Source organism: Anomalospiza imberbis, chromosome 5, assembly GCF_031753505.1.
Source record: "Anomalospiza imberbis isolate Cuckoo-Finch-1a 21T00152 chromosome 5, ASM3175350v1, whole genome shotgun sequence".
NCBI classification, from domain to species: domain Eukaryota; kingdom Metazoa; phylum Chordata; class Aves; order Passeriformes; family Viduidae; genus Anomalospiza; species Anomalospiza imberbis.
In genome coordinates this window covers 1339508-1477596 of record NC_089685.1, presented here as the reverse complement: position 1 = coordinate 1477596, position 138089 = coordinate 1339508, and the positions used below count along the sequence as shown (strand labels likewise).

Sequence of the window (138089 nt, the reverse complement as noted above, 5' to 3'; positions counted from 1 at the left end):
ACCACGAATTCGTCACCTCCCCAGGTGTCACCACAAAGTCAGGGATCACCCGTGGCCGCGCCACGCGGCCCTGCCCGAGGACAACGCAACACCCGCGTCACCAAATGTCACCAAACGCCTCAGGTGGCGGCAGGAGGAGCTTTGGGACATGGGACACGCCAGGAGTGTTTCGGTGTCACCTCGGTGTGACTCTGCTTCACAGCTCCTCTCACTCCCAGGTGTTCATCCCCGGGTTTTAGTTGGCCTTTTGCCATCTCCCTGCAAAGAAATGAGCTCCTCAGTCTTTAGGTTGAGTTTAACGAGGCTTGGACCTTGGATTTCAGGAGAAATGGGTTTGATAGTCTCTAAAAAAAGATCAAGTCAAGGGAGGGTTTGTCTGCTCCTCCCCAGAGTCAGCGTCACTTTGGTGTTAAAAATAGCGGATTTCGGTAATCCAGGAAAGCATTTTTGTGTCTGGAAGAGTCACAGCCTGTCCTTTCAGCAAGTGGAGACCCAGTGTATCCTGAATTTCTGGGAATCATCAATGTCCTGGCATTGCATGGCAGAGGTTAAGTGGGTGCAGATTTGCTGAGAGAAGCAAACAAAGCCAAAAATTAGAAATCCAGGGGAGGGGACAGCAGGATTTTCCTTTTTCTCCTCCTCCTGACTCCGAAAAACGCTGTTTGCAAACGTCCTGCTGGAACCCACCCCAAATTTCTCTCCTTGAAGCAGCAGCTTGGTCAGCACAGGTAGGCAGCCAAATCAACTGAAGTTTATTTTTACCAGCACAAGAAAGCTTTTATTTCAGAGATTTGCAGCAGTGCCAGGAATAAAAGGACTTGAACAAACAAACAGAAAATCCAAACCCTTTGCAGCTCCAGCCGGGCCTGCCGAGACAGGCTCCCCTGGGAGAGCAGGGGGAGAGGCTCAGCCCAGCCCCAGAGCTGTGCCAGCACAACTTTAAAGCACAGAGCAGACTCAAAAGCACAGGTCTAGACAAGAATTACTATTTTTTTAAAACATTTTGCAGCGGCAAAGGTTTTATATACTCCAGCGTTGGCAAGGAGAGCTGCTGTTAAAAGGAGGTTGTCCCGCCAGGCTGTAAGTGCCAGGAAAAAACACTAAAAATGGGGGGAAAAATCAAATGTATGCTTGGCTTTGTGGGATGGGACAGACTCTTTGCCCTCCTTGCAGCAGAGTCTCTTGGAGGTCCCGTTTTTCACAGAATCCCAGGATGGGTGAGGTTGGAAAGGACCCAGTGGGTCACTGGTCCCACTCCCTGCTCCAGCAGGGCCGTCCCAGAGCACAGGGCACAGGGCAGTGCCCGGGTGCCTCTGGAATGTCCCCAGGGAGGAGACTCCAGCCCCGCTCTGGGCTCTGCTCAGGGCTGGGCACTGCCCAGGGCAGAAGTTCTGGCCCCTCAGCTCGGCAAGGACGTTGAGATGCTCGAGCACGTCCAGAGGAGGGAGAGGGGCTGGGAACACAAACCCTGTGAGGAACGGCTGAGGGAGCTGGGGGTGCTCAGCCTGGAGAAAAGGAGACTCAGGGTGGCCTCAGCACTCTCCACAGCTCCTGAAAGGTGCCTGTGCTCAGCTGGGGCTGGGCTCTTTCTCCAGGCAGCACTGGCAGAACCAGAGCACACAGGCTCAAGCTGAGCCCAGGGAAATTCAGGTTGGATATCAGGAAAAAGCTTTTCCAGAAAGGGTGACAAAGTTCTGGAATGGCTGCCCGGGGAGGTGGTGGGGTCACCAGCCCTGGATGTGTTTAAAGAGCCTGGAGGTGGCACTGGGTGCCAGGGTCTGGCTGAGCTGTTGGGGCTGGGCTGGACTCGATGCTCTTGGAGGTCTCTCCCAGCCCAGGGGTTCTGTGAGTTCCATGAAGTTCTGCCCCACATGCAGGGGGAATTCCTGGGCTCAGTCCCTGCCCGTTGCCCCGGTGCCGCTGCTGGGCCCCGGAGCAGAGCCTGCTCCGCCCTTTGGAAGCTCCCTGTGGACACGGATCCCCATGGATGGGGTCCCTCAGCCGTGTCCCCTCTGCCCTGAGCAGCCCCAGCTCCCTCAGCCTCTGCTGGGCACGGACATGCTGCAGGCCCTGAGCCATCCTCACATCCCTCCTGTGGCCCTGCCCCAGCAGCCCCAGGTCCCTCCTGTCCTGAGGAGCCCGCAGCTGCACACAGCACTCAGAGGAACGAGCAGGAGCATTTCTCGGGAGATGTTTTTCTGGGAGAGTTCTGGAAGAATTTGGGGCTCCGGGAGGGTCCGCAGTGCCCCGGGCACCGAGGGGGCGTGGCTTTGCCGTCGGCGGGGCGTGGTTTGTGCGGTGGCCCCGCCCCCTGCGGTGAGGTCGGGGGCGCGGCGCGCGGCGGGCGCAGAGCGCGATGAGCGCGGGCTGAGGGAGGGTCGGCGGCGGCTGCTGCGGCCATGGTGGCGCACGACGAGCTCGGCGGGCTGCTGCCCATCAAAAGGACTATCCGGGTCATCGACGCGCAGAACCAGCACTTCAGGGAGCAGGAGGTGAGCGGAACAGGGGCTGGAGAGGGGGGAAAATGGGATTTAGTTGAGGGGAGAGTGGGGAGGGGAAGCCCCCTCAGCTTCCCGTTCTCCGCGTCTGTGGGGAGGGGGCGAGCCGGACAGAGCGCCGAGTAGCCAGCGGTTTAAAAAACTCTCTCTCTCTCTCTCTCTCTCTCTCTCTATGTTTAACTTCATCTCTATGTATACTTATATTTTACATGGTTATATATATATACGGAATATAGTTAAACTCATAGCCCCCAAAGAGTGGGACCAGGCAGCCAGAACCGATGTCGGCGCCTCACCCAGCCATGTATATATTGTATATATCTTTAAATCCATATATGTATATGTCTTTTTGTATGCATAGGTATACATTTTGTATATATATATATATATATACGTTATAGATATATATATTTAAGCTCATAGCCCCCAAAGACTGAGCCAAAACCAATCTCGGTGCCTCACCTGACCCCGCTCCCCCCAGGTGGCTTTTCATTAAAAATTGGCCTGTTTTCATTTAAAAATTGCCTCTTTCCACTAAAAAATCGCTTGTCTCTCAGCGATCTTTCCACTGACAGGATTTTTCTTAATTAGGTGCTGTTTTGCTGCTTTAGAAAAACCCCTCGTTGGGTTCGTCGGGCTTTTGAGGGCTGGTTTGTTTGATGGAAGCATTGTTATTTTTATCGCGTGTTGTTATGCAGATGGCAATAATTGCGCTCCTCCTAGGTGTTCCCAAGCCTCCTGCTGCGACAGGAGCAAAAGTTCAGCAGCCAGGTAGGGCCCGGCTGCCTTGGGCTGGGTTTATTGCTCAGATTAGTGGCGAGATGAGGTGGAAAAGTTAAAAAAAAAAAAGGCGTCTCCAGACATGGCTGGGGTTTGAGGGCTCAGCGCCGAGTCACCAACCTCAGCAGATCCCGGCTTTGCAACAGCCAAACTTGGGCAATCTCATTGTGCGAAAGGGAAACCAGATGTTGGGGGAGAAGTAACATGAACCAGAGCTCTGGCAGGGGAGTAAATCGCCTCTAATTCTGAATTCTGAAGCGAGCCAGCACTTCTGTCTGAGCCGGAGTTCAGTCGGGAATGGGCTGTTGGATTTGGGAAAGGTCTGCTTGTTCAGCTTGAGGCTCAGCAAGCCCCTTGCGCGTGGATCTTCCATGGAGGTGGTCAGGTGGCTGGTGACTTCTGGCAGGAATTATTCAGGTTGCTGACTAAAATGCCCTTTTTGCTGAATTGGCTCGGTAGGAAAAGCTTTTGTCACGCGTGGTTTTGCCATTGCTCACCGTGTTCGTGTGGGGCTGGTGTGAACTGTGTGCGGCACGTAGGAATTGCACTCGAGCAAGGGATCCTTGTAAAAACCACTAATTATTACCCAGCACAGGGGAAAGGTTGTGGGCGTGCTGCTGGAAAAAAAAAAAAAACCTTGCTCAAAAGTACAGCCCGGTTTTCTTTCCAGCAAGGTGCAATCTTTTCATGAGTTAACCTGCACTTAGAAGCACTTGAAGGAATTTCAGGGGTGTGAAATCTCGCCTGGCACAAAATTAGCTGTAGTGGCTGCTCTCGTGGTGTATTAATTCACTTTTAATAAAGAGTTCTCTGGAAAAACACTATTTCCTGATGGAGCTGTTGACCCCGCTGGGGTTTTAATTATTTGTGAGTGCTGTAACACCCCTGGATTGTTACAGAAGCCTCCCAGACTTTTTTGTAATCTGGCTCCTGTAAAGGAAGACGGCGTGGACACAGGAGAGTCATTGTTTGCAAGTACAGAGCTAAAAAAAAAGCCCTCCTGAGCCCGAGTTATCCGCAGTATGAACCGCCCGGAGTCTCGGCTTACACCGCGCCGGCCGGACGGGGAGTCCGTGACCCCGGGCTGAAACACAGGGCTCAGCCAAGGGGGAGTTTCCAAGCACAGGGATTGTATTTTCCTCCTCCCTGCTCTGGATCAAACGATCTTTAGGAGGAGAAGAACAACCAGATGGGTTTTTTTGGCAGTCGGGCCGTGTCTGAGGAGCGCTCAGACACAAAGTGGGATTTTTTTTTTTTTTCCCCCTCCTTTAAGAGAGATAAAATGGCCTTTTGCTGAGCTGAATTGAGGAATTCCTGCTGCCAGCCCTTGGGCACGTGCACGTGTCACTTCAGCCGGGCACAGATGTGCTGGGAAGGCATTCCCACATTCCCACACGGCCCTGGGCTCCCGGCCCTGTCACTGGATCTCTGCAGAGCTGCAGCGCTGACCCTTCACCAGTGACCTGTTGGAGCCTCCCCAGGGCTTGAGGTTCCTTGCTTTTCATTTTCAGTGTCACATTTTGCTTTTCCAAGTTATTTTTATCCCTGGCCTTGCCGGAGCCGTGGGTGGCTTTGTGTCTGCATCTTCCCTGATTCAGTCCTGCACTTTGTTAAGCTTGTCTTGGCCCACGTCCCTTTATTTATCCATCCTGCATTTATCCTGCACTTTCTAGAAGTAAACACCTCCCTTTTCTTCCACTCAGAGGCATCTGCAATAAAGTAAACCTTCCTTGTTGTCTTTGAGCCTGGCCTAACTTTCCAACCTTTTCCTGACTGTCCCTGTCCTGAGCTCAGTGGAGGAGTTCCTGGTGTCCCACTTGGAGTTCCTGGTGTCTCACTTAAACCCAGCCAAGGATCCCATGATCGAGGACACTTTTATGGCTTTTCTCCATTTTTATGGTACCCTCCTAACTCTGACATTTGCTTATAGCACAGCTCTGTGCTGTGCCAAGAGCTCTTTTCTTCCTGCACGGCTCATAAACTGTTTCTTTTCATGTTCCCCCCCTGCAAGTTTGAAGGCTGAGCTCAGGGTGAGCTCACCTCCTCCTCCTCCTCTATTGCCCAACAGGGCGTGTGGGCAGGGCTGCTGCTGGGGTCGAGTTGCTGAAATCAGATCTTACACACACACACATACACAGCTTTTATGCTCCTTCAGTCTTCATGACTGGAATCCAGCTCTGTGTGTTTCTATTTCCCCTTTTTTTTTTTCTTTTTTTAAGTTTTGTTTTCAACATTTGTCACTTCTGGGTGAAGGGTTTGGCCACCAAGCTGGGCTGGGAATGGAAACAGCCCAGAGCTCGTCCTCAGCAGCCTCCACAGCCTCTGCCTTTTGAAAGAGTATGAATTCAGCAATAATTAACCAGTTTTAACTGAGATGAACCCAAACTGAGGCTGTTCTGCTTCCCTGTCCTGATCGAGCTTCGTGCTGAGCAGTCTCCTGAGGATGAGTCACGTCCAACCCTGTGCCAGATGTTTGGGAGCACCAGGACAGTCCTGCAGCCTTTTCCAAGGCTTAACTTGGAGCCCATCTCTTCCCAGCTTCCCTCTGTGCACACCTTTCCTGCCCAGCCCTCGCCACACGATATTTTTGATGTCAAACACGTCGAGTTGCCAACAGAATTTTCAAAACTGAAGCAGCAGGAGCTTTCCAGGGGCGTTTCCTCTTTCTTGGCAGCGTTTGGGTCGGGACAGACTTGAGCTCCCGGCAGGGATTAGCGGTGGAGAAAAGCAGAAGCTCCAACTTTCAAATCTAAACAATGTGTAAGAAAAATTGCAGTCATTGCAGAGGGTGGGGGAGAGCAGGAGGAGGAGGAAACTTTGCAAACTGAAGGATTTCAGCTTTATCTGTGTGCGTGTCCCTCGCAGGAATGTTCAGCTTGTGGTTGTTTGCTGGTTGTTCGAGGCTGTGCTGGGCCCCCACTGCTGCCCTGCTCTCCAAAATAAAATGGAAAAACACATTCTTTCTCCAGAGGAAAAGATGAGAAAATGGAGAAGCAGATCCCAGCTCCATCTTTAGCTGCCACAGAGTGTCAGAGAACACTTTAATCTATTTCTGTTCAAAGCATAACAGTCTCTGCTGGAGCCCTATTTTGAATTCTCACTGATGTTCTCTCACCTCTTTTAACACTGGGCAAAAACCTCTGCAGTTTAATTGCTGCCTTAAAGTTCAGACAAATATTTATAGCCTTGAAAGATGAATGGCTGCTTCCAAACACTCTCCTTGCTGTGTTTGCCACTCCTTAAGTGGGTTTGTGCTTTTGGAAGCTGCCTGAGAAATTTCCGAGGGAGGCACAGCCAGGACAATTTGTTCTCTGCTTGCTTTGCAGGAGCCAAGCACTAAACGGGTCCGGCCTTTAGCACGAGTCACCTCCCTGGCAAACCTGATCTCTCCTGTCAGAAATGGGGCGGTTCGACGCTTTGGGCAGACAATCCAGGTAAAAACAGAGTAAAACCTGGAGATGTGGGCAAGGGATTGGTTGGATGGGGTGAAACAGGCACCCTGTGGGGTTTTGAGGTGTCTCTTGGAGCTCTGTGTGAGCTTTCTTGGGCCTTGGGGATGGAAAGTGCTACCTCAGGAGTGCACAGGTATAAAGTGCTGTACAAACAGGTTCAAAAGTAAATAAAATCAAGTGCTTCAGATAAAGAGCTGATAAACTGCCCCGGGCCTGGGCACACGTGCGCTGCAGCATGATGAGAGCTGACCCTGCTGCCCAGCACTGGCACAGCAGTGTTTGCCAAGGAGCTCTGTGCTCACACCTGCAGATAACAGCACGTCTGGCTTTTAGGAACCTTGCAAAACACCGGGGCAAAGTTCAAGTGGCTTCTCATTAACCTCTTCAGAGCAAGAGTTACGATCCTCGTTTATTTACTTCCTCATACCTTGGAAATAAAGCCAAGCTTTGCTTTCCCATCTTCCTCCCCAGCGTATCGGTGCAGGGAGAGGGGCATGGAAAACCTTGCCAAGCTCTGGGCTTTCTCAGCAGCTTGATTAAAGCTTTCCTTTATCTGAGGAAAAGTGTCTGGGTGTGTTTTCCGGCCCTGGATAACCCAGGAGGATGAAGGATTGGGAATGGGATGGATAATCTAATACTCCTGAAATGTTGGCTCTCCATGTTTGTTAATAGTATTTTTCATTATTTTTTTAAATCCCTGCAGTCGTTCACCCTTCGCAGCGACAGCAAATCCCCTGGCTGTGCCCAGAAGCCATGCAGCAGGTCTGCTGCTCCTACTCCCCCTAAGAGAAGGAACAGCGTCCTTTGGTCTGAAATGTTGGATGTCAACACGAAAGAATCCCTGAGCACCAAAGAAATCAAGCGCCAGGAGGTAACTGCCCATGGAAAACGGGATTGGGAAGAGCAGCTGAGGCCTTTTGTCCCTTCCCTTGCTGGGAAAGGAGTAACAACCTTTGGGGAGGGACTGCATCTTCCTGTGCACCTAAACCTAAGATTGATGTCTGCATCAGCTATGGGAAAAGGTGGATTCCACTCTGGAATTCATCTCCCCAGTGTGGCCCTTTGGAGATGCCAAACTTTCTGCAGCATTCCTGAAATCCCAGCCCCGCTGGCTGCTCCGCAGCTGCCCCAACCTCAGGTTCCTCGCAGAGCCAGCTGTCTTTCTCCTAAAGCTCCTGACAATTGGTTGGAAGCCAAGCAGCAAGGCCTTGGCTTGCCTTTTTCCTGGAGATCTTGGACAAATCTTCTGGAGACGGCACAGGAGCTGCCGGAAGCCGCCTGGGATTTGACCTCTGCGGTTTCGGGGGTTTTGTGCTTGCAGCCTTGCCTGGCTAAAAGCAGTGATTTAAAAGGCTCTAGTATTTAATTTGGCTCGTGCAGGGGCCATCCGGGCTTTCACACAGTTGGAAGCAAAGCTGCTTTCTCAGGGCTAGGAGAGCAGATTTACTCGGGGTTGTCATGCCCGGGTGCCACAGAGGGATTGGGGTGGCCAAAGGCCTATTCAGGGCAGGCTGTACATCATGGGAGCTGAAAGGCTCTTGCTGAGAAAGACTGGGATTCCAAATAACTCTGGATGCTTTCTCCCCTTCCTCCCAGGCCATCTATGAAATGTCCAGGGGAGAGCAGGACCTGATTGAAGACCTGAAGCTGGCCAGAAAGGTGAGTGGGATTTTTCCTGCAGTCGGTGACGACATTCCAGGGAATAATGAGGTTTTTTTTTGCACCTGCAAACATGACGTGGGAGCTTTATCAGCCCCAGAACCCCCAGTTTGAAAGCTGGCCCAGAAAGCTGACGTGAGCACTGGGCCAGCACTGGTATGATTGCAGCAAACCCAGCCATAAAAGGATTGTGCAGAGCTGCTTGGGGGCTCCCTCTCCCAGCTGGGAACAGTCCAGACAGGAAAATGCTTTTCATTTAAGTCCTCCATACTTCACACAGAGGGAATATTCTAGCATCAAATCAGTGTTACTCTTTCTGTTGCCTTCACTTCTTTAACCTGGTACATCGGTTTAAATCGTCAGCTTTGGGGCTTGGCACATTTGAATCTATTTGAATACATTTTATTTGACAGGCCTACCATGACCCCATGCTGAAACTCTCCATCATGTCTGAGGAGGAACTCACCCACATTTTTGGGGACTTGGATTCCTACATTCCTCTGCACGAAGGTAAGAGCAGCTGGGTGGCTTGTCCTCGGGAGGATTTAACCTCTCTGCTTTCTCCTGTTACTCACTGGGGCATTGGTGCAATTCCTCTTTCCCTGTTCCCATTCCAGACTTACTGGCAAGTTTGGGAGAAGCAACAAAACCAGATGGAACAGTGGAGCAGATTGGGCCCATCCTTGTGAAGTGGGTGAGTTCAGAACTTGGAATCAATGGGCTAAAGCTGAGTTTAGAGTACATTTAAAGGCAGAAGCTGCAAAGCTCTGGGGCTTTTGTGGCCATCAGTGCAAGACTGGAAGGGAAATCCTGGCAATGCTGAAAACAATGGGATTCTATCAGCTGGAATTGGCCCTGATTTCACCCCAGAGACTTGGAATGATTTGCTGATTTAGGGTTGAAATGTCTGTGTCTCCTGGACTCTTTGTCCCAGTGTGAGTGCAGGAGTGTTATCCCTGTTAATCCCAAACATTGGGAGCTTCATGGGCTCATCCAAACATTGGGAGCTTCATGAGCTCCAGGTGCTCAACCTCTTCACAAGATCCTCCCTTATCTTTTTCATTGGGAAAAATACCCCAATGAGTGCTGTAGAACTCCACGAGTTTGCCATGTTAGTGACACCTGCTTTTCCCACAGGGAATCTGACTCCTAAATCTCCTCTGTTCCCTGTAGTTACCCCGACTCCACGCCTACAAAGGCTACTGCAGCAATCAGCTGGCAGCCAAAGCACTCCTGGATCAGAAGAAGCAGGACAGGAGAGTGCAGGATTTCCTGCAGCGCTGCCTGGAGTCTCCCTTCAGCCGCAAGCTGGACCTTTGGAGCTTCCTGGACATCCCTCGGAGCCGCCTGGTCAAATACCCCCTGCTCCTCAAGGAGATCCTGAGGCACACTCCCAAAGACCATCCCGATATCCACATCCTGGAAGAAGCTGTGAGTAATCCTGATTTGCTTGTTCTGACCCAAGGACACGATGTGGGAGCTGCCGAAATCTTCCTTAAACCCTCAGCAGTTCCCAGGGGGGTTTTCTTGAGGGGCACAAATCTGTGACAGGGAAAGTGAGGGATCAATCCGTGTGGATTGCATCCTTTGGAGTTGTGAAGGAGCACAAGCAGAGGTCACACAGGGAAGCAGTTAATCCCTCTTAATCATGTGTTTGGGTTTTTAGATATCCATAATCCAAGGAGTCCTCTCTGACATCAACCTGAAGAAGGGCGAGTCTGAGTGCCAGTACTACATTGACAAGCTGGAATACCTGGATGAGAAGCAGAAGGATCCAAGGATTGAAGGCAGCAAAGCTTTACTGTGCCACGGGGAGCTGAAGAATAAAAATGGTCACGTAAGTACCTCGTTTTTTACTAATTAATTCTCTAGCCTTCCCTCAGAGCTGGTTTAAACTCAGAGCAGGACTGAGAGCCTTCCACCCTTAGGGACAGTTTGGATATTGGATAAAAGAACAGAGGAAAATCCCTTATTGTCAGCCTCATTTCAGGGTGTAAGGGAAAGTTTCCTGCTGACAGCTCCACAATTGCCTTTGGGAAGCTGGAAAATCATTAGCACAGAAGGCCCACAGAAAGTGCTCTCCATCCAGAGGGATTTCCTGCCACTGTTTACTTCCCAGTAAGGCTCTGACATTCCCCATTAGGAGCCCTGGCTCTTCCAAACAAAAGGGTTCCTGCAGAAGCCTGTTTGGCTTTGGGCTGGGCTGCCTGGAGTTTATCTCCCGCTCACTGCGCTCCGGGCTTTGCTGCCTTTTGTCCTGATTTCAACCTCAGATCTCCTCAAGTTTTCCCTGTTGGTTTTGGTTGGGTTTTTTTTTGTTTTTTTTTTTGTTTGATTGGCTGTTTTACTCCTGCACACGAAGCATTCCATGCACACAGGAAAGATATGGCTCCTAATCGTCCTATCCCAGGCACCTGGGAATCATCATTCCCTTTCTAAGGATCAATAAAACAATAAAGCTGCTGATGTAATCCTGGTGTGTGCCAGACCTTGGCATTGTCACCAGAGAGTCTGAAAATTACTGTGGGTGAAACTGCAGATAAGGTGGCCTTGAATCCCACAGGATGTGTGACCTCATGGAATACAGAGTGAATGCTGGAATGTTTTCCCTTCCAGAAGCTCTACGTCTTCCTCTTCCAAGAAATCCTGGTGCTGACACGGCCAGTGACCCGCAACGAGCGCCAGGCGTTCCAGGTGTACCGCCAGCCCATCCCTGTCCAGGAGCTGCTCCTTGAAGACCTCCAGGATGGAGATGTCAAAATGGGAGGCTCCTTCCGAGGAGCTTTTGGAAATTCTGATAAAGGTATGGGTCCAGTCAGCCAGTCCGCGGTGTCCATGAATTCACAGCCGGGGCTTGGGTTAGAAAACATCTTTGTCTCCCTGCTGGATTTTTGGGATTGGGAGGGGGATTTGTTGGGATTTCAAACCTACCAATGGAATCCCTAAACGTCAACTCGGAGCTGATCTGCTTTTCCCTTTATCTCCAGCCAAAAACATCTTCCGTGTCCGTTTCCAAGATCCCAGCCTGGGCCAGTCCCACACGCTGCAGGCCAACGACGTCTTCCACAAGCAGCAGTGGGTGAACTGCATCCGCACAGCCGTCGCCCCATTCCAGAGGAACATTCCCGCCCCCGAGCTCAAGGAGCTGCCAGAGCTGAGCGAGGAGTCCGAGGAGAACAACCCCTCTGTGCCCAACATCCCAGCCCAGAAGCGCCAGTCGGGAATATCCCAGATGGAGCTGGATGAGAGCGCGGCCGAGTGCGCTTCCATCCTGGACTCGGAGGAAGCCAAAGGGGTGAAGTCCCACAGAACCTCATCCGGGCACAGAAAATCCAGGGAGAAGCAGCTCAGCGGGAAGCGGAAAGAAACGCTGGTGTAAGGCAAAAAAGGAGCCCCGGTGCCACCCTGGGGGAAAACTGTTAATTTATAAATAATTCGTGTACATTTTTGTACCGGGAGCGCCTCCGGAGCCGCTCCGCGGATCAGATCCTGGGTTTATGTTGGAATGGCAGCTACTGGTGTGCAGTTACTGTTGAACTGGGGTCTGTTCTTACACTTTGAATCCATGAGGGGTTTCTGAAACCCCCGTGGCAGATGGGAAGAGCAAATCTGGGTTCCTGCGAGTTTTCCACAGCTGTGGTAGAGGATGGGAAATAAAGTGGAATTTTAGGCAGCACGGGGGGTTTTGATCAACACTGCAAAAGTCCTTTAAAGTACTCAACACCTGAAGTCACTCTGGTGAGTGGTTATGGTAATTCCTGCAAATTTCCCAAAAGGAAAAATCCTATAAAAACAGACCCGAAGTTCAACAGGTTCTCAATTCACCTACTGGAATCTTTGATCTCTGTGTGTCCTTTGTACATTCCTCTGTCTCACTCTTGTATCTTGCCAACTATTTAATTTTTTTATTAGTTTTGTTTCGAGTTTGGGGGTTGGGATTTTGGGTTGTTTTTGTTTTGTTTTCTTTTGATTTTTTTTTTTTATTTTTATTTTTGTATTTTTGTTGCTCAGACTTGGCATTTCCTTTCCAGTACTTGATCCTTCATGCTCCGAGGGGTGATGTCCCAGCTGCCCTCACATCACCCCGGAGCAATCCACGGGCTGGGGGGAGACACTACTGAAAGAGAACTGCTTTACTCTAGGGTGTAGGAAGGTTGTAGGCACGTTGTAAAGGGTTTGGGGAGCAGTGAGTAGAGGGAGTAGCAGGGAGCAAGGGTAGATTCCGTGTTTTTGTTGCCTTTTGGAAATGAAACACTTCCCACTGGGAAGCAGGACTTGGAGGGCAACCAAGGGGTTCTTGCATGTTGTAGAAAGGTAGAGGAGAGGAAGTGTTGGAGGTGTGAGGAAAGGAGAAGGAGTGGTTATAAATACTCAGGGTGGCAGCACTGCCATCTTCTAGCGCTCCAAAGATCCAGGGAAAATCCAGGGAAAGACCCAGCTTGGGAATGGCGCTGCAGAGTGTCCTGGGAAGCAAAGTGGTGACAGCTGTGAGCACAGCAGGGTATCCCTGAAATTCAGGACTGGGGACTGGGATCCTGCAATCCCTGCCACCTGAAATCCAGGATTGGGGAGTGAAATACTGCTGTCCTTGTCACCTGAAATCCAGGATTGGGGACTGGGATCCTGCAATCCCTGCCACCTGAAATCCAGGACTGGGGAGTGAAATCCTGCTGTCTTTGTCACCTGAAATCCAGGATTGGGGAGCTTGTTGGTGACTCCATGTCCAAGGATTGCCATTGCCTGTCCCGTATCCGGCTGGGAACTTTGGGAACGGGCAGAGGGTGTACATAGACACAGCGTGTGGTTCTCTGTAAATGTTGTACAGTTTCCAGTGCCAAGTTCCATTAAATTCCTGACGGCCTCTCCTGCCTCATCCGAGTCCTGCCTGGGAGGGAGGGATGTGATGGCTCTGGCTGGCTCTGCATCAAGATGGATCTCTCCAAGCGGAGGCTCCAGGAGGAACCCTTGTCCTCCCACCATGATTCTTCCATGTCCAGGCAGGACAGCTCCATGTCCTGTTGGTCTGCTGGGTCCCGGCAGGACACGAGCACAGCAGCCGAGTTTATGGACTCTGCTCAGTTCCTCGGGGAAAAGGGAACAGTGGGATTCTCCTCGCCCACGGAGAAGATTCACCCCTGTCAGCAGGAGGGTCCTCATTTAGTAAATGTTAAATCCTTGGGAAGGGGGCTCCTGCTGGGCTGATCCCGAGGAAACTTCCAGGGAGCTGTACCAGGATAAACCCATCCAGTCTTCCCAGTTTTCCCAAAAATCTCCAGCCTGACCCTGTATGGGGTATCCGGGCTCAGCTGCAGCTCCAGGAGAGCAGTCCCAGCTCCAGGCTGGCCCCGCTCCCCCAGGAGTGAAGGAGCCAGCTCAGTTTCAGGGATGGGATTTACACATTTACAGATGGGATCCATGGGATGGGAGGTGATGGATGCCAGGATCTCTCCCAGGGAGAGCGATCCCAGCTCCAGGCTGGCTCCGCTCCCCCGGCAGGGAAGGAGCAGCTCGGTTTTAGGGACAGGATTCACAGCGGAGCTCTGACCTCTGAAGCTGATTTGATCCAGAGGGAATTCTGCCCCTCCCGAGCAGGGAGAAGCTGGAAAAACGGCTCCCCCTGCAAAAAAGCATCAGTGAGCTGCTGGAGCACAGGGAGAGGAAATCCCATGGATTGTCTGCCGGGCTGAATCTGTGTCTCCTCATCCTGCAGCCGACAGCAAATCAGCCAAAATCCTTAATTCCCTTTGGAAGTATTTCCCTTTAAATAATTCCCCACAAATGCTGGTTCCTCTCCCTGCTCCGTCCCTCCTGCAGGAATGTGCAGCCGTCTCAGCCCTCCCTTCTCCAGACTAAACAAGCCCTGCTCCCCTGGATTCCTCACATGGAATTCCATGGGATCCCGGCTCTCTCCATGTCTCTGCTGAGCCAAGACCCCCCATCCCATGGGTGTGGAACCCTGGGATAGAGCGGGATAAAATTCCCAAGGGTGGAGGGGAACCTGTGGTGACATCCCTGTGCCAGGAAGGGGCTGGGAACGTGTCCATGCCCACGGATGTGGCACCTCCGCCCTGGGTAAGCAGCTCCCGGATCCGTGTTTGCCCTCGGGATCCACCCAGCTCCGGAGTGGAGCCGACGCCTCCAGGGTTTCCAGGTGGGATCAGAGCCGGGGTCACTGTGGGACAGAGTCCTCTCCAAGAATTCCCACATCCCAATCCCAACCTCTTCTCCACGGGGACATGGAGGATCAGGGTCCCTTTGCTCCAGCTTTAGGAGCTGCCCTTTGCTTCGCCCTTGGATTTGGGAATCTCTATGGAAGCAAAGTCTAAAACAAACCACCAAATCCCAAATTTTACTCCCAACAGCCCCAGAATTCTCGTAGCCATTCTGGGATCAACCCCAAGCCCACCCTCTCCAAAATCCCATTTTCCACACTAAACCTCAGCGTAGTTTTTGAGGGATTTGTGGAGATTCCTCCCCATCCCCACAGCCGCTCCTGGGATCAGTCTGGGCTCCTGCAGGGACATGGGGCCCCACAGAGCTTTCCCTGTCGGAGCCGTTTCCCTCTCCAGCTCCCAACTTTCTCTTTTTCCATGAATTCATCCCCCTCCCACCCCCTGCCGTGTCTGCAGCTGCAAACCCAGACACATCTGTGCACATCTGGGCTGGCGTTGGCAGCCGAGCCGCCTCGGGAGAATCCAGCTGGAAGCTTTTCACCTTCTGGATTGGGGGAATTTTTCCCCCCGCTCCCTGGATTAGGCCCCTCAAAGCCAGACACCGAGCCTGGAAAACTCCGTGTGAGGCTTTAACGGGGCCCTCCTTCATCAAAGCCGCAACTTTTCCAGCTCCAGGTGGAGACTTCCCGGGAAATTCAGCTGCCAAAAACCCGCCAGTGGCGGCTGCGTGCTCCTGATCCCAGCACGGTGGTCTCCCCTTCCCTGTCCTACCCCACAGCCCACCCCGGATGCTGTAAACAGGATTGGGCCATAAATCGTGGGATTTTATGGGCCAGCAGGAAGTTTTATTGGGATAATTATCCTGAGAAATGAGGCGCAGTTAAGCACAGACAAAATCAAGGGCTGCCTTTGACCTTATCCTGAAAATTGATGATGGGATGGGATCCATGGGATGGATGGGAGATGGTGAGCGCTGGCAGTGGGCGCTGGTCACAGGGATGTAAAGGAATGGGATGGGATGGGATGGGATGAGAGGTGATGGGTGTTGCTCATGGGGATGGGATGGGATCTCTGGACTGGGATGGGTGATGGGAATGGAATGGCATGAGATGGGATGGGTGTTGGTCATAGGGAGATGATGGGTGCTCATCATGGGGATGGGATCCACGGGATGGGATGGGAGATGATGGATGCCAGCAATGGGTGCTGGTCGATGGGATGGGATGGGAGATGGTGAGTGCTGGAAATGGGTGTTGGTCAGAGGAATGGAATGGAATGGAATGGAATGGAATGGAATGGAATGGAATGGGAGGTGATGGGAGCTGGTCATAGGAATGGGATTGAACGGGATGAGAAGTGATGGGTATTGGTCATGGGGATGTGATGGGAGATGATGGATGCCAGCAATGGGTGCTGGTCACAGGGATGGGGTGGGATCTGTGGGATGGGATGGGAGATGATGGATGCCAGCAATGGGATGCCAGTCACGGGAATTTCATGGGAAGGAAGCAGCAGATTCCAGCTTTGATCCGCCCCAAGGGCCACCCTGGACAGCACAACCCCTCCACCTTCAGCCAGGTGACACAGGGACCCCAAATCCTGAACTCCAACCCCTCTGCCACAGTTTGAACCAACACCTGAACCCTCCCAGGCCTCCAAACCCCGGTGAGCTGTCAGGATTTGCTTCTCCCAGGCAGATCCGAGCCAGCTCCGCCTCCCCTGGGCTCTTCCCGGCAGTTTGGAGTGGATCTAATTAAATCTGGAGCAGAGCAGCGAGTGTGGGCAATCAGACATAATTAGGGCAGCTCTAGCACAGGAGGAGCTGCCAGGGCCTCCCCTCCCCAAAACCTCTCACCAGACAGGTTCCCAGCACGGCTCCCACAATTCCTCCTGGGAATTGCAGTGTTCCACACGCCCAGAGCTTTTTCCATGTGAGGTTTTCCCCAGGAGGGCAATCCCCTCCCAGATCTATCCCACCATTCCTCAGGTGTCCCTCAGCTGTCCCGTGGGCTGGGTTTTGGGTTGTGCCCTTCCCTCCAAATCCCACAGTTTGAATTCCTCACTGAGTTAAACTGGGATCAGCTGGTGCCGATTTCCCGTAGCTGAGAAAGTCAAATTATCTTCTGTCCTGGAACTTCCTGGTCCAGCAGCTCCTTGATCCGGCTGGTGAAGGTCACTGGACTGTTGTGGGCACAGGAGAAAGAGGGATGGATGGATGGATGGATGGATGGATGGATACATGGAGAAACACCCCCTCATTTGTCACTGTCCCCTCTTTACACCCTGAGTAAGAGATGAGTAAACCCAACCTTACAGTGAGGAGAACCCTCACCTCACCCCTGAGTAACAGGGCAGGACCCCACATGCCTGTCCTGATCCAGCCCCACGTCACCACCCTGGATCCAGCCCCGGAGGAGACTCAGGGCCCCGGCAGCTCGGAGCAGGAGCGGCAGCTCCGGACAGCCGGGATCTGCCGGGACCTGCACGGGGATCCTCCTTCAGCGCCTTTGATCTGCCTGGGGCCGGGTAGGCTGTGGGGGGACTCCTCCAACTCCTTTGTACAGCTCCAATCCTCTCCAAAATACCCCTAAAACTGGGAAGATCACACGTGTCACCCCCACTGCCACCTGCCCCACGAAACCACGGAGCCACAACCCAAATCCCTAATTAGGGCTTTGTTGGGATCTGGCCCCACGGAATGCCACCGTGGGAGCAGCGCGACGAGAGCCAGGCTGGCCCCAGGGGGTTGGGTCACTCTTCCTCCCCAGCTCCCAGACCTCCTGGATCCATTCCCATTGCTGCCTCCTCCTCCTCCCGCTGCCGATCCAGGGAGAGGCACTGGGAGGGAGGAGGCTCCATCTCCTCCTCCCCGCCTCGCCTCGACGTGCCGGGACAGAGCCGCGTGCCGGCGGGAAGCACCATGGCCGAGCGGCTGTCGGAGGAGAAAATCGCGGAATTCAAGGAAGCTTTCTCCCTCTTCGACCGGGACGGCGACGGCTGCATCACCACGAAGGAGCTGGGCACCGTCATGCGCTCGCTGGGCCAGAACCCCACCGAGGCCGAGCTGCAGGACATGGTGGGCGAGGTGGACGCCGACGGCAGCGGCACCATCGACTTCCCGGAGTTCCTGTCGCTGATGGCCAGGAAGATGAGGGACATGGACAGCGAGGAGGAGATCCGGGAGGCTTTCCGGGTTTTCGATAAGGATGGGAACGGCTACATCAGCGCGGCGGAGCTGCGGCACGTCATGACCAACCTGGGCGAGAAGCTGACGGACGAGGAGGTGGACGAGATGATCAAGGAGGCCGACTGCAACAACGACGGGCAGGTCAACTACGAGGAGTTCGTGAGGATGATGACGGAGAAGTGACGGCCCCCGTCGGCCACCTCCAGCTCCATTCCGCAGGTAACTCCCTGGGACGCAGCATCCGTGGAAAATCCCCAAATCTTGGCTCCCCCTCCTCATGTTGGTGGTTGGAAAAATCCATTTTTGTGGTGCTTTACCTTTTTTTTTTTAATTTTTCCTTCACTTTTTTTCCCATAGGGAACTGAGGTTGTGGTGGTTCTCCCCCAGCCCCTCCATCCCCTCCCGCCTTCTCCACGTTGGAAAAATCCTCTTTTATCCCAGTTGGAGCGTCACCAACCGGCGTCTGCATCAGATGTGGGATGCAGATGGATTTGGGGTCCCCATGGGATGTCTCGTGTCTATAGATATTCCAGAGGCCACTGAAAATTCCCTGACATCCCTGAGTCCAATAAAAACGTCCCCCCACATCCTGGTGGCTACTTCATTTGGCTTCCCCTTGGGATCCCTGCTGAAAAATATTCCCTCAAATCATCCTGGTCAGGTTCAAACCCCTCCTCTTCTCCATCCTCTTCCCATTCCATCCCTCTTCCCGATAAGCTGGAAAGATGCTGGGGACCAGGATGTGGCCTTCCCCATCCCACATCTCATCACTTTTGGGATCTGTCTCCACCCCCAGGATCTCAGGGGTCCTTTTCCTTCTTCCAAGCTAAGAAAAGCTGGATTTATCCCTAATCCTCATCCCAAAGCTGAGCAGAGCAGGATTCACCTTTCCTGGCTGCAATTCCAAACTCGCTGTGACTCAGTTTCCCCACAACAAGGGGGAATCCTGGGATGGGATCATTCCCTCCACAGAGGAATTGGAAGGAAAATTCATTTTAATGACTCCAATTAATGCTCCGTTGCTAACGAGCAAACGGGGCCGAGCTGCTCCGTGGGGAACTTCGGATCCGCCACGGCTTCACCCTCGGCTCCAGCCCATCCCTGGGGCTGGGAACTTTGGCAATCCCAGTTGTTTTCCCGGGAAAACCGGGCGGGTCCTGGCAGAGCCCAGCACACCCACGCTCGCTCCCAGCACCTTCTTCCTCACACTCCCAGGATGGGAGCGGGGCAAAGTCCAGCCCCAAAATCCCTAAATCCAGCAAAATCCAGCTGGAAAAAATTCCAGGCTCACGCCGGGCTGTTGTAATGAATGGCTAAAATTAGTCCTCCCCATAAACCTGGATTATTTATTTCATGCCAGGATCCAACTCCAAACCGATCCCGATATTTTTAGTCCTGACCTTTTTTTTCTTCTTCTATTTTTGGGTTGTTTAATTTCCGGAGCATTTTTTCCACTCCACTTCTCCTGGGATGGTTTTTCCTAACGATGATGCTGAACGGGAGCCTGTATCCCGGCCCGGCAGCTCCATCAACAACGGAGAAACTTCATCCATGTTTTCCCATTTTTCCCCAGATGTGGTGCTCAGGAGAGCGGTGGGAAATTCCCACCAGCACCCCTTGGGCTGGACACATGGATGGACAGGATGGTCCCTTTTTTTCAGCAGGAAAAGGAGGGGATTTTCCTTCCCAAATCCAGGTTTTCCTCCCCAAAGTGTCCCTCTGGAGGAGAAGGAGCTGATGGAATTGCAGGATCCAGCCCAGCAGATCCATGACCAATGGAATTCCATCCGGTGTTGGTTAATAATTAAATTAATTTAGGTCCAGGGGATGCACTTGGAGCCTGGGAAGTTTGGAGGATCCCTGGTCTCTCCCTGATCCCTCCACATCCCGATTTTCCACCCTAAAGCTTGGTCAGCATGTTTCCTGTGCCTGGGATGGGGATTGATGGATGGGATGTGGAACAGGGATCACCTGGGATTGGACCTGGGGGTTCATCCGCTGTGGAATCTGGGATAGGGGTCACCTGGAATAGATCCTGGAAGATCATCTGGTATGGGATTTGGGATAGGGAATCACCTGGAATGGTCCTGTGGGATCATCTGGGATAGGAATCACCTGGAATGGGTCCTGAAGGATCATCCAGTTGGGATTTGAGATAGGAATCACCTGGGATGGGTCCCTGGGCGATCATCTAAAACAGGACATGGGGTAGGAATAACCTGGAATGGGATCTGGGGGATCATCTGGAAGAGGGATAACCTGGAATGGATCCTGGAGGATCATCCAGTGTGGGATTTGGGACAGGGGTCACCTGGGATGGGACCTTGGAATCATCTGATCTGGGAACCGGGATAGGAATCACCTGGAATGGGTCCTGAAGGATCAGCTACTGTGGGATTTGGGGTAGGGGTCACCTGGGATGGGTTCTGTGGGGTCATCCGGCGTGGGATTTGGAGTAGGGATAATCTGGGATGGGAGCACATGGAATGTCAGATGAGGGATCCATGGAATGGGCCATGAGGAACCCCTGGGATGGGACCTGGGCTGGATTTAGGGTGGGACATGAGGATCACCTGGAATGAGATGTGACTGGTGGGGGGATCCCTTGGGATGTGACTGGAGGGGAAATCTCCTGGATCCAGACTGTGGCAGCTGCTCCCACCTCCACCACAGACAATCTCCCTACACTTTTCCAGGTATTTCCCAACAAAAAAAAAAAATCCGCTGAGGGCTCCAGGACCACCCAAAACCACGAATCCAACTCTGCCCCCATTGCTCCCCTTTCCCTGCTCGCCTGGACATCGTTTTACCCCTAAAATGGGATTTTTAAGGAAAAAAAGCAGCTCAGAACCACCCCCCCTCCAGCATCCCCCATCCGAAAGGACCGGAGATGTTTGCTCCAGTCCTGTGGAATTAATCCCAAATTCTCCCCATTCCCTTTAATTTTAGCAACCTGAGATGTTTCCATCCCGTTTCAACAACGAGGCTTTAAAAAAACAATAATTAAATTTGGGAAAGCAACGCCAAGACCTCCCAATGTTTTCCCAAAGGAAAAGCAGGATTTTTTTTTCCCTGGTTTTCCCCATTTTTCCCCTTTCCAAGCCTCTGGATCCGTGGCTCCCTGCCCCCTCCCCAGCAATAACTCTGCCCCTGAGCAAACATGACGTGGTGCCTGGGAAATGTCTACGGGAAGAGGAGGCCCCTCCACGTCCAGCTGCCAGAAAAAAGTCTGGAAAAACGGCTCCAGAAGCGGGATTGCTCCAGGTTGGTGGGGTGAGGGGTTGGGGATGGGGAGCTGGGCTGGGAAATCAAGGCAGGTTCTGCACGGGGGGATAAAAACAAAGCCCAAAAATCCATTTATCAACTCGCTTTTCCAATGTTTGCTTTGGAAAAAAAGAAACGGTTCCATTTCCCTGGGGTGTTTTTGTAACCTGTTTTACAGGGATTTTTCTCCCTGGTTTTCCGCTTTCGGGTTGTTTGTGGAAGGAGAAAATCCTGTCTGTGGGAGAAATGAAAAAAACCACACAAATCATCCCAAAATCAGCCACGGGGAAATGTGGGAAACATTGTCCAGGGATGGCCAAAATGATGGAGAACGGAAAAATTTGGTGCCGGCTCCAACACTGAGACTGAGGTTGTACCAGATGGGGGAAAGCTTTGGGAGAAAATCCCTGATTTTGGGGCTGGAGGGGTTGGGTTTATCTCCAAATTAATTTTTTTGGCATTAATCCCTCATGGAACTCAGGGGATGAGGAGAGGGGACAAGCAGGACAGGGAGATGGGAATGAGGAGAAGGAGAGGGGACAGATGGGATGAGGAGAGGGAAAAAGGTGATCCCCATGTCCCACCCTAAATCCAGCCCAGGTCCCATGCCAGGGGTTCCTCATGGCCCATTCCATGGATCCCTCATCTGACATTCCATGTGCTCCCATCCCAGATTATCCCTACTCCAAATCCCACACCGGATGACCCCACAGAACCCATCCCAGGTGACCCCTACCCCAAATCCCACAGTAGCTGATCCTTCAGGACCCATTCCAGGTGACTCCTATCCCGGTTCCCAGATCAGATGATTCCAAGGTCCCATCCCAGGTGACCCCTGTCCCAAATCCCACACTGGATGATCCTCCAGGATCCATTCCAGGTTATCCCTCTTCCGGATGACCCCCCAGATCCCATCCCAGGTTATTCCTACCCCATGTCCTGTTTTAGATGATCTCCCAGGACCCATCCCAGGTGATTCCTACCTCAAATCCCAACTGGATGATCCTTCCGGACCCATTCCAGGTGATTCCTATCCCAGATGATCCCACAGGACAGGGAGATGGGGATGAGGAGAAGGAGAGGGGACAAATGGGATGAGGAGAGGGGAAAAGAGAGCAGAGCTGGGGACAAGGGAGGGGACAGGAGGGACCAGGAATTGGGGACAGGAAGAACCAGGAGAGGGGAAAATGTGGCCAAAGCATGGAATAAAGAAACGGTTCCGTTTCCCAGGGATGTTTGTTTGTTTTAAAGGGATTTTTCTCCCTGGTTTTCCACTTTTGGGTAATTTGTGAAAGGAGAAAATCCCGTCTGTGGGAGAAATGGAAAAACCAGGAGATGGGGACAAGAGAAGGGACAAGATGGGACCAGGGGACAAGGAAAAGTGGGAGGAAGACATGGAGAAAAGCTGGATCAGGAGAAGGGACAAGGGGACAAGGACAAAACTTTGGGCTGGGGATAAATGGGAACAGGAGGAAAACGGGACAAAAAAAGGGGACCTGAAGAAACCAGGAGATGGGGACAGGTGGCACCAGGAGAAGGGACCAGTGGGACGAGGAAAAGTGGGAAGAAGAGGAACAAGTGGGACCAGGGGACAAGGACAAGGCTTTGGGACGAGACAATCCCGGTGCTCCTGCAAGGAGGGGCCTCCCCAGCCCCTCCATCCCATTCCCCGGCATTCCCAAGGTAAATCCCAAGGGATTTTGCCGAGGCTTCGTGGCTCCTCCAGCTGCCTCCACATTCCACAGGGCTCCCCTTCCACTGCCCAGGGCTTTTCCAAACTCCAATTCCCAAAATATTCCCCAGGGGATCAATCCCGAGGGCATCGGGAGCGTGAAATCCAAAACTCCAAGCAGGGAATTCCAGCACCCCAGGATGGGCAGAGGTGGCTCCAGCCCGGCCGGCTGGGAGGGAATTCATCTGGAAAAGGAGTGTGGAGGCGCCTGGAGGGCTTTGGGAACATCGGGAACGATCCCAAATCCCGCAGATTCCATAGGGTGGCGACCACCGACCTGCAGGGGGTGGACTCCAATGAAAACCCTCTCCAGCCCACAGTTCCTCAGGAAGTCGGGAATCCCTGCAGGGGTTAAGTGCAACCGGAGCCGCTCGGTTTTCCAGCCCCGCTGGAGCTGTCAGGAATTTTAACAAGCGGGAATTCATAGGAACATGAGCTCAGCCCCGCGGGCCGCCAGCCCCGCGTCACCGCGGCCCAGCCCGACGGGATTTTGGGAATCTTTTCCCTCTTTTTTCCGCCGGGATAAGCAGGAGGGGATGGGGCTGCTGCTCCAGAAAACACCCCCAGGGATAAACAATTAAAATTCCCACCCCATCCCCCCCCCCATTCCCAGCTCCACTTTTTCCTTAATTAAAAATTCACCTGAAATTCCCAAACTAATCCCAAATCAACTCTGGGAAGGAGGGAAAAAAAAAAAAAACACCAGGCAAAACTGAAAAGAAGGAATAACAAATTTCCCCGATTTTCCCGATTTTCAGCCTATCCAAGGAGGCACAACCTGCCCTGTGCTCCTCCTTCCCTCCCTATCCAAGTCTTTCCCGAAATTCCTGCTTTTCTCCTTAAAAATGCACCTGCCCTGAGCCCAGACCAGGGGGAATTTTATTACAGATCTGGGAATTCCAAGTCTTTTTGAGACCGTGAGAATTGGAGTCTGGGGGTGGGAACTGAACCCTCTGGAGGCGATTTGTTGTTCCCCAAAAAAAAAAAAAAATCCCGAATTCCCAAACCCAGGATTAGCGGGGCCCGTGTTTGCGGATTGGGCTTTGCCGGGATCGAAGGGAATTTGGGATTCGCGGTTCCTTCGCCTCCCTCCCACGGGAAACCGCCGGGGCTTGTTTGAGGGAGCAGAATTTGCCACGTTTCCCCAGGATTTGGGATGAGCGGGGCTGGTGCAGACCCTGCTGGTTGGGAATTCCCATCCCCGGAGTTTCGGGAGCTTTTCCTGGGGGGAGCAGCTCCGCCAAGCGGCGCCGCGCCGGGAAGAGGCTCCCGCATCCGAACCCTGCCGAGTTGGGAGATTTTCCACAAATCCTCCCAAAAATTCCTCCTCAAAAATCCACGGGCAGCTCTTCCCCATCCCAGCCGGCTCCGGGATAAGGACCCGGTGGGGAAGTCGGCTGGAGATCATTCCTTAGGGAAAAAAAAAGGGATTATCCCGTTTTTCCCAGAGCATCCTTTCCCTCCCTGTTTCCTTGAAATGTTTCCAGCCTCTGATTCCTTCCAGAGCCCAGGATTTCTCTGGGAAGATTCCCCAGCCCCAGCCTTTCTTCCCAGGTTTTTCCTGGGAAATGAGGAATGAAAGGTTTTGGGAAGGGGATGAACATTGTGGGGTTTTTTTATGGACTCGTGGAATGGTTTGGGTGGGAAGGGACCTTCAGGATCACCCAATTCCAGCCCCATTCCATGGGCAGGGACAATTCCCTATCCCAGGCTGCTCCAGCCTGGCCTTGGGCATTCCAGGGATCCAGGGGCAGCCCCAGCTGCTCTGGCAATTCCAGCCCAGCCAGGAATTCCCAATTCCCAAGATCCCACCCCAATCTCCCTTTCCCAGGGAATCCCCTCCATTCCCAGCTCTCCCAGCCTGGGATTGGATCCATCCCCACCCCGACTCCGCTCCAGGAAGGAATTTTGGGATCCGGGGGCTTCACTGGGAATCTAAGGACTCCAGGAAGGGTCTCCCCTCTCTTTTCCATCCCCAACTTCCATAAAAATCCCTCGGGATGGATTCTGAGCCCTCTTGATCCCAGAAGGGTTTGGGTGGGAAGGGACCTCAAATCCCATCCCATTCCAATCCCACCATCCCGGGCTGCTCCAGCCTGGCCTTGGACATTCCAGGGATCCAGGGCAGCCCCAGCTGCTCTGGCAATTCCAGCCCAGCCAGGAATTCCCAATTCCCAAGATCCCATCCATCCCTGCCCTCTGGCAGTGGGAGCCATTCCCTGTGTCCTGTCCCTGCAGGCCTTGTCCCCAGTCCCTCTGCAGCTCTCCTGGAGCCCCTTTAGGGGCTGGAATGTGCTGGAAGCTCTCCCTGGAGCCCTCTCCTCTCCAGGGGAGCATTCCCAGCTCTCCCAGCCCTGGAATTCGGGATGGGGCTGCTGAAGGAAGAGGATTCCTGGGCAGGTCCCACACCAACAGCCGGACACGGGTGAGACTTTTCCAGAGTGAATTTTAATCAGGAATAACCTGAACCCTTCCCGAGCTTTAATCAGGAATGAATTCCAGGTGCCCAAATTCCCAGCACTGAAGAGTTCTTCCCCTTTCCAGCACTTCCCGAGTGCCTGAATCCAGGGAAAATCCGGGATCTTGGTTTCAGGGCACCACCAAAAGCTCAGGACCCATCTCAAAGTGAGGGAGTTTGGGGTTTTTTTTGGGATCCAAGGATTTTGTCCCTGGTGACGTGCAGGAGGGGTGGGAAAAGCCAAAGGATTCATCCAGTTCTCCAGAAATCCCAAGAAATCCATGGGATTGGATCCCTCCCGGGCTTTGCTGTGGGTTTGAGGGCTGGGTTGGAAAATGTCGATTTTGGGGTTAAAACCACGACCTGGTGCTCCAGGGATTTTCTCCCGACTCCCCAGATCCACCCAAAAATCTGGGCTGGGCACCAAAAAGATCTGCAGGATCCCCTGCAGAAAAGCTCAGGAAAATTGTCCGGATTTCCGGTGTTTGGGTGGATTTCTTCCCAAAGCCAGAGGCGGGACAGAATTCCAGCTTTGCTCCTGCCCCATTCCAGAGGATCTGAGGGATGCAGAGCTCAGGAAAACTCCTGGGAATTTTTTCCCCTCACACCAAGACCCCCGCAGGTGGAAAGCAGGAATGCCAGTCCTGGTTCTGGTGGGAGTTGTCCCTTTCCCAGTTTTTCCAGCGATGTGGGATGCTGCAGCACAAACCCTGCAGGGATTTCCCTCATCCAGGGGATCCAGGAGTGAAATTTTTCCAGCTTCCCAAGGAATGGCTTCAATCCCACCTTGTTTTCCCAGGATAAACTTCAAATTTTGGGAAAAGCTGCCAGGATCCAGCTCCTCTTCTCCATTCCCAATTCCAGCCAGGAGAAATCCCAAATATTTCCATGGAGAAGAGAAATCCTTGTTCCCAGCTGGATTTTTTTTTAATGTTGGATTATTCCCTGCCCTGCTAAATCCACAGGAAACCCCCAGGGAAGAGGAATTATCCCGAAATTTTCAGCTGGGTTTGGAATTTGGGAAGCCTGGGAAGGGGAGGATAAAACAGGAATGGCCTGGTGGGATTTGGGATGGATCCAGGCCTGGATTTGGGAATAAAGGGTGAAGGGATTGTCCCAAAGTGACCCAAAAACCAACGAGGCCCAATCCAGGAGTTTATTCCCATTATTCCAAGGATTCAGCTGCTTCTGGCATTCCCAGAAATCCCAAAATCCTACAAATCCCCAGGAAAGACCCCCCCAAGCCCTGGGATCCAAGAGGGATTTGGGTCCTTGGATTCGCCGAGGTTTTCATTCCAAACCTTGATCCAGAGGAGATCCAGATGCTCCTAAAAATGCAGGGAAGATCCCAAAAAATTCCAGCTGGGATCAAATAAACTGGGATTGGCTTGGAATTGGAATTAATGGGATAAATGGGATAAATGGAATTATTCCCAGCAATTCATGGATCAGGAGAGGCCACAGCCCACATGTCATTCCCAGTTTTCCAAGCTGGAATTCCAGGATGGCGCCTGAAGCTCTCCTAAATCCCAGCAGCAGGAATTCCTCCAATGGATTTGAAATAAAAACCTCCAAACTTTGGGATCCCCCAGAAAGGCTCCAAAATCAGGGGGAAATGAAGGAGGAATCCACGGGATTTGGGGAATTTCTTCTTGTTTCTCCAAGGAATCTTTCTGCTTTTCCAAGGGAAACTTGGATTTTGTAATTCCATTAGTGTACCCGTGCGGGGAGGGTTGGAAAAACCACCTAAAAAGGGATTTGGGAACCCTAAAAAGGGATCTGGGATGCTGAAAAGGGATCTGGGATCCTGAAAAGGGATTTGGGAACCCTAAAAGGGGACTTGGGATCCCTAAAAAGGGATTTGGGAACCCTAAAAAGGGATCTGGGATCCTAAAACGGGATTTGGGAACCCTAAAAAAGGATTTGGGAACCCTAAAAAGGGATCTGGGAACTCTAAAAAGGAACTTGGGATCCTCAAAAGGGATTTGGGGTCCTGCAAAGGGATTTGGGATCCCTAAGAAGGGATTTGGGATCCCTAAACTCTCCCACAAAACCTTTTTCCTGCCGTTGCCAGGGATGAATCCCACAAAAATAAAACCCCCTCTGGGGCGTCCCTGAGCTTCCCCAATTCCTCATTCCCGGGAATCCCAGCCCAAAACTCGGGATGAGAACAGCAGGGTTTGGGGTTTTCAGGCCGAAACGGGGAAGGGAGGAATAAATGAAATGAAAACCCCATAAAGTGCATTCAGCCCCAGCTCAGCATTCCCAGCCTGGATCCCGAGTGGATTCCAGGACTTCTGCAGGAGCTTGTTCTCGTGGGGAAACTCTGGGATTTTCCAGGATTATTGGGAAAAAAATGGAAGACCTGGAAGGGGGAGGAGAATCCCAGCTCAAACATCCAAGGACAAAGCCCCAGGTGCCCAAGGAACTCCAGGAATTGCTGCTGGGATTCAGGCCTGGAATCCCAATCCCTGGAATCCCAGTCCAGTCTGGCATTGGGAAAAGAGCTCCAAAGGGGGAAAATCAATCCCAAAATTCCCGAACTTCCAGGCAGAACCCAGCCCTGCTGTATCCCATGGGATCTCGAGGGAGGGGGAAATCAAATCTGGGATCAGGGAATGTCCTGGGATGTGGGAAAGGACTGGGAATGGGGAAGGAAGGGGGTTGGGGATGGGAAAGGAATGGGAATGGGAATTGGAATGGGACTGGGAATGGGACTGGGAATTGGAATGGGATTGGGACTGGGAATGGGAATTGGAATGGGATTGGGACTGGGAATGGGAATTGGAATGGGAATTGGAATGGGATTGGGACTGGGAATGGGAATTGGAATGGGAATTGGAATGGGATTGGGACTGGGAATTGGAATGGGATTGGAACTGGGAATGGGACTGGGAATTGGAATGGGATTGGAACTGGGAATGGGACTGGGAATGGGATTGGGACTGGGACTGGGAATTGGAATGGGAATTGGAATGGGATTGGGACTGGGAATGGGATTGGGACACAGCCAATCCCAGGCCTCTCCTCATCCCTGGTGTTGATCCAAAGCCTCTGGATGCCCCTGGAAAACCCTAAAAATTCCCTAAATAAATGAGCTGCAGTGCCTCTAATTAGCCCTGAGCTCATTAATTTAGGGAATTCATTTAGGGAATTGTTAATTTAGGAAACTGTTAATTTAGGGAATTGTTAATTTAGGGAATTAATGAATTAACAGGGAATTAATTTGCCACCAGCAGGGCTCGCAGCTGTCACTGGAGTTATTCCCAAGGGTGGGATCCCATCCAAACCCAAGGATTTGGGAATCCAAGGATTCCCCCTCCCAGTCCCTCTGCAGCCAGCAGGAAAAGGGGTCCTGGATCATTCCAGGCTGGATCGTCCAAAAGGGGATGGATGATCCCTGCCGGGAAAAACGGGATAAAAATGGGAAAACTGGGATCAGAGAGGTCTCTGCAGGGAAAAATGGGATAAAAAAGGGATCAGAAATGGGCTAAATGAGATCAAAATGGGATAAAACCAGGAAAAACGGGACCGTAAAAGGGGATCAGAGAGGTCTCTGCAGGGAAAAATGGGAAAAAACTGGGAAAAATGGGAACAGAAATGCGATCAGAGGGGTCTCTGCAGGGAAAAATGGGATCAGAAATGGGATCAGAGCTGCTCCAGGGCACGGACTTCCCAGCTGGAATGATTCCCACTCCCCGGTTATCCCATTTCCCTCCCCGCTGGCTGTATCCCACCGAGGAAATCCGGGAAAATCAGGGAATCCCACCTAAAATTCCACCCGGGAAATTCCAAGAAAACTCACAGAAAAGAGGAATTCCTGACAAATCCTATTTACAGCAGTGCCTGAAATTAAATTAAAACGGGGTTTTTGGGGGGGAGGTAGAAGAGAAGGAGAAATCCTCCGATCCTGTGGGGTTCTTCCCGGGAATTCCAGGGTTTCTCCTGGCTCTGTCAGTTGTAGGAGAGGTACTGGATGAGCCTGGGGGGAATTTCCAGCTTGGAGATCTTGTCCAGGCCGCGCTGGCCGGCCGCGCGCCGCACGGTCACCCGGCACAGCTGGGCCAGGCTCAGAGGGGTCTCTAGGGAAACAACGGCATGGGAACGGGTCAGGAACGGGATCAAAACGGGTCAGCAACGGGAGCAGAAAAGGGTCAGAAACGGGATAAAAACGGGTCAGAAATGGGATCAAAACGGATCAGAAACGGGAGCAGAAACGGGATCAAAATGGGAGCAGAAACGGGATCAAAACGGGTCAGAAATGGGATAAAAATGGGATCAGAAATGGGGTCAAAACAGGTCGGAATCGGGAGCAGAAACGGCTCAGAAACGGGATCAAAACGGGAGCAGAAACGGGATAAAAATGGGATAAAAATGGGATCTGAAATGGGACAAAAATGGGGTCAAAATGGGGTCAGAAACGGGATCAAAATGGGATAGAAATGGGATCAGAAATGGGAAAACGGGATCAGAAGCAGGATAAAAATAGGATCAAAAATGGGAAAAGGGGATCAAAGATGGGATAAAAACAGGAAAACTGATCAAAAATGAGAAAACAGGATCAGAAATGGGATAAAAATAGGAAAACAGGATCAGCAATGGGAAAATGGGATCAGAAACAGGAAAATGGGATCAGGAATGGGGTCAGAATGGCACAATGGGATCAGAAATGAGATAAAAACGGGAAAACTGATCAGAAATGGGAAAACGGGATCAGAAAAAGGACAACGGGATCAGAAATGGGAAACGGGATCAGAAACAGGATAAAAAGCGGAAAAATAGGGTCAGAAACGGGATCAAAATGGGTCAGAAATGGGATAAAAATGGGAGCAGAAACAGGATAAAAATGGGGTCAGAAATGGGAAAAGGGGATCAAAGATGGGATAAAAAACGGGAAATGGGGAAATGGGATCAGAAATGGGAAAATGGGATCAGAAACAGGATAAAAACGGGATCAGAAACGGAATAAAAACGGGAAAATGGGATCAGAAATGGGATCAGAAATGGGAAAACCGGATCAGCAATGGGAAAATGGGATCAGAAACAGAGAAATGGGATCAAAAATGGGGAAATGGGATCAGAAATGGGAAAATGGGATCAGAAACAGGATAAAAACGGGAAAACTGATCAGAAACGAGAAAACAGAATCAGAAATGGGATCAAAATGGGATTAGAAATGGGAAAATGGGATCAGAAACAGGATAAAAATGGGAAAACGTGATCAGCAATGGGAAAATGGGATCAAAAATGGGGAAATGGGATCAGACACAGGAAAATGGGATCAGAAACGGGATAAAAACGGGATCAGAAATGGCAGAACGGGATCAGAAACGGGATAAAAACGGGAAAACTGATCAGAAACGGGAAAACGGGATCAGAAACGGGATAAAAATGGGATTAGAAACGGGACAACGGGATCAGAAATGGGAAATGGGATCAGAAACAGGATAAAAAGGGGAAAAACAGGATCAGAGATGGGATAAAAATGGGAAAATGGGATCAGAAACAGGAAAATGGGATCAGAAATGGGGAAATGGGATCAGAAATGGGAAAATGGGAAAACAGGATCAGAAACGGGAACAACAGGATAAAAATGGATAAAAATGGGATCAGAAACATGATAAAAATGGGAAAATGGGAACAATGGGATCAGAAATGGGATAAAAATGGGAAAATGGGATCAAAAACAGGATCAGAGGGGGGCATCTGCAGAGAAAAATGGGATCAGAAATGGGAAAAATGGAATAAAAACGTGATCAGAGGGATCAGAGATGGGATCAGAGGGGTCTCTGCAGGGAAAAGCAGGATGAAAATGGGAAAAATGGGATAAAAACAGGAAAAAGGGATAGAAAATGGGGTAAATGGGATAAAAATGGGGTCAGAGGGGTCTCTGCAGGGAAAAAAGGGATCAGAAATGGGATCAACCCGGATTATCCCAAAGTTCCAGGTTTCCATCAGGGCAATCCTCATCTCTGCTTTGGGAAGGAACAAAATCAGTCCCAACCTCCCAAACCCACACCTGCCCTGGATCTGATCCCAGATGTAAGGATAAAAAGTCCAAGGAAAAATCAAAATCCAAGTGAAGCTGGTGTTGGGAAGAAATTCCAGAGGAATTCCTGGCAGCTGCAAACTCTGGAATTCCCAGAAAAGCTGGAATCCCTGGAATGTCCAAGGCCAGGCTTGGAGCACCTTGGGGTATCCTTGGATATTAAAATCCTCCCAACCCAAAGAACACCAGGGATTCAGAGATCCCCAAATCCAGCTGGATCAGGATTTGATGGCCAAATTCGCAGGACAAAGGGGATTTGATGGCCAGATTCCGAAGAAAAAGGGGATTTGATGGCCAAAATCCCAGGAAAAAGGGGATTTGATGGCCAAATTATCAGGACTGAGGGATTTTGATGGCCAAAATCCCAGGACAAAGGAGATTTGATGGCCAGATTCCCAGGACAGAAGGGATTTGATGGCCAAACTCCCAATAAAAATCGGATTTGATGATTGAATTTCCAGGACAAAGAGGATTTGATGGCCAAAATCCCAAGAAAAAGGGGATTTGATGGCCAAACTCCCAGGACAAAGGGGATTTGATGGCCAGATTCCCAGGACAGAGAGGATTTGATGGCCGAACTCCCAATAAAAAGGGGATTTGGTGACTGAATTCCCAGGACAAAGGGGATTTGATGGCCAAATTCCCAGGAAAAAGGGGATTTGATGGCCAGATTCCCAGGACAAAGGGGATTTGATGGCCAAATTCCCAGGACAAAGGGGATTTGATGGCCAGATTCCCAGGACAAAGGGGATTTGATGGCCAGATTCTGAAGAAAAAGGGGATTTGATGGCCGAACTCCCAATAAAAAGGGGATTTGATGGCCAAATTCCCAGGACAAAGGGGATTTGATGGCCAAAATCCCAGGAAAAAGGGGATTTGATGGCCAGATTCCGAAGAAAAAGGGGATTTGATGGCCAAACTCCCAGGACAAAGGGGATTTGATGGCCAGATTCCCAGGTCAGAGGGGATTTGATGGCCGAACTCCCAATAAAAAGGGGATTTGGTGACTGAATTCCCAGGACAAAGGGGATTTGATGGCCAGATTCCCCGGACAAGGAGGATTTGAAGCCCAAACTCCCAGGACAAAGCGGACTCCCCCACTCACTCTCGTAGAACTCGAAGCACTTGGCCGTGGGGCTGCTGCTCCAGGTGTAATCCGAGGGTTTCTTGCCCCGGTTGTCCCGGGCGTAGATGTTGCCCCCGAACTCCACCAGCAGCTCCACCAGGTCCACGTTCCTCACCTTGGCCGCGTGGTGCAGCGCCGTCTCGTGCAGCTTGGCAGCGTTCACGTTGGCTCCTGGCCGTGGCACAGGGAATCCCGGCGTGGGAAAGGGGGCTTGGCAGGGGGAAAGGGGAGGAATCCCGCCAGGAAAAGGGGATCCGGGCAGGGCAAAGGGGATTTGGCCAGGGCAAAGGGGATTTAGCCAGGGAAAAGGGGTTTTAGCCAGGGAAAAGGAAATCCAGGCAGGGAAAAGGGGGTTTATCTCAAGGAAAAGGGAATTTAACCAGGGAAAAGGGAATCCAGGCATGGATAAGGAAATCCAGGCAGGGAAAAGGGGGTTTATCTCAAGGAAAAGGGAATTTAACCAGGGAAAAGGGAATCCAGGCATGGATAAGGAAATCCAGGCAGGGAAAAGGGGGTTTATCTCAAGGAAAAGGGAATTTAACCAGGGAAAAGGGAATCCAGGCATGGATAAGGAAATCCAGGCAGGGAAAAGGGGGTTTATCTCAAGGAAAAGGGAATTTAACCAGGGAAAAGGGAATCCAGGCATGGATAAGGAAATCCAGGCAGGGAAAAGGGGGTTTATCTCAAGGAAAAGGGAATTTAACCAGGGAAAAGGGAATCCAGGCATGGATAAGGAAATCCAGGCAGGGAAAAGGGGGTTTATCTCAAGGAAAAGGGAATTTAACCAGGGAAAAGGGAATCCAGGCATGGATAAGGAAATCCAGGTAGGGAAAAGGGGATTTGGCCAGGGAAAAGAGGATTTGGCCAGAGAAAAGGGGCCCCAGACAGGGAAAAGGGGATTTAGCCAGGGACAAGGAAATCCAGGCAGGGAAAAGGAAATTCAGGCAGGGAAAACAGGATTTAACCAGGGAAAAGGGGATTTGGCCAAGGAAAAGGCTATCCAGGCAGGAAAAGGGAATTTATTCAGGGAAAAGGAAATCTAGGTGGGAAAAGGGAATTTTTATCCAGGGAAAAGGAAATTCAGGCCAAGGTAAAGGGGATCCTGGCAGAGAAAAGGGAATCTGGCCAGGGAAAAGGGGATTTAGCCAGGGAAAAGGGGATTTAGCCAGGGAAAAGGGGGGATTTAGCCAGGGAAAAGGGGATTTAGCCAGGGAAAAGGGGGGATTTAGCCAGGGAAAAGGGGATTTAGCCAGGGAAAGGGGGATTCAGCCAGGGAAAAGGGGATTTAGCCAGGGAAAAGGGGGATTTAGCCAGGGAAAAGGGGGATTCAGCCAGGGAAAAGGGGATTTAGCCAGGGAAAAGGGGGATTTAGCCAGGGAAAAGGGGGATTCAGCCAGGGAAAAGGGGATTTAGCCAGGGAAAAGGGGGATTTAGCCAGGGAAAAGCAATCAGGAATGGGATCAGAGAGGGGTCAGTGCAGGGAAGAACGGGATCCAGGATGGGATCAGGGACGGGACCAGAGGGAAGCCGTCTCCCAGAGTGATTCCCGAGCCTCTCCCAGGTGGATCGGAGGCGGGAAGGCCGTACCTGCCTGGAGCAGCAGCTTGGCACAGTCCAGGTGCTCCCGGGCACAGGCCACGTGCAGGGGCGTCCCGAAGTGGCAGTCGTGAGCCTCCAGGTTGGCACCCACCTCGATCAGGAGCTGCACGCACTCCGGGCTGCCTGGGGACAGGGAATCCGGGAATTCCCGCTGAAAACTGGGAAGTCCCAACCCACCGGCGTGGAATTCCCCCTGAAAACCAGGGAAATCCCAATGAAATCTGGGAATTCCCGCTGAGAACTGGGAAGTCCCAACCCACCGGGGTGGAATTCCCACTGAAAACCAGGGAAATCCCAATGAAATCTGGGAATTCCCGCTGAGAACTGGGAAGTCCCAACCCACCGGGGTGGAATTCCCACTGAAAACCAGGGAAATCCCAATGAAATCTGGGAATTCCCGCTGAGAACTGGGAAGTCCCAACCCACCGGCGTGGAATTCCCACTGAAAACCAGGGAAATCCCAATGAAATCTGGGAATTCCTGCCCCACCAGGATGGAATTCCCACTACACTGGGATGGAATTCCCAGTGAAAACCAGGAATTCCTGCTCTGCTGGGAAAAATGGGATCAGAAATGGGATCAGAGGGGTCTCTGCAGGGAAAAATGGGATCGAATGGCCCTGGAATTGCCTGGGAATGGCCCTGGAATTAATGACCCTGAAACTGTCCTTGAATTCCCCTGGAATTAATGACCCTGGAAATGCCTTGGAATGACCCTGGAATTGCCCCAGAAGTGCCTTGGAATGACCTTGGAATTGCCCCAAAGTGCCTTGGAATGACCCTGGAATTGCCCTGGAATGAATGTCCCTGGAATTGCCCTGGAATTATCCCGGGAATGACCCTGGAATTGCTCTGGAATGAATGTCCCTGGAATTGCCCTGGAATTATCCCGGAATGACCCTGGAATTGCTCTGGAATGGCCCTGGAATTGCCCCAGAATGGCCCTGGAATGAATGTCCCTGGAATTGCCCCGGAATGGCTCTGTAATAACCCCAGAATTGCTCTCGAATGGCCCTGGAATGACCCTGGAATGACTCTGGAATTGCCCTGGAATGAATGTCCCTGAAATTGCCCCGGAATGGCCCTGGAATGACCCTGTAATTGCCCTGGAATGACTCTGGAATTATCCTGGAATGACCCCGGAATTGCCCCTGAATGGCCCTGGAATGGCCCTGGAATGAATGTCCCAGGAATTGCCCCAGAAATGCCCTGGAATGGCTCTGGAATGACCCTGAAATTGCCCTGGAATTGCCCTGGAATGACCCTGGAATGACTCTGGAATTGCCCCAGAAATGCCCTGGAATGACCCTGGAATGACTCTGGAATTGCCCCAGAAATGCCCTGGAATGGCCCTGGAATGAATGTCCCTGGAATTGCCCCAGAAATGCCCTGAAATTGCCCTGGAATGACCCTGGAAGGGCCCCGGAATTGCCCTGGAATGGCCCCGGAATGGGCCTGGAACGACTCTGGAATTATCCTGGAATGACCCCAGAATTGCCCCAGAATGGCCCTGGAATGAATGTCCCAGGAACTGCCCCAGAAATGCCCTGGAATTGCCCTGGAATGGCCCTGGAACGAATGTCCCTGAAATTGCCCCGGAATGGCCCTGGAATGACCCTGTAATTGCCCTGGAATGACTCTGGAATTATCCTGGAATGACCCCGGAATTGCCCCTGAATGGCCCTGGAATGACTGTCCCAGGAATTGCCCCAGAAATGCCCTGGAATGGCTCTGGAATGACCCTGAAATTGCCCTGGAATGACTCTGGAATGACCTTGGAATTGCCCCAGAAATGCCCTGAAATTGCCCTGGAATGACCCTGGAAGGGCCCCGGAATTGCCCCAGAATGGCCCCGGAATGACTCTGGAATTATGCTGGAATGACCCCGGAATTGCCCCTGAATGGCCCTGGAATGAATGTCCCAGGAATTGCCCCTGAATGGCCCTGGAATTATCCATGTCCCTGGAATTACCGCTCATGCAGGCCTCGTGCAGGGGCGAGGCCGTGTACAGGGGCGGGTTGACCTTGGCTCCGTGCGACAGCAGCACCCGCACGCACTCGATGCTGCCCGAGGCGCAGGCGTCGCACAGCGGCGTGCTGCCGTCGATGTTCCGCGCGTCCACCTGCGGGACAGCGGGCAAAAGCAGGGAAAAAAGCAGGGAAAAACAGGTTAAAAGCAGGAAAAAACAGGTTAAAAGTAGGGAAAAACAGGTTAAAAGCAGGGAAAAAGCAGGGAAAAGGAGGTTAAAAGCAGGGGAAAGCAGGTTAAAAGTAGGGAAAAACAGGTTAAAAGTAGGGAAAAACAGGTTAAAAGCAGGGAAAAACAGGTTAAAAGTAGGGAAAAACAGGTTAAAAGCAGGGAAAAAGCAGGGAAAAGGAGGTTAAAAGCAGGGGAAAGCAGGTTAAAAGTAGGGAAAAACAGGTTAAAAGTAGGGAAAAACAGGTTAAAAGCAGGGAAAAAGCAGGGAAAAGGAGGTTAAAAGCAGGGGAAAGCAGGTTAAAAGTAGGGAAAAACAGGTTAAAAGCAGGGAAAAACAGGTTAAAAGTAGGGAAAAAGCAGGGAAAAACATGTTAAAAGCAGGGGAAAGCAGGGAAAAACAGGTTAAAAGCAGGGGAAAAGCAGGGAAAAACAGGTTAAAAGTAGGGAAAACAGGTTAAAAGTAGGGAAAACAGGTTAAAAGCAGGGAAAAAGCAGGGAAAAGGAGGTTACAAGTAGGGAAAAGCAGGTTAAAAGCAGGGAAAAAGCAAGGAAAAGGACGATTAAAGCAGGTTAAACGCAGTTAAAAGCAGCATAAAATGTTAAAAGCAGGTTAAAAGTAGGGAAAAGCAGGTTAAAAATAGGGAAAAGCAGGTTAAAAATAGGGAAAAGCAGGTTAAAAGTAGGGAAAAGCAGGTTAAAAGTAGGGAAAAACAGGTTAAAAGCAGGAAAAAACAGGTTAAAAGCAGGGAAAAAGCAGGGAAAAACAGGTTAAAAGCAGGGGAAAGCAGGGAAAAACAGGTTAAAAGCAGGGGAAAGCAGGGAAAAACAGGTTAAAAGTAGGGAAAACAGGTTAAAAGTAGGGAAAACAGGTTAAAAGCAGGGAAAAAGCAGGGAAGAGGAGGTTACAAGTAGGGAAAAGCAGGTTAAAAGCAGGGAAAAAGCAAGGAAAAAGACGATTAAAGCAGGTTAAACGCAGTTAAAAGCAGCATAAAATGTTAAAAGCAGGTTAAAAGTAGGGAAAAACAGGTTAAAAGCAGGGAAAAACAGGTTAAAAGCAGGGGAAAACAGGTTAAAAGTAGGGAAAAACAGGTTAAAAGCAGGGAAAAACAGGTTAAAAGTAGGGAAAACAGGTTAAAAGCAGGAAAAACAGGTTAAAAGTAGGGGAAAAGCAGGGAAAAACATGTTAAAAGCAGGGGAAAGCAGGGAAAAACAGGTTAAAAGCAGGGAAAAAGCAGGGAAAAACAGGTTAAAAGCAGGGAAAAAGCAGGGAAAAACAGGTTAAAAGTAGGGAAAAACAGGTTAAAAGTAGGGAAAACAGGTTAAAAGCAGGGAAAAAGCAGGGAAAATGAGGTTACAAGTAGGGAAAAGCAGGTTAAAAGCCGGGAAAAAGCAAGGAAAAGGACGATTAAAGCAGGTTAAACGCAGGTTAAAAGCAGCATAAAACGTTAAAAGCAGGTTAAAAGTAGGGAAAAACAGGGAAAAGCAGGGAAAAGCAGGTGAAAAGAAGGTTAAAAGCAGGGAAAGGCAGGGAAAAACAGGTTAAAAGTAGGGAAAAAGCAGGGAAAAGCAGGTTAAAAGTAGGGAAAAGCAGGGAAAAGCAGGTTAAAAGTAGGGAAAAGCAGGGAAAAGCAGGTTAAAAGCAGAGAAGATCAGGTTAAAACCAGGGAAAATCTCAGCTGGTATCCCGGGATCATGGAATTCTGAAGGCTGGGAGTGATTTGGAAGGGGGTGGAGGTTGGATGAAGCAGCAATGGTAAAGGCAGCACTGATCAATCCCCAAGTGGCACATCCATGGGGGAAAGTCAGGGAAGGAGAAACTTGGGAATGGCACCGGATCCATGGGGAAAAGTTAAGAGAAAGAAAAGGAAGAAACATTTGGGAAGAAGGAGAAGGAAAGAAAGAGAAACTTGGGAATGGCACCGGATCCATGGGGCAAACTCAGGGAAGGAGAAACTTGGGAATGGCACCGGATCCATGGGGCAAACTCAGGGAAGGAGAAACTTGGGAATGGCACCGGATCCATGGGGCAAACTCAGGGAAGGAGAAACTTGGGAATGGCACCGGATCCATGGGGCAAACTCAGGGAAGGAGAAACTTGGGAATGGCACCGGATCCATGGGGCAAACTCAGGGAAGGAGAAACTTGGGAATGGCACCGGATCCATGGGGCAAACTCCAGGGATGGAGAAACTTGGGAATGGCACCGGATCCATGGGGCAAACTCAGGGAAGGAGAAACTTGGGAATGGCACCGGATCCATGGGGCAAACTCCAGGGATGGGATCAGACAGCACGGATGGCCCAGGACTGGAAGGTCCAGAGGGGATCGATGATCCCTGCCCTCCAACCCTTGGCAATTCCCAGCCTGCCCTGGTGAACTCCCACCCCTTCAGCACGGAATTCAACCAGGCACTCCTGCAGCTCCCAGAATCAGTTCCCAATCCAAGGAATGCTGAGTTTTCCCTCCACACTGTGCACAAACCATCCTCAAGGAATGGTGGAATTCCTTGGAATTCTGCTGATCCGCTGCTCCCTCCTCCTTCTCCTGGGCAGGATGATCGGAGCCAGGGAATCATTTGGGTTGGGAAAGATTTCCAGGATGGAACCCAACCATTCCCAGCACTGCCAAGGCTGCCGTGTCCCCAAGTGCCACATCCACAGGGCTTTAAATCCCCCCAGGAATGGGGACTCCACCCCTGCCCTGGGCAGTTCCAGTGGCTGACCACCTTTTCCATGGAGAAATGTTCCTAAAACCCAATCCAAACCTCCCCTGGCCCAGCTTGAGGGATCCAAACTGGGATCAGGGAATGCTGAGCTGCTCCAGAGCATGGAATGCCCAGCTGGAATCAGCCCTGGGCACCCCTGAGCCTGGCTCAGCCTCCCACAGCCACGGGTGGGATGAGCCTTCCACACAAACCCCACTGGGAATGGTTTCTCCAGCTCCCTTCCTTGCTGGGATGGGATTGCTGGAGCCAGGGAATCATGGGGGCTGGAAAAGACTTCCTAGGATGGAATCCACCCATCCCAGCACTGCCAAGGCTGCCGTGTCCCCAAGTGCCACATCCACAGGGCTTTAAATCCCCCCGGGAATGGGCACTCCACCCCTGTGCCAGGGCTGCACAGCCCTTTCCAGGAGGCAATTCCCCAAAATCCCCCCTGAGGCCATTCCCTCTCCTCCTGTCCCTGTTCCCTGGAGCACAGCCCGACCCCCCCGGCTGTCCCCTCCTGTCAGGGACTCGTGCAGAGCCACAAGGTCCCCCTGAGCCTCCTCTGCTCCAGGCTGAGCCCCTTCCCAGCTCCCTCAGCCTCTCCTGGGGCTCCATTCCCTTCCCAGCTCCCTCAGCCTCTCCTGGGGCTCCATTCCCTTCCCAGCTCCCTCAGCCACTCCAGACCCTTCCCAGCTCCCCTGGAGCTGGAATGGCCCCAGAATTGCCCTGGAATGGATGTCCCTGCAATAACCCTGGAATTGCCCCCGGAATTGCCCCCAGAATTGCCCTGAAATAACCCTGGAATGACCCTGGAATGACCCCGGACCTTCCCTCCCCTGGACTTTCTCGGTCTGCAGACCCAAACCCGGGACAAGTCCACCCAGAGCCTCCATCCCACTTCATCCCTAGAGCTGACGGGGCGGGCCAGGTCCCACAAACAGCTGCCCGGCCCCATCCAGGCCAGTTCCCAGCTGGATCGGAGCGGGACGCGCACCTGGGCCCCGGCGTCCAGCAGCAGTTTGACACACTGGGTCTGTCCCCGGAGGCTGGCCTCGTGCAGGGGCGTGATGGAGTCGTAGGTGACGGCGTTGACGCAGGCGCCGCTCTCGATCAGCTGCTGCAGCTGCAGGATCTCCCCTCTCCGGGCGGCCTCGTGCACCGGCGTCCGGTCGGCCCAGAAACCTGGGGAAGACCGGGGGTGGTGGGCGGGGTGATGGGGGGGGGGAAATCGGGAAGTTCGCCCGTAAAATCGTGGGCGTGGGAAAAGAAAATGGGTATTGGGCATGCCACAGGATGGGATTTCTGGCGGGGAGGAGCCGGGGTGGAATTCACAGAGACGGTGTGGTTGTCCCGTCCTTGGAATTGTCGCGGGCCGGGCTTGGAGCAACCTGGGATGGTGGAAGGTGATGGAACAAGGAGGGTTTCCAACCCTTCCAGCCCAAATTGTTCCATGGAGATATGGATTCCAGGAGGAGCATGGAAAAAGAGTTGGGATCAAGGGAAATCTCAGCCCAACTCAAAAAATTCCTTCCCAAACTCAGGGTTCCTGGAGAAACAAGGAAAGCTGGGAGCAAGGAGCAAGTCGGCCCAGCTCAAAAAATCCATTCCCAATCTCTGGATTCCTGCAGGAGCATGGAAAAGGAGCTGGGATCAAGGAAAAACTCAGCCCAACTCAAAAAATCCCTTCCCAAACTCTGGATTCCTACAGGAACATGGAAAAGGAGCTGGGAATAAGGAAAAACTCAGCCCAACTCAAAAAATCCCTTCCCAAACTCTGGATTCCTACAGGAGCATGGAAAAGGAGCTGGGATCAAGGAAAAACTCAGCCCAACTCAAAAAATCCCTTCCCAAACTCTGGATTCCTACAGGAACATGGAAAAGGAGCTGGGATCAAGATAAAACTCAGCCCAACTCAAAAAATCCTTTCCCAAACTCTGGATTCCTGCAGGAACATGGAAAAGGAGCTGGGATCAAGGAAAACCTCAGCCTAACTCAAAAAATCCCTTCCCAAACTCTGGATTCCTGCAGGAACATGGAAAAAGAGCTGGGATCAAGGAAAAACTCAGCCCAACTCAAAAAATCCTTTCCCAAACTCTGGATTCCTACAGGAACATGGAAAAAGAGCTGGGAATAAGGAAAAACTCAGCCTAACTCAAAAAATCCCTTTCCAAACTCTGGATTCCTACAGGAACATGGAAAAAGAGCTGGGAATAAGGAAAAACTCAGCCCACCTCCAAAAATCTCTTCCTAAACTCTGGATTCCTGCAGGAACATGGAAAAGGAGCTGGCATCAAGGAAAAACTCAGCCCAGCTCCAAAATCCCTTTCCAAACTCTGGATTCCTGCAGGAACATGGAAAAGGAGCTGGGATCATGGAAAAACTCAGCCCAACTGTAAAATCCTTTCCCCGAAGTCCACGGAGCTTGGAAAAAGGAGAAGTTCCCACCGTAACACGTGTGCTCAGCACCCAGCACGGGGCAGTTCAGGCTCCGGTGGCACCCGGAGGTGACAATGCCACCTCCTCTCAGGTGGGCTTCGCCGTGGAGGTGGCCCTGAGCAAAAACAGCTCCGTGTGCTAATGCGGCCTCTCCATAAAAAAAAAAAAAAAAAAAAGGGAATTCTGAGTCCCAACACTTTCATTTTCACAGGGATTTTTCCCCCTTGGTTTGGGAGATCCTCTTTCCCTTGCCTGTATCCCTGGGCGGGGTGGTTTTCCTTGCCTGGAGCTCTTTGTGGTTTTTATGTTGGGAGAAGCAAATCCAAATGAGGATGGAGAGCTGCAGAGGGACTGGGGACAAGGCCTGCAGGGACAGGACACAGGGAATGGCTCCCACTGCCAGAGGGCAGGGATGGATGGGATCTTGGGAATTAGGAATTCCTGGCTGGGCTGGAATTGCCAGAGCAGCTGGGGCTGCCCCTGGATCCCTGGAATGCCCAAGGCCAGGCTGGACCCTGGGGCTGGAGCAGCCGGGGACAGTGGGAGGTGTCCCTGCCCCGGGAATCGGGACACGAACCCCGGGAGCAGCCGCTGGCCCGGCCGGGATTTGGCCACCCGCGGCTCCAAGGTGGGAAGATCCCGATCCCACAGCCCCACAACACCGCACGCGGGGATTTAGGGAGGAACTCGGATCGTTCCTCAGGAATTAGGGAGGAACAGGGATCGTTCCCCGGGAATTAGGGAGGAACAGGGATCGTTCCCCGGGAATTAGGGAGGAACTTGGATCGTTCTCCAGGAATTAGGGAGGAACAGGGATCGTTCCCCAGGAATTAGGGAGGAGCACGGATCGTTCCCCGGGAATTAGGGAGGAGCACGGATCGTTCCCATGAATTAGGGAGGAACATGGATCGTTCCCGGTGTCATGACGCTGTCCCCAGCGCATCCTCTTATCCCTTTCCTTGCGAGAGGCCCCTCGCTCCCTAAACCGTCCTGCAGCCCCTAAAGCCCATCCTTTAACCCCCAAAATCACCCTCTAAACCCCAAAACCGTCCTGCAGCCCCCAAAGCCCATCCTTTAACCCCCAAACCACTCTTTAACACCCAAAATCACCCTCTAAACCCCAAAACCGTCCTGCAGCCCCCAAAGCCCATCCTTTAACACCCAAAATCTCCCTTTAAACCCCAAAACCGTCCTGCAGCTCCCAAACCCCATCCTTTAACCCCCAAGCCACTCTTTAACACCCAAAATCACCCTCTAAACCCCAAAACCGTCCTGCAAAACCAAACCCCATCCTTTAACCCCCAAACCACTCTTTAACACCCAAAATCTCCCTTTAAACCCCAAAACCGTCCTGCAGCCCCCAAAGCCCATCCTTTAACCCCCAAACCAGTCCGTAACACCCAAAATCTCCCTTTAAACCCCAAAACCGTCCTGCAGCCCCCAAAGCCCCATCCTTTAACCCCCAAACCAGTCCGTAACACCCAAAATCACCCTTTAAACCCCAAAACCGTCCTGCAGCCCCCAAAGCCCATCCTTTAACCCCCAAACCAGTCCGTAACACCCAAAATCTCCCTTTAAACCCCAAAACCGTCCTGCAGCCCCCAAAGCCCATCCTTTAACCCCCAAACCAGTCCGTAACACCCAAAATCACCCTTTAAACCCCAAAACCGTCCTGCAGCCCCCAAAGCCCATCCTTTAACCCCCAAACCAGTCCGTAACACCCAAAATCACCCTTTAAACCCCAAAACCGTCCTGCAGCTCCCAAACCCCATCCTTTAACCCCCAAACCACTCTTTAACACCCAAAATCACCCTCTAAACCCCAAAACCGTCCTGCAGCCCCCAAAGCCCATCCTTTAACCCCCACACCAGTCCGTAACACCCCAAGCCACGCTCTAACCACCTAACCCGCCCTGCGAGCCCCAAACCCCATCCTTTAACCCCCCCAAACCCGCCGCTCCGCGCAGCTCCCGTCGGTTCCCGGCGCGGCTCCGCTTCCCGGCTCCTTCCCCAGCTGTTCCCCGAGGTGTCCCCAGCCCGGCCGGTGCCCACGCACTGATGTCGCCCCGCAGGGAGCCGCTGCCGCCGGGGCTCTCCATGGCCCGGCCCCGCGGAGCCGCCGCTGCGGCCTCGTCCCGCTGCCGCGGCCTCCCGGGGCTGGCCGGGCCCGCCGCGGAGCACGCCGGGAGTTGTAGTGCGGGGACGGGCCGCACTGCGGACACCGGCGTGGGGAACGGGGCACTGGGATGGGGAACGGGGGCACTGGGATGGGGAACGGGGGCACTGGGATGGGGAACGGGGGGACTGGGATGGGGAACGGGGGGACTGGGATGGGGAACGGGGCACTGGGATGGGGAACGGGGCACTGGGATGGGGAACGGGGGCACTGGGATGGGGAACGGGGGCACTGGGATGGGGAACGGGGCACTGGGATGGGGAACGGGGGGACTGGGATGGGGAACGGGGCACTGGGATGGGGAACGGGGGGACTGGGATGGGGAACGGGGGCATTGGGGGCACTGGGATGGGGAACGGGGGGACTGGGATGGGGAACGGGGCACTGGGATGGGGAACGGAGTACTGGGATGGGGAACGGGGCACTGGGATGGGGAACGGGGCACTGGGATGGGGAACGGGGGGACTGGGATGGGGAACGGGGGCACTGGGATGGGGAACGGGGGCACTGGGATGGGGAACGGGGGGACTGGGATGGGGAACGGGGCACTGGGATGGGGAACGGAGTACTGGGATGGGGAACGGGGCACTGGGATGAGGAACGGGGCACTGGGATGGGGAACGGGGCACTGGGATGGGGAACGGGGGGACTGGGATGGGGAACGGGGGGACTGGGATGGGGAACGGGGCACTGGGATGGGGAACGGGGCACTGGGATGGGGAACGGGGGGACTGGGATGGGGAACGGGGCACTGGGATGGGGAACGGGGCACTGGGATGGGGAACGGGGGGACTGGGATGGGGAACGGGGGGACTGGGATGGGGAACGGGGGCACTGGGATGGGGAACGGGGCACTGGGATGGGGAACGGGGGGACTGGGATGGGGAACGGGGCACTGGGGGCACTGGGATGGGGAACGGGGGCACTGGGATGGGGAACGGGGGCACTTGGATGGGGAACGGGGGCACTGGGATGGGGAACGGGGGGACTGGGATGGGGAACGGGGGGACTGGGATGGGGAACGGGGGGACTGGGATGGGGAACGGGGGCACTGGGATGGGGAACGGGGCACTGGGATGGGGAACGGGGGGACTGGGATGGGGAACGGGGGGACTGGGGGCACTGGGATGGGGAACGGGGGGACTGGGATGGGGAACGGGGGGACTGGGATGGGGTGTGAGGGTTACTGGGAGCACTGGGATGGGGTGCAGGGGTTACTGGGATGGGGTGCAGGGGTTACTGGGAGCACTGGTGTGGGGTGTGAGGGTTACTGGGAGCACTGGGATGGGGTGTGAGGGTTACTGGGAGCACTGGTGTGGGGTGCAGGGGTTACTGGGAGCACTGGGATGGGTGCAGGGGTTACTGGGAGCACTGGTGTGGGGTGTGAGGGTTACTGGGAGCACTGGGATGGGTGCAGGGGTTACTGGGAGCACTGGGATGGGGTGCAGGGGTTACTGGAAGCACTGGGATGGGTGTAGGGGTTACTGGGAGCACTGGGATGGGGTGTAGGGGTTACTGGGAGCACTGGGATGGGTGTAGGGGTTACTGGGAGCACTGGTGTGGGGTGCAGGGGTTACTCTCTCTTCAAGGAGAGCTGTTCCTCCAAGCAGAGATCCTGCAGGATTCCTTCATTTTTATATTTTTTTTAGGAAATTCCTCTTTTTTTTTTTAGGGGAAAAAAAAGTAAAATTCTATCGCTTCTATTCTGCGGTGACTTCACTTCTGAGCATAAAAATCCACCCTGTCCTTGGTCCCTGCTGGGATGGAAAAACCCAGGGTTTTCTCCTGAAAACTGCCAATTTGGGAGAAAATGCCAATTTTGGAGGCAATACCGACGGAATTCCATAAATCCGTTCTGGTTTGAAATGATGGAGCTGGAAAATCCATGGCAATATTTCCTTAAAAACTGCAGTTGTTCCATCCTGCCAAGCGAGAATGGGAGGATTTTTCCAGGCTGGCATCTGTCAAAAAAAAAAGAGATTTTCCCAAAGAAATTGCAGCTGCTCCGTGCCTGCAATTGTTGGACGGGGGCTTGGAGAAATTTGGGATAGAGGGAGTATCCCTGCCCACGGAATTGGAGGAGTTTTAGGTCCCTTCCCACCCAAACAATTCCATGATTCCAAGGTTTTTGCCAGGATCAAACCTTTTGGAAAGAGCTCGTATCTGCTGGCTCCAGCTGTACCTGGTAAAGAGCAATAATCAGTGCCAGTAATTAATATTTAAGCTCAATATTTAAACATCCTCGAGTATATATATATATATATATATTGCAAAATTATCAGCTAAGCAGCACCAGGGATTATTATTTTCTTTTTTTTAAGAATGAAGAAATGAAATTAATAATGGCAGAGACTTGGAAAAAAAAAAAAAAGAGAATTTTCTGCCTTCCTTGTCACCACTGAGACATTTCCTGGGGATTCTCTGTGGTTTTACAGTTGCACCACTAAATTCAAATAAGCTGGGTTTAGTTCAAGCCTTCTGTCAGGGCTGGTTTAACTTTAGGTCTGACTCAAAAAACCGCCAGGACTATTTGAAATGTTTGGCATCGCCACTCGGGCAGCACCGTGGGTTCTAAAGGTGCAAAATGCCGAAACTGCTAAAAAAGAAAACCAAAACCAGGAATAAATCAAACCAAAAAGCAAAAATCTTAACGGGGTTGGGAGCACTGCATGAAGACCCCATGAAAAAGCACCAAAAATTCTCCTTCATGGGGTATTTTTGATGATTTTCACCTTTTTTTTTGGAGAAACATGACCAAATTAAAGGGGAAATAAAATAAAATTCTCCTTCATGGGGTATTTTTGATGATTTTCACCTTTTTTTTTTGGAGAAACATGACCAAATTGAAGGGGAAATAAAATAAAATTCTCCTTCATGGGGTATTTTTGATGATTTTTGCCTTTTTTTTTTTGAGAAACATGACCAAATTAAAGGGGAAATAAAATAAAATTCTCCTTCATGGGGTATTTTTGATGATTTTCACCTTTTTTTTTTTTTTGGAGAGGTGTGACCAAATTAAAGGGGAAATAAAATAAAATTGGGCAAAATTTGCTGTGAGGTCTTAGAGGTTAAAGGAGTTTTTCTTGAGTTGAGTGAAGAACGGGGCAAGGGGGTGACACCTTGGTGTGGAATAAAGTAAAAAAAAATGGGTTAAAAGGTCCAGATTTTGCATTTTATGCTTTTTTTTTTTTTTTTGCCTTTTTTTTTTCTTTTTGGTTTGACACCCCTTTAGAGAAAATAGAGCAGAAATGGGAGGAGCAAAATTCCTGCCCACTTGAGCTGATGAGCAGAAAGCCCCACGGATTTTGGACAGAACTGGAGAAATCACGGCCTTGCCGTCAAAATTGGCTTGAACATTTGACGGAAGAGACAGAAATGATCACAAACTTTAGGAAATCAAGGGAAACCAACCCAAATTCTGATGTCACAAATGACATGGGAGGGTGGTGAGGCTTTGGGATGGAACTCCCAGAGAATTTGGGGTTGTCTCATCCCTGGAAGAGTCCAAGGTGAGGTTGGAAAAACCTGGGATAGTGGAAGGTGCCCATGGAGGAATTCCTGGAATGTGGAATTAGGAGATGTTTATGGTCCCTTCCCACCCAAACCATTCCATGGTCATAAGGAAATAGGAGAAAACTCAGCATTTCCATGATAATAAATAAGAGAAAACCAGAGAAATGCGGCTTTTCCAGGAATTTCTGGGATCCACCCAGGGCAGGAGAAGCAGGAGAAGGATCCTCTCCGGTGTTTGCAGGTTGTGTTCTCACCCTGGACTCCTGGCACTGCCCCACACGGTCAATAATAAATGGAATTATTGGCTTTACCCTGATGTCATCAGGAACTGCTGCTCCCACCTCCCGCTTGAGTCATTCCATTGCAACTTTTCCTTGGCGGAGCGACCAACGGAATAATTAGATTTTTTTTTTTTTCCCCCCTGAATAAAAGAGGGAAATAAAACTCCAAATGGCTTCTTTAAATTCACACTGAAGTACACCAGAACTTTATGAGTCAAGGTTTCAAAGTTTCAAAGAAGGTTTCCTTGCCAGGAACCAGGTCCCCACCACAATGACATCATGGGCTTGGCTTGTCACCACCCAAAGAAGTCATGAGGCACCAAAAAGGGACAGAGAAACTCCACTTAAAAATGGGCTCTGACCTCCAGAGGCTCCAGTTCCTCTCCTCAACAAAGTGAACAAAAGAATTATGCTTGGAAAAGATTCTTAGGGTGAGCCGGTCCAAACCATCAGAAGTGCTGACGACGAAATTCCTTTGAATTCTTTGCTTTTCTAAGCATTGAAAAAGGAGCTGTCACAAGAAATTCTACATTTCCCCGCCAGAAGTAGCTCCCAACACTAAAATACTTGGATTTCACTGGGACAGTGACTGCAGGATCCCAGTGGAGGTGGAAACTTGGATGTTCTGACGGCAGGCCTGCTCTCTCAAAATCGCAGAGACCTCCTCACACCTCTTAGGTCAAGGCACAGGGCTGTGGATTTTCCCCCCCTTAAAGAGCAGCCGGGAACATATTTCTGTCTCAGCAAGAATTCCAGGTTTTTATCTGCCAGAAGGAGCTAGAAAACCCCACGGATCTGGCAAATGTGCTGCGATAAACGCTATAAATAAATAACAATACATAAGTAATAATAAATAATTAAGCCTACAAATGATCATCGGCAAATGTGCTGTGACAAATGCCATAAATAAATAACAATATAGGCATAATAATAAATAAATAAAAATAAATAATTAATACTATAAATGCTATAAAAACTGCTATAAAGGGTGCCCTGCCCCCTCAAAAGAAATCACTTTTTCCCCCTCCCTGACTTCATTTTTTTCACTGGGCAGCAGCACTTTGCACTCTGCAGCTGCTGTAGCAAACTCTTAGGGTGGGTGAAATATCCATAAGGGCACGTTCCTGACTTATTTGGCTAATAAGTGACTCATAAATGAGTTGGCCCACTGTTGTTCCTTCTCTTTTAATTTGTTTGCCAGCCTTTCCTGCAAAGATCAGCAGAGTTAAAGCAGAGCATCGAGACACCTCAGCAAGGATCAGGAATCAGCCTCCCCATAAATTTATTACGGATTCAGCACCACGGATCTCGCGGCCGAAAGGAATGCCAAGTGGAATCCCCTCCAAGACTCCTTGCTCAGCCAAACACAACCTTTGCCCCGGAGTTCAGGACGGGGCGTTCCTAAATCCTCTTGTGTAAGAGGCTGGGCAAGTCCAGATATCCCTGTTCCCTGCTTCAAAGTCGATTGCAACATTCGCTGTTGGATGTGTTTTTGGTGTTTCTGCCAAGCCTGGTGAAGCCTAGAAATGATCATCGGCTTCTTCTGTTCCATGTAGGGCTCAGTACTGGGGTGAGGCAACTCAGAACCATCAGATGGGACTTTAACGAGCCCCTTCCTTGATCCCCTCAGCACCTTTCCCCCATCATTTTTTATCTGTGCTGGCGCAGTGCTTTTCCTCAGTTTCTCATTTTGGATTTCCCCTCAGTCCTCTTCCTCTCATTCCTTGTTTATAATTCCTTGTTTCTTGTTCCTTCTTTCCCTCCCCCCTCAACCCCTTCCTTCACCTCACTCTTTGCCCCTCACCTCAGAGCCTTCCCTCAATTCCCCCAAAATCCCTTTCCTGGTCCCCTCAGCCCCTCATTTTGGCTCTTCCCTCAGGACCTTCCCCAGCATTTTCTATCTGTTCTGGCCAAGGGGTTTTTTCTCAGTTTCTCATTTTGGCTCTTCCCTCAGCCCCTTCCTTCAGGGCCTTCGCCCATCAATTTTTATCTGTTCCGGTCCAATGTTTTTCCTCAGCCGCTCATTTTGGATCTTCCCTCAGACTCCTTCCTATCGTTCCTTGTTTTCCTCATCCCTCACATCATTCCCTGAGCCCCCTCCTTCACCTCTGTCCTTCCCCCTCAGAGCCTTCCCTCAATTCCCCTAAAATCCCTCCCCTGATCCCCTCAGCCCCTTTCTCCCATCCTTCTCCATCCATGCTGTCCCCTTCCCTCACCTCCTCACCCCATTTCTGTGCCACTCACCCTCATCCCCTCAAGCCTTCTTTCCTCACCTCAGTGCCTTCCCCGGAGCTTTGGTTTGGATCGTCTGTCATTCCCTCACATCATTCCTTAAACCCCTTCCTTCATGTCAATCCTTGCCCTTCAGTGGTTTTCCTCAGCCCCTCATTTTAGCTCTTCCCTCAGGGCCTTTCCCCATCATTTTTTATCTGTTCTGGCCCAGTGGTTTTCCTCAGTTTGGATCTTCCCTCAGTCCCCTTCCCATTCCTTCTTTTCCTCATCCCTGATATCATTCCCTGAATCCATTCCTTCACCTCAGTCCTTGCCCCTCAGAGCCGTCCCTCAATCCCCTCAATCCCCCCAAAATCCCTTCCCTGATCCCCTCAGCCCCTCATTTTGGCTCTTCCCTCAGCCCCTTCCTTCAGGGCCTTTCCCCATCATTTTTTATCTCTTCTGGCCCAGTGTTTTTCCTTAGCCTCTCTTTTGGATCTTCCCTCAGACCCCTTCCTCTCGTTCCTTGTTGTCCCCTCATAGCCTTCCCTCAATCCCTTCCTTGATCCCCTCAGCCCCTTTCTCCCATCCTTCTCCATCCATGCTGTCCCCTTCCCTCACCTCCTCACCCCATTTCTGTGCCACTCACCCTCATCCCCTCAAGCCTTCTTCCCTCGCCTCAGTGCCTTCCCCGGAGCTTTGGTTTGGATCGTCTGTCATTCCCTCACATCATTCCTTAAACCCCTTCCTTCATGTCAATCCTTGCCCTTCAGTGGTTTTCCTCAGCCCCTCATTTTAGCTCTTCCCTCAGGGCCTTTCCCCACCATTTTTTATCTGTTCTGGCCCAGTGGTTTTTCCTCACTTTGGATCTTCCCTCAGTCCCCTTCCCATTCCTTCTTTTCCTCACCCCTGATATCATTCCCTGAGTCCCTTCCTTCACCTCAGTCCTTGCTCCTCAGAGCCGTCCCTCAATCCCCCCAAAACCCCTTCCCTGATCCCCTCAGCCCCTCATTTTGGCTCTTCCCTCAGCCCCTTCCCTCAGGGCCTTTCCCCATCATTTTTTATCTCTTCTGGCCCAGTGTTTTTCCTTAGCCTCTCTTTTGGATCTTCCCTCAGACCCCTTCCTCCCGTTCTTTGTTGTCCCCTCATAGCCTTCCCTCAATCCCTTCCTTGATCCCCTCAGCCCCTTTCTCCCATCCTTCTCCATCCATACTTGTCCCCTTCCCTCACCTCCTCACCCCATTTCTGTGCCACTCACCCTCATCCCCTCAAGCCTTCTTTCCTCACCTCAGTGCCTTCCCCGGAGCTTTGGTTTGGATCGTCTGTCATTCCCTCACATCATTCCTTAAACCCCTTCCTTCATGTCAATCCTTGCCCGTCAGTGGTTTTCCTCAGCCCCTCATTTTAGCTCTTCCCTCAGGGCCTTTCCCCACCATTTTTTATCTGTTCTGGCCCAATGGTTTTTCCTCAGTTTGGATCTTCCCTCAGTCCCCTTCCCATTCCTTCTTTTCCTCACCCCTGATATCATTCCCTGAATCCATTCCTTCACCTCAGTCCTTGCCCCTCAGAGCCGTCCCTCAATCCCCTCAATCCCCCCAAAATCCCTTCCCTGATCCCCTCAGCCCCTCATTTTGGCTCTTCCCTCAGCCCCTTCCTTCAGGGCCTTTCCCCATCATTTTTTATCTCTTCTGGCCCAGTGTTTTTCCTTAGCCTCTCTTTTGGATCTTCCCTCAGACCCCTTCCTCTCGTTCCTTGTTGTCCCCTCATAGCCTTCCCTCAATCCCTTCCTTGATCCCCTCAGCCCCTTTCTCCCATCCTTCTCCATCCATGCTGTCCCCTTCCCTCACCTCCTCACCCCATTTCTGTGCCACTCACCCACATCCCCTCAAGCCTTCTTTCCTCACCTCAGTGCCTTCCCCGGAGCTTTGGTTTGGATCGTCTGTCATTCCCTCACATCATTCCTTAAACCCCTTCCTTCATGTCAATCCTTGCCCGTCAGTGGTTTTCCTCAGCCCCTCATTTTAGCTCTTCCCTCAGGGCCTTTCCCCACCATTTTTTATCTGTTCTGGCCCAGTGGTTTTCCTCACTTTGGATCTTCCCTCAGTCCCCTTCCCATTCCTTCTTTTCCTCAGCCCTCACATCATTCCCTGAGTCCCTTCCTTCACCTCAGTCCTTGCTCCTCAGAGCCATCCCTCAATCCCCCCAAAATCCCTTCCCTGATCCCCTCAGCCCCTCATTTTGGCTCTTCCCTCAGCCCCTTCCCTCAGGGCCTTTCCCCATCATTTTTTATCTCTTCTGGCCCAGTGGTTTTCCTCAGTTTCTCATGTTGGATCTTCCCTCAGTCCCCTTCCCATTCTTTCTTTTCCTCACCCCTGATATAATTCCCTGAGTCCCTTCCTTCACCTCAGTCCTTGCCCCTCAGAGCCGTCCCTCAATCCCCCCAAAACCCCTTCCCTGATCCCCTCAGGACCTTCTCCCCGTATTTCACGATCCATCCTGTCCCCTTCCCTCATCTCCTCACCCCATTATTGTGTCCCGCACCTCAGTGCTTCCCCTCAGCCCTCAGCCCCATCCCTGTTCCTGATGTCCCCTTGTCCCTGTGGATCGGGATAGCCCTGTGGCTGCAGGCCACACACACGGAAATGGATGTTTAAGCAGAAAAAAAAGAAGATAAATAATCCAGTTTTTCTGCACCACCCAGAATGTGCCCAGCAAGGAGAGAGTTTGTGTTTGAGTGTTGTGGGAAGAGCTGAGAGGATCAGGAACGGGATTGAGACAAAACACTGAGGGAGAAGGACCGAGGGGAGGGAAGGGACTCTGGCCACCATGCAAAGCGTGGGGGGATAAGGAAAGCAATTTTGGCGCTGAGGAAAGGCCCAAAACAAGAAACTAAGGGAAAATACTAAGTGGGGAAAAGACTGGGGTGAGGAAAGGAGCTCTGGCCATGATGTGAGGGGACAAGGGAAGGAGTTTGGGGACTGAGGGCAGATCCAAAACCTGGCTCTGCGGAAGGCACTGAGATGAGAGCTCAGTGCAGAAAAATGAGGGAAAGGGCAGTGGGAAGAGCAGAACAATCACTGAGTTGGTCAGGAAGCGAACTGGGGGAAACTGAGTGAAGACCCAAAAGAGGGAAAACACTGATGGGGAAGGAAGGACTGAGGAGGAGAAAAGGGCCTCTTCCCATGATGTGAGGGGAGGAGGGAAGGGACAGCGGGAAGAGCTGAGGTCAGGCATGGAGGGGCTGAGGTGATGGAGGAGGAGGCCAGGGCAAGACTGGGGCAGGATCCCCAACAGCGATGGCCGAGCCAGGAGCTGACAATGGGGGAGCAGCGCCGAGGGACGGAAGAGGAAAAGCCGGCCGCGGACAGCCAAGGGCCGGTGACCGCGGGAAGAGGAAAACCCGCGGGCGGCCCCTCGCTGTCTTTCCGGTTCAGTTTTCACTTTCTGTTTTTTTCCCCGCCGCTCCCGCCCCTCGTCCCCTCCTTCCCTCCCTCTCTCTCCCTCCGCCCTTCCACTTCCTGGGGCCGGCGGATGGCGGCGGCCGCCCCGCACCGCCTCATGCCGCCGGCCCGGTAGCGGCGCCGCGCCGGGGGCCGGGCGGGGCGGCCATGAGGGCGGCCTGAGGGACGGCCCGAGCGAGCCCCGGCCATGGGCGAGAGGCGGCGCGGGGAGAGCGGCGAGCCGGGCACGGGTAAGCGGGGCCGGGGGGCGAGAGCGGGCGGCTCCGTCGCGCCCTTCCCGGCGAGTTGGGCGGTGGTTACCGGCTCCATGCCGCTCTTCCTTGAGGGAGGGAAAGGCGACCGGCTCCATCCCGCTCTTCCCTGGGAGGAGGGAAGGCGAGCGGCTTCATTCAGCTCTTCCCTGGGAGGGGGGGGAATTGCTGGCTCCATGCCGCTCTTCCTTTGGAGAGGGGAAGGCGACCGGCTCCATCGTGCCCTTCCTTAAAGAGAGAAGGGTTCCCGGCTCCATCCCGCCCTTCCTTAAAGAGAGAAGGGTTCCCGGCTCCATCCCGCCCTTCCTTAAAGAGAGAAGGGTTCCCGGCTCCATCCCGCCCTTCCTTAAGGAGAGAAGGGTTCCCGGCTCCATCGTGCCCTTCCTTAAGGAGAAGAGGGTTCCCGGCTCCATCGTGCCCTTCCTTAAAGAGAGAAGGGTTCCCGGCTCCATCGTGCCTTTCCTTAAGGAGAAGAGGGTTCCCGGCTCCATCCCGCCCTTCCTTAAAGAGAGGAGGATTCCCGGCTCCATCCCGCCCTGCCCTGGGAGAAGTGTGTGGGGGTGGGAGGATTGCTGGCTCCATCCCGCCCTTCTCTGGGAAGCCAAGGGTTACCGCTCCGTCGCACTTTTCCCCAGGGAAAAGACGATTTACCGGTTTCATGCCGCCCTTCGGCGGGAGTTTACCGGCTCCATCGTGCCCTTCCCAGGGTAGGAGAGGGTTCCCGGCTCCATCCCGCGCTTCCCTGGGGGAGCAGAGGAGCGGCCACGCCGCCTTTGCCCCTCTCCCGTGCCCGTTGCTGCCTGGGGGAGGTCGGTGAGGCCCCGATCCCGAGCTCCTGGGAGCCTCGGACACGTAGGAACCAGCTGGTTTTGAAATTTTCTAGCTCGCCAGCGACACGTTGGCTTTTCCATGTGGTCGATCCCAAGGCCTGAGCAGCTGGGAAAGTCACGGTGCTTTTTTGGAAACACGTGCTGGGTGATGCTGGTGCCCTTCGGGAGTGGGGTTTGGGAATAAAAACAGCATGGATGGGTGCCGATCTTTTCCTGGAGGGGCTGGAGGACTCTCGGTCCCCCTTTGGAGCAGCTGCAGGGCTGAAATTTGGCTGTATAAGGGGAGAAAAATACGTTTATGCTCTGGTCTTGCACAATCCTAATCCCAGATTGTCCTCAAATTATCCCACAGAGGTTTGGATTGCAGCAGAGTTTGCCCAGCTGTAGGGTAATCTGGGATAGATGAAACAAGCAGCAGGTTGGATGGCACAAAAAGAATTGTAAATCACAGGCCTTGCTCCATGGAAACCAATTTTTTTTTTTTTTTAATAAAAAACATGCATTCCCTGATGATCCAAAATGGTGCAGGAGGTTCTCTGGGTTTTTTGGGCTACTCAGGTCGGAACATAACATTAATGGATTTACCCCAAGTCTTTGATAAAGCGGATCTTTCTTAGTGCAGCTCCAAACTCGTTTTGGTTTTTATAAGCACGTGGTTTTGCTGTGGTCGAGTCTGGAAATCACTGCTCTGCTCTAGAAGGAATTTTTTGTAGAAGTTCTGTTGTAACTGAAGTGTCTGATTTCACAGAAATTGTTTTCCAGCCAAAAAATTGTTACGGGAGCATTTCAGAAACTCTTGTCTTCTCTGGTAAGGATTGTGATTAATTACAGTTGATTACCTTGCACCAGAGGCTGTTAGGTGGCTCTGAAATTGGTATTATGTATAATTTGCTTTATTTCTTTTTAGTGTTCCTCTTGAACCTGCAGTTTTTGGCAACAGCAGAGCCAGCTTGAATATTCCCCATTCCCAGATCTTCACCCTCAGTATTCCTTAAAATCCCACCCTGGGGTTTTCTTTCCCAAAGTGACCGATTCCTTGTTCTTGCTTGGAATCCCTTTGAGACCAAAAAGTGAAATGTTGATTTTTTTTGGGGATAAGTTCTGGCTTTTGCCCAATCTGGAATGGTTTTTTTTTGGTGGTGAGACCCCATTAATTCTGAGGGAATCTTTGGATTTTAGTGCTTGGCTTTGGTTGTTTTTATTGGGAATTTTCAGGGTGTGATTTCCCCAGCCAGAGCATCCAGAGGGAATTTGGTTGGAGGCATGTTTTGATTTTTTTTTTCCCCTTTTCCCAAAGGGAATTTCTCTGCCTCAGCGAGACTGTTACTAACACTGCTGCTCTCAGCTCCATGGAAAATCACTAAACTGGCTGATTCTGCAAACAAAATGTTGCTTTTTTTGTTGTTGTCCAAGCGCCAAAATTCCTGTGCTGGTGACTTGGGAAGAGTCAGGTGTCACTTGAGTGAACCCATAGCTCCGGGTGAGGTGACAAAGCCGGGGTTTTGAGATAAAAACTACTGATTTTTATCAATTAACGCGTGAAACGTGTAAAAACCACACTCTGAATTTCCTGAGCAGCTGGAAGGAGCGGGAGGGAGGCTGTAAAATCCAAGAAATGGCTCTTGGGAGGATTGTAGCGGGAGGATTCCTACCCTGAGGAGATTTTTCATCACAGTGGGGTGGATGTGGCTTTGTCCAGCCAGGAATGGCGACCTGTCCTTTTCCAGTTGGGAAAATTCCAACTTCTCATCCAGCCTGGACTTCCCAGGAGGTTGTTTTTTTTTTTCCCCCCTTAATTTTTCCATCTGCTGGTACAGCAGGAGAGGCTCCATCATTTCTCCACCAGGCTGGATTTTTCCAGCTTTTCCCTCCTGGATGAAACATTTCCTTTGGAATTCTTTTGCTGGAGCCAAACAAAAGAACAGGAGGAACAAAATTCCAGGCGGGAATTTGGAAACGCCTGGATTTGCTGCAGTTTCTGATGACACGGAAGTTTTTCGGGTTTTTTGTTTTTGCTTTTTTTTTAAACATAATGCGGGAACATCGCTTTCCCATCCCATGAGGAAACTGCTAAAATTCCCTGCCCATCCAATGGGATTTGGATTTTGCTGTGAGATCAAATCAGAGCTTGAGTGCAGCTCTCTGAAGGGTGCAGAGTGCCCTGAAAAGATGCCAGGAATTCCCTGCAGCACCTAAACCCCATCCAAATAAATCCTGCAGCCCCCACATCCTCATTCCTTTTCCAAGGAGAAATTTCCCCTAAAATCCAATCCAAACCTCCCCTGGCCCAGCTGGAGGCCAAAAACAGGATCAAAAATGGGATCAGGGAATGCTCAGCTGCTCTAGAGCATCGAATTCCCAGCTGGAATCAGCCCTGGGTGATTGGGGGAAAAAAATTAGGGGAAAGGGAAAAAAGAATTGGAAATCCAGTCCAGCACCTGGGTTTGCTTAGGAACAACCACCTTGGCTCATTGAGTTAAAAACAGCAAAAGAAATGATCCCACCCCAAACCAGGATATAATTCCCAAGTTTAGGGCCAGGGAGGATTAATTTAGGAACGTGGAGCTGCATCCTGAAAACGCATGGAAACTCCATTTCCTGAGGAAAAGGTGGAATCTTTGCATTTGTGGATTGTTTTTTATTCCTCATCTGCAGCATCCTGGGGCAAGAGCTCCAGGAAACACATGGAAACATCAGCCCAGTTTATTCCAGAGGTTTTGTTCTGATCCCAGCCCATCCCATTCCCAACATCTGCCTGGAAAAAGATGGAAAATCCCACTTGTCTTGGGGTGAGGTCGGACCCGTTATCCCGTGGCAGCTTCAGCCACCAGCAAATCCAGGGTTAAAATAATTCCCTGTGTCCTGGCGTGGGCAAAAGCTGGGAAAGTGGAATTCCAGAGTTGGAAAAACCCTGGGAGATCCAATCCAGCCATTCCCAACCCTGCCAAGGCCACCACTGATGTCCCCAATGTCACTTCCAGCTTTTAAATCCCTCCAGTGCCCTGGGCGACCTCTTCCCATGCTTTTCAGGGGGAAATTTTCCCTAATATCCAAATTCTCCTAAAATTTCTGTTGTTACCAGTCCACTCAGCAAACAGCTCCCAGGAGTGGGATCAGTTGGAGAAGGAAAATCCCTGGATCTCAGCTGGAAAAGGAAGAAAACTCTGGATCAGCCAGGGGGAGACTCTGGTTTTTTCTGGGAGATCTCGCACAGGGAAGGAAGGAAATTGGGATAGGAGAAATTAAACTCCAAAAGAATTTGGGAAAGATGATCCCAAGGAACCTCTGGAAGAACCAAACTGTTTTTTGGGATACTCACGGATGGTAGGATGAAAAGCTTCTGGATTTATCCCAAATTTTGATGTAAATCCACAGTGGGATGTGGTGGTGCCAGAGCTGATCCTGCTGGTGATTCCCAACATTCCAGCTCATTCCAACCTTGGGATCAAGCCAGGAAAATTGTTAGGTCATGGAATTTTGAGGATTTGATAGCATCCAAATGTCTGCAGTGAATGCTACTCAAATTTTAAGGTTAAAAAATGAAAAAAAAAAGGAAATTATGCACTTCCAAAGCCTAGAGTTTTCCTCCTGGGCTGGAAAAACTCCCTTGGAAGTTGCTGAGTGCTGAGGCCATCCAGAGATCCCAGAAAATTGGATGAGCCAGAGGAAAATCCTGGATTTTGGAAGTCCATGGCCTCAGCTGGGCCAGGGGAGGTTTGGATTGGGTTTTAGGAACATTTCTCCATGGAAAAGGTGGTCAGGCATTGGAACTGCCCAGGGCCGGGGCGGAGTCCCCATTCCTGGGGGGATTTAAAGCCCTGTGGATGTGGCACTTGGGGACACGGCAGCCTTGGCAGTGCTGGGATGGGTGGATTCCATCCTAGGAAGTCTTTTCCAGCCCCCATGATTCCCTGGCTCCAGCAATCCCATCCCAGCAAGGAAGGGAGCTGGAGAAACCATTCCCAGTGGGGTTTGTGTGGAAGGCTCATCCCACCCATGGCTGTGGGAGGCTGAGCCAGGCTCAGGGGTGCCCAGGGCTGATTCCAGCTGGACATTCCATGCTCTGGAGCAGCTCAGCATTCCCTGATCCCAGTTTGGATCCCTCAAGCTGGGCCAGGGGAGGTTTGGATTGGGTTTTAGGAACATTTCTCCGTGGAAAAGGTGGTCAGGCACTGGAACTGCCCAGGGCAGGGGTGGAGTCCCCATTCCTGGGGGGATTTAAAGCCCTGTGGATGTGGCACTTGGGGACACGGCAGCCTTGGCAGTGCTGGGAATGGTTGGGTTCCATCCTGGAAATCTTTCCCAACCTAAACGATTCCCTGGCTCCGATCATCCTGCCCAGGAGAAGGAGGAGGGAGCAGCGGATCAGCAGAATTCCAAGGAATTCCACCATTCCTTGAGGATGGTTTGTGCACAGTGTGGAGGGAAAACTCAGCATTCCTTGGATTGGGAACTGATTCTGGGAGCTGCAGGAGTGCCTGGTTGAATTCCGTGCTGAAGGGGTGGGAGTTCACCAGGGCAGGCTGGGAATTGCCAAGGGTTGGAGGGCAGGGATCATCGATCCCCTCTGGACCTTCCAGTCCTGGGCCATCCGTGCTGTCTGATCCCATCCCTGGAGTTTGCCCCATGGATCCGGTGCCATTCCCAAGTTTCTCCTTCCCTGAGTTTGCCCCATGGATCCGGTGCCATTCCCAAGTTTCTCCTTCCCTGAGTTTGCCCCATGGATCCGGTGCCATTCCCAAGTTTCTCTTTCTTTCCTTCTCCTTCTTCCCAAATGTTTCCTCCTTTTCTTTCTCTTGACTTTTCCCCATGGATCCAGTGTCATTCCCAAGTTTTCCCCCATGGATCCATTGCCATTCCCAAGGTTCCCATTCCCAGAGTGCTGTTACCAAGTTTGTCCTTCTCTGAGTTTTTCACCATGGATTCAGTGCCATTCCCAAATTTCTCAATTTCCCTGTGTGCCATTCCCAAGATTCTCATTCCCTGACTTTTCCCCATGGATCCAGTGCCATTCCCAAGTTTCTCATTCCCTGACTTTTCCCCATGGATCCAGTGCCATTCCCAAGTTTCTCCTTCCTGGAGTTTTTCCCCATGGATCCAGTGCCATTCCCAAGTTTCTCCTTCCTGGAGTTTTTCCCCATGGATCCAGTGCCATTCCCAAGTTTCTTCTTCCTGGAGTTTTTCCCCATGGATCCAGTGCCATTCCCAAGTTTCTCCTTCCTGGAGTTTTTCCCCATGGATCCAGTGTCATTCCCATGTTTTTCCCCATGGATCCAGTGCCATTCCCAGGTTTCTGTCTCCATGAGATTTTCACCACGGATCCGGTGCCATTCCCAAGTTTCTCATTCCCAAGTTTCACTCTGTGAATCTGATGCCATTCCCAGATCCAGCACCATTCCCAAGTTTCCCATTCCCGAGTTTCCCCCACGGATCCGGTGCCGTTCCCACGTTTCTCATTCCCTGACTTTTCCCCACGGATCCAGAACCATTCCCAAGTTTCACCCCATGGATCCAGCACCATTCCCAAGTTTCCCATTCCCAAGTTTCCCCCACGGATCCGGTGCCGTTCCCACGTTTCTCACTTTCACTTTCCCTTCTGCCATGGCCACTTTCACTTTCACCTCTGCTCCTGCCCTGGGATGTGCCAGGATTTGGGATTTTTTTTTTCCTGGGATTTTTTTTTTCCTTAGGGTGGGGATACATTTTCCCTAAATCCAGGAGGGAATTGCGGGCTGCAGCCACTTGGGCTCAGTTCCCTCTCATTAATTTATTTATTAATTACTTTTTAATAATTTTTCCCCCCTTTCTGAATTTTGATTTTGAAGCTGCGTTTAGGAAAAAATACTGGAGTGATCACCTGCAAAATTCCCAGATTTTTTTTGTTGTACTCCCAAGAGTTTTCCGTACTTTTTTTTTTTTTACCTCTATCCCTGAAAATATCTGATATTTTCCAGAAAACGTTGTGGTGCTCCAGCAAAAAACAAAACAAAACAAAAAAACAAAAACCAAACCCAACCACAACAACAAAAAACCAGAGGTTGTGGTGAGTCCTTTGAGCTGAGCTGGGATTTAAAATTCCATGGAATTTTATATTTAAAGTGTGACATTGTATTTAAATTTTAAGTTTTCTGGATGCTTCCCTAAGGGTGCAGGAAACACAGGGGAAAACTGCAGGAAGAATGAGCAAAATGAGCTTTTCTCGTGAGGCCCAAAGACGTGATGCTGGAAAAAAAGCTGGAAAATCCCATTATTTCCCGTTTTCCTGCTCTTAATCTGCTTTTCCCCCTAATTCCAAAGATTCCAGAGGCAGCACCTAAAAGCAGGAAGTGTTAAAAGTGGATATAAAAAAGGCACAAGAGACCCAAAATATGGTTTAAAGCAGAAAAATATCCTTTAAAGACTTTCCATCCTCGCCTGCCGTGTTTCTCTTGGAGCATTCTGGGATTCTTGGATCGTTTTTAGATCCTTCCACGTTTTTCCCTCATCTAGATTTTCCTCCTTTCCCTTTGGGATCTGGAATCTCATGAATGGAGTTAAATGATACATTTATAAATGAATTTCTGCTTAAGTGAATGTAGAGTTAGTTTAAATAATTTGTAATTAATCCTAAATTCTATTTAAATAAATAATCTGTGTAATATCCTGTATGATATTATTTCATACACTGTTATTTATATATTATGATATATAAAATAATATATATTGTGTGTATTAAATCTAATTTGCCTACAATATATAATATAACAATATAATATGTAATATGTATATCATGCTACACATATTAAAAATATAATTATTTATACATATTAGACGGCAACTTATTTAAAATTAATTATAAATAAATAATTATTTATATAGAAGACCGTATAAACAAATTAATTGCGTAATCGGTTAATTTTAATTAATTAGTCATATCTATTATGTTAAAATTAATTATACAAATAGTTATATTGACTGGTTTTTATACTTTTATAATTTAATAATAATTTATTAATTTGCAAATTTATGAATTTGTAAATCATTTTGCTTCAGATTTTTTGGGGGATGAACCAGGAGCTCAGATCCCTCTTTCCAAAGGCTGTTTTAATCCCAGAAATTTGGGATTTGAATGGCAGCAAGCCACACCCTTGCACCACCTAATCCTGAATCCCCATATTGATCTGGCAATTCCCACCTGGAATATTTCCCTTTTTCCATCCTGAATCCCCATATTGATCTGGCAATTCCCACCTGGAATATTTCCCTTTTTCCATCCTGAATCCCCATATTGATCTGGCAATTCCCACCTGGAATATTTCCCTTTTTCCATCCTGAATCCCCACATTGATCTGGCAGTTCCCACCTGGAATATTTCCCTTTTTCCATCCTGAATCCCCACATTGATCTGGCAATTCCCACCTGGAATATTTCCCTTTTTCCATCCTGAATCCCCCCAGCCCTCTGGCAATTCCCACCTGGAATATTTCCCTTTTTCCATCCTGAATCTCCACATTGATCTGGCAATTCCCACCTGGAATATTTCCCTGGTTTCCCCCAGTATTTCCTGTGGAACCTGAGGAGCCTCTCTGGCAATTCCCAGCTGGAATATTCCCTGTTTCCCCAGGATTCCCCCTGGATCCCGAGGAGCCGGGCTGTTCCCTGTGCAGCCATTCCCAGCTGGAATGTTCCCTGTTTCCCCAGGATTCCCCCTGGATCCCGAGGAGCCAGGCTGTTCCCTGTGCAGCCATTCCCAGCTGGAATATTCCCTGATTCCCCCTGGATCCCGAGGAGCCGGGCTGTTCCCTGTTGCAGCCATTCCCAGCTGGAATGTTCCCTGTTTCCCCAGGATTCCCCCTGGATCCCGAGGAGCCGGGCTGTTCCCTGTTGCAGCCATTCCCAGCTGGAATGTTCCCTGTTTCCCCAGGATTCCCCCTGGATCCCGAGGAGCCGGGCTGTTCCCTGTTGCAGCCATTCCCAGCTGGAATGTTCCCTGTTTCCCCAGGATTCCCCCTGGATCCCGAGGAGCCGGGCTGTTCCCTGTGCAGCCATTCCCAGCTGGAATGTTCCCTGTTTCCCCAGGATTCCCCCTGGATCCCGAGGAGCCGGGCTGTTCCCTGTTGCAGCGGGCAGTGGCGCTGCTGCAGAGCTCCTCCCTGCACTCCAGCTCCCAGCACGGCTTCCAGTACAGCAGAGCCATCCTGGTGGAAAATGAGCTTTTCCTGAGTGAGGTAAGCCTGCAGTCCCAGGAGAAATGGGATTTCCTGGGAGCTGCACACCTCTGGAAATGCTCGTTTATTGCCAGCTCTGTTTCCTGTCCCTCTTGAAATTCCCAGTATTTGTTTTTCTCCCATCCTTGCACTTCCATCCCCATCAGGAGTAAACAATCCATGCAGGCAGTGGTGCTCAAAATTCCTGGAGCCTCGGGAATTCCAGAATTCCTTTGGAATTGGGGGAATTCCTTCCATGGGTTGCGTTTCTCCTGGGTGACCTCAAAGCGGATTTTTGGGAAGTCTCTGTCTCCACCTTTCTTTTCCGTTTAACCTTTTTTTTTCCCCAGCTGGCTGGACTTTTAAAAGTCCTTTAATTCCCATTTTAAAAATCTCTTCATCCCATCTCCACTTCCAAAATCCTTTCGTTCCCACTTTCAAAATCCTTTCGTTCCCACTTTCAAAATCCTTTCGTTCCCACTTTCAAAATCCTTTCGTTCCCCCTTTTAAAGTCCACACATTCCCACTTCTCAAATCCCCACATTCCCACTTTTGAAATCCCTTCATCCCAGTCCCTGTTTTCAAATCCCCTCATTCCCATTTTTCAAATCCCTTCATTCCCATTTTCAAAATCCTTTTGTCCCCACATTCCCACTTTTAAAATTCTTAATTCCCACTTTTAAAATCCTCACATTCCCACTTTCAAAATCCCTTCATTCCCGCTTTCAAAATTCCCACTTTTCAAATCCCTTCATCCCATTTCCACTTTTCAAATCCCCTCATTCCCACTTCTAAAATCCCTTCATCCCCCCTTTCAAATTCCCTTCATTCCCACTTTCCAAATCCCTTCATCCCATTCCCATTGCTGATTTTTCCTGTTGCTGTGAATTTTCCTCACACTTAAATTTTCCTCACACTTAAATTTTTTTGGGATTGCAAGGCTCAGGAATTAAACCACGTCCAGATGTTATTCCAGCTGTGCTGGGCCAGATTACTTTTTTTCCCCTAATCCTGAAAAAAAAACAAACTGAGGAAAGAATTTTTTTTCCTGGGATCAGCATCCTCTGAGACCAAAATTTTGGGATTTTTTTTCCAGCTCCAAGCTTTTGCCCAAGCCAAGGCAGCTGCAGGATACAGCCAGGAGGAGCTGCAGGAGACCTTTGCATTCCTGCTCTTTGACAAGGAGGAGGAGGTAACCTGCAACAGGATTTTCCATGGAAATTTGGGATCCAATCCCTGCTTTTTGTCCCATCAGACCCAGGAGATTTGGTGGGGCAGTTCCCAGGGGAATTCCTGCTGGGAAAAACTCTGGGAGCAGCGCCTGGGGGGGTTGGGATGGCTCTGATGGGAGAAAAGGGAGTTTTCCTTGGTGCCAGTGGGACTCTTTGGGATTATTTGGAATTCTTTGGGATTATTAGGAATTCTTTGGCTCCTGGGGAATTTTAGGGTTGGATCTGATTGGAAAAAAAGGAATTTTCCGTGGTGCCAGTGGAATTATCTGGAGTTCTTCGGGATTATGTGGAGTTCTTCGGTATTATCTGGAGTTCTTTGGGAGTATTTGGGATTCTTCGGGATTATCTGGAGTTCTTTGGGAGTATTTGGGATTCTTCGGTATTATCTGGAGTTCTTTGGGAGTATTTGGGATTCTTTGGGATTATCTGGAGTTCTTTGGGATTATTTGGCTCCCGAGAGACTTTACATATGGATCTGATTGGAGAAAAAGGAATTTTCCTTGGCGCCAGTGGAATTATTCAGAATTATTTGGAATTACTTGGAATTCCTTATTTCCTGGGAATATTTCTCATTTCCCGGAAGTTAATCCGGGAAGAAAGGTGGAAAAAGAGGAATTCTCCTGTTCCCTTGCAGGCCCAGCAGGTGTGTCAGAGCGGGCTCCGTGTCAACAGCAGCAACATCTCCACCCTGGGGGACCCTGCCAAAGGTAAAATCCCACCTGGAACAGCAAATCCCCACTCTGGGAATGAAACTCCCTCCAAATTCCTTCAAAATCCCCACTCTGGGAATGAAACTCCCTCCAAATTCCTTCAAAATCCCCCACTGGGAATGAAACTCCCTCCAAATTCCTTCAAATCCCCACTCTGGGAATGAAACTCCCTCCAAATTCCTTCAAAATCCCCACTCTGGGAATGAAACTCCCTCCAAATTCCTTCAAATCCCCACGCTGGGAATGAAACTCCCTCCAAATTCCTTCAAATTCCCACTCTGGGAATGAAACTGCTTCCAAAAAATCCCCACTCTGGGGGGATTCCAAATTCCTTCCGAATTCCCATTCTGGGAATAAAACTGCTTGCAAATTCCCATTCTGGGAATAAAACTCCTTCAAAATTCCTTCCAAATTCCCACTCTGGGAATAAGTTCCTTCAAAACTCCTTCAAAATCCCCACTCTGGGAATGAAACTCCCTCCAAATTCCTTCAAATTCCCCGCTCTGGGAATGAAACTCCCTCCAAATTCCTTCAAAATCCCCACTCTGGGAATGAAACTCCCTCCAAATTCCTTCAAATCCCCACGCTGGGAATGAAACTCCCTCCAAATTCCTTCAAATCCCCACTCTGGGAATGAAACTGCTTCCAAAAAATCCCCACTCTGGGGGGATTCCAAATTCCTTCCAAATTCCCATTCTGGGAATAAAACTGCTTGCAAATTCCCATTCTGGGAATAAAACTCCTTCAAAATTCCTTCCAAATTCCCACTCTGGGAATAAGTTCCTTCAAAACTCCTTCAAAATCCCATTTTGGGAATGAAACTCCCTCCAAATTCCTTCAAAATCCCCACTCTGGGAATGAAACTCCCTCCAAATTCCTTCAAATCCCCACTCTGGGAATGAAACTCCCTCCAAATTCCTTCAAATCCCCACTCTGGGAATGAAACTGCTTCCAAAAAATCCCCACTCTAGGGGGATTCCAAATTCCTTCCAAATTCCCATTCTGGGAATAAAACTGCTTGCAAATTCCCATTCTGGGAATAAAACTCCTTCAAAATTCCTTCCAAATTCCCACTCTGGGAATAAGTTCCTTCAAAACTCCTTCAAAATCCCCACTCTGGGAATGAAAGTCCCTCCAAATTCCTTCAAATATCCACTCTGGGAATGAAACTGCTTCCAAAAAATCCCCACTCTGGGGGGATTCCAAATTCCTTCCAAATTCCCATTCTGGGAATAAAACTGCTTGCAAATTCCCATTCTGGGAATAAAACTCCTTCAAAATTCCTTCCAAATTCCCACTCTGGGAATAAGTTCCTTCAAAACTCCTTCAAAATCCCCACTCTGGGAATGAAAGTCCCTCCAAATTCCTTCAAATCCCCACGCTGGGAATGAAACTCCCTCCAAATTCCTTCAAATTCCCACTCTGGGAATGAAACTCCCTCCAAATTCCTTCAAATCCCCACGCTGGGAATGAAACTCCCTCCAAATTCCTTCAAATTCCCACTCTGGGAATGAAACTCCCTCCAAATTCCTTCAAATTCCCATGCTGGGAATGAAACTGCTTCCAAAAAATCCCCCACTCTGGGGGGATTCCAAATTCCTTCCAAATTCCCATTCTGGGAATAAAACTCCTTCAAAATTCCTTTCAAATTCCCACTCTGGGAATAAGTTCCTTCAAAACGCCTTCAAAATCCCATTTTGGGAATGAAACTCCTTCAAAACTCCTTCAAAATTCCCACTCTGGGAATAAAGTCTGTCAAAATTCCTTCAAATTCCCATTTTGGGAATAAAACTCCTTCCAAATTCCCGCTTTGTGAATAAACTCCTTCTAAAACCCCTTCCAAATTCCCATTTTGGGAATAAAACTCCTTCCAATGTCAGGGCAAGAGGTCAACATTCCTGGGTTTTGCTGCAAAAATCCATGGAAAATTCTCTTTATTTCTGCTCCTTCAGCCAGGTGAGGATGGGATTTTCCCCAGGGAATGGCAGCGTTCCTTCAGCTCTTCATTTTCTGGGAATATGAACAGCCTTTGTCACCCAAAACCTGGTTTTCTGGGAATATTTCTCATTTTTTCTGGGACTATTTCTTATTTTTCTGGGAATTTTTCTCATTCTCTTGGAATAGTTCTCATTTTTTGGGAATATTAACACCCTTTACCACCCACAAGAACTGATTTCCTCTGAATATTTCAAATTTTCTGGGAAAATTAACAATCTTTATTACTCAATAATTGGTTTCCTGGGAATTTTTCTCATTTTTCTGGGCATATTAACATCCTTTATCACCCAGTAATTGATTTTCTGGGAATATTCCTCGTTTCTCTGGGAATATTTCTCCTTTTCTTGGAATATTTATCATTCTCTTGGAATAGTTCTCATTGTTTGGGAATATTTCTCATTTTTCTTGGAATATTTCTCATTTTTTGGGAATGTTAACAACCTTTATCACCCAAGAACTGATTTCCTGGGAATATTGCTAATTTTCTGGGAATTTCGCTCATTTTTCTGGGAGCATGTCTCAATTCCTGGGAAAATTTCTCATTTTTTGGGGAAAATTTCTCATTTTTCTGGGAATATTAACCCAGTAATTGATTTCCTGGGAGTTTTCCTCATTTTCTGGGAATGTTTCTCATTTTCTTGGAATATTTCTGAATTTCTTGGAATATTTCTCATTTTCTGGGAGTATTAACCACCTTTGTCCCCACAAAAACTAATTTTCTTGGAATATTTTTCATTTCCTGGGAATATTTCTCATTTTTTCTCAGAATATTTCTCAGTTCCTGTGAATATTTCTCATTTTCTTGGAATATTTCTCATTGTTTGGGAATATTTCTCATTTTCTGGGAATGTTAACAATCTTTATCACCCAATAATTGATTTTCTGGGAATATTTCTCATTTTCTGGGAATGTTAACAATCTATATCACCCAATAATTGATTTTCTGGGAATATTCCTCATTTTCTGGGAATATTCCTAATTTTCTGGGCATATTTCTCATTTTCTGGGAATATTAATGCTCTTTATCTCCCAATAGCTGATTTTCTGGGACTATTCTAGAATTCTCCCTTCCCCTGCTGACAAATAATTCCCTTTTTTTTTTGTTTTCCAGGGGTTTATATTTCCAAATATTCCGACTGCCTCCATCCCAGCCCTTGGCACCACGGAAAATCAGGATTTATTGTCATCTGCAAACTCATCAAGGTAAAACCCAAATGTTTATTGCCTATAAATCAAACTCCGCAATCCAATTTTTCCTAGGAATTTTGGGAAGTTTGAGGGTTGGTTTTTTTTCCCTTCCTCCTGTGTGGAGCTGATTCCAAACCCAAACTCTTAACGCTGGAAATTCCTCTTTTAATTTCTGGGGTTTTTTTGGGGTTTTTTGGGGTTTTTTGGGTTTTTTTTTTGGTTTTTTTTTTTATGCTGCCCATAATTCTGATGGGATGGAAAATCAAACTCCAGAATCCAATTTTTCCCTGGATTCTCAGGAATTTTGGGACATTTGGGGGTTGTTTTTTTTTTTTTCCCCCCCCTTCCTGTTGTATCGATGGATCTTTGGGAATAATTCCACAGATTTCCATCATTGGGATGCATTTTTGGTAATAATTCCATGGATTTCCATCTTTTGGATGGATTTTTTGCGAAGAATTCCATGGATTTCCATGCTTTGGACGGATTTTTGGGAAGCACTCCATGGATTTCCATCCTTGGGGTGGATTTTTGGGAAGGACTCCATGGATTTCCGTCCTTGGGATGGATTTCTGGGAAGCACTCCATGGATTTCCATCCTTGGGATGGATTTTTGGGAAGGATTCAATGGATTTTTGGGAAGGATTCCATGGATTTCCATCCTTGGGGTGGATTTTTGGGGAGGACTCCATGGATTTCCATCCTTGGGGTGGATTTTTGGGGAGGACTCCATGGATTTCCGTCCTTGGGATGGATTTCTGGGAAGCACTCCATGGATTTCCATCCTTGGGATGGATTTTGGGGAAGGATTCAATGGATTTTTGGGAAGGATTCAATGGATTTTTGGGAAGGATTCCATGGATTTCCATCCTTGGGGTGGATTTTTGGGAAGGACTCCATGGATTTTGATGCTTTGGATGGAATTTTGGGAATGTTTCAATGGATTTCCATGCTTTCGCTGGATTTTGGGGAAGGACTCCATAGATTTTTGGGAAGGACTACAGGGATTTCCATCCTCGGGATGGATTTTTGGGAAAGCCTCCATGGATTTCCATCCTTGGGGTGGATTTTTGGGAAGGCCTCCATGGATTTCCATCCTTTGGGGTGGATTTTTGGGAAGCGCTCCATGGATTTCCATCCTCGGGATGTGTTTCTGCTGCAGGGCAAGGTGAGAGCCATTCCCGAGAGCTGCCCCAGCAGCTCCACCTGCCCCTCGCCCGGCTACGACTGCCACGTGTCCAGCGGGAGCAGCCAGGTACTCCGGGATTGCCCTTCCCCAGGGATTCCTTGGACTGCCCTTTTCCCGCTCCCACATCCCACGATTTCCCCGTTTTTCCATTTTCCCAGTGCCCCATCCCATGGATTTCCCTTTTCCCCGTGGATTTCCCTTTTCCTGGTGCCTCAGTCTGTGATTTCCCCGTTTTCCCATCCCCATTCCATGATTCCCTGTTTTTTCCTGTTATTCCATGAATTCCCTGTGTTCCCCGTGGATGAATTCCCAGTTCCCCATGGATGATTCCCAGTTCCCCATGGATTATTCCCCCATTCCCACGGCTGTTCCCCGTTCTTTCCCCAGTACTACGTGTACAAGGTGAGCGGGTGAATTCCCCGTTCCCCATGGATGATTCCCAGTTCCCCAGGGATTATTTCCCCATTCCCATGGATTATTCCCAGTCTCCCATGGACGATTCCCAGTTTCCCATGGACGATTCCCAGTTTTCCATGGATGATTCCCAGTTCCCCATGGATTATTTCCCCATTCCCATGGACGATTCCCAGTTCCCCGTGGACGATTCCCAGTTTCCCATGGACGATTCCCAGTTTCCCATGGATGATTCCCAGTTCCCTATGGATGATTCCCAGTTCCCCATGGATGATTCCCCCTATCCCACAGGTGATTCCCCGTTCCCCATGGATGACTGCTAGTATCCCATGGATTATTCCCCATTCCCACGGATATTTCCCGTTGTTTCCCCAGTACTACGTGTACGAGGAGAGCAGAGTGAATTCCCTGTCCTACATGGATGATTCCCAGTATCCTATGGATGATTCCCAGTTCCCCATGGGTGATTCCTAGTACCCCATGGATGAATTCCCCATTCCCCATTGATTATTCCCAGTTCCAGATGGTTGAATTCCCAGTATCCCATGGATTCCAAATTTCCCATGGATGATTCCCCGTTCCCAGGGATGATTCCCCCATTCCCACAGATGATTCCCCCATTCCCACGGCTGTTCCCCGCTCTTTCCCCTGTACTACGTGTACGAGGTGAGCGGGGTGAATTCCCCGTTCCCCATGGATGATTCCCAGAACCCGATGGATGATTCCCAGTACCCCATGGATGGTTCCCCGTTCCCATGGATGATTCCCAGTTCCCCATGGGTTATTCCCCATTCCCACGGCTGTTCGCCGCTCTTTCCCCAGTACTACGTGTACAAGGCGAGCGGGGTGAATTCCCTGTTCCCCGTGGATGATTCCCCATTCCCAGGGATGATTCCCTGTTCCTAATGGATGATTCCCCATCCCCATGGATTGTTTCCAGTTCCCATGTATGATTCCCAGTACCCCATGGATGATTCCCTGTTCCCAGGGATGATTCCCCCATTCCCAGGGATGATTCCCCCATTCCCACAGCTGTTCCCCGCTCTTTCCCCAGTACTACGTGTACGAGGAGAGGGGGGTGAATTCCCCGTTCCCCGTGGATGATTCCCAGTTCCCCGTGGATGATTCCCAGTTCCCCGTGGATGATTCCCCGTTCCCATGGATGATTCTCCCATTCCCATGGATGATTCCCCCATTCCCAGGGATGATTCCCCCATTCCCACGGCTGTTCCCCGCTCTTTCCCCAGTACTACGTGTACGAGGAGAGCGGGGTGAATTCCCCGTTCCCCGTGGATGATTCCCAGTTCCCCGTGGATGATTCCCCATTCCCACAGATGGTTCCCCGTTCCCACGGATGATTCCCCGTTCCCATGGATGATTCCCCATTTCCAGGAGTGATTCCCCCATTCCCACGGCTGTTCCCCGTTCTTTCCCCAGTACTACGTGTACAAGGAGAGCGGGGTGAATTCCCCGTTCCCCGTGGATGATTCCCAGTTCCCCATGGATGATTCCCCGTTCCCAGGGATGATTCCCCCATTCCCAGGGATGATTCCCCATTTCCCAAGGCTGTTCCCCGCTCTTTCCCCAGTACTACGTGTACGAGGCGAGCGGGGTGAATTCCCTGTTCCCCGTGGATGATTCCCCATTCCCATGGATTATTTCCAGTTTGCCATGGATTATTCCCCATTCCCATGGATGATTCCCAGTTCCCCATGGATGATTCCCCATTCCCATGGATGATTCCCTGTGTCCCCTGGGTTATTCCTCGTTTCCCATGGCTGTTCCCTGTTGTTTCCCCAGTACTACGTGTACAAGGTGAGCGGGGTGAATTCCCTGTTCCCCGTGAATGATTCCCCATCCCCATGGATTGTTCCCAGTTCCCCATGGATCATTCCCCATTCCCATGGATGATTCCTTGTATCCCATGGGTTATTCCCCGTTTCCCATGGCGGTTCCCTGTTGTTTCCCCAGTACTATGTGTACGAGGTGAGCGGGGTGAATTCCCTGTTGCCCATGGATGGTTCCCAGTTCCCATGGATGATTCCCCATTGCCATGGATGATTCCCCGTTCCCAGGGATGATTCCCCATTCCCAGGGATGATTCCCCCATTCCCACGGCTGTTCCCCGCTCTTTCCCCAGTACTACGTGTACGAGGTGAGCGGGGTGAATTCCCCGTTCCCCGTGGATGATTCCCAGTTCCCATGGATGATTCCCCGTTCCCAGGGATGATTCCCCATTCCCAGGGATGATTCCCCCATTCCCATGGCTGTTCCCCGCTCTTTCCCCAGTACTACGTGTACGAGGTGAGCGGGGTGAATTCCCTGTTCCCCATGGATCATTCCCCATTCCCAGGGATGATTCCCCCATTCCCATTGATGATTCCCCCATTCCCAGGGATGATTCCCTGTTCCCATGGATGATTCCCCCATTCCCATGGATGATTCCCCCATTCCCAGGGATGGTTCCCCCATTCCCACGGCTGTTCCCCGCTCTTTCCCCAGTACTACGTGTACGAGGAGAGCGGGGTGAATTCCCTGTTCCCCATGGATCATTCCCCATTCCCATGGATGATTCCCTGTTCCCCATGGATGATTCCCTGTTCCCAGGGATGATTCCCAGTTCCCCATGGGTTATTCCCCATTCCCACGGCTGTTCCCCGCTCTTTCCCCAGTACTACGTGTACGAGGTGAGCGGGGTGAATTCCCTGTTCCCCATGGATGATTCCCCATTCCCATGGGTGATTCCCAGTTCCCCATGGATGATTCCCCGTTCCCAGGGATGATTCCCCGTTCCCAGGGATGGTTCCCCCATTCCCACGGCTGTTCCCCGCTCTTTCCCCAGTACTACGTGTACGAGGTGAGCGGGGTGAATTCCCTGTTCCCCATGGGTGATTCCCTGTTCCCCATGGATCATTCCCCATTCCCAGGGATGATTCCCCGTTCCCATGGATGATTCCCCGTTCCCAGGGATGGTTCCCCCATTCCCACGGCTGTTCCCCGCTCTTTCCCCAGTACTACGTGTACGAGGTGAGCGGGGCGGGTGCGGCCGAGCGGCCCCGCCAGGTGTGTCCGTACGTGCTGCTGGCCTGCCAGTACCGCCCGCCCCGCGAGATGCCGGCGCCGGCCCCGCGCAGCCCGTAAGCCACCCCGAAATCCCTCCTCTTCCCCCTTTTCCCATCCCTGAAATTCCCTTTTGTCCTTTTCCCCATCTAATACTCCTTTTTATCCTTTTCCCGTCTCTGAATATTCCTTTTCCCTTTTCTAAATATTTCTTTTTATCCTTTTCCCATCTCTGAACATTTTCCTTTTATTCCTTTGCCCATCTCTGAATATTCCTCTTACTCATTTTCCCATCCCTAATATTCCTTTTTATTCTTTTTCCATCTCTAAAATCCCCTTTGTTCCTTTTCCCATTCCTAAATTTTCAATTTCTTCCCTCTTTTCCCATCTGTAAATATTCCTTTTATTCCCTCTTTTCCCATCTCTAAAATTCCTTTTATTCCTTTCCCCAATATCTACTTATTCATTTTATTCCTTTTTCCTTCTCTGAAATTCCTTTTTATTCCCTTTCCCATCTCTAAAATTCCCTTCTGTGCTGTTCCTATCTCTAATACTCCTTTTATTCCCTCTTTACCCATCTCTGAATATTTTCCTTATATTCCTTTTCCCATCTCTGAATATTCCTTTTCTTCCTTTTCCCATACCCAAATTTTCCTTTTCTTCCCTCTTTTCCCATCTTTGATTATTGTCCTTTTCTTCATTTTCCCTTTTCTCATTTTATTCTTTTTCTATCTCTAAAATTCCTTTTCTTCCTTTTCCCATCTCTAAAATTCCTTTTTATCCTTCCCCTATCCCGAATATTCCTTTTATTCCTTTTATTCCTTTTCCCATCTCTGAATATTTTCTTTTTTTATTGACCTCTCTCTCTCCAGAGCGGAGCGGAACCACCAAGGTAAGGGCTGCTGGGTTTGGGTTTGGGGTGTTTGGGTTTGGGGTGTTTGGGTTTGGGTTTGTGGGTTTTGGGGTTGGGGTTTTTGGGGTTGTGGTTTTGGGTTTGGGATTGTGGTTTTTGGGTTTGGGTTTGTGTTTTTTGGGTTTGGGGTTGTGGTTTTTCAAGTTGGGTTTGGGCTTTTTGGGGTTGTGGTTTTGGGGTTTGGGTTTGTGTTTTTTGGGGTTGTGGTTTTTGGGTTTGTGTTTTTTGGGGTTGTGGTTTTGGGGTTTGGGTTTGTGTTTTCTGGGGTTGTGGTTTTTGGGGTTGGGGTTGTGGTTTTTGGGTTTGTGTTTTTTGGGGTTGTGGTTTTTGGGCTTGGGTTTGGGCTTTTTGGGATTGTGGTTTTGGGGTTTGGGTTTGTGTTTTTTGGGGTTGGGTTTGTGGTTTTTCAGGTTGGGTTTGGGCTTTTTGGGTTTGTGTTTTTTGGGGTTGGGGTTGTGGTTTTTCAGGTTGGGTTTGGGCTTTTTGGGGTTGTGGTTTTTGGGGTTGGGGTTGTGGTTTTTCAGGTTGGGTTTGGGGTTTTTGAAGTTGTGGTTTTTGGGGTTTGGATTTCCCCATGGATTGTTCTCTCCCCTCTCCCGTTCCCTCCGCAGAGCCGCGGTCGCTCTCGGCAGCGGCGCCGTGCCCGTGGCGGGGCCAGCTGTGCATCGGGGGCCAGCGCCTCTGCACCATCGGCCTGAGGAGCGAGCACAGCGCGGGCAGCGTGCCCGCCCAGCTGTGAGTGGGGCTGGGCTGGGCTTAGCGCACTGAGCCGGGCTTAGCACAGCGCGGGCAGCGTGCCCGCCCAGCTGTGAGTGGGGCTGGGCTGGGCTTAGCGCACTGAGCCGGGCTTAGCACAGCGCGGGCAGCGTGCCCGCCCAGCTGTGAGTGGGGCTGGGCTGGGCTTAGCGCACTGAGCCGGGCTTATGTACCTGAGCCAGATTTATGTACCTGAGCTGAGCTTAATCTGAGCATGGTTTCTGTTACTGAGCCTGGGGTCACACACTGAGCCTGGCTTATCACACTAAGCCTGGCTTTTCAAACTGAACCTGATTCCTTAACCCAAACCTGGTTCCTCAAACTGAACCTTGGTTTCTTAAACTAAATCTGTTTTCTTAACCCTAAATCTGGTTTCTCAAACTAAACCTGTTTTCTTAACCTAAGCCTGGTTTCTCAAACTAAACCTGTTTTCTTAACCTAAGCCTGGTTTCTCAAACTAAACCTGTTTTCTTAAACTAAGCCTGGTTTCTCAAACTAAGCCCATTTTTGGTCACAGCTGGGTGAGGAGATAAAGTCCTTTAAATTAATTTAGTTCTGATACCTCCCACTAAGTCACACTGCTCCAAGCCTGGCTTTAAACATCCGAGGGTCTGTGATTTGATGATTTTCAGGATTTGCACACAGGATCCCTGAGCAAGCTGCATTTTTCCAGAGCTTTTTTTTTGGCTCCACAGAACTCCCAGCTCTCCTTAATCCTGATATTTTTTTTTTTTTGTGCTTCATCCCCTCAGGCCTCCCAGCCTGGACATCAAACACGTCATGGGATTGTCTGACTTGAAGAAAAAACTGCCAGAAGCTGCATTTGGGAAAAAAAATTACACTAGGAATGAAGGTGGGTGTGAAATATCCCGATTTCCAGTGCTCCCACCAATTCCACCTCCACGCTGCTGGGACAGAATCCCTGGAAAATCACCATCCCAACCCCAAATCCTTTCTTTCCCCCCCAGTCTGCTTTCAGGGTGTTTACTCCAGTCTCTATGAGGTGGAAATATCCAATAAGGATCAATCCAAAATGGATCAGCTGGTGGAAAATCTGAAGGAGAAGGACTTGGTGAGTGCTCTGCTGGGAGAAAAGTGGCCTTTAAATGGCATTTTTGGTGTCATTATCCACAGCTAATGCAGCATGGAATTAATTTCCCTGCTTTAAATGTTATTTTCCTATTTTGTTGCTCTCAAACATTTATTTTTTGTGTTTGTCACGTGAAGGTTAACACCACGAGCTGGGAATTATTTCTGGAGGTTTTTCCCTGGGATATATATTTAATATTCTGTTTTTCCCAGCGCATTTGAGCCTGGTGTCCCCAGGACAAACCCACAGCTGGGACTGGGGCTGGGCTTGGCTCTTCCTGTAAACCCAGAGCTGGGATCATCCATCCTCCCCTGGCTCTGAGCTGGAATCTTGGTTGGAATCTTCATTTCCAAGGCCAGCAGCAGGCAGATCGTGGCCTGGAAGCCCCAGGAAGGTGGAAAACCACCCGGAGAAATCCCAGTCATCCATGTCAGGATGGCAAAGCCATGGGAACGAGGAGGAAGGATCAGCAGAGGAATTCATTTGGGAATTGCAGCGGATTTTGCTGGAGGCAGGAGGTGCCTGACGGGGTTAAGGCTCACAAATCCCCACAGGAAACTTGGGTTTTCCAGTTGTCCACAGGAGCTGGAGAGAAATTCCTGCAGCTCCAGGTGCAGCTCCTGAGCTTTGTGCCTTGGTCCCTCAGCTGGGGGAAATGCAGTTCCAGCTGCCAGGAGAGGGGTGGAATGTTGGAATATTGAAGGGCAAAGCTCCCTTCAACTCCAAGGGGTTTTGTGCACCCCAGAGCTGTCCCAGAGCTGCTGCTCCTCCCTCCTGGGGCTTGGGAGCACCAGGATGGGCAGGGGAGGCTGGAAAACTGGGAATGTTCCCTGGAGAGAGAGCAGAGGGCTCCAGGGAGAGCTTCCAGCACATTCCAGGGCCTGAAGGGGCTCCAGGAGAGCTGCAGAGGGACTGGGACAAGGCCTGCAGGGACAGGACACAGGGAATGGCTCCCACTGCCAGAGGGCAGGGATGGATGGGATCTTGGGAATTGGGAATTCCTGGCTGGGCTGGAATTGCCAGAGCAGCTGGGGCTGTCCTGGATCCCTGGAATGTCCAAGGCCAGGCTGGAGCAGCCCGGGATGGTGGGATTGGAATGGGATGGGATTTGAGGTCCCTTCCCACCCAAACCCTTCTGGGATCAAGGGGGCTCAGAATCCATCCCAAGGGATTTTTATGGAAGTTGGGGATGGAAAGGGAAGGGAGACCATTCCTGGAGTCCTGAGATTCACAGTGAAGCCCCCGGATCCCAAAATTCCTTCCTGGAGCGGAGTCTGGGTGGGGATGGATCCAATCCCAGGATGGGAGAGCTGGGAATGGAGGGGATTCCCTGGGAAAGGGAGATTGGGGTGGGATCTTGGGAATGAGGAATTCCTGGCTGGGCTGGAATTGCCAGAGCAGCTGGGGCTGGATCCCTGGAATGTCCAAGGAAGGATTGGAGCACCCTGGATAGGGGAGGTGTCCCTGGAATGAGCTTTGGGGTCCCTTCCCACCCAAACTGGTCCAGGATTCTGGGATTTGGGACACTCAGAATCCATCCCGAGGGATCTTTATGGAAAATGGGGACAGAAAAGAGAGGAAAAGGGAAGGGAGACCCTTCATGGTTTCCTGAGATTCCAAGTGAAGCCCCTGAGTCCATGAATTTCTTGGAGAGGAGATGGATCCAATGTCAGGCTGGGAGAGCTGGGAATGTTCCCCTGGAGAGGAGAAGGCTCCAGGGAGAGCTTCCAGCACATTCCAGGCCCTGAAGGGGCTCCAGGAGAGCTGCAGAGGGACTGGGGACAAGGCCTGCAGGGACAGGACACAGGGAATGGCTCCCACTGCCAGAGGGCAGGGATGGATGGGATCTTGGGAATTGGGAATTCCTGGCTGGGCTGGAATTGCCAGAGCAGCTGGGGCTGCCCCTGATCCCTGCAATGTCCAAGGCCAGGCTGGACATGGGGACAGTGGGAGGTGTCCCTGCCATGGCAGAGTGGCACTGGGTGATCCTTACATTCCCGTCCCAGCCGGCCCATTCCGTGATCCCATGGCAGAGCAGCCTGGATTAGTCCCACCTCCCTCATTCCAGCCCCCGTGGGATGTGTCCCTGCCTCCCCTCCCTCTGCTCTCGGCCTCTGTGGGTGAATCCGCTTTGGCCGCGGCTCCCAGACAGAATTCCCTGGATTTCCTTTCCCTTTCCGTGCTGCGGGAAAAGCAGGGAATTCCCTTCCTGCGGTTAGGCTGGGGTTCGGGCTTTTTAAATTTAATTCTTGTTGAGGTTGGGATTGAAGGTATTCGAGGTGATAGTTTGTGTTTAGACTTAGGTGTTTATTATTTTTTACTAATGTAATTGCTTTACTGTAGTGAGATTTGTAGGGTTTTTTTAGTAATGAGGTATAAAATTATTATAAGATTTTATATATATATATATATATATATATTTATATATATATTGTATTACATTGTAATATTATATATTACATTATAATATTATATATTACATTATAATATTATATATTACATTATAATGTTATATATTATAATATTCTATATTACAATATAATATTTTAATCTATTAATTATAATATAGTATAGCATGATATATATCAGGATAAAATAATAATATAATATTGTTGCAATATGTTATTGTAGTATGTATTCCATATAAATATATAAAATATATATCTATATACACCTGTGTTTATGCATATTTATAACCTTTATAACCATTATCTATGTGCATATATGATGGCTATAATATAATACTATTATAATTATTAGAATTCTAATAATACTGGAATTATACTGGTTATAATGGCATGGTTTTTGTTACAAGGTTTTTTTAGTAATAAGGTATAAAATGATTATACGATGATATATATATTTTTATATATATATTGTATTGCGTTATAATATTATATATTAAATTATAATATTATAATCTATTAATTATAGTATAGCATATTATGATATATATCAGAATATAATAATATAATATTGCAATATGGTATTGTAGTATGTATTCCATATAAATATATAAAATATATATCTATATGCACCTGTGTTTATGCATATTTATAACCTTTATAACCATTATCTATGTGCATATATGATGGCTATAATATTGTACTATTATAATTATTAGAATTCTAATAATACTGTAATTATACTGGTTATAATGGCATGGTTTTTGTTACAAGGTTTTTTTAGTAATAAGGTATAAAATTATTATAAGATTATATATATATATATTTATATATATATTGTATTGTGTTATAATATGATATATTAAATCATAATATTATAATCTATTAATTATAGTATAGCATATTATGATACATATCAGAATATAATAATATAATATTGCAATATGGTATTGTAGTATGTATTCCATATAAATATATAAAATATATATCTATTTTTGTGTTTATGCATATTTATAACCTTTATAACCATTATCTATGTGCATATATGATGGCTATAATATTGTACTATTATAATTATTAGAATTCTAATAATACTGTAATTATACTGGTTATAATGGCATGGTTTTTGTTACAAGGTTTTTTTAGTAATAAGGTATAAAATTATTATAAGATTATATATATATATATTTATATATATATTGTATTGTGTTATAATATGATATATTAAATCATAATATTATAATCTATTAATTATAGTATAGCATATTATGATACATATCAGAATATAATAATATAATATTGCAATATGGTATTGTAGTATGTATTCCATATAAATATATAAAATATATATCTATTTTTGTGTTTATGCATATTTATAACCTTTATAACCATTATCTATGTGCATATATGATGGCTATAATATAATACTATTATAATTATTAGAATTCTAATAATACTGTAATTATACTGGTTATAATGGCATGGTTTTTGTTACAAGGTTTTTTTAAGGTTAAATGATTTAATTAAGAAATGATGCTTAAACTATTTTATTCTTAACTTAATAATTGATTTTTTTGAAGCCCACACTGCCAGCTTTTCTGTTTAATTATAAAATATTACTTAAACTTAAGAAGAAGAAGGTAAAGAAGAACAATTTGTGTTCGTCTTAAAATCTTTTTTTTTTCTTTTTTTTATATTACTATATTTTAAAACTCCGAACTTTTAAGTTTTTTTACTTTGTGATATTACACACTTTTAATTAACTACACGCTTGGAATTTAATGCTATTCATTCATTTTGGAAGGGTTTTTTTAATGGCTTTAGGTTAAATGCAGTGTTCTCTTGGGAGTTAGAGTTCGTTTGTACAGGAAGTTTAAAATGTTTAGTATTTAGCGCTCCAACGGAATAAAACGGAATAAAACGGAATAAAATGGAATAAAACGGAATAAAAAGGAATAAAACGGAATAAAAAGGAATAAAATGGAATGAAAAGGAAGCGTGGCTTTGGCTCCCCTGGGTGCTGAGTGATGTCAGGGCTTCCCTTCCTCCTCATCTTCCTGAAACCATCCCGGCCCTGAGAATTCCCAGCGATTCCTTGGGAATTCCTGCCTCTTAGCCCTTCTCCTCTCTGCCCTGAGCACCCAAAGGAGGAGCTGCTCTGCTGGATCCCGAGTATTTCCCTGGGATTGTCCACAACTCCCAAGGTTGTTGTGTTTTCCTGAAGGAATGGGTACCAGTCCAAATCCTGGGTGCATGGAATGGGATCAGGGCACTTCCAGGTTTATCCAGTTCCCTGAAGATTCCTGGAAAAATGCAAGAAAGATCCAAGTTTGGAAAAGGAAAGGCAATCCCAGGCACCAAACACAAGGAGAAGCTGATTTTTATCTCTTTATCCATCTGCTCCTGGAAATCTGGGACACAATTCCAGGGCTTTTTAAAATCAGCCAATTTTTTTTTTTTTTTTCCCCCGAAGATTCATTGATGCTGCCAAAATCCAGCTGAGCTCCAGCCAGGTGGTGGCTGGAATTTTGTCTTTTCCAGGCTGCTGGAATTTTGTGTGTTCTTTTCCCAGGATGCTGGAATTTGCTGGCTTTCCTGGGATGCTGGAAGTTTGTCTATTTCCAGGCTGCTGGGGTTTTGTCTTTTGCAGGATCCTAGAATTTTGACTTCTCCCAGCTGGCTGGAATTTAGTGATTTCCCTGCATGCTGGAATGCTGTGCTTTCCAGGATTCTGGAATATTGTGTTTCCCGGGTGCTGGGATTTTCTGTTTTCCCAGGATGCTGGAATTTTGTCCTTTCCCAGGATGCTGGGAAAACCTTCCCATTCGGGCTGCAATTCCTGGCAGGGATGGATTATTAATCCTCATTAAATCCAGCCAGCTTGATAAGGATATTTCTTTATTTTAAGGAATTTTAGGCCTGAGCAAGGAATGTTTTGGATCCCAGCTGGCACAGGAGGCAGGGAAGGAGCAGAGTTTGATTTTATTTTTTTTTTTCTGTTTGTTGCAGGCAATCATCAAATATTTACAGGACCAAGGGGTTCTCATCCTGCTTGCGTCCTCAGCCTTGGCTCGGGAGGACGGTAAGGCCGGGCTGGGGCTGGGCTTAATTCCTGCTGGGTTTTGGAGGCTTAGGAACCTAAACTAAACCTGGTTTCTTAAACAAAGCCTAGTTTCTCAAACTGAACCTGGTTTCTTAACCCAAACCTGGTTTCTTAACCCAAACCTGGTTTCTGAAACTAAGCCTGGTTTCTCTGGCTACGCGTGGTTTCTGAGCCCAAACCTGTTTTTCTAAACTAAGCCTGGTTTCTCGAACTGAGCCTGGTTTCCCACACTAAACCTGGTTTCTTAACCTAAACGTGATTTTTCAAACTAAACGTGGTTCCTTAACCAAAACCTGTTTTCTCAAACTGAACATGGTTTCTTAACCAAACCCTGGTTTCTTATTTAAAACTTGGTTTCTTAACACAAACCCGGTACCTTAACCCAAACCTAGTTTCTCAAACTGAACCTGGTTTCTCAACAAAAACCAGGTTTCTGAGCCCAAACCTGGTTTCTCAAACTAAACCTGTTGTTTTAACCTGACACCTGTTGTTTTAACCTAAGCCTGGTTTCTCACACTTAAGCCTGGTTTCTCACACTAAGCCTGGTTTCTCACACTAAGCCTGGTTTCTCACACTAAGCCTGGTTTCTCACACTTAAGCCTGGTTTCTCACACTACGCCTGGTTTCTGACCCCAGCCCTCTTCTTTGCAGGCCTGGAGCCCAAGGAGCCCGTCAGCCTGCTGGCCCTGTTCCTGTTCAGCTCGCCCCGGGCCCTGAGCCCCAGAGGTAGGAGCCTCCCTGTGCTGCCCCCAGGCTCTGGTTTAGGCTGGAGTCCTGGCTCAAAGGTCCCATTGCTCTTCAGAAGCTGAATTTTCTGCTCAAAGGTTGGGATGTGTGGTGGGATCCACACAGAGCAGGTTTGGGATCTTTGGTGGGATCCATCCAAAGCATTTGGACATTTCCCCAGGGCTGATCCTTTTGCAGTCTGATTTTTGGAGCTTTTTACTTCAATGTTTCCTTTCCCCTCTTTCCTTTCCGCTCTTTCCTTTCCCCTCTTTCCTTTCCCCTTTCCTTTCCTCCCCTTTCCCCTTTCCCTTTCCTTTTTTTCCTTTTCCTTTCTGCTTTCCTCTTTCCTTTTCCTTCTTCCCCTTCCCTCCAATGTTTCCCTGCACCAGGGAAATGACTTAGTGAATTCACTCCTTTGCTAACCGGATTTAAAACCGCTTTGATTTTCCTTTCCCAGTGGAAAAGCAGGACCCAAAGGATGGGAAGGAGGGCAGTGCCAGCAGTGCCATCTCCCTGAAAATCGCCTCCGTTTTGCCGGGACTCCGCTACGCCTTACGGAAAGCAGCCAGTTCCTCCTGGAATGCCACAGGCAGCCCCTGCATCCAGGAGCACCTCCAGGAATATGCAAAGCTGCAGGAAAACTCTCAGCCCACCCCTGGCCAGAGCAGTGACGTTCCCATTGCTCCTGTCCCCTCTCCGTGCCAGGATGGGGATGCTCACCCTTCCCAAAAGCTCTCAGAGCGATCCCTGGCCCAGCTGCGGCGTTACCTCTCCGACCCCAGCAGCTTCACCCTGGGGATCTCAGCAGCCTTGCAGTGTCTCAGTGGGGCTGGCAGGAATTTGGGAGCTGATCCTGGGAATTCCTCCTCCTCCTCAGTGCCCCCAAATCCTGCTCCTCCCACCAGAGCAGAGGGAATAATGCAGGATAAGACAGAGCTTCCCAGTCTCGCTCCGGAGAGATTCCCAAAAAGCGTCACCTCTCCCATCAAGCCCTGGGGCCGGGAGATCAGGAGGAAATCCAGCAGGATCCTCGGGAAGAATGTGCCACCCCTCGAGGCACAAACACAACCCGGAGAGAACAACAGCAAGAGCAGGGAGGCAGCCAAGAAAAAAATCAACGTTGCTTCCTCTTGTCCCAAAAAATTGGGATCCACGGGCAATTCCAACGAGCCCATGCTGAAATTGGCCAATTTGCAGTTGCCACATGGAAGGAAAAGAGGTGAGTGCTGGAAAAATATACGGATTGGTTTCCACCTTCCATCCAGCTGGGATGCTCAGGGTTCACTGGGAGCCATCCAGGAGCTTTGCAAGTGCCTGGAGCATGCAGATAAATCTCAGGAATTATCCCAGGGAAGCTGCCTGAAACTGGCTGCTTCCAGGTCAGATTTTACTTCTCATTATCCTGTTTGAATTGGGAATAAATTAATTATATTCCCAATTAAATCAGGATAATGGGGAGTAAAATCACCAAAACCCCTTCCCCCCATCCCTCCCTCTTCCCAATGAATTTTTAACCCAAAGCATTCCCAAATGAAAACCAACCCCTCCTTTTCCCTGTCCCAGGTGCAGAGGTCCTGGCTGCAGAAATTGTCCACAAGCCCCAGTGTGAAAGTGCTGAGAAGGAAGGCTCCGCTCCCAATGGTCCTGGCGTGGAGGCAAAGAGGCCAAAGACCCTGGAAAACCTGGACTCCAAGAAGGTTCCTGTCACTGAGAGTGGCACAAAGCCAGGGAAAAGCAAAATGCAGAAAAACGTGGAAAACAGAGCGTCAGAACCTCCGGAGAAGCAGCAGGAAGGGAGCGGTGAGAAAATATTCCCTTGGGAAAAAATTCCTTTAAAAAGCTGAGCCATCCAATGGCAGGGATGAAATCAACAGCTTTGGATTGAAACGGGGGAAATGTCGCATACTGGGGGGAAATTCTGGGATGGAATTCCCAGAGAATCCTCCTGGATCCCTGGAGTGTCCAAGGCCAGGAGCAGCCTGGGATAGTGGGATTGGAATGGGATGATCCCTAAAGTCCCTTCCAGCATTCCACGATCCGACATCTCCTTGTTGCCTTTGGAGCGCCCATCCAGCATCTCTCCCGTGGGATGGCTCCTGCAAAACCCCAAAAAATCCCAAAAAATCCCTGAGTTTGGCTGTTAGAAACCCCCAGTTGTGAGTCCCACTCGATAATGGGATGAGCCGTGGGGTTGGAATGGGATGATCCCTAAATTCCCTTCCAGCATTCCGTGATCCGACATCCCCTCGTTGCCTTTGGAGCGCCCGGAGTGCATCCAGCATCTCTCCCGTGGGATGGCTCCTGCAAAACCCCCAAAAATCCCAAAAAACCCCCGAGTTTGGCTGTTAGAAACCCCCAGTTGTGTGTCCCACTCGATAATGGGATGAGCCATGGGATTGGAATGGGACGATCCCTAAAGTCCTTCCAGCATTCCACGATCCGACATCCCCTCGTTGCCTTTGGAGCACCCGGAGTGCATCCAGCATCTCTCCCGTGGGATGGCTCCTGCAAAACCCCAAAAATCCCAAAAAAAACAGAGTTTGGCTGTTAGAAACCCCCAGTTGTGTGTCCCACTCGATAATGGGATGAGCCGTGGGGTTGGAATGGGATGATCCTTAAATTCCCTTCCAGCCTTCCACGATCCGACATCCCCTCGTTGCCTTTGGAGCACCCGGAGTGCATCCAGCATCTCTCCCGTGGGATGGCTCCTGCAAAACCCCAAAAATCCCAAAAAATCCCTGAGTTTGGCTGTTAGAAACCCCCAATTGTGTGTCCCACTCGATAATGGGATGAGCCGTGGGGTTGGAATGGGATGATCCTTAAATTCCCTTCCAGCATTCCACGATCCGACATCCCCTCGTTGCCTTTGGAGCACCCGGAGTGCATCCAGCATCTCTCCCGTGGGATGGCTCCTGCAAAACCCCCAAAATCCCAAAAAATACCCCGAGTTTGGCTGTTAGAAACCCCCAGTTGTGTGTCCCACTCGATAATGGGATGAGCCGTGGGTTTTCTATGGGATGATCCCTAAATTCCCTTCCAGCATTCCGCGATCCGACATCCCCTCGTTGCCTTTGGAGCGCCCATCCAGCATCTCTCCCGTGGGATGGCTCCTGCAAAACCCCAAAAATCCCAAAAAACCCCCGAGTTTGGCTGTTAGAAACCCCCAGTTGTGTGTCCCACTCGATAATGGGATGAGCCGTGGGGTTGGAATGGGATGATCCTTAAATTCCCTTCCAGCATTCCGCGATCCGACATCCCCTCGTTGCCTTTGGAGCGCCCGGAGTGCATCCAGCATCTCTCCCGTGGGATGGCTCCTGCAAAACCCCCAAAAATCCCAAAAAAACCCCGAGTTGGGCTGTTAGAAACCCCCAGTTGTGTGTCCCACTCGATAATGGGATGAGCCGTGGGTTTTCTATGGGATGATCCCTAAATTCCCTTCCAGCATTCCGCGATCCGACATCCCCTCGTTGCCTTTGGAGCGCCCATCCAGCATCTCTCCCGTGGGATGGCTCCTGCAAAACCCCCAAAATCCCAAAAAAACCCCGAGTTGGGCTGTTAGAAACCCCCAGTTGTGTGTCCCACTCGATAATGGGATGAGCCGTGGGGTTGGAATGGGATGATCCTTAAATTCCCTTCCAGCATTCCGTGATCCGACATCCCCTCGTTGCCTTTGGAGCGCCCGGAGTGCATCCAGCATCTCTCCCGTGGGATGGCTCCTGCAAAACCCCAAAAATCCCAAAAAACCCCCGAGTTTGGCTGTTAGAAACCCCCAATTTTATGTCCCACTCTGCCCTTCCCATGGAAATTAAAAGTCACTCGCGGGCCTTGAGCCCAGCTGGGGTTTCAGGATTTTTCTTTCCCCTGGAAGGGAAATTTTGGGGCTGGATTTTAAGAGCAGGAATTCACCTGATTCCCTGGCTTCATCCTGGGATTTTCAACCCCAAAAATTGGATATTTCTGAATTATTCCGTTGGGATTCCCCCAGCTTCCCGTGTGTGCTCCTCGAAGATCAGGGGGTTTGAGCTCTGCTTTTGGGCTTTTTCTGGGGTCTCTGCACCTAAATTGTTGCAAGAACAGCACAGAACTCATCGGGGGAAATCCCAAATACTCAACCTTCAAGGAAAAATCAAAGCAGAATAAAAAGGCTTAAGGAAAATGAAAATTTAAAATTTTGTTTTGAACTGGATTTTGTTCTCACTGGATCCTGTCCCTTTTATTCCTGCATAAATCTAATTCCCAGCTGTGGATCATTTCCTGCTATCTATGACCTGCATGACCAGGGAGATGTTTTTTAAATTGTGGAAAATCCATCTTTGGAAAAAAAAAAATCTTTTTCCCTGAGAACCTGCCTCAAACCCCTCCTTGGGGCAGAGCTGGGAGGCCTTGATTGATTTTTCCCCTTTTTAAATGGATTTTTCCCCTTTTTAAATGGATTTTTTCCCCTTTTTAAATGGATTTTTTCCACTTTTGAAATGGATTTTTTCCCCTTTTTAAATGGATTTTTCCCTCTTTAAATGGATTTTTCCCTTTTGAAACTGATTTTTCCCCCTTCTTAAATTTATTTTTTCCCCTTTCTAAATGGATTTTTTCCCTTTTAAAATTGAGTTTTCCCTTTTTGATTGATTTTATCCCTTTCAAATTTTTTCCCTTTTAAAATTGATTTCTTCCCTTTTAAAATTGATTTTTTTTCCTTTTTAAATGGATTTTTCCCTTTTTAAATTGATTTTTTCCCTTTTAAAATTGAGTTTTCCCTTTTTGATTGATTTTATCCCTCTTAATGTTTTTTCCCTTTTAAAATTGATTTCTTCCCTTTTAAAAATGATTTTTTCCCTTTTTAAATGGATTTTTTCCCTTTTAAAATGGATTTTTTTCCCTTTTTGATTGATTTTATCCCTTTTAAATTTTTTTCCCTTTTAAAATTGATTTCTTCCCTTTTGAAATGGATTTATTGCCCTTTTTAAATGGATTTTTCCCTTTTTAAATGGATTTTTTCCCTTTTTGATTGATTTTATCCCGTTTAAATTTTTTTTCCTTTTAAAATTGATTTCTTCCCATTTAAAATGGATTTTTTCCCTTTTTCAATGGATTTTTTCCCTTTTTAAATGGATTTTTCCCTTTTAAAATTGAGTTTTCCCTTTTTGATTGATTTTATCCCTTTTAAATTTTTTTTCCATTTTAAAATTGATTTCTTCCCTTTTAAAATTGATTTTTTTTCCCTTTTTAAATGGATTTTTCCCTTTTTAAATGGATTTTTTCCCTTTTTGATTGATTTTATCCCTTTTAAATTTTTTTCCCTTTTTCAATGGATTTCTTCCCTTTTAAAATGGATTTTTTCTCCTTTTTAAATGGATTTTTCCCTTTTAAAATTGAGTTTTCCCTTTTTGATTGATTTTATCCCTTTTAAATTTTTTCCCTTTTTCAATGGATTTTTCCCTTTCTGAATTGATTTTTTCCCTTTCTGGGTTGATTTTTTCCCTTTTCAATGGATTTTTCCCTTTTTCAATGGATTTTTTCCCTTTTTCAATGGATTTTTTCCCTTTTTCAATGGATTTTTCCCTTTTTCAATGGATTTCTTCCCTTTTTCAATGGATTTTTCCCTTTTTCAATGGATTTTTCCCTTTTAAAATTGAGTTTTCCCTTTTTGATTGATTTTATCCCTTTTAATTTTAATGGATTTTTCCCTTTCTGAATTGATGTTTTCCCTTTCTGGGTTGATTTTTTCCCTTTTCGATGGATTTTTTCCGTTCTAAGTGGGTTTTCCCCTCTGTTCCCCCCAGAGCGGACGGAGCTGCTCTCGGAGCTCCCCAGCGAAGCCTCATCCGAACCCCCCGGAGCAGAGCTCCCAAGGGATGTTCCTCCCACGGCAATTCCCGGCGTTGCCTTTGCCCTGCCAGGGGACGACAGCGACTCCCACGCCCTGAACCTGCTGGCTGACCTGGCCCTGGGCTCCTGCATTCCTGCCTTCATTCCCAAGGATTCTGGGGTCGTCCCCATGGAATCCGGGGATTCCTGGGAGCAGCGGAGCCCTTCCGACCCCAAATCCCCGCGCGCGCCTTCCGACCACAAATACCACAGGGCGGACACGCAGGGCAAGAAATCCACCTCCAGCCCGGCCCTGAGCCAGGCACTTCCCGAAGAAACGGATCCCAGCCAGCTGGCCTCTCCTCCCAGGGAAAAAACCTCTGGGATCTTCAGCAGGAGCAGCGGCATTCCCATCCCCGCCGTATTCCAGGTGTTTCCTCCCCGCCAAGCTCCGCAGGCCTCCGAGGTGAACAAACACTCCATCATCTCAGCCGAGCACTCCTACGCCTCCCCCATGCCCGACGATCCCAAAGCCTCCACGAATCCCAAAGAGAATCCCAGTCCTGGCCCCAGGATGGCTCCAGCAGCTCCCTTGGTCGGGAAGGTGCTGCCGTTCCGGCACCAGCAGAGCAGCGCCGCCGAGCCCGCCCGGAGCAGCAGCTCTCCCAGGAAAAAGGAGGATTTCTCCAAGAGCCACACGGTGAATCTCTGTGGGAATTCCATGAAGGTCACGTGCCGTTGGGAAGAGGAATATCTCTTCCACCTGGACAGCAGGTACACCAATGATTCCCTGGAGAAAACTGTCATCCGTGCCCTGCATGGGTAAGTCAGCCTGGGGATGGCTGGATGGGTTTGGGAATGGGGGTTTCTTGGGAAAAAGGGTTTGGGGCTGGTGGTGAGGGGACAGAGTGGATGTGACCCAGCCTCGTGTGCTGGACCCAAAATTCCGCCCCATCCTGGGGTGATCCACGGTGTGGGCAGCAGGAAAAGGGGGAATTGGGGAATTCCGGCCCTCTCAGGTGAGACCCCACCTGCAGAGCTGCCCCAGCCCTGGAGACAACAGCAGCAGCACCTGGAGCTGCTGGAGAGATTCCAGAGGAATCCATGGAGCTGCTGCAGGGCTGGAGCCCCTCTGCTCTGAGCCAGCCTGGGAGAGCTGGGAATGTTCCCTGGAGAGGAGAAGGATCCAGGGAGAGCTTCCAGCACATTCCAGGAGCTAAAGGGGCTCCAGGAGAGCTGCAGAGGGACTGGGGACAAGGCCTGCAGGGACAGGACACAGGGAATGGCTCCCACTGCCAGAGGGCAGGGATGGATGGGATCTTGGGAATTAGGAATTCCTGGCTGGGCTGGAATTGTCAGAGCAGCTGGGGCTGCCCCTGGATCCCTGGAATGTTCAAGGAACGATTGGAGCACCTTGGATAGGGGAGGTGTCCCTGGAATGAGCTTTGAGGTCCCTTCCCACCCAAACTGGTCTGGGATTCTGGGATTTGGGACACTCAGAATCCATCCCGAGGGATCTTTATGGAAAATGGGAACAGAAAAGAGAGGAAAAGGGAAGGGAGACCCTTCATGGTTTCCTGAGATTCCAAGTGAAGCCCCTGAGTCCATGAATTTCTTGGAGAGGAGATGGATCCAATGTCAGGCTGGGAGAGCTGGGAATGTTCCCCTGGAGAGGAGAAGGCTCCAGGGAGAGCTTCCAGCACATTCCAGGGCCTGAAGGGGCTCCAGGAGAGCTGCAGAGGGACTGGGGACAAGGCCTGCAGGGACAGGACACAGGGAATGGCTCCCACTGCCAGAGGGCAGGGATGGATGGGATCTTGGGAATGAGGAATTCCTGGCTGGGCTGGAATTGCCAGAGCAGCTGGGGCTGCCCCTGGATCCCTGGAATGCCCAAGGCCAGGCTGGACACTGGGGCTGGAGCAGCCTGGGACAGTGGGAGGTGTCCCTGCCATGGCAGGGGTGGCACTGAGTGATCCTTAAATTCCCTTCCCACCCAACCCATTCCTGATTCTGCAATGCCCATGGCTCTGCAGCTGGAATTGGTACCTAAAGCCACGATCCAAATTTCTCCATCCCTCCTTTGGAGCTCAGATTTCCTCTATTTTTATTTTTTCCTACAAAAAGCTGGAATCTGCATCATGTAACGTGTATCCCTCTGCCTTGGGGCTGAGCCCTGCAGGGAGCCAGGGATTAATTCCCAGGGATGAACTCCAGGGATGAACTCCAGGGATGAATTCCCTGGAGCTGAACGAGGGAGGATGAGGATGGTCCAGACTCTCTTTGCTTCCCTTCCCAGGCCCTGGGATCCCGATCTTCCCGACGATGTGGAAGGGATGAAGCTGATCCTGCACATGTGGGTGGCTCTGTTCTACAGGAAGCCCAGCAAGCTCCTGAGCAGCTCCAGGAAAGTGGTGGAGCACAGCAATCCCAGGAAATTCGTCTCCATCAACAGCTCCGGTGGCTTCCTGGAGCTCAGCGACGACAGCCAGGACTGCTTTGGCTTCGAGACGTGTCCTGCAGACTCCGGCTCGGATCCTGACCAGACTCCCAGCAGCTCCCTGGATCCCAGCACCCCTTCCCAGGGCGCTTCCCAGCCCGAGAAAAGCCCCGCGGATTCCCAGACGGACGCGGACGGAGCTGCTGGAGCTGTGGACAGCACGGTGTCCTCCTCCTCGGGGGAGCTGCCCTGTGGGGAGGAGGAGGAGCCTTCCTCCACCAGCTGTCCCGAGAGCCTTTCCCTGCAGGATCATTCCAGGGAAGAGCTGGATGTGGCAGGCAGGGAGCCAGAGGGCATTGCCGAGGAGGGCGCACGGGACGTCTCGAGCGTCACCGCGGTGAGTCCGGCCTTGGGGGGCTCCAAGGAACATTCTCCTCTTAAAAGAGCAGGATTTTCCTCTTAGGGAAGCAGGATTTTCCCCTTGGAAGAGTAGGATTTTCATCTCTTAAAAGAGCAGGAGTTTCCTCTTAGAAGAGCAGGATTTTCATCTCTTAAAAGAGCAGGAGTTTCCTTTTAGAGGAGCAGAATTTTCCTCTTAGGGAAGCAGGATTTTCCTTTTAAAGGAACAGCATTTTCCTCTTAAAAGAGCAGAAATTTCCTCCTAAAAGAGCAGGAGTTCTCTCTTAGGGAAGCAGGATTTTCCCCTTGGAAGAGCAGGATTTTCATCTCTTAAAAGAGCAGGATTTTCCTTTTAGAGGAGCGGGATTTTCCCCTTAGGGAAGCAGGATTTTCCTGTTAAAGGAACAGAATTTCCCTCTTAAAAGAGCAGGATTTTCCTCCTAGGGGAGCAGGATTTTCCAGAGGAATGGAGCAGCTGTGCTTGTGGGGTATCCAGGGAAGCAGGGATGTTCTCCAAGGGGGAGGAATCCCAAATTAAAGTAATTAAAGTGTCGAGCTCAGTGCCTGTTCCTGATTTAAATTCCAAGTTTGTGTGTCCTCAACTGAGGGATCAGGGGAGCCCCCAGCATCCCAGAGCAGAATTCCAAATCCAGCACAGCCATTCCCACGTGGATTCGGAAAGCTGGGATTTGTTGGCTCAGGAGTTTTTCCCACACACAGGTGCCAGTGCAGTGCTTTGCATCATTTCCCTCATCCCTCCAGTGAAATCCATGAAAATTCCATGCTGGATAAAGCTTGAAATTAAGTTTTTACACTTTTCTCCAGTCTGCACATGGTCAGGAGTGGAGGTTTTTGGGATAAACATAAAATGTTGGGGCGGGGGGGGGGCTCTGCTGAGATATTTCCAAGCCTGAATTCTTGAATTAAAACAATTCCTTTAAAACTTGAACAGAGGAGCAGCTTCCATAAGGCTGGAACTGTTTTGCAGGAAGGAAAAATTATTCCAGTGTTTTTTTTTTTTTTTTCCCCCTGCATTTTCCTGTGAGGAATGTTTTTTTTCTTGTTAACCCGTGGATTGTGTTTCAGGAGGAGCCAGCCAAGGAGGAGCTGGTGGATGCCAGGATCACCCCCAGCCCTCCCGAGGAACTCAGCTGTCCCAGCAAATCCCCGGATGCACCGGGCACGGAAAACCCCGGGAGCCAAGCCCCGAATTCCAGCACAGCTCCATGGACAGACCCGCCCTGTGCACCTCAGGAGAACGAGGAGCAGCAGCAGGAAAACCAGCAGGAAGCAGGCTCAGAGAGTGGCCCTGGCCCGCCCGAGGATGAGGAGGCAACGGGAGGCTCTGGGCATTCCCTGGAAGCTGAGGATGGCGCTGATCCGCAGCCTGCCTGTGATTCCATGCCCTTGGAAGCAACTCTTGGAAGTGCAGAGCCTGGGGGAGCCACTGAGGAAGTGGAGGAATCCCAGGAGCCCTCGGAGCACTCGGAAAAGGAGGAGAGGGAGGTGGAGGAGGAGGAGGAGGAGGAGAAGGAAGAGAACGAGGAGCTGGAGGATGAAAGCCCCTTCGTGGGCACCGTGGGTTTGGTGCTGTCCGAGAGCAGCGATGCCGAGATGGAATGCGAGCACGGCGAGCAGAATCCAGGGAATTCTGCGTCTCCAGAGGAGTTTGGTGCTCCTGAAGAGGACCCCATGCCCAGCCCCACCTGCCTGGTACCCCCCTGCCCTGACAGATCCTCCCCAGCACCCTCAGATGGGGCTGGGACTGACCCTGGGGGCTTTCCCGAGGAGATGTCACCAAACCAGGAGGAGCTCCCGGATCCCTGGGACGCTCCGGGCACACCGGATCCGGAGACAAACGGGGCTGGAGTGGCCAGTCCGGCCGAGGTGGGGTCACCCCACAGTGACAGCGGGGAGCTGCCAGTCCCCCCTGAGCCCAGCCTGGTCCGTGGGGCACAGCCCGACAGCGTTACGGACAGCCCGGGACCTGCTGGAGCCACGCTGGGACACGGCTCGGAGCACAAAAACCGGGATCAGGCGCCCTCCAGAGAAAGGTGGGAGCCTGCTGGGAGCACGGGGTCCCCCTGCGGCCGGGGAATGACCCTGACCCTCTCCCCCGACTCCAGCTCCGTCTGCCTGACCTCTCCCGATGGGTCCGTGGATCCGTGGGCTGCTCCAGAGGATCGGCCCATGGAGAGCGTCCAGTCACCGTCCCAGAGCGACCTGGGGCGGAGCAGCTGCTTCTCCCAGCTGGGTGGGGATGGCGCCAATCCCAACCCCAATTCCCTGGATGCTGAGGAGTCAAACCAAGGCGGGGACGGGGTTTTGGAGGAGGAGCAGCAGGGGAGCCACCCTGCCAGCGGCACGGAGGAGCTGGATGATCCCATGGGAGCAGGAGATGGCCCGGACTCCCCCTTTGACTACACAGACATAGGAGATGACTGCAGAGCTGGGGAGAGCGAGGATGTGTTCCCTGGGGCAGAGAATTCCCCTGGGAATGACACCACGAACATGGAGATGGCGGAGATCCCTCTCCACCATCACCTCCTGGAATCAGAGCCCTCCTCCTCCATCAGGGAGGGCATCTCAGCCATACAGGAGCTCCCCAGGCAGCAGCAGAGCTTCCCAAACATCCACGGGGACTCAGCTCCTGCTTCCCCTGCCGCCAGAGACTCCCGTCCCGGCATTCCCGCCGTGCCGGGCCGGCGCGAGTCGGTGCTGTGCCGCCTCTGGAAGCCGTGCCGGGAAGGAGGAGCCGCGCAGGTCAGCGTGGCTGCCTGGAGCCTGGATGGCTCCTTCCATCCCAGCTGTTCCCAAGAGCTGTTGGAATGCCCAGCTCCCTGCTCCCCCGTGGATGCGGCAGCGGAGCCGGGATCTGCTCCTCCTTCTCCGCGTGATCCGTGGGACGATCCGGAGGCTGCGGAGCCGGGCTCGCCCCTCCCTGAGGCGCTCCCCGGGATGCTCCCTCCCACTCCGGACAGTGCCCAGTGGGCCGGGAGCCATGGCAGCCCCGGCAGCAGCCCCAGAAGCCATGGTAGCCTCATGAGCAGCCCCGGGAACCATGGTAGCCCCGTGAACAGCCCCAGGAGCCATGGTAGCCCTGGGATCTGTGGCAGCCCTGGGAGGTATGGTAGCCCTGGGGGTGCTGGGAGCCCCAGGAACCACGGCAGTCCCAGGAGCTATGGTAGCCCTGGGAGCCATGGTAGCCCCGGGAGCTGTGGCAGCCCCATGGGCTATGGTGGCCCTAGGAGCCATGGTAGCCCCGGGAGCCGTGGCAGCCCTGGGAGGTATGGTAGCCCAGGGAGTGGTGGGAGCCCCAGGAACCATGGCAGTCCCAGGAGCTATGGCAGCCCCGGGAGCTGTGGCAGCCCCATGGGACATGGTAGCCCCAGGAGCCATGGCAGCCTGGGGAACAGCCCCGGGAGCCATAGCAGCCCCAGGAGCCGTGGTAGCCCCAGGAGCCATGGTAGCCTCAGTGGCCATGGCAGCCCGGGGTGCAGCCCCAGGAGCCATGGCAGCCCCAGGAGCTGTGGTAGCCCCAGGAGCCATGGTAGCCTCAGTGGCCATGGTAGCCCCAGTGGCCATGGCAGCCCAGGGTGCAGCCCCAGGAGCCATGGTAGCCCCAGTGGCCATGGTAGCCCCAGTGGCCATGGCAGCCCGGGGTGCAGCCCCAGGAGCCGTGGTAGCCCCAGGAGCCATGGTAGCCCCAGGAGCCATGGTAGCCCCAGGAGCCATGGCAGCCCCAGGAGCCATGGTAGCCCCAGGAGCCATGGCAGCCCCAGTGGCCATGGCAGCCCCAGGAGCCGTGGTAGCCCCAGTGGCCATGGTAGCCCCAGTGGCCATGGCAGCCCCAGGAGCCAGGCAGGGGATGCTGGAGGGAGCCCCGGGGAGGAGCCCTTCCCGCCGGAGGACGTGGAAGGAGGCAGCATTCCCAGTCCTGCGCCTTTCCCAGCCCGCGAGTGTCCCCTGTGCGAGCCCTGGGATGTGTGTGAGCACAACCCCGAGGGATCCCAGGCGTTCCCCGATCCCAACTGTGCCGGCGCCGAGGTGGGACAGGGAGAAATTCCCGCTTCTCCCATCCCGTGGGACGAGCCCAGGGATCTCTCTGGAGAAAACCGGGAGTTCAGTGATGCCGAGGATATTTCGGAGCTGCTCCCAAGGGAAGAGCAGCTCCCAAGCCAAGACACACACGAGGGCTTGGCCTTTGAAGATCCATTGGAGAATTCCTTTGGTGACTCAGACCAGGAATATTTTGAGGGGAATTCTCACTCCCCTCTTCCAAGCAGGAGTTCCTGCATCATGAGATCCATGGATGCTGCAGGAGCAAGGACTACCCGGGACAGCTCCTCCAGGAGCTCCGTGCACACGGATGAGCAGGGGGAGGCCTGGGACTGGGACATGCCCCGGGATTACGGGAGCATTGTGGTCACCAGGCAGTGCCAGGAGAGGATGGAACATTTCCAGCTTCCCAGGAGGCACAGCCGCCGTGCCCGGGAATCTCACCTGGCCCTCTCCCTGATGGGGACCTGGAGGGACTTTGAGGAAATCACCCAGAACACTCTGGACATGGAGTGTCTCCGCTTCCATTATAAGCTAAAGGAAATCCTAAGGAAGGACAAACCGCCCTCTTCTACCTCCAAAAGCATCTTCCCAACGGACTTCTCTCCCCGCCACGCCCCCATCCCGCTGTCCCCGCGCAGCAGGAGCCCCTTGCGGGTGACAATTTCCCCCTCGGACACGCGGCCGGCCGGGCTCCGCTCCCACGGGGACGCTTGGGCCACCAGGAGAGGCCGATCCCGGGCCAGGAGCCGCGACCCCCGGGCTCCCTTGCACCTGGGCAAGCTGCGGTACGAGCACGCCCTGCCGGAGCCGCGCGGGGACGTGGCTGGCATCCTGGACGAGTACTCCGAATTCCAGAGGGTGCTGCTGGCCGAGGCCGGGAGCGACGCCGCGGCGCGGGGGGAGGCCGGGAACGGCCGGGTGGGGGCGGCCCAGCCCCGCGGCACGGCGGCGTTCCGGGGGATGGCGGCGGAGCTGTGCGGGGCCCTGCGCTGCCACCTGCGCCGCGTGGCCGCCAGCGGGCAGCCCGGAATGTTCTACCTGCTGGAGACTGGGAAGGAGCCCTTCTTCGACAGGGTGAAGGTGGGAGCTGTTCCTGGATGGGGATGGATTGGGATGGATGGCGTTGGATGAGGGTGGGTGGGGATAGATCAGGATGGATCTGGATGGATGGGGGTGGATTGGGATGAACTGGGGTTGGTGGGGATGGATCAGGATGGATTGGGATGGATCAGGATGGATTGGGATGGACTGGGGTTGGTGGGGATGGATCTGGATGGATGGGGATGGATTGGGATGGACTGGGGTTGGTGGGGATGGATCTGGATGGATGGGGATGGATTGGGATGATCTGGGGATGGATTGGGATGAACTGGGGTTGATGGGGATTGATCTGGGTGGGGATGGATGGTTGTGGATCGGGATGGGCGGCTCCAGGGGCACAGCTGAGGGTGGCAGGAGCAGGGAAGCTTGGGCAACCTGACAGGGATGGTTTGGAAGCCAAGAGCCACCTTGGCTCCCAGCACTAGGAGTTGGAATCCCAGGAGCCTTGGGATTGAGTCACTGGAGAATCATGGAATGGTTTGGGTGGGAAGGACCTTAAGGATCATCCAAGTCCAACCCCATGGCAGGGACATCTCCCACTACCCCAGAGTGCTCCAGCCTGGCCTTGGACACTTCCAGGGGTCCAGGGGCAGCCCCAGCTGCTCTGGCAATTCCAGCCCAGCCAGGAATTCCTAATTCCCAAGATCCCACCTAAACGTACTCTGGTTTAGTTTGAAGTCCAACCATTCCCAGCACTGCCAAGGCCACCATGTCCCCAAGTGCCACATCCATGTGCCTTTTACATCCCTGCGGGGCTGGGGACTCCCCGTTGCCCTGGGCAGCTCGTTCTCCTTCCTCTCCCCGTGTTCCCAGGGAAGCATTCCCCATCCAGGCCTTTGTGTTCCAGGCCCTGCTGAAGGCAGAGGGGTTTGTGAGGACAGAGCCCCTGGACTTCTGCGGACACCGGGACAGCGAGCGGCTGCTGGTCATCATCAGGAACGAGGACATCGCCTCCCACATCCACACTGTGAGCCTGAACCCCTCTTCTCCTCCTCTCTGCACTGGTCCTTAATCCCTGGATCCATTAGAAAAGTTGGAGCAGCCCAGCTCAAAGCAGTGAGGTTGGGCTTCCCTTGTCCAGCCTCACCCTGACTCACCAATTCCAGGGAATGTTTCATCCCTGTACGCAGCGCTGGGTTGGGAATGTTGGGAGGCTGCAGGGCTGGGCTGGGCTGGATCTGGGGGCTGTTCCCAAAGCCCTGTTCCTGGAGCAGGTGCCGTGCCTGCTGGAGCTGAAGCGCTGTCCCAGCGTGGTGTTCGCCGGCGTGGACGATCCCGAGGAGGTGACAGGGGACACGTTCCAGGAGCTCTTCCAGGCTGGAGGATTCGTGGTGTCCGACGAGGAGCTGCTGGAAAGGGTGACCTTGGGTGAGTGTCACGGACACATTCCCAAACCTTCCCCTTGGTTCTGATTCCAGGGGGGAATTCGTGCCCTCACTCTGACATTTGGATCCCATTGGGATGCAGGGCCCAGCTTGGGGGTCCCCGGAACATCCCAGGGCAGGGCAGGGTTGTCCCAGGATGTTCGTTTGGCCTGGAGGCTCATGGAATAGTTTAGGATTATCCAATTCCATGGGCAGGGACGCCTCCCACTGTCCCAGGCTGCTCCGGCCTGGCCTTGGACACTGCCAGGGATCCAGGGGCAGCCCCAGCTGGAATTCCATCCCAGCCCCTCCCCACCCTCCCAGCCAGGAATTCCTTCCCACTATCCAGTGGAAAAAGGAGGGGAACTTGCTGCTGCCTTCAGCTCCTCAGTGGGAAGTGGCCGAGAAAACAGAGCCACCTCTTGTGGGAGATGCTCAGTGAGGTGACAGGGAAAGCTGCACTTGTCCTTTCGGATATCGGGAAAATTCACACCAGGACATGATCCCAGTTCCCCATCCTGTGCAGTTTGAGTCTCCATCCTTGCAGAGACTCAGAGCTCCCCTGGACGAAGCCCTGAGCACCCTCAGGTGGCCCCACTTGGAGCAGGGCTGGGCCCAGAGACCCCCAGGTCCCCCTTCCCACCCACCCTGAGCTCCGGTGTCCCCTCAGGCCAGCTGAAGGAGGTGGTGAAGGTGCTGGAGAAGCTGAACAGGAGCGGGAGGTGGAAGTGGCTCCTGCACCACAGGGAGAGCAAGAAGCTCAGAGGAGACCTCAGGTAACAGCTCTGCCTGGGAAACTGGGGACTTTTGGGATGGAGCAGCAGGACTTGGGACCTGGAGAGCATCAGATGGCCTGGAACGTTGTCCTGGGTGTGATCCTGGATGAGGCAGAGCTCTGGCAGCTCTCCTTGCTCCCTGCTGGGCTTCCGTAAGGCTCTTCCCTGGCTCCTTGGCAGAGATGCCCTCAGGGAGTGTTGCAGGCTCCTGGAGAGGCAGAGATTTCCCTTGAGGAGCTGCACATTCCCAAAACTCACAAAGCAAACTTCCCTCCCTTCCCACCAGCTCATCCCAGCTCCTGACACACCCCCTGGAGCTCTGGGCACCTTCCTGGGGCTCTGCCCCCTCTGGTCCTTTTCCTGCCCCAGCACATCTGGGATTTGGGGGTGCAGAGAAGGAATTGCCACTCCAGTTCCCACCAGGAATGGTTGAAGATGGAGCTGCTCTGGCGTGGACTCATCCATGGCTTTCCCTGGCATGGGTGAAGTGAGAAAAGTCCTGGGTGGGGATAAAGAAGTTTAACAGGGAAAGGAAAAGCTGGGAAAACCAAGAATTAATCCCCATTTCCCATCACAGGCCATCCCCAGGAGAGCCAGGCTCCATCATCACCACCTCTCCCAGCACCCCCTCTTCCTCCTCCTCCCAGCTTTATATCCTGAGCATGATTGCAGGGTCTGGAACATCCCTTGGGACAGTGGCAGTCACCTGTCCTGGCCTTGTGCCCCCCAGGCCCTGTGGGGTGAGTGAGGAGCAGCCTTGGCTTTCCCAAACCCTGCTCCAGCAACAACAAAACATCCCTGACCTACCCACAGCTCCCAGCACAAACCCCAAAAGCAGCCCCCGGGATGAAAACGAACCAACCCGGGGCAAAACCAGCACAGGCAGTCCTGGAGCAGGGGGCACTTTGTCACTTTGGGTCCAAAAACCACCCGTGGGGCTGGAAGAAGCACTTGGAAAGGCAGATCCCATCCTCCCTGCTCATTCCCTGGGGAGGGCTGTGGAGGGACGAAGCCCCTGAGCCCTGCCCGTGCCCCTCTCTCAGCAGGGACGATGCCAGTGCCCAGAAGAAGCGGCTGCTGCTGAGGTGGTGCCAGGGGGCAGAGCTGCTGGAGCCGCTGCCCTTCCACGGCTGCGACTCCGCTCCCGAGTCCCGGCGCGCCCAGTGCCTGCTGGAGCTGCAGGTGCAGCACGTCCGCGCCAGGTTCGCCGTGTACCTCACAGGTAAAGGGATCCCAGACCCCTGCAGCTCTGGAATTGCCCTGGAAGGGGATGGAGGAGGGATAGAAAATCCCTGTGTTCCTGCGGGAATCGCCTCTTCGAGGTGCGGCTCAGGTGCGAGTGGTGAAAAGGAATTTTGGGTTTTTGGAGGTTGATGAATTCCAGCGGTTTTTGGAGCCTGTGGGTGGCTGAGGCTGTTGGCAAAGCAGCAGAGCAACCACGGTGGGATTTAGGGATATCTCCCACAAGTTTAGGAACAACCTCGTTTGTTGGAATTAACGGAGCTGCTGCTCCTCCCCTTGCAGAAAATCCCAGCAGCAGCAGCAGGGAGATCCTGGAAAGCAAAGGAATTCTTGTGGCTGACATCAACACCTTCCTCAGCACGGTGCAGAAAGTGGCTGCTCCCTTTAGAAGAAGCTACTGGTAAAGAGGGGAAAGCTTGGGATTGATCCCAAAAAGCTGGGAACAGCTCGGGGCTGTCTGTGGGATGGCCAGCAGGGAGCTGGGACTCTACAGCAGAGCAGGGACCGTCCCAAAGTGCTGGATGTGGGATCTGCCAGCACTCAGAGCCAGCTCCTGCAGCTGGATCCAGGAGAGCCACGCTTGGCACTGCTGGAAAACGGGAAAAACTGCAGGCCTGGCCCTGGGGAGGCTCTGCAGGAGGCTGGCAGTGCCCAGAGGAGCCGGGCGCTGACCTGGGCCACGTCTCCGTGTTGCAGGTGACAGCGAAGCCACGAGGACGCGGCTCCTCCCCAGGCCCTGTGGCACCAGTTTGGGCCCCCTGGTCCTGTGGGGGACATCCCCACCATCCATCCCCGTCAATCCCAGTGGATCCCCACCATCCATCCCCGTCAAGCTCATCAGTCCCAGTGGATCCCAGCTGCTGCTGGGGGTGGGGGAAAGTCAGTTCTAGCTCTGTACAGAAATCTTATTTAAAGGTGGGGAATGCAGATCCTCGGGGGATTCATTCCCTGCCATCCAGTCTCGCATAGGAAAAGTTCTTTTAACGGTACAGGTAAATTATTGGAGTGGTTTCAAGTCTTTGGTGCAGCTGCCGTTGGAGCAGGCAAATGAGTTTCCCAAAGTCTACTTGAAGATTAGGAATGAGAACAAATTCCTTTTCCGCGCGGTCGTTGCTGTTCAGGCCCACACTACATTTCATCTCACCCCCGCTGCCTCCTGCCGCCGGTTCCCTGCTGGGACTCGTGGAATCCCAGCACGGGGAGCCCTTGCTAATAGCAGGAAGCCGGGACGCAGGAACAAAATAAGCTCTTATTTATGGGGGAAACGCCGCGGCCGAGCCCCGTTCCCGACCCGGCTCCGCGGGGCAGGGGCGTCCTTTTAGTTCGTTTTTAAATCCAAGACTGCGAGGCCGTTGTGTACAGGATGACTTTGTAAAGAGTTTGATTAATAAAACCTCCAAAATAATGAAGTTTCACACAGCTCTGCTTTCTGGAGAGGGGATCCTGCTCAGCATCCAGCCTTTTCCAACAGGGAGAGGGAGGGCAGGGGATTTTCCAGCTGGGACAGAGGTTGGGAAGCAGCAAGGAGTGAGCAAGACCGTGGTGGGCTCCTGGATGATGGATCCCATCGCGCTTCCCTGCAGGAAGGATGGAATAACCAGAGGAATAACCAGGTTACAGCAGGTAGGGATAATGGGATCATTCAAGGATTTCTCTTCCCACCTGCACTGGGTCTGGCCTGGCTTGTAGGCACGGCACTGAGGGAGCTTCCCCAGCCCCACTCCCAGAGCTGCGGGTGGGAAGGGTTCCTGGGAGTGGCACCTCGGGAATCGTTCCTGGGAGTGGCACCTGGGGAGGAAGAAGTGCCAAAAGCCCCGGCTGGGAGGAAGGAGAGCGGAAGCCCCGGGCGGGCTCAGCTCAGCTCAGCTGTGGGGCCGCAATAGGATCAAACCCCAGTTCCTGTGTGGGAACGGCGCGGGCCGTGCCACTGAGCCACCCTGGAGAGCTGCTCCGAGGCTTTCCCTCAGTTCTCCCGGCACTTGGCACGGCTGTGCCAGCCGGGGAATGGGGACGGATCGCTCCGGATTGAACAGCTCCCGTTGGGGACGGAGAGCAGCCCGAACAGGAATGATTTACTGCTGCTGCCATTTCCAGCTGTGGCACTGGGGTGGCTGCAGGGAGCGGGGACTGTGCCAAACGCAGCCAGAGCAGCACAGCCTGGTAAGAACCACGGGACCAGGAAACGTTTTCCAGCAGGAAACGCCTTCCTGCAGGAAACGCTCCTGTCTCACCCCTGGCACGCAGAGATGCTGCAGGATCTCAGCCTGGAGCCGCTGCTCCCGGAACTGAAGTGAATCAGACCAGAGGCCAGGACTGGTTTCCAGAATTTGGCTTTACTTCGCAGTACAGAAATCATTTGGAGCCTTCAGGAGACACGAGAAGCACAGGCTCCGTCATGCCGATACCGCAGCGCCGTTTGGTCCATCCGAGAAGCCACCAGGGGACAGAAAATACTTCCACATCTTGCCTGCTCTGTAATTTGTTCTCTCAATTTTATTAAGATTAAAACACAAAGGAGCCTGAGGCACAGCTGTGTCCCAACCAATGTAAACGGGTTTAGAAGCTTAAGTGGAGGTTAAGTTCTGTGCCCAGAACGAAGCCAACATTTGCTGCTACAATAGGTGTGGGCTTTGTCCATGATACAACTTTGCCACAGAGTTAAGATTGATGGGAGAGACTTTTAGGGATGCTGTCCACAATAATGGAGTGCTGAGTTTCTATTTTCCTTGATATCAGGTTTGAGTGACATCAGCGTCACATCTACGAGCTCACCAGAAGCACAGGATTGTGAAGGATGTTTTACAAATGATTAAAAAGACAAGGTAAGACACAGCTGTCAATGAGTTATTTCAAATCTGCACCCACGTCTACGTCTGCAAAAATAATAGTAAAGTTCAGTCTGCCTTTCGCTTACGAGGTTAGTCAGGAATATCAGTCAGGAATTTGCCAGATTCTGGACAGCAGCCCTACTAGAATGAAATAATTAACACATGATATCCAAAAAGGGAACATTACCAGTGCAGTACTCTTCAATCTCTCAGAGATGGGATTACAAAAGCAGGCCTTACAATATTGAATTTCGTACAGTGTTCATTAAGTTCCTTATATATTCATATTAGCCGATTTAAACTTCTCCTAATTAGAGACTCTCATTACTGCTGCTCCTCCTCCCCGTAGATGTCGTTCTTCTTGCGTTTCATCTCCTCGAAGTCGAACTCTGATCCCATCATCCTCTTATAAATATCTTTGATGTCGTCGCACGTCGTCTCGAAGTGGGTGGTGGCGTCGTAGGTGCGCGAGATGAAGATCTGGAAGCAGAAGCAGCGTTGGAGCCCCGAGCTGGAGCCCGTCCCCTCCCGGCCCGGCTCAGCCCTCACTCACCTGGCTCTCGGTTCCCGGGTCGGTCGGCGCAAACAGGTCACTGATGCTCACGAACCTGGAGAAGGGAGAAAAAGCCTTGGTTTGGTTTGGGAAAAGGACGGTTTCAGAGCAGGAACGGTTCGATGCAAGGGCAGCGCTCAAGGTGCTGAGCAAACTCAGCTTGAGCAGCTCTTGGCAGCCTCCGGCTGTCCCAGCAGACATGGGACGTTTCTGGGGGGCTGGCTGAGGACTCACTTCTGCTCAATGGGCTCCAAGAGGTCCAAGGCTGGCTTGATCTCCTTCTCCGGGTCCGCGGTCTCCACGGTGGTGCTGGCGATGGCGATGTACTTGCCCTGCGCCGCCACGTTGTGAGCAGAGGAGATCATGCACACGTAGATATCTGGGGGGACAGGGCACAGCTCAGCCCAAAACCTCCTCAGCCTCATCCCAAAACCTCTTCCAGCCTCCTCCCAAAATCTCCTCCAGCCTCATCCCAAAACACTGCCCACATCTCCTCCCACTGCCCTGACATTTGGCACCCCCTGGATTGTTTAGAGAACCTGCAGCGAGTCCCATCCTTGCCCTACATGCTCTCATCTCCTAGTTGAGCAGCCTGGACATGGGAGATCCCCAAAATTCACTTTCCCCTGATGGCTCCCAAAATCGGGTGGGATTCGCAGTGCTCTGTTGCAGGCCGAGGCAGCCTCTCCCCCCGGCCCTCACCCACCTCTCCCAGCCTGGGGCACTTCCTGAGCAGGTTCCTCATGAGCTTTTCCGACCACAGGCTCCTCCCACCTCCCCTGACTGCTCTGAACTGCAGCTCAGCCCCGCTGGGCCCCAAAAGCCCCTGGAGCAGGGCGTGAGGTGTCCACGGCGCTGTGTGACCCTCGCATCACGCGCACACAGGCCGGGGAACGCCGCCCTGCCTCACCCAGGTGCTGAGACTGCCCCGCACACACCTGATTTCCGGTTGACCTGGTTCTGTGGAATGATGATCTGGCACGAGTTGGCATCGTTTGTGTTCTTGATGGGGTGGCTCAGGATGCAGATGACCCGGATCACCTGGCCCACCTTCGTCACGCGGTCCGACACGTAGCTGGGGTCGCAGATGAGCTGTTTGCAGCGAGCCACCTGAGCACCAGCGTGGAAACAACACCCAGGTCACGTCAAAAATGGTTTTTCCAGTAATAATTGACGATTTATCAATCTGAAGCCTCCAGGCTGCACGCACTTTGGTCTCTAGCATGGATTGTCACCTCTGCTCCCGGCCAGGACACGTCATTCCCACCCCAGGGGACACGTTATCCCACCAGCAAGTGCTCAACTGTCCCATGAGTGCCCGCTCCAGTCAGGAGCACACTCAGAGCTCCCAATCTGGCGGCATTCCCAGTTCTATCCAGCCAGGTGGAGAAGCCGCAGCAAGGCCACGTGCCAGCTGTCAGAGCAGCTGAGAGTGCCAAGGGCAGAGCTGGTTCCGAGCTGGACGCAGGGAACAGCCCCTTCCTGAATTATTCACTGCCAGCCCATGGAGAATTCATCCCAACTCCCGGAGCAGGGATGCTGAGGACTCTGGCCATCGGGACACTGTCTTCAGCGAGCTGGCACAGGGACAACAGCCCCAGCCCAGCACGTTTGGCCCTTGGGCCTAAAAAAGGGTTTTCTCTGTGTTTGTTGTGATCAGACCCAAAAGATGTGAGTTCAGAGGGGCAGATGTGGGCTGGGGAGCAGGGAAGGTGGGAAGGGTCCGTACCTCCCCCTCGGACTTGACCCCGACCACTTTGCCGTTCTCTATGACGATCTCCTCGATGGGCTTGTTGAGCATGTAGGTGCCTCCATAGATTGCACTGAGCCTGCAACAGGAAAATCCCTTCAGCACCCCCAGGGCTGGACTTGAACAGCCCTTCCAGCCCCCAGGGTCTGCTCCTCTTGGATAAACCCCTCCTCAGACCTGAACCTCCTCAAAATCCTCTGCTTAAACACAAGGGATAAATACTCTGCCAACAGGATCTCGCAGCAAATCCAGAGGTGAGCAAGGCCACAAAGAAAGAATCTCAGGTGGAGGAACCACCTCTTAATGAAGTGAAAGAACCATTAAGGACCACAGTATGTCATGCAGCATCACATTCTGGAAGCTCAGGCAGTGACTCCACACATCCAACTCCACACCCCAGTGGAGGAAACCGGGAGTGAAAGCCAGGTGCTCACCTTGCAAATCCCTGGGGCAGCTCTCCAAGGCCATAGAGGGGGTACAGGTAGGGGCTTTTCCCGTATCGAGCCAGTGACTCGCTGTACAGCTTAATCCTGTTGATTGTTTCTTGGCAGGGTTGATCTAGATAGCTGGGAAGGACAGTTACACCATTTGGGATGTCTCCCAAACCAGCACTTCCAGCAGAATATTCTGGAAAGCAAAACACTGACTTCCCATGACGCTTCCTTCCCCACCCTCCAGCTGCTCCTGGCAGCGCTTCCCTGAGAGTTCCCTTTAAGGAGCACTCAGTGGCACAAGTTTTACTCAGGAACCCTCCAAGTTTAAAATAACCAACCAATCCCATCATAACCCCAAATCCGGGGATTTGAGGGAGCAGCTGACCACCCCCACTTACTCATCAGTCCTGTAGAGAGCGAGGGCATGGCCTGTGAAGTCAATGACATCTTGGCCCAGGTCAAACTTCTTGTACACATCCCTCATGGTGGTTTTCTTGGGATCCACGCCCTCGAAGGTCCGCGGGTCGTTCTCGTCAAAGTTGGCCACGTACACCAGGAATTTCCTGAACCGGCGCTTCTCAAACAAACCCATTAAACCTGAAACCGGGGGTTTGTGAGAATTCAGAACCAGGGTTTGTGAGAATTCAGAACCAGGGTTTGGGAGAATTCAGAACCAGGGTTTGTGAGAATTCAGCAGAACCAGGGTTTGTGAGAATTCAGAACCAGGGTTTGTGAGAATTCAGAACCAGGGTTTGTGAGAATTCAGCACCAGGGATTGTGAGCATTCAGAACCAGGGTTTGTGAGAATTCAGCAGAACCAGGGTTTGTGAGAATTCAGAACCAGGGGTTTGTGAGAATTCAGCAGAACCAGGGTTTGTGAGAATTCAGAACCAGGGTTTGTGAGAATTCAGCAGAACCAGGGTTTGTGAGAATTCAGCAGAACCAGGGTTTGTGAGAATTCAGCAGAACCAGGGTTTGTGAGAATTCAGAACCAGGGTTTGGGAGAATTCAGCAGAACCAGGGTTTGTGAGAATTCAGAACCAGGGTTTGTGAGAATTCAGAACCAGGGGTTTGTGAGAATTCAGCAGAACCAGGGTTTGTGAGAATTCAGCAGAACCAGGGTTTGTGAGAATTCAGAACCAGGGTTTGTGAGAATTCAGCAGAACCAGGGTTTGTGAGAATTCAGCAGAACCAGGGTCTTGGCAGAACTCAGATCCTCAGACTTGTGTGGCTTTTCCATTACCAGCAGTGGGTCAGAACCTCTGAGTGTTCAAACACGGAATGGTTTGGCTGGGAAGGGACCTTAAAGGGCCTTAGTTCCACCTGCCCTGGGACACCTCCCACTGTCCCAGGCTGCTCCAAGCCCTGTCCAACCTGGCCTTGGGCACTGCCAGGGATCCAGGGGCAGCCCCAGCTGCTCTGGGAATTCCAGCCCAGCCGGGAATTCCTTCCCAAGATCCTGTCTAACCCTGCCTTCCTTCAGGCTAAGGCCATTCCCCTTTGTCCTGTCCCTCAAACCCCAAACATGAGGCTGGACAAGGCGCCATTTCTGCACTTGAATTCTCCACAAATTGCAGAAGCAAGACTGGAAACGTGAGGGCAGAGGCAGCACCCCCACTCCTGCCAGGATGAGTGTCTTGGGGACCACACATGAGATGTGGGCAACGTGAAGGAATTCCTGATTCCTTCAGCACACAGGAATATCTGCCATGAGGAAGGCTCAGACCTACAGATCTGGGGCCTTAACTGCAGGAGTCACTTTATCAGAAGATTTTTCAGAGGTGCTGCTGAACACATCCCACGCCTGGAGCTCATGGGATGCCCTCTAGATCCTACTGGATTTCACCACACTGTTATTAGTTTTATTTGAGGAGTGAGATTTAAGCAGGCAACAATTAAGGTTTGAGGTGCCACACGTTGGAGTTAGTCATTCCAATTTGCCTGCAATGTTTTTCACAAGGGCATGACATCAAGTATTTATGGCAGAGCTGGGAGCACGAGCCCCAGATGGAACCTCTTGAGGAAGGAAAACACTCTGCCAGGTTCTCAGCAGAATCTCACTGAACAGGAAGCTCCAAGGAAACAGGGCTCAGCAAACCCAAGGCTCACACTGTAAGGGGTGTTTGAAGTCAAAGAGGTGCAGGAGAACCCTGAGGATGCTCCTTAACACATGAGGAGCATCAAGAATACCCCAAGGGTTGAGTTTGCCTCTGTTTAGGGGATTCAGAGGGAACAGGTATGGTGCAGCTACTCACTGGAGGCCAAAGCTTCTGCCTCAGTGGAAGGAACTTTGTAGATCTTTCCTCCCTTGTAGACGAAGCTGCCCTCGATCACCTTGAAGTCCAAGTAACGAGTGACTTCTGTGTAGAGCAGCATCTTTACCAACTGACCTGCAAGGGGTTTGGCACAGTCAAACCCAGACACGGCAGCTCCCAAGGCAACAAACCCTTCCCCATGCTCAATTCCCACAGCAGGCTGAAGATAAGCCGGGACTAAAGCATCCAAGACTTGGTTGGGATCCATCAGTTCTTCCACTGCAGCAGCCCCGAGCCAGGCACTGCCCCATCCATCCATCCCTCCCTCCCTCATCCATCCATCCATCCTTCATCCATCCCTCCATCCATCTATCCATCCATCCATCCCTCCATCCATCCCTCCCTCCATCAATCCATCCATCCATCCATCCATCCCTCCCTCCCTCCCTCCATCCATCCATCCTTCATCCATCCCTCCATCCATCCCTCCCTCCATCAATCCATCCATCCATCCCTCCCTCCCTCATCCATCCATCCTTCATCCATCCCTCCATCCATCCATCCATCATCCATTTATCCATCATCCACCATCCATTTATCCATCATCCATCCTCCCTCCCTCCCTCCCTCCATCCCTCCCTCCATCATCCCTCCATCCATCCATCCCTCCCTCCATCCTTCATCCATCCATCCCTCCATCCATCTATCCATCCATCCATCATCCATTTATCCATCATCCACCATCCATTTATCCATCATCCGTCCTCCCTCCCTCCCTCCCTCCCTCCATCATCCCTCCATCCATCCATCCCTCCCTCCATCATCCATCCATCCATCCTTCATCCATCCCTCCATCCATCTATTCATTCATCCATCCATCATCCACCATCCATTTATCCATCATCCATTTATCCATCATCCACCATCCATTTATCCATCATCCATCCTCCCTCTCTCCCTCCATCCATCCCTCCCTCCATCATCCCTCCATCATCCATCCATCCTTCATCCATCCCTCCCTCCATCATCCCTCCATCATCCATCCATCCCTCCCTCCATCATCCATCCATCCATCCTTCATCCATCCATCCATCCATCCCTCCATCCATCATCCATCATCCATCATTCATCCATCCATCCATCCATCATCCATCCATCCATCCATCCATCCATCCATCCATCCATCCATCCATCCCTCCCTCCATCATCCATCCCTCCCTCCCTCCATCCATCCCCTGGTGCTCCAGGATGAGATTCCAGCAGCCAGGGGCTGGTTTTAGGCAAAGGGAGCTGGCCCTGCACTGGAAACCACTTCACTGATAGGGGGTTTGCTCCAGACCAGTCCGGTACTGGAGCACACGGATCCAAGGACAAGGATTATAAGGAATGACAGTGCCTGTCCTTTTCCAGCACCCAGCACCAGCCCAAGGAATATCTGGAAGCTCAGGATCACTCACCATTAGCCATAAGGAATTTCGGAATGAGGTCCACGTTCCAGTCTCTTCCCCGCCCCATAGATTCTGGTGGAGTTCCCGGGAGATTAAACCTTTTGTAGAGCTTTGGAGAGAGAATACAGAACTTATTATAGCCCAGGAAATCTGTCTGGGTGTCATTTCTCCCACACATGCACACACTTTCCACCCCCACAGCTCCAGGCTGAACACAAGCTCTTCAGAGCCAGCTCCTGGCTGCAGTTTTAGCTCCAGTTTGAGTTTGGAACACACGAACACATCCAGTGAATTGTTACAGTAAGCAGCAGGCAGTGTAATTCTGCTCATCCGGGCTTTGGGAATTTATGAACCTGATGAACTGTTTGTTTAGCATGACATTTCTTAGTCCAATTTATAATTTAGCTTTATTTTAAAATTAAAATAAAATAAAAAGTTAAAAGAGTTTTAACACCCAGCTGTAACAGCTCTGGAACGCTCCGTGCTCGGATTCCAGCTGGGAATTACAGGAAACAAGCACAACCCACCAACTCCAAACACCCCACACTGGCATTTTCCCCGCTGTTACCTGCTGAGGAAGTGCCATAAAACTTCCTTACGCAAAGGAAACCCTTGGAGTCATTAATTTGAAGCCACCCCAAGGCTAACTGGGAATAAATTCCCTTTCATACAAGGCTGGGTGTCTCCACACTTACATCTTCCAGGGGTGTAATGGAAGCACTTTCCCCTCCATAGTAAGAGTTCCGATCCATGTGAAGGACTTTCTTTCCATTCACTGACATAATCCCGGAGAGGATGCATTCCTGCAGGAAGGAAAGGATGCAAGGGACAGGTCAGCTGCGCTGGAGCCTCCTCCTGCCCATTTTTCCTAAGAGCATGTTCGGACAGCTCCACTGCAGCTGCGCAGCCCTCTGCGAACAAGCAGAGCAGTTGCCTCATTCCAGAATTCAGGCGCCTCTTGGAGGCAGATTAACCTCTTAATAAATTTATTGTCTGCTCTGGGCAAGCCAAGCAAGGGGTTAGAGATTGTGTGTAGGCTGTGATCCCTACACAAGGGTGTGGGTTGGATGCCTGCACAACCACCACCTATCAGGGCTTCCCAGAGGAAATTTTTGGGAATTCCATGCATTTGAGCCAAAGGAAAATCTGTCCCCTAAGGCACCAGCTATCGGTTTAAGGATGTCCACAGAGAGGCAGCAGGAGCGTGAAGTCTTACCTGGACTTCAGTCTGTCTCCTCAGAAGCTCAGTTAGTAATATTTGCCACACTGGGACACTCAGAATAATCCGCAGCTTCTCTCAGAGAGCAGCATAAGGAATAAATGAAGGCATCTGGGTGCTTTATCAGCTCAGCTTTGCTTTCCTTGCTCTGTGCCCACTGAGGTTCCCTGGAGCAGCAGACCAGCTGCTGTGTCTGACTGCAGCACCAAGAGGCTGAGCCTCACCACGGAGCACACACAGGCTGCACAACCAGCTCAGGCCTCGCACAACTAAATCCCCACTGAAACACGACTTTGCACTGGCTCTGGCATTCCCCAGCCAAAGGGCTTAACAAAAACGTCAACGTTTGTGTGCTTAGGACAGCTTATCTTGGAGGTTTTACTGATCTTGCTCTGCCTCAGCTCCCTCCAGCAGCAGGGTTCTGGCTGCAAGTGAGCTCCCATTCAGCACCACGATCTCACTGGTAGGTCCTGGCCACATCTCACGTGATGGATGGGGCTTCTTGGAGGGGGCTTGAAGCAACCTGGTCCAGTGAAAGGTGTCCCAGCCGTGGCAGGATGGTTTTTAAGGTCCTCTCCACCCAAACCTTTCACTCAGTCTGTAAACCCCCCTCCAGCTGCTGAAGAGATGCCACCACTGCACATCTGACAGGATTCCTGCAGGCAGGCTGGCCCTCCTGCAGAGATCTGTCTCCAGGAGATCCTTCCTGTTTGCTCCACAAGCACCTCAGTCAGGACTCTCCTCCTGTGTCACTTCCCCCTCCTGTGGAGTGCAGGAGGTTCATTGCCAACTGCAGACTGACCAATGCAGGTGTCAGGCAGGAAAACCACAAACACCAGGAGTTTCCCACTGTGGACTGTTCGTGTAAATCCTGACTCCAGTCAATCCTCGGTGTAAAGGAAGCTGTAAAATCAACCTCCCAGCCACAGCCGCTCTCAGGGGTTGTTTTGTTCTAAGGTCAGACATCTGTAGGTGCAGGGATGGTTGGCAGGGATCGCTGGCTGAGCATTTGCTGTGCCGGTGCTTCCAGGTGGCAACGGAAAACCCTTCTCCTTTGGGATAGCAGGGCACTGCTGGCCAGTCTGTCACCCACCAGGATGTGACCAAAACCCAGCCAAGGACCTGAGGAGCAAAGCTGGAGCTGCCTCACGCACAGCAAGGACACTCTGAGTTGAATCCCTGAAGTCATGGAAGATTTCCAGCATGGTGCCCACGTGGACTGTGAATAGTGAGCCACAGTGCTTCCCACAAAAGCTCTCCATGATCCATCAGCTGCTCCTTCCACTGCACCATCCTTCCAAGGATCCTACAAGGTCCCTCTTTTTTTCCCCACTGGCTGGGGGGGAAAGCAGAGATCCTCCCAGCAGATACAGCTGCACCAAACCCCGCGTGAAGCCACTACTCAAGACCTACAAGGCTGAGTAACCACAGGAGTAAAAGTGGCTACAGTGTTAATGATTAACCACACCCAAGGCAGGACTGTCACACCAAGGGCCTCATCACCAACCAGTTACATTCACAGAGCTCTGTGGTTGGAATCCTTGCTCTACCCTGTGATTTATCCCCCCTGGAACATCTCCCAAAACCCTGGCTCACCACCTCTGCCAGATGGTGGCACAGGACTGCAAGTGTCCATGCTGGAGCTGAGCCACAAGGAAACCAACCAGGATTTCAAGACTAAATAAGCACCAAAAGGAGGGATGGAGCTCCAGTGAAAGCTGCACAAGCCACATCCTCTGGTCTGGATGTCAGCTGATTTCAGCCACCCACTTAACCTCAAAGCATTCCTCGCTCTGTCTTCTCAGAAGAGGGAGCGTGCATCCCTTGGAGTGAATTTGGGCACCAGCAGAAGATACAAGAAGCCTTAAGTACCTCTCCACTCTTCTTTCACACCCATTAAACACCGCTGTGGGGACTGGAGCTATGACACTGCTGTTTAACCCAGGCTCGCTGAACACACCAAAATCCTGCACAGCCCTTTCAGACCACTTCCCTCTGCAGCCATGAAGGCCATGAAGCACCCGGGCTGCACAATGGATTTATCCTCCCAGCTCAGCAATTCCTTTGGATGCCGTGCTGGCCACGGGACCAGGAACCGCTTGATGTGTGACGCTGTCATTTGGGTCAGGGAGTGAGGAAAACAAACAGCCTGAGCTGATAAGGGGAGGGCTGGGGAGAGTTTAGAGTGCAAATAAAAAAGGGGAAGTGTCACAGTTCAAATCTGTGACACTGTGTTCAAACCAGCATTTTTGCTGTTTTATAAATGTCGCCACCACCAAACAGGAACAGGGAGCAGCTGCTGACAGCAGCAGCAGGACACAGCAGGGAGAGCTCCGGGTATCCAGGTCCAACAGAATCCATGCAAATTGCAGTCACGCTGCTACTACAATGCACTGCCTCAGCCAGTTCAGGTTACGAGCTCCCAGGAGCTCATTGTGCTGCTGAATGAACGATCTGAGCGCCATCGATGTCGTCTGCTGCAAATGGCCAGGGAACCAGGGAGAAACCAGCACATCCACTGTGAGTCCATGGAAATAAAAATACGGAGCAACTGGGAGGTATTGGTGCTTCCACGCTTGCTTAAGAGCATCAGCTCCTCCCTGCAGGGCAGGAGCTGGTCATGACCAGACCCTGTGCACACAGAGGCCTTGAGGAATGGAGGGAAGCAAGGAGGTTTCCGTGGATTTTCTCCAAGTAGGGCGGCAGTTCAGAAAGGCTCAGACAGCCCGATGGAAACTCGAGCCAGCGCCGCTCCTGTAACAGCGCCGAGGGGAGGATTGGGCACTGAGCATTGAGCAAAATCCCTTCGGCTTCGGGTCTGGCGCCACCAGGCTCTTTCTTCGAAAGGCAGGGCTTGCTGTGGCCAGAGAGAGTCACACAGTGGCTGGGCTTGGAAGGGACCTCTGGAGATCCTTGCTCCAACCCAGGCAGGGTCACCTGGAGCAGGTGACACAGGCAATTCCACCTCTCACCGCCCAACCCAAAGCTCTGCTCATCCTACAACTGCCAAAACAACTCCTCACTGCGCTGCAACAATCCCCTCTGCTGCCAGGGGATGATGCAAGGACAGACTCCAGCTTTCCCTATCAAAGGGAAGAAGCTTTTTCCTCCTAAGCCATTCCTCCACCTCAAAGGAATGAAAACAACTGGGAAAGTTGGGTGTCCCCTACAAAAGACGCTCCCACACGGTCCTCACAGTCACTCTGAGGCTCTTTAGGCCAAGAGGCTTAGGCCCGTATGAATAAATACATCCTGAACCAATGAGTTTGGCTCCTCTGCTCCTACAGAAAGTGAATCTGTATCTTTGTGGTGGATTTGAATAGCTTTAACATGGAGAGGCAGCTGGCAGGTAAGAAGCTTAGCTCAGCCTGCAAAGAGTGAAACCTCAGCAGGAACAGAGCATTCACCTACCGAGGCTCAACTGGAGGGTTTAATTATGCCCAAAATTCATGGAAAATAACTTTATAGAGGCACAGAGGGCAGGTAACAGAGACTGTCACCAGGCACAACATCCCTCTCTGAAATAACCCAGCGAGGAAGTACCGAGCGACTCCCACGGCAGAGAGGTGGAAATTACGGTGAGCTGGGAAATTACGGTGAACTGAAAAGAGAGGTGTGAAAATACAGCCATGAGGAGCTCTCCAGTCTGTGACCACTGCACCAGATTAAAAACGAGTCCGTGCAGTAGGTCTGCGGGAAGATGATCCCTAATCTGCCACACACAACGCACACGGAAAGCCTAAGACAAGGACCTTAAAGCTATTAAAGCTCCAGCACCCTGGAGAAGCCATTCCCACCAGGAACGAGGCAGCTGGAAGATCTACCAGCTCGCACGCAGCCAGCGCCACCACGGTCTGGCACTTCACACTGATCCATGCAGGAGGGAGCAGGAGGAGCCATGGAGTTCACTACAGCTGGTGGAAGTCTGAGGGGTGGTAGCAGCAGTAATTCAGGATTATTTTTCCCCACAGGGCTAAGACACCTCTCTGCGAGCTGGCACTGCAATGGGGTCTCTGTTTAGCACACAGAAGGGAAAAGCTGAAATAGTCTGAGCGCCAGTAATCCCAGTCCTACAGCTGCATTTAGTCCTTCATTACTGCTGAGGAAGAGATTAACACCTGAAATATTCACGTTGCACTTCCAGATCCATCCCTGTGGAATTTACACGTGCACTCACTGGCCCCACAGACCCAGCCAGAACGACCACTACAATGGACGTATTTGTGCTCTTTTACAAAGCTTCTAAGGACTCATTCTTCCCTCTTTAAACCAACAACTGAACTTTCCCTTTGGAAAAAAGAAAAAAAACCCCTCCAGATCAGCAGCAGAGACACAACCTCAGAGCTACAACAGGGGCCTAATGGGGCTCCGGCAGCAGAATCCAGGACCAGCTTGAAGGAAAGGGTGGTTGCAAACATCACTAGAACTTCCATGACAGCTCCTCTGGAAAAGGAAAGGAACAACTGGATGTGTTTCCAGCTCCTTCTGCTCAGGTACCACAGGTACCAGGCTCCTTTTCCGCTAGTACCCAAGCTGGAGGAGCAACCTTCAAGCCGCATCTGAGTGCAGGAGAGTCCTTCAGGCCAGCCTGATCCAGCCCTGCTCTGACACCACTCGCCAGCCACAGTGGTTGAGCCAACACCAGGAATTCCAGGATGGCTGCACCAGGACCTCTGGTTTCCATTCTTTTCCACATGAGCTGCTCCACACAAGACAAAGTCCACCCTAATTGGTATTTCAGAGGGAAAGCCAGCACACCAGAAGCAAAATGCGCGCTCCTGGATATTCCCAGGCTTTGGAGTTTGGTCAGCACACCTTAAAATACCGGCCATAATTTATTCCTTTTAACTCAACCACTGCTCATTAGCAGGAGCTTGTCTTAAAAGTGATTTCACAAGAGGCCTTTTGTCAAATTTACACTGGCATTTGTCAGTTTGAGATTAAGCCCTGCGTTCACCAACTTGATACCCCGCTCACACTAAAGCATAAATTAACATTTTAATGGAGCTCCGATCTATTGGAGGCCCCTTCACTACAAGCTCATTATATTTCACCTCCCCAAAAGTCCCTTTCCCTGCTTTGCTGAGCTGGGACAGGCTTTAGGACAGACTACAGCTTTCCCTATCAAGGGGAAGAAGCTTTTTCCTCCTAAGCCGTTCTTCCACCTCAAAGGAGGAGCCTTGAAAGGAATGAAAGCAACAGGGAAAGTTGGGTGTCCCCTACAGCTCCCACACCTGACACGTTTCCTTTGTGCCAGGTTTGCTACCCTTCTTCCCAAACCCAAAAGAGGGGGATGATAATCCAGCTCTGCCTTCGGTGGGGTCCTGTGCCAGGAGCCCATCAATCGCAGCACCCAAACCACGGGAGGAAACGCGTGGATTTCAATTTAATCTCCATCCCCAGGGGAAGTGGGGGAAATCCCCCCCGGGCCAACCCCAAACAAATCCCTTTGTCCAGCCACCTTTCCCCACCAACAGGAAGGAACAAAAGCAGCAAAGGCCAGTTGCACAAGGAGGAAAACCTCTCCACCATATTGGATTTTCTTCCCCCCTTCTCCAAACAATACCTCGCGTTTGTAACCTGCAATCCGCCCACCCGTGGCATCTCCCGGCCTCCAGGGATGCAGGAACCGGGAGAAATCCTCCCGCAAACCTCCCGGGCAGCGGCACTGCCATGTTTTTTTTCCCCAAGGCTGCCTGCGGCGCGGGCTGCATCCTCCACAATAGGACAAAGCCCCACCACGGCTCATCCCCCTCCCTCCGCCGCACCCCCATCAGCTGTCAGCTTTCCTTAGGGATCACCGGCATGCAGCGACATCGCAGGAAAGGGGTTTTTTTTTTGGCGGGGGGAATAAGGGAAATTTGACAGGCTCGCCAGCCTCCCATCCCCCTACTGCTGCAGTCAGGGCTGGATGGAGCCGAAGGCTGCAAAGGCGGAGCGGGAATGGGGATGGCGAGGGGGGGGGGATAACCACGGCTGCCTCCACCCTGCACGGACCTGCAGCCACGTTAGGTTTGTGCTACGGGGTGGGGGAGGCGGGGGAAGAGATGCGTGAATGGAAAAAAAATAAGGTGATCATTTAAAAAATGAATAAAAGGCAATGAATGCCCGTCGGCGTTTTATTGTCCGAGTCTCCCCACGCCCTCCCTCCGCAAAACAACCGCATTTCCTGGGGTCCCCCGGGAACGGCGGGGATCGGGGACGGGGGTTTATCCAAACACGAGGAGCTGTTGTAAAACAGACACATAAATCACACACAAAGCCCACCCGGGGGTCCAGTTAGGGACGGGGAGAAGGATCCAGGGTGGGGGTGGGATTGGAGCTGCGGGGTGCTGTGACACTCAGTGATGGGGAAATGACCATGGGGTTCCCCGGGGGGTGGGGGGTCTCACACACCAGACCCCCGAGGTAATGTTGAGGGGCGCAGGGGGAGGATCCCAGGCTGGGCCGGAGATGAATGGGAAAGGCTCCAGGGTAGGGGTGAGAATGAAGCCGAGGGGGTGCTGTGATAATTAATGACAGCGGAAAGCACCCAGGGGTCCCCCAGGGCGTCACATGCACCAGACCCCCGGTAATTCTGGGGATGGGGACGGGAGGAAGAACCCAGAGAGAGGCGAGGGGGCTACGAGGGACAGGTGACAGCCGAAGAAAACGACCTGAATGGGGCCAGTGGGGTGATAATCAGGTGAGAGATTGGGGAGGGGACGGCATACCCTGGGGGAGGGGATAAACACCCGAGAGCCCGAGGCGGGGGGGGGTCTCAAACCCAGGCTGGGGGGGGGGGGGAAAGGATCAGGTGATAGACGGGCAAAAGGACAGCGGCGCCGGGGCGGGTGGGAGAAGGGGAAGGGGGTCAGCCGCAGAACCGGGGGATGGCGGAGGGGGGGGGGGGGGGGAGCGGCGGGGCGGGGCAGGGCGGCGGCCGCCCGCAGCAGGCCCGAGGCGCGAGCGGGCGGCGGCTGCTCCTCACCGTGAGGCCGGTGCCCAGCACGATCACGTCGTACTCCTCATTCATGGCGGCGCGCGGTGTCTCGGTGTGTGTGTTGGGGGGGGGGGGGGGTTGTCTCTCGGCCGGGGCTGAGGCGAACCGGGCGCTACGCCGGGGGCCGCGGGAGCGCGAGAAAATGGAGCCGCCGCCGTGAGGGGACCGCGCCGGGCGAGGGGCGGGGCCGCGCCGCCTGCGCCCCGCCCGCGCGGCTGCCAATCACAGCCCGGCACGCCGCGCCATTGGCTGGCAGGGCCGTCACTCAAGGGGCGTGTGTGGGAGGGGGCGCTGCGCGCGCGAGCGGCGCTGCCACCGTGGTGGGGGGCGCGGCGCGCATGCGCAGTGCCGTGACCGCGCCGAGGGGCGCGGGGTGTTAAATTTGGGGGTGCTCCGTAATGGGTGGGGTTCTTCAGTTCGGGGGGGCGGCTCTGTTTGTTAGGGAGATTCTCAATCCCCATTTGGGGGATTCTTCATCTGGGAGAGCCCCTCATTTGGGGCGGTCTCGGTTTGTGGGGGTGGGGGGGGCCCTTTCATTGGGAATTTCATGGCTCCTCAGTTCGGGGGATTCCTCAGTTTCGGGAATTTCCTCCGCTCGGTTTATGGGGGGGTTCTTCATTTGACCTAGGGTTGGGGGGTCCTCAGTTTTGGTGGGCTCCTTAACCTGGGGGGGTTCCTCTGTTTGGGGAATTCATCAGTTTGGGGGAGTTTCCTCCATTTGGGGGTTTTTCCTCAGTTTCGGGGAGGATCCTCCGTTTGGGGGATTCTTAATTTTGGGGGGGACCCGTCCTTAGTGGGGAATCCATTTCAAGGGGCTTCTCTGTTCGGGGCGAGTCCCCTTGTTTGGGGGGGGATCCTTAATTTTTCAAGGGGATCCTCATTTTGGGGATGTTCCTTAACATTTGGCAGATCCTCAGTTTGGGGGGTTCTCTGGGAGCACCCTCAATTTGGGGGAGCTCCTCGAGTCAGGGTGGGTGGTCAGTTTAATGGGGTACTTAAATAAAGGGGTCCCTCAGTTTGGGGGGTCCCTCATTTTGGGGGGGTCCCTCAGTTTGGGGGGGTCCCTCATTTTGGGGGGGTCCCTCATTTTGGGGGGGGGTTGAGTTGTCCCCCCCCAATCCCTCCACAGCTGACGCTTTTCCATCCCATCCCAGACCCCCCACGGACCGCTTTGGATGGGAAATTCCCTAACTGTCCCAACAAGCGCCCCTAATTAGGCTGCATTCCGACTTCCCAAAATCCTGACTGGGGAAAAAAAACAGGAAGGAAACGTTTTTTGGGGAAAAAAAACCAGAATTCCCTGGGGGAATTTCGCAGGCATAAAGCTGAATCCACATTCCTTTTCGAACCCTCAGAATAATGCACGTTCCCCTTTGTGTTTTGAAATGTGTTTCCATGTTTTTATGGAGTTTCCCCATTGTGTTTCCATGGATATTTGGGAACATTCCCACTGTTTTTTCTCAGCAGTAATATTGGGAGGACACAGCTATTCCATGGCTTATTAAAATGACAAAAAGTGGGAATGAAGCAGCTCCTTGCATTTCCTGCTGTAGGGAGGACAGAACTGGATTTAAGGATCCAGGATATTTAGAGGAATAAAATAATTTCCTCACCCCTGCCAGGGGCTGATCCAAAATTCCTGCTCCAGAGATAGCAAGGAGGGAATTTCCCACTCAAACCCAGCCATGAGCACCGTGGTTCATGGTGCACACCTTTAACTCACTCCCTTCCCGATTTTTAACATCTGCCATCCCCCAAAAAAGCACAATTCCATCCGTTTTTATCTCCTGGCATTACAAACAGACAAGGACACGTCACTTTTCAATGGAATTTATAATTCCAGCTGCACAAACCCAACAGCTGCAGCTGCTCTTACCTCGCTGTGTATTCCAGGCTCCCAAGAGCAGATTATTGGGATTTAAAGTTCATCAGCGCTGGGACCTGCCCAGCATTCCAGTCTGGAATAAAACACCTCCTTATTTTAGTCTGATCCAGAGATCCCCGATGTCCTCACATGGTTGAGGTCCCACCACAGATTCCTGCAGGTTTTGGGATCAGCTGTGGGCTACACAAAGGATTCAAAGGGCTGATGTAGCTTCAGGAGTCTCCGTCCTACCCAAAGAGGTCAAATTAAACATTGAATTGCAAATTAAAGCAATTTAAGGGATTAGTGGAGAGCAGGTCCATGAAGAGCTAGAAAATCCACGATCCAGGTGGATCTTCAACATGGGGACGTTCAGGGCGTGGAAATTCCCAGGAAAAGCCGTGAGGATCCCTGGAAGTGGCACTTTCCTTGGATGGTTCTGTTTCAGGGAGCTGCACAGGAAGAGGCGAAAGAAGAAAATAAATTTATAATGGCGGATCAGAACAGCAATGTGATAAACCCATGGAATTGTTTGGGTGGAAAGGGACCCTAAAGATCATCTCATTCCAATGGGCAGGGACACCTTCCACTATCCCAGCCTGGCCTTGGACACTTCCAGGGATGGAGCAGCCACAACTTTTTTTGGGAAACCTGTGCCAGGGCCTCCCCACCCTCGCAGACCCATCACCTCCATTATCGTTTGAGATAATCCTACTTAAAACATTTCTCCTGAATCTACTCCCAAATGCCAAGCTTGGCTCCTCTGCTCAGTGTTGGGTAAAAATCCTCGGTTTATGGGGGTGTTCTTTATTTGGGGACAGACCTAGGTTCGGGGGGGGGTCTTCAGTTTTGGTGGGCTCCTTAACCTGGGGGGTTCTTCTTTTGAGGCTATTCATCATTTTGGGGGAAAGTTTTCAGTCTGGGGGGGTCCTCCATTTGGGGGGGGGGTTTCCTCAATTTAGGGGGTTTGCCTCAGTTTAGGGGGTTTTCCTCAGTTTAGGGGGTTTTCCTCTATTTGGGGGATTCTTAATTTTGGGGTTCCTCTCGTTAGTGAGGGATACAATTGAAGGGGGTTCTCTTTTTGGGGCAAGTGCCCCTGTTTGAGGGATCCTTAATTTAAAGAGGCGCCTCACTTTGGGGATTCAATTTGGGGATTTTAATCAGCTGTTTCCCTAAATCTGGCAAGGAATAACCAATGTACCGTGTGGAAAAGGAGCAGGTTCCTCTTCTTCACGTGCTGACTTGTGTTCCCTGGAAAAGCTGGATGACATCAGGCCTCCTGGCCAGCTGCTGGGCCAGCATTCCCGTGGCATCGGGAGCGTCCCGGAGGCCGGCCCGCAGCAGGATCCCAGCGGCCTCCGCGCGCTGCCCGGCGCTGGCCACGTGCAGGGCTGGGGGACACAACACCAGCTGGGGTCACCTCATCCTGCTTTGCAGGGAAACAGGAGCCTCCCGTGGGAATAAATAGGTGGAGGGTGAAAAATGAGGTGTGCCAGTGTGGGATTATGGAGTGGTTTGGGTTGTTGGGTTAGGATAGAATCGCAGGATTAAGCCTGGGATCACCGAGTCTGATCTTAAAGATCATCCAGTACCACCCTCCTGCCATGGGCAGGGACCTTCCACCGTCCCAGGCTGCTCCAGCCCCAGGGTCCAGCCTGGCCCTGGGCACTGCCAGGGACCCAGGGACAGCCCCAGCTGCTCTGGGAATTCCAGCCCAGCCCCTCCCCACCCTCACTGTAAAAAAATCTTCCTTCCATCTAATCCAAAGGAGGCATCCTGATCTCTCTGGATAATCCTGATGGGGATGAGAAGCTTCCCAAGGACGCAGTGACCCAAACCCAGGCAAGGAGGAGCCACAGGAAAAAACATCCCAGGGTTGGATGAGCTCAGCAGAGCTTGGATTTAGTCACTGAGGGGGCGGAGGGAGAGATGGCACTGCTAAAATGTGGCTTTTACCAAGCCCCAGGGCTGGGGAATTTGCCAATTTTGGTGATGGCTGGAACAAATTTGTCTTCCTTTTTTTTTTTTTCAATTTTTAATATTTTTTTTTTTTTGGGAGATGCTGATGCAAGAGCTGCCTGAGCCTTTCCCGCTGGGAATGCCGACTCTCCAGCATCGCTATAGCAACTCCATTTCCGTGCCAGCTCTCTGGTATTATTTGCTCATCAGCCATTTCCAGGCTGTTTGCTAAGGATTTGAGGCTGGAGAGCTCAATCCTTGTGTTTGTCCATCCAACCTGCTTCCAACAGGATCATTCCAGCCAAATTTAAGGCAGCATCGGAGCTCCTCAAGTGGAAAATAGGCATGAAGTTCCCAATTTGGGTCTCTGGTCTTTCCCTAAGGGAAAAGCCCCAGCAGAAATTCCAGCAAATTGAAAGCCAGGGAATGCAAAATGCCCAAAAAAAACCCCTGGGATAATCCATCATGCTGCTCCCAGAGCAAGTGTATCCATGGAATTGGCATCTCCCTGCACGCTGAGGTTGGGGTGTGCTTATGGAAGCTCTTGGTGTCACATAAAGCTTGGAAAACCAGCTTGGAATTCTCACCAGAACGGCCCTTCCCATCCGTAGCCTGGAGATCAGCACCGAGGGACAGCAGGGTCCGGATGGTGTGTCCATGTCCTTCCTGCAGAACGTGGAATTTGGGATCAGCTCTGTGCTTGGATCCATCCCTAACCTGGGACTGCACAGATCTGCTCTGTCCTGGTCAGGTCTGGGGGTACCAGGAGCTCCCGAGGATCTTGGAGCAGATGGAAACCAGGGTCAGCTGCCTTCAGATCAGATCCATAAGGCAGCGATTGTTATCCCATGGGAATCATGTAATCCCATGGGAAGTGGCCAGAAAGGTGCCACCAGAAAGGCACCTTCCTAAAATCCCAAAATGCTTTGGGTTGGAAAAAATCCTTAAAGATCATCCAAGTCCAACCCCTGCCATGGGCACGGACACCTTCCCTATCCCAGGCTGCTCGAGCCTGGCCTTGGACATTCCAGGGATCACGGGCAGCCCCAGCTGCTCTGGCAATCCCAGCCCAGGCAGGAATTCCCAATTCCCAAGATCCCATCCATCCCTGCCCTCTGGCAGTGGGAGCCATTCCCTGTGTCCTGTCCCTGCAGGCCTTGTCCCCAGTCCCTCTGCAGCTCTCCTGGAGCCCCTTCAGGGCCTGGAATGTGCTGGAAGCTCTCCCTGGAGCCTTCTCCTCTCCAGGGGAACATTCCCAGCTCTCCCAGCCTGACATTGGATCCATCTCCTCTCCAATTCATTCATGGACCCAGGGGCTTCACTTGGAATCTCAGGAAACCATGAAGGGTCTCCCTTCCCTTTTCCTCTCTTTTCTGTCCCCATTTTCCATAAAGATCCCTCGGGATGGATTCTGAGTGTCCCAAATCCCAGAATCCCGGACCAGTTTGGGTGGGAAGGGACCTCAAAGCTCATTCCAGGGACACCTCCCCTATCCAGGGTGCTCCAAACATTCCTTGGGCATTGCAGGGATCCAGGGGCAGCCCCAGCTGCTCTGGCAATTCCAGCCCAGGCAGGAATTCCTAATTCCCAAGATCCCATCCATCCCTGCCCTCTGGCAGTGGGAGCCATTCCCTGTGTCCTGTCCCTGCATCCCTTGTCCCAGGTATTTCTCCTGGAGCCCCTTTAGGCCCTGGCAGGGGCTCTGAGCTCTCTCCAACTCCGAGTTTCAAATCCCTCCAATTCCCAGGGGATCTGGAGTGGATTTTTCTGGGGTTATTCCAGCTCCAGGAGCAGAACCTGTTGCTCATCTGCCTCCCTCAGGCACTGGCATTTCCCAAAGCATTCCTCCAGGATTTGTGGTGCCCCGGGAGGAGACCCAGCCAGCCACGATCCACTGTGTCCTCCCTCCTTCCTCTGCCAGGAGCCAATTTCAAATTCCACAGGGAAAAACCCAGCAGAGCCCCCACCTCCTTCCACCCTGCACAGGCTTTTCCAGAAAGAAATCCTTTCTCCCTAAATAACACGCCTGATTTTGGAATTACATCCTCAATGCCATGAATTAGTCTTTGTCCTGCAGCCTGGGAATGGAAAGCTCTTATTTTTATCCCCCCCCCCACACACACCCTCTCTTTTTCCCTATTCCCATAGGATTCCACAGCATCTTCCCTGATCCCAAGGTTCCCATTTCCCTGCAAACCCCATTCCATGGCAAAGCCACTAAGCCAGGAAATGCTGCAGCTGCCCCAGCCCTGGCAGCAAATTGAATTTCAAAAATAATTTGATTTTCATGTGTTTATAAATGCAAAAGAATACGAAAAGAGGGAGATAAAAACACAACCCACCAGACAAACAAAGGGTGCTGTAAATACAAAGTGACACCGAGCCCGGGGAGGGAAGGGAGAGAATCCCATCCAATCGTTCCCAAATCAGCCAGGAGCTGGGATTTTCTCCAAGGCACATTATATTCCCCCCAGAGCCTCGCTGTTCAACGTGCCCTTGGCAACCAGAAGGGTTTTGAACGTGGTTTCTGGGAGCAGGAGGCCAGGAAAATGGGAGAAAAGGCTCCTTTGTGGCATGGCTGGATGGTGCCAGCATTCCCAGGGAGTGGCACAGATGGTTTTGTAGGAGCAGGGCACTGGGATGAGGTTTTATTCCTACCACAAGGCTCAGAGTGCTGTTAAAATCCTGAGTTTAACATCCCTGGGTCTGAGCAGGGACATTCCTGTGCTGCCAGCTGGATCCCACGAGGGATCCTGGTCACTAGGGAAGTTTTGGGATCTGCTCTGCATTCCCAGGGAATGTTGCAGGACCCACAATTCTGCTCCCTACACAGGCTGGGAGGAGGAGAAAGCTCCATTGGTTCAGGAATTCAAAACAACTCTGGTGTGAAGGACACAGATAAAATTCTGGGAGCTCCCCCTGCCTTCCCAGCTCTCCCACTAGTTCTAGACATGTCCTGTGTCCCTCCTCTGCAGGCAGCTGGACACAAACATGGAATTCCAGGGGTGGGAAGGGAGCTCAGAGCCCATCCAGTGCCACCCCTGCCATGGCAGGGTCACCTCCCACTGTCCCAGGCTGCTCCAGCCCCAGTGTCCAGCCTGGCCTTGGACATTCCAGGGATCCAGGGGCAGCCCCAGCTGCTCTGGCAATCCCAGCCCAGCCAGGAATTCCTAATTCCCAAGATCCCATCCATCCCTGCCCTCTGGCAGTGGGAGCCATTCCCTGTGTCCTGTCCCTGCAGGCCTTGTCCCCAGTCCCTCTGCAGCTCTCCTGGAGCCCCTTCAGGCCTGGCAGGGGCTCTGAGCTCTCCCTGGAGCCTTCTCCTCTCCAGGTGAGCATCCCCAGCTCTCCCAGCCTGGATCCCTGGGAACTGAGGGGCTCCAGCCCTGGAGCAGCTCTGTGCACTCCTCTGGACTCTCCAGCAGCTCCAGGTCCTGCTGTTGGCCCCAGGGCTGGGATCTGGTGCTCCAGGTGGGATCTCACCAGAGCAGAGCAGAGGGGGAGAATCCCACCCTCACCCTGCTGCCCACATTTCCTTTGATGCCCAGAAAACAGGGAATGGGACTGGTCAGGAGCAGACGGACAGTGGCAGAGGATGAGCCAGGAACGCAAATCCTCCACGGTGGCCAACACCTGATCCAGCCTGGTTTGGGTGCCTGGCACAGGCTTTTCCAAGGGAATTTGGGAGCAGGGACAAACCTTGGCTGCGTAGTGCAGGGCTGGCAGCTGCAGGGACGTCGCTCTCCCGTTGACATCCACGCCCAGCTCGGACACCAGGAACTGGATGGAGCCATCCTGGGCTGTCAGAGCTGCCCTGTGCAGGGCCTGGGCACCCAGGGCATCCACAGCTGTGGGACAGGCCTGCAGTTAAGGAATATCATGGAAATAACACGAAGTGTACTCATCCCAAATGAGATCAGCACCCTCCGGAGGCACCGGCACCGCCAGGAAACCTCCACGAGGTTTCCCACCTCTCCCACCCTCAGTGCTTGGAATGCGAGGTTAAAACCACAACAAACTTCCCAAATTTCCCAGTCCAGAAAACAGGATTTACTTCTCCTTAGGACATCCAGGATCTGACCAACACCTCTGGGAGAATCAGCCATGAGGGGCCTCCAAGCAGCTGGGATCAACCAGCAATCAATCAATCAATCAATAACTGACTGCAGTGGTCTGGTTCCTGCCATGCATAACTGGCTCTAATGGCATTCCCCGGAGGAAATCAGGGATTTTTGGGAGCCAGCACAGGAGCAGGAGCTGCCAGGAGAGAGGGATGGCAGGGAGGAGCTCTGGGTAACTCCTGGATGGACATTTCCATGTTATCCACGGCCACTGGAGCCTCCATGCCGAGTCCTGGCTTTCCAAGAGCTGCTTTTGGCTCTGCCACAGCTGCCCCTGGAGCGCTGGGAATGTCCTGTCCCCTCCTGCCACTGCCTGGTGTCGCCGTCCCACTCCACCAGCTCTGGGGACACATTTACCACAAAAGCTGTGGCTGTCCCGGGATCCCTAGAAGTGTCCAAGGCCAGGTTGGACAGGTGCTTGGAATCACCTTGGATAATGGAAGGTGTCCCTGCCCATGGCAGGGGTGGAATGACATGGGGTCCTTCCAATCCAAACCATTCCATGATTCCTGCCGCAGGAGCTGATTCCTGACGACCTCGCTCAGGCAAATCCTTCTCATCTCCAGGGGGAATTTGCCTTTTTACACAATTTCTTTCTCTACAATTTGGGAACTTGCTTCCTTACGCTCCAGTCGCGATGAAACGTGGCTCACCTGTCCTGGCAGCTCTGGCTCAGCTCCGGGGAGAGGCAGTGAGGAATTTTGGCACCCACCTGGTGTTTCTCCAGGAGCAGCCGGGCGATGCTGACGTGCCCGTTCTGGAGAGCGTCCATGAAGGGAGTGACCCCACAGCTGTCCCTGCTGTCAGGTTTGTACTGGCACCTGGAAGTGAGAGGAGAAAAAACCAGGCCAGAGCTGTTGGCAGCTCCAAAATCCTTATGGAAGGAGACTCTCAGCAGCTGGGATTGAAAATGGAATATATAAAGCTCCTCCACAGACCATGGATAAACCTGTCCTGGTGTTTTAGGGCCTGGGGAATGATTTGTGGGATATTTTTGGGATCAGAGATCTGGTTCAGCTCCTTTGGGCTCTACAGATCATTTATAATTCCCTTTTTCCGGACTGAGGGTTTCCAGAAGGGACAAGGTGTGCACTGGAAGCAGGGAATAACCAGATCTTCATGGACTGAGGTACAAAATCAAGAGACCACCAACCTCATTCAGGTTAAACTCCAGTGGAATGAGAGAAAACCGAATTAAAGCCGGGCTTAGATGACAGAGCTTTTTATGCTGGGCCAAGCATGAACAGGTTGGGATGAGCTGCGATTCCCAGGGAAAGCCGCTGCAGCTCAGGGAAGGGAAGGGAGAACAGAGAAAGGGAACAGAGCTGCTTTAAAGCCACTTCCCAGCAACTTCCCAGGAAAACAAGGATAAGCCCAGCCTAAGGAAGCTGCTCCCAGCACAGAGCTGCCAGGAATCCCTTTGGTCGTTGTCACACTGGGAATGAATCAGCAGGGAAAACAAACCCAGGGCTGAGTTACATAACTGGGATTTGTGTCACAACCAAGAGGGAGCCCATCCCCAGGGAACCCTTGTGTCTTTCCCAGCTGGGAAAAACCTGGAGCACAAGGAGCCAGCCTCGGGGTGGAGGGCAGGGCAGCTGTGCTGTGCTTCCCCAGAGGAACAGCACAAGCATCCTTTGTGTCCAAATCCTGGCAGGGAACGGGAGTCGGGGGAGAAAAAGCTGGAAAGGCTGGAAGGAGCCTGCTTACCGTTCCAGAAGCAGCTCCACGACCTGGGAACAGCCGTGCATCGCTGGGAAAAGATGGGGAAAACCAGGAAAAACATGGATTGGTTGTGGTTTTGTGGCATTGTGTTCCTGCAGTGAGGCATGCGCGGGTTGCTGATCCTTTTGGGATAAGGGGAGGTGCTCCAAAGGGCTTGGGATTCAAGGGGCTTTATTCCCATCAATTTTTTGGTGGGATTAAAAAAAAAAAAAAAAGGCTTCACTTCCTCTGATCCCATTGGGAAATGTTAGGTAAAGCAGGGAAAAGGTATGGAATGGGCATCGCCTGGTTCCACCTGCCACAGAATTCAGCTGGAACAAAGAGGGTTTCTCCCAATTATTTGTTCATTCCCGAACTGGGATCTGGGAGAAGCAAAAGGAACACAGAGCAGGGAGCTGGGGAAATGCTGGATAACATTCCCAGCCCTCCTCAGCCACTCCCATCTCCTCATCCTCACCCGTCTCTGAGGGAAAACAACAACAGAGGGGGAGGATTTGAACCCGAGGCACTGAAATATTCCAGTTCTTTCTTGATTTTTTAAACATTTCACTTCACACAGCTTTGATCCAGCTTTTTGGATATTTTTTTTTTCTTTTTCCCCGCGGGTCATTTCTGCAAAACAAATGGAACATATTCAAGAGAAAAATTATATCAAACCAAGGCTGGAGCTGGTCCATCAGGTGATGGAAAAAGGGCTCCTGGGAAATGTGTGCTCCCAGGAGCAACTTTCAGCTGGAATCCCAGTGAGGGATTCCCAGATTTTGGCTCTTTGATCCTGCTCCCTGCCTGTTCTTCACTCAGTTGATGAACCCAAGTTATGGGAAGAAAAATCCCTTACAATTCCATCTCTTATCAGGAACAGAGACTTGGGACAGCCAGGATCCACTGCTGCATTCCACATCCTCTAATTACCTCTTCCCAGCTTTCTTCCCTCGGGATAGAAGAAGCAACAAAGCTGAAGGAATCAACCCTTATTAATATAAAAAATAATTGCAGGAGGGAGAAAATGACCTTTCAGGAAGACAGCTGGCCTGGCCACGGGTTAATGTGCTCAAATCCACACCCCTGGGATGGAAAGCCATGGAAATCCATGGAAAAGGCAGTTAGTCCTTTCATGATTTCCCCCGGCAGCTCCAGCACCATCTCCAGCCCCTCACCCCCGCTCCTGCCTTGGAACTGGGAATATCCCCTGGGATAAGTGTGGGGATGCAAGGGAGCAGCAGTTTGGGATCAAATTGCACTGGGGGGTTAAGTCACAATTCCCTAATTCCAGCCCTTCCCAATTCCCAGTCACTCCCACTCCAGCTGCTGCTCCAGGGTCTGGATGGGTCAGGAAATTCCAGAAATCCACCCCAATTGTGGATTGGTGGCTTTGCCAAAGGAAACACAGGTGGAGACATCTCTGGGAAGCAGAATCCAGGTGCTGGATCCCAATTGTATGGCCATATCCCAAGGCAGGGAGAAGGTTTTGCCTCAAGGTCAGAATTCCCCCTTTCCCACAGGATAATCCCAAATCCAGGAGCTCACCCTGCTCCTGACCCTGCCCCAGCCCCTCAGCTCCCAGATCCCAGCCCAACATCCACCTCCTGCTGGGAGAGGAGCTGGCAGCTCCGTGGAAACAACACCTGGACTTGGGCAGGGCTAGGAGAACATAAAGAAATCGGGATCAGCCACTTGAGGCAACCTGCTGCGATCCCACAAACAACTCATTCCCTGTTTTTTTTTTTTTCATTCCCAGGTCAAGCACAAGGACTCAGTGGTGCCCAAGGGCTGGAATTGTCACTGCTGATGAGCCAAGAGTGACAGAGCAAGGGCTGGAAAAGCCACGGGGGTGACAGCACAGCAGGGGTTCCTCCCAACACCTCAGGTTTTTCCAGAGAGTCAATCCCAATTAAATTCTTTGGGAAAGGAGTTTGGGTAGCCAGGGCTCATCTCTGCCGCTGGAATACACAGCCTGATTCCCACTCGGGATGCGGTCTGAGCCCTTTTCTGCTTCCCAACAATCCTGAGGATGGCTGGGATTTCTAAACGTGCCCGTTCCCTTTAAACAGCCCTTAAAAGCAAGGAAAAGGGCAGGGAAAGGGAACTGTGGACATGGTGGGCTCCAACAACAGCTCCCAGCAGGGATTGTCCCTCCCCTTCACAGGAAGAGCCTCTGGAATTCTCACCATGGGATGAGAGCAAGGGGACTCCCAGATTTGGAGTTTATTGCTGGAATCACGGAGTCATTTTGGTTGGGAAAGTGCTTGAGCCTAACCATTCCCAGCACTGCCCCATGTCCCCAAGTGCCACATCTGCATGGATCTTAAATCCCTCCAGGAATGGGGACTCCACCCTTGCCCTGGGCAGCTCATTCCAATCCTTACAAACTTACATCCCTTTCCATGAAGGAATTTTCCCAGTATGCCACCTGAACCTCCCCAGGCCCAGCTTGAGGCTGTGATAAAGAAATCCACCCCCAGGCAGATCCCAAAAAAGTTCCTCTCAGCAGCTCTGCTGCCTTCAGGAGTTTCAAATGCCAGGATGTGCTTGGAGCTGGGGAGCTTTTCACAGCAGGAAGGAAAATCAAATCCATGTTCCAAGCCAAGGGAGCTCGGATCCATCTGTGCCAGGGAGAGATGAACTAGATCCGAGGAGCCCAAGAATTCCAAGAGGCCGGTTTGGGCATTTCCTGAGGGAAAAATTCCCATTTTTCTGGAAGTAGGCACCGGGCTCTGCTTCTCCTGAGGGAGAACCTAATTCCTGCTTATCCCAACCCCCGAACCATCCACAGTATCCCACAAAATCCCCATTTTTTGGCCTCATTCCCCTCAGGCCCGGCTCCATGGCGGAGCAGGAGAGGCTGTGGCAGCTCCTGAGGCTGGTCCAGGAGGGAAACCTGGATGTGCTGTGGGATTTGTGGATTTCCTGAGGGAAGAATTCCCATTTTTCTGGAAGTAGGCACCAGGCTCTGCTTCTCCTGAGGGAGAACCTCATTCCTGCTTATCCCAACCCCCGAACCATCCACAATATCCCACAAAATCCCCATTTTTTGGCCTCATTCCCCTCAGGCCCGGCTCCATGGCGGAGCAGGAGAGGCTGTGGCAGCTCCTGAGGCTGGTCCAGGAGGGAAACCTGGATGTGCTATGGGATTTGTGGATTTCCTGAGGGAAAAATTCCCATTTTTCTGGAAGTAGGCACCGGGCTCTGCTTCTCCTGAGGGAGAACCTCATTCCTGCTTATCCCAACCCCCGAACCATCCACAATATCCCACAAAATCCCCATTTTTTGGCCTCTTTTCCCTCAGGCCCGGCTCCATGGCGGAGCAGGAGAGGCTGTGGCAGCTCCTGAGGCTGGTCCGGGAGGGAAACCTGGATGTGCTGTGGGATTTGTGGATCTCCTGAGGGAAAAATTCCCATTTTTCTGGAAGTAGGCACCAGGCTCTGCTTCTCCTGAGGGAAAACCTCATTCCTGCTTATCCCAACCCCCGAACCATCCACAGTATCCCACAAAATCCCCATTTTTTGGCCTCTTTCCCCTCAGGCCCGGCTCCATGGCAGAGCAGGAGAGGCTGTGGCAGCTCCTGAGGCTGGTCCGGGAGGGAAACCTGGATGTGCTGTGGGATTTGTGGATCTCCTGAGGGAAGAATTCCCATTTTTCTGGAAGTAGGCACCAGGCTCTGCTTCTCCTGAGGGAAAACCTCATCCCTGCTTATCCCAATCCCAACCAAAATATCCCCCAAAATCCCCATTTTTTTGGCCTCTTTCCCCTCAGGCCCAGCTCCATGGCGGAGCAGGAGAGGCCATGGCAGCTCCTGAGGCTGGTCCGGGAGGGAAACCTGGATCTCCTCCGGAACGAGCTGAGGCTGGATGAGATTCCAGAGGCTTCCCTGGACCCATCCCTGCTGTACCTGCTGTGTGCAGAGGAGTTCTCCCCGTGGTGCTCTCCGTGTCCCAGCAGCTTGGGGACACATCCAGGAGGTACCGGAGCACTTCGGGATGCCCTTCCCTGCTGGCAATGTGGAAGCAATTCCAGCCATCCTTGTTCCTCAACAACGGGTTGGCTCCGTGCTCCACCAGAGTTTTGATCACTTCCAAGTTTTTCCTGGTGCAAGCCATCATCAGGGGAGTCCTGGAAGAAGATCCAGGGAAATAAAACGACCTGGCACAACAAATTTGATTTGGGTGCTTTGCCTGAGCACCCAGGAGATTTTACAACACTGTTTTTCCAGGCTGGGAACACTCCAGCTCCTTTTCCATGCAGTCCCTCGGAGCATTCTGTATTTTCAGGGCAAAGGAGAGTTTTTCCAAAGGTTTGGGTATGCCTTAGGAAGCGCGGAGCTCCCTGGTTTTCACCCAGGGGTGGAAGAGCACGGCCACACAAACCCAGGCTCATGGAATCTTGGCCTCAGCTCCAGGCTGGCCCAGCATCAATTCCCAGCTCCGGAATGCTGCCTTTGGACTTGTGGCAATTCAGCTCCAAAGGGCCTTCCCTGGCTTTCACCTGGGAGCTGGGGAGAATCCTTGTTTTCTTTTTCCAGAAATCCCCATCCCCAAGGGAAGAGTGGAGCAGTAATTTACAGCTTTTAGGAGAGGCGAGGGGAAAGCAGGGATAGGGCTGGAATTTCTCCCAAAAACCCCACTGGATCCACAGTGTGGGCAGCAGGGGAAGGGAATTCTGCCCCTCTGTTCCACTCAGGTGAGCCCACATGGGGTCCAGCTCTGGGACCCCAGTGTAAGGACCTGGAGCTGCTGGAGCAAATCCAGAGGAGGCCTTGGAGCTGCTGCAGGGCTGGAGCCAGCCTGGGAGAGCTGGGAATGCTCCCCTGGAGAGGAAAAAGATCCAGGGGGAGCTTCCAGCACATTCCAGGCCCTAAAGGGGCTCCAGGAGAGCTGCAGAGGGACTGGGGACAAGGCCTGCAGGGACAGGACACAGGGAATGGCTCCCACTGCCAGAGGGCAGGGATGGATGGGATCTTGGGAATTGGGAATTCCTGGCTGGGCTGGGATTGCCAGAGCAGCTGGGGCTGCCCCTGGATCCCTGGAATGCCCAAGGCCAGGCTGGACACTGGGGCTGGAGCAGCCTGGGACAGTGGGAGGTGTCCCAGGTGGCTCTGGATGATCCTTAAGCTCCTTCCCATCCATTCCATGATCCCAAACACTGCCTCCAGCAGCCACATTCCCACCCAATCCCAAATCCCAGCACCTACCAGTCAGCCTTTTTCAAGCAGTCCACGCTCGCCCCTCTCTCCAGAAGGAAGGACACACATTCCTGGTGTCCCATGGAAGCGGCCTCATGGATGGGTCTCTTGTAGTCCCCATTGGCCACCTCCGTGTCCATCCCGATCTCCCGGACCAGGAATTCCAGCACATCCCGGTGTCCCAAGCGAGCTGCGTGGTGCAGCAGGGAATCTCCCAAACGTCCCCAGCGCCAGCTGGGAGCCTCTGGAATCTCATCCAGCCTCAGCTCGTCCCGCAGGAGATCCAGGTTTCCCTCCTGGACCAGCCTCAGGAGCCGCCGTGGCCTCTCCTGCTCCGCCATGGAGCCGGGCCTGAGGGGAAAGAGGCAAAAAATGGGGATTTTGTGGGATATTGTGGATGGTTTGGGGGTTGGGATAAGCAGGAATGAGGTTTTCCCTCAGGAGAAGCAGAGCCCGGTGCCTACCTCCAGAAAAATGGGAATGTTTTCCCTCAGGAAACCCACAGATCCTTAGGTTTTCCCTCAGGAGAAGCAGAGCCTGGTGCCTACCTCCAGAAAAATGGGAATTCTTCCCTCAGGAGATCCACAAATCCCACAGCACATCCAGGTTTCCCTCCTGGACCAGTCTCAGGAGCTGCCACAGCCTCTCCTGCTCCGCCATGGAGCCGGGCCTGAGGGGAAGAGGCAAAAAATGGGGATTTTCCAGGATATCCTGCTTGGATTGGGGTATTGGGATAAGCTGAAATGAGGTTTTCCCTCAGGAGAAGCAGAGCCTGGTGCCTATTTCCAGATAAATGGGAATTCTTCCCTCAGGAGATCCACAAATCCTTAGGTTTTCCATCAGGAGAAGCAGAGCCTGGTGCCTATTTCCAGAAAAATGGGAATTCTTCCCTCAGGAGATCCACAAATCCCACAGCACATCCAGGTTTCCCTCCTGGACCAGCCTCAGGAGCTGCCACAGCCTCTCCTGCTCCGCCATGGAGCCGGGCCTGAGGGGAAGAGGCAAAAAATGGGGATTTTCCAGGATATCCTGCTTGGATTGGGGTATTGGGATAAGCTGAAATGAGGTTTTCCCTCAGGAGAAGCAGAGCCTGGTGCCTATTTCCAGAAAAATGGGAATTTTTCCCTCAGGAGATCCACAAATCCTTAGGTTTTCCCTCAGGAGAAGCAGAGCCCAGTGCCTATTTCTAGAAAAATGGGAATTTTTCCCTCAGGAAATCTACAAATCCTTAGGTTTTCCCTTAGGAGAAGCAGAGCCTGGTGCCTATTTCCAGAAAAATGGGAATTCTTCCCTCAGGAGATCCACAAATCCCACAGCACATCCAGGTTTCCCTCCCGGCCCAGCCTCAGGAGCCGCCGCGGCCTCTCCTGCTCCGCCATGGAGCCGGGCCTGAGGGAAAAGAGGTAAAAAAATGGGGATTTTCCAGGATATCCTGCTTGGATTGGGGTATTGGGATAAGCTGAAATGAGGTTTTCCCTCAGGAGAAGCAGAGCCTGGTGTCTACCTCCAGAAAAATGGGAATTCTTCCCTCAGGAAACCCACAAATCCTTAGGTTTTCCCTCAGGAGAAGCAGAGCCCGGTGCCTATTTCTAGAAAAATGGGAATTTTTCCCTCAGGAGATCCACAAATCCTTAGGTTTTCCCTCAGGAGAAGCAGAGCCTGGTGTCTACCTCCAGAAAAATGGAAATTTTTCCCTCAGGAAATCCCAGAACCAGCCTCTCCCTCAGAATAACGAGAAAATTTCCTTCTCCCTCAGGATAATTAAAAATTTCCCTTCAGAAAACCAGGATCTGGCCTCTCCTTCAGGAAAACCAGGAATTTTCCTCTCCCTCTGGGATTCAGGAAGCAGCCACGCCTCCGTAAAAGCAAGAAGTCCATTTTTTCCTTGGGAAAATTAGGATCTGGTCTCCCCCTCCAGAAAAAAGGATCTTCTTTTCCTTAGGAATACCAGGATCTGCTCTTTCCCTTAGGAAAAACAGAAATTCCCTTCTTCCCTCAGGAAAACCAGAAGCCTCTTTTTCCATTTGGGTGCCCAGGAACCAAAAGTTCCCTCTGGAACAGCAGAAATCAGCCTTTTCCTCAGGAAAACAGGAAAGCCGTCTCTCCTTTAGGCAAAAAGAAATTCCATTTTTTCCCTTTGGAAAAGCAGAAACCGGAGTCTCCCTCAGCAAATCCTGGAATTCCCTTTTATTTTTTTTTTCCCTGGGAAAAATGGACAATTCCTTTTTATTCAGGAAAACCAGGGCCCCACCTCTTCCTCCAGGGAAGCTGAAATTCCCTCTTCCTTTTGGAAAAACCGGGAACTTCCTCTTTCCTTGGGAAAACAAGGGAAAACATCCATCAGGAAAAACGGGATTCTGCTCTTTCATAGGGAAAACCAGGAATTTCCATTTTCACCTCAGGGAAATGAGAAACCAGCCTCTCCCTCTGGTAACACAGAAACTTCCATTTCCCTCTGGGTAAAAATTCCAAAATTCCTGCTCCTCTTAGGAAAGCCAGAAGCCAGCTGGAAATCCATACATTTTCCTTTTCACTCCGGAAAATCTGAAATTCCCTTTTCCCTCTGGAAGACGAATCATTTCCTTTTCCCCTGCGGACAGCCAGGCACCAACCCCTCCTCCAGGAGAAGCACCAATTCCCTTTTCCCCCCAAAACCAACGGGAAATTCCATTTTTCCTCAGGGGAAAAAAAAAAAAAAAAAAAAAAAAAAAAAGCCCAGAAATTCCCTTTTTCCTCAGGGAAAAAAAAAAAAAAAAAAAAGCCCAGAAATTCCCTTTTTCCTCAGGGAAAACCAGAAATTCCTGTTTCCTTCGGGGCTCCCGCTCCCGCAGGCCGGGATCTCCCGTCCCCCCCGCCCTTATCCCCTCGCCAGCTCATCCCAGGCCGCGCCATTCCCGCGGGAAAATTCCCGGTTTTTCCGACCCACCGGCGCGCCGCGGAGCGCTCGTGACGTCACACGCGGAGGGATTGACGTCACCGCCACGGGAGAAGTAAATGAACGCCGCCCAACCCGGAAGTGCTGCGCCATTGGACAGCGCTGGGGGCTGCTCCGGCGTCTGATTGGACAGCGGGGAGGGGGCGGGGCCGGAGGAGTGCGCGGGGCCGGAAGCGCCGGGAGCGGGTGAGGCTGGGGGAAGAGGGCGCGACCATTTTTGGGCAGCGCGGGGGGGGGCAGGGAAGGGGTTTCCTTGGAAATGGGGTTTCTTTGGGAACGTGGAGGCCCTCGGGAACGAGGGAATGCTTGGAGCTGAGGGATTAGCACTGCGGGGACCCTTGGCAGTGGCGGGGGATTGGTGTTCCAAGGGCTTTTGGCACTGCGAGGAACCTTTGGCTTTGAGGGGACCTTGGGGATGGAGACTCCTTTGGGGGCGCCGTTGGAAATGGGGGAATCCCTGGAACGGAGGGGTTCGGGAATGAGGGGACCCTTGGAAATGAGGGGGGGGGCTTGGTATTGAAGGGTTTTTGGCACTGCGGGGGGGCTCGGACGTTGAGGTGGCCTTGGGAATGGGGGCTCCTTCGGCCTGAGGGGACCCTTGGAAAAGGGGGAATCCTTTGGAATTGAGGGATTGGAAAGGAGGGGTAACGGGATGGGGGAGTGAACGGGGGGGCTCTTGGCTGAGAAGGGGTTAAAAAAGAAATTCCGTAGTGTTGAGGGGCCCCTTGGGAATGAGGGAATCCTTGGGATTGGGGGATTGGCACTGAGGGGACCCTTGGCAGTGAGGGGGACCTTGGGAATGGGGGAATCCTTGGGATTTTAGGGTTTGCCAAAGGGATAGCGGGGTGGGGGAGTGAGCAGGGAGGATCTTGGCTAAGAAGGGGTTAAAAGGGAATTCCCTGGGAATGAGGGAATCCTTGGGATTGGGGGATTGGCAGTGAGGGGACCCTTGGCAGTGAGGGGGACCTTGGGAATGAGGGAATACTTGGGATTGGGGGATTGGCGCTGAGGGGACCCTTGGCAGTGAGGGGGACCTTGGCAATGGGGGAATCCCTGGGATTTTAGGGTTTGCCGAAGGGATAAAGGGGCGGGGGAGTGAGCAGGGAGGATCTTGGCTGAGAAGGGGTTAAAAGGGAATTCCTTGGGAATGGGAGAATCCTTGGGACTGGGGGATTGGCAGTGAGGGGACCCTTGGCAGTGAGGGGGACCTTGGGAATGAGGGAATCCTTGGGATTTTAGGGTTTGCCAAAGGGGTAGTGTGGTAATGGGGTGGGGGAATGAGCAGGGAGGATCTTGGCTGAAAAGGGGTTAAAAGGGAATTCCTTGGGAATGAGGGAATCCTTGGGATTGGGGGATTGGCACTGAGGGGACCCTTGGCAATGGGGGAATCCTTGGGATTGGGAGATTGGCACTGAGGGGACCCTTGGCAATGGGGGAATCCCTGGGATTTGAGACAGCCCTTGGGAATGGGGGAATCCTTGGGATTTTAGGGTTTGCCAAAGGGATAACGGGGCAGGGGAGTGAGCAGGGAGGATCTTGGCTGAGAAGGGGTTAAAGGGGAATTCCTTGGGATTGGGGGAATCCTTGGGATTGGGGGATTGGCACTGAGGGGACCTTTGGCAATGGGGGAATCCCTGGGATTTGAGACAGCCCTTGGGAATGGGGGAATCCCTGGGATTTTAGGGTTTGCCAGAGGGATAACGGGGTGGGGGAGTGAGCAGGGAGGATCTTGGCTGTGAAGGGGTTAAAAGGGAATTCCTTGGGATTGGGGGAATCCTTGGGATTGGGGGATTGGCACTGAGGGGACCCTTGGCAATGGGGGAATCCTTGGGATTTTAGGGTTTGCCGAAGGGGTAGTGTGGTAATGGGGTGGGGGAATAAGCAGGGAGGATCTTGGCTGAGAAGGGGTTAAAAGGGAATTCCTTGGGAATGAGGGAATTCCTTGGGATTGGGGGATTGGCACTGAGGGGGGACCTTGGCAATGGGGAAATCCCTGGGATTTGAGACAGCCCTTGGGAATGGGGGAATCCTTGGGATTTTAGGGTTTGCCAAAGGGGTAGTGTGGTAATGGGATCGGGGAGTGAGCAGGGAGGATCTTGGCTGAGATGGGGTTAAAAGGGAATTCCCTGGGAATAAGGGAATTCCTTGGGATTGGGGCATTGGCAGTGAGGGGGACCTTGGGAATGAGGGAATCCTTGGGATTTTAGGGTTTGCCGAAGGGATAACGGGGTGGGGGAGTGAGCAGGGAGGATCTTGGCTGAGAAGGGGTTAAAAGGGAATTCCTTGGGAATGAGGGAATCCTTAGGAATGAGGGAATCCTTAGGAATGAGGGAATCCTTGGGAATGGGGGAATCCTTGGGATTGGGGGAATCCTTGGGAATGGGGGAATCCTTGGGATTGGGGAATCCTTGGGATTGGGGGATTGGCACTGAGGGGGCTTTGGGAATGGGGGTGCTTGGAAATGAGGGGACCCTCTGGATGAGGTCGGTGCATCCATGTGGGAAAAGGGTTTGGAAAGGAGCTTCTGGGGGGAAAAGCTCCCGCTTTCTCCTGAATATTTCTCGCCCCTCTGGAGCTCCCACTCCATCCTCTGAGCCTTTGGCTCCCCAGCTGGAATGTCTCCTGGCTGACATTGGAAGCCACACGGGAAATCTCGGGAAAACGGGGAAAAAATAGGGATGCGGGCGAAGGCAGAGCGAGAAATTCCATTTCTAAGTAGAATCCTGGGATGGTTTTGGTTGGAAAAGATCGTTAAATCATCAAATCCAGCCCCAAATTCCCTCAGCACATTCCTAAAAGCCATGGGAGTGTCTTGGCTTGGGTTTTTTTTCCCCTTTCTTTGCGTCATTTCCTGTATTTTGAGGAAGTTGGGATGTTGGAAAACAGCCTCCCCGGGGAGCGGAGCGCTTTTAACTCCGCTGAGCTGAAAAGGAGGAAGCGGGCCATCCCTAAAATCATCCAGGTTAGGGGAAAAACCCCCTCAAATCCTCCACTCCGAGCATTATCCCGAAGAATAGCCACGCTGATCCTTGGATCCTGCCCTGAAAGGGAAATGGAGCGTTTTTGGGGGGATGTGTTCAATGGAAATAAACATTTACGTGCTGCGGACGTGTTCAATGGAAATAAACATTTACGTGCTGCGGACGTGTTCAATGGAAATAAACATTTACGTGCTGCGGACGTGTTCAATGGAAATAAATTAATTCAAGGAAGCAAAAGTGAAAGTGCTGGTGCTGGCGGGAGGCAGCTCCAGGGTTCCTGCTGGATTTGGCTCCTTTTGTGGAACAAATTGCATTTTCTGGGGTTTTTTTGGGTGGCCAGAAGAGAGGAGTTAGTGCCTATTCCAGGAAGGGTTGGGTTGATTTAGGGCAATCATTCCCAGGATGGATTTTTCACTGCAGGAGGGTTAAATTCCCTCTGCTGAGGCACGATCCCAGCTTGCAAAGGCTCACTTGGGTGGGTGGATGCTGGGCCCAGGCTGTGAGGAACAGGGCTTGTCCTTTAAAATCTTGAAAAGTTTCAAAAGGGATAAGAGGGTCCCGGAAATTCCATCAGAACGACGTGCCTTAACCCATTTCCTCTCTGGGAAAGTGAGTTTGTCATTCCATTTCACGTCAAAATTTCATTTTTATCTTTATTTCATTTTGGTTTATTTTATTTAAATTTTATTTTAATTTAATTTAATTTTTTAATTAAATTTTATTTCAATTTTATTTAATTTTTATTTTATTTTATTTTATTTTAATTTTATTTTAATTTTATTTAATTTTTATTTTATTTTATTTTTATTTTATTTTTATTTTATTTTATTTTATTTTATTTTATTTTATTTTTATTTTATTTAAATTTTATTTTATTTTAATTTAATTTTTATTTTATTTTATTTTATTTTAATTTAAATTTTATTTTATTTTATTTTAATTTTATTTTATTTTATTTTAAATGAATTTATTTTAATTGTAATTTAATTTAATTTAATTCAATTTTAATTTAATTTTAATTTAATTTAATTTTTATTTTATTTTAATTCAATTTTATTTTTATTTTATTTTATTTTAAATTAATTTAATTTTTATTTTATTTTAATTCAATTTTATTTTTATTTTATTTTATTTTAAATTAATTTAATTTAATTTAATTTTATTTTATTTATTTTATTTTATTTTATTTTATATTTTATTTTATTCTGGTTTATTTTATTTCTTCCATCTATATCTAGTGCAAATTGCCGAAAGCACACCATTAGCTTAAAAGAATTTTCTTCTATATTTTTTATTACACTGGTTAAATGCATATTTCTGAGGGTTAAAAATATTTCATTATTATATATCTTATACATGGTTACTTAAAGCATCCAACTTCATTATTTTAATGTAATTAAAATGTGAAATGTATTGAAGTTCAATTTCAGAGTTCCTATTTTAATATTATGTGAGGACCCAAACTTTAATATGTTCATTTGATTGCTATTTATATGCCTAAAAATTAGATAAAAGGGGTTATAAACCGTGCTGTATTAAAATTGTGGTGGTTAATAAGAACTTGGAAAAGCCAGTACATGAACGTGGAAGTCAAAAACTGGATTGTAATGTTATTATATTCTATGTAATGTATTATATATTGTGATGGTTATTATAGAAAATA

The 138089-nt window shown here is 51.3% G+C and overlaps 6 protein-coding genes and 1 long non-coding RNA gene across 16 annotated transcripts in view; 4 read left to right on the top strand and 3 right to left on the bottom strand.

The window, feature by feature from the left end:
• NET1 (neuroepithelial cell transforming 1) overlaps positions 1-12535 on the top strand; it is a 63678-nt gene extending 51143 nt beyond the window's left edge. The window contains exons 1-10 of one of the 2 annotated variants that reach the window (XM_068189364.1): positions 2335-2492; positions 6605-6712; positions 7434-7601; positions 8327-8389; positions 8803-8899; positions 9007-9083; positions 9563-9820; positions 10056-10226; positions 11006-11192; positions 11377-12535. In XM_068189364.1, the coding sequence (XP_068045465.1) occupies positions 2400-2492; positions 6605-6712; positions 7434-7601; positions 8327-8389; positions 8803-8899; positions 9007-9083; positions 9563-9820; positions 10056-10226; positions 11006-11192; positions 11377-11768 (1614 nt within the window). In that variant the 5' untranslated portion in view covers positions 2335-2399 and the 3' untranslated portion in view covers positions 11769-12535. Of the gene's footprint in view, positions 1-2334; positions 2493-6604; positions 6713-7433; positions 7602-8326; positions 8390-8802; positions 8900-9006; positions 9084-9562; positions 9821-10055; positions 10227-11005; positions 11193-11376 lie in introns of those variants that run through there. The other variant, XM_068189363.1, reaches the window with a different exon arrangement.
• LOC137473583 (uncharacterized) lies at positions 3112-4097 on the top strand. Its single transcript, XR_010998873.1, has 2 exons — positions 3112-3269; positions 3949-4097. It is a non-coding gene; the product is annotated as an uncharacterized lncRNA (long non-coding RNA).
• A 4766-nt stretch (positions 12536-17301) lies between the features above and the next one.
• On the top strand, positions 17302-18309 carry LOC137474931 (calmodulin, striated muscle). The gene is made up of 2 exons (XM_068191993.1): positions 17302-17968; positions 18107-18309. Exon 1 carries the CDS (start codon positions 17483-17485, stop codon positions 17930-17932), a length of 450 nt encoding a protein of 149 aa, XP_068048094.1. The 5' UTR covers positions 17302-17482; the 3' UTR covers positions 17933-17968; positions 18107-18309.
• A 6037-nt stretch (positions 18310-24346) lies between these two features.
• ASB13 (ankyrin repeat and SOCS box containing 13) lies at positions 24347-43460 on the bottom strand. 3 transcript variants are annotated; one of them, XM_068189359.1, is made up of 6 exons: positions 43374-43460; positions 39877-40064; positions 35949-36099; positions 33966-34100; positions 32358-32549; positions 24347-25659 (listed from the first exon to the last, which is right to left on the bottom strand). In XM_068189359.1, exons 1-6 carry the CDS (start codon positions 43414-43416, stop codon positions 24362-24364), a joined length of 2007 nt encoding a protein of 668 aa, XP_068045460.1. In that variant the 5' UTR covers positions 43417-43460; the 3' UTR covers positions 24347-24361. The 3 variants fall into 3 exon arrangements, with proteins under 3 accessions (XP_068045460.1, XP_068045462.1, XP_068045461.1); XM_068189361.1 differs by lacking the exon at positions 24347-25659 and adding an exon at positions 28834-29049; XM_068189360.1 differs by lacking the exon at positions 24347-25659 and adding an exon at positions 29118-29285.
• Positions 43461-52974: 9514 nt separating this feature from the next.
• Positions 52975-99602, top strand: TASOR2 (transcription activation suppressor family member 2). The gene is made up of 23 exons (XM_068189428.1): positions 52975-53189; positions 62099-62247; positions 63323-63418; positions 64093-64165; positions 67278-67369; positions 68517-68609; positions 71970-72094; positions 72890-73144; positions 73477-73665; positions 74439-74539; positions 74655-74758; positions 80191-80263; positions 80936-81010; positions 81468-82229; positions 82574-82810; positions 86788-87634; positions 89109-89646; positions 90735-94790; positions 95659-95778; positions 96026-96179; positions 96846-96951; positions 97998-98173; positions 98476-99602. Exons 1-23 carry the CDS (start codon positions 53147-53149, stop codon positions 98595-98597), a joined length of 8586 nt encoding a protein of 2861 aa, XP_068045529.1. The 5' UTR covers positions 52975-53146; the 3' UTR covers positions 98598-99602.
• A 1064-nt stretch (positions 99603-100666) lies between these two features.
• Positions 100667-115842, bottom strand: GDI2 (GDP dissociation inhibitor 2). The gene is made up of 11 exons (XM_068189358.1): positions 115651-115842; positions 108157-108264; positions 107471-107570; positions 106014-106148; positions 104157-104355; positions 103759-103890; positions 103304-103403; positions 102513-102684; positions 101809-101953; positions 101575-101629; positions 100667-101501 (listed from the first exon to the last, which is right to left on the bottom strand). The coding sequence occupies exons 1-11, from the start codon at positions 115693-115695 to the stop codon at positions 101346-101348; spliced, it is 1347 nt and encodes a 448-aa protein (XP_068045459.1). The 5' UTR covers positions 115696-115842; the 3' UTR covers positions 100667-101345.
• Positions 115843-117476: 1634 nt separating this feature from the next.
• Positions 117477-133496, bottom strand: ANKRD16 (ankyrin repeat domain 16). Of its 7 annotated transcripts, none has more exons than XM_068189350.1 (9): positions 133437-133496; positions 130520-130861; positions 129221-129441; positions 125317-125359; positions 124319-124427; positions 123185-123346; positions 120073-120151; positions 118728-118917; positions 117477-117978 (listed from the first exon to the last, which is right to left on the bottom strand). In XM_068189350.1, the coding sequence occupies exons 2-8, from the start codon at positions 130849-130851 to the stop codon at positions 118757-118759; spliced, it is 1107 nt and encodes a 368-aa protein (XP_068045451.1). In that variant the 5' UTR covers positions 130852-130861; positions 133437-133496; the 3' UTR covers positions 117477-117978; positions 118728-118756. The 7 variants fall into 7 exon arrangements, with proteins under 7 accessions (XP_068045451.1, XP_068045454.1, XP_068045452.1 ...); XM_068189353.1 differs by lacking the exon at positions 133437-133496 and adding an exon at positions 132015-132039; XM_068189351.1 differs by lacking the exon at positions 133437-133496 and adding an exon at positions 131059-131182.
• Between the last annotated feature and the right edge of the window lie 4593 nt (positions 133497-138089).

Bases quoted from the DNA above. Each gene is read 5' to 3' on its own strand.
- GDI2 (XM_068189358.1), bottom strand. From the start codon at position 115,695: ATGAATGAGGAGTACGACGTGATCGTGCTGGGCACCGGCCTCACG. The intron at 108,265-115,650 runs GTGAGGAGCAGC...TCCTTCCTGCAG, and splicing joins TGCTGGGCACCGGCCTCACG to GAATGCATCCTCTCCGGGAT. The intron at 106,149-107,470 runs GTGAGTGATCCT...AACCCCTTGCAG, and splicing joins GAAATTCCTTATGGCTAATG to GTCAGTTGGTAAAGATGCTG.
- ANKRD16 (XM_068189350.1), bottom strand. From the start codon at position 130,851: ATGGCGGAGCAGGAGAGGCCACGGCGGCTCCTGAGGCTGGTCCAGGAG. The intron at 129,442-130,519 runs GTAGGTGCTGGG...ATCTTCTTCCAG, and splicing joins TGCTTGAAAAAGGCTGACTG to GACTCCCCTGATGATGGCTT. The intron at 124,428-125,316 runs GTAAGCAGGCTC...TCTCACTTCCAG, and splicing joins GTGGAGCTGCTTCTGGAACG to GTGCCAGTACAAACCTGACA.
- LOC137474931 (XM_068191993.1), top strand. From the start codon at position 17,483: ATGGCCGAGCGGCTGTCGGAGGAGAAAATCGCGGAATTCAAGGAAGCT.
- ASB13 (XM_068189359.1), bottom strand. From the start codon at position 43,416: ATGGAGAGCCCCGGCGGCAGCGGCTCCCTGCGGGGCGACATCA. The intron at 32,550-33,965 runs GTACGGCCTTCC...TGCCACGGCCAG, and splicing joins CAAGCTGCTGCTCCAGGCAG to GAGCCAACGTGAACGCTGCC. The intron at 25,660-32,357 runs GTGAGTGGGGGA...AATTTTCCTGAG, and splicing joins GTGCTTCGAGTTCTACGAGA to CTTTTCTGCAGGGGATCCTG.
- TASOR2 (XM_068189428.1), top strand. From the start codon at position 53,147: ATGGGCGAGAGGCGGCGCGGGGAGAGCGGCGAGCCGGGCACGG. The intron at 74,759-80,190 runs GTGAGTGCTCTG...TGTTTGTTGCAG, and splicing joins ATCTGAAGGAGAAGGACTTG to GCAATCATCAAATATTTACA. The intron at 80,264-80,935 runs GTAAGGCCGGGC...TCTTCTTTGCAG, and splicing joins AGCCTTGGCTCGGGAGGACG to GCCTGGAGCCCAAGGAGCCC.